The 144,179-nt window shown below is 38.1% G+C and overlaps 3 protein-coding genes and 2 long non-coding RNA genes across 7 annotated transcripts; 3 read left to right on the forward strand and 2 right to left on the reverse strand.

Annotated features, from left to right (window-relative positions):
• Positions 1-19,516: 19,516 nt before the first annotated feature.
• Positions 19,517-22,228, reverse strand: LOC127974874 (uncharacterized). 2 transcript variants are annotated; one of them, XR_008157394.1, is made up of 5 exons: positions 21,818-22,228; positions 21,640-21,674; positions 20,865-20,899; positions 20,386-20,435; positions 19,517-20,004 (listed from the first exon to the last, which is right to left on the reverse strand). It is a non-coding gene; the product is annotated as an uncharacterized LOC127974874 (long non-coding RNA). The 2 variants fall into 2 exon arrangements; XR_008157393.1 differs by lacking the exon at positions 19,517-20,004 and having other exon boundaries at positions 20,190-20,435.
• Positions 22,229-22,902: 674 nt separating this feature from the next.
• Positions 22,903-31,358, forward strand: LOC127974859 (uncharacterized). The gene is made up of 9 exons (XM_052578425.1): positions 22,903-22,946; positions 26,426-26,837; positions 27,088-27,608; positions 28,114-28,416; positions 29,038-29,592; positions 29,964-30,058; positions 30,254-30,304; positions 30,548-30,917; positions 31,056-31,358. The coding sequence occupies exons 3-9, from the start codon at positions 27,470-27,472 to the stop codon at positions 31,283-31,285; spliced, it is 1,743 nt and encodes a 580-aa protein (XP_052434385.1). The 5' UTR covers positions 22,903-22,946; positions 26,426-26,837; positions 27,088-27,469; the 3' UTR covers positions 31,286-31,358.
• Positions 24,902-67,504, forward strand: LOC127974867 (uncharacterized). The gene is made up of 2 exons (XM_052578437.1): positions 24,902-25,616; positions 65,962-67,504. Exons 1-2 carry the CDS (start codon positions 25,300-25,302, stop codon positions 66,290-66,292), a joined length of 648 nt encoding a protein of 215 aa, XP_052434397.1. The 5' UTR covers positions 24,902-25,299; the 3' UTR covers positions 66,293-67,504.
• LOC127974869 (uncharacterized) lies at positions 44,946-62,709 on the reverse strand. 2 transcript variants are annotated; one of them, XR_008157385.1, is made up of 19 exons: positions 62,401-62,709; positions 61,857-61,963; positions 60,546-60,745; positions 60,417-60,457; positions 60,220-60,267; positions 59,935-59,994; positions 58,614-58,688; positions 57,612-57,693; positions 56,517-56,591; positions 55,071-55,145; positions 53,606-53,710; positions 52,917-53,000; positions 52,617-52,769; positions 52,308-52,400; positions 51,186-51,577; positions 50,955-51,104; positions 49,387-49,512; positions 47,178-47,283; positions 44,946-45,242 (listed from the first exon to the last, which is right to left on the reverse strand). It is a non-coding gene; the product is annotated as an uncharacterized LOC127974869 (long non-coding RNA). The 2 variants fall into 2 exon arrangements; XR_008157386.1 differs by lacking the exons at positions 52,308-52,400; positions 52,617-52,769; positions 52,917-53,000; ... (9 more) ...; positions 61,857-61,963; positions 62,401-62,709 and adding an exon at positions 51,855-52,008.
• Positions 67,505-68,211: 707 nt separating the features above from the next.
• LOC127974292 (uncharacterized) lies at positions 68,212-73,174 on the forward strand. The gene is made up of 7 exons (XM_052577473.1): positions 68,212-68,275; positions 68,781-69,083; positions 69,705-70,259; positions 70,631-70,725; positions 70,921-70,971; positions 71,215-71,584; positions 71,723-73,174. The coding sequence occupies exons 1-7, from the start codon at positions 68,212-68,214 to the stop codon at positions 71,950-71,952; spliced, it is 1,668 nt and encodes a 555-aa protein (XP_052433433.1). The 3' UTR covers positions 71,953-73,174.
• Positions 73,175-144,179: the final 71,005 nt, after the last annotated feature.

Genomic DNA, 144,179 nt, shown 5'->3' on the forward strand with positions numbered 1-144,179 from the left:
TTTACTTCTTAAATCGATACTATTAGAGATAAAATTGCAACCATTCAGCCGTCAGCTACAGTATCACATCAGACAGTGCACTACAGACCCCCTGAGGAACAGTTCCACTCATTCTTTATTATAGAAGAGGAAGAATTGTATAAACTTGTTAAATCATCTAAACCAACAACGTGTATGTCAGACCCTATACCATCTAAGCTCCTAAAAAAAGGTGCTTCCAGAAGTCATAGATCCTCTTCTGACCATTATTAATTCCTCATTGTCATTAGGATATGTCCCCAAAACCTTCAAACTGGCTGTTATTAAGCCTCTCATCAAAAAAACACAACTTGACCCCAAAGAACTAGTTAATTATAGACCAATCTCGAATCTCCCTTTTCTGTCCAAGATACTAGAAAAGGTGGTATCCTCACAATTATATTCCTTCTTAGAGAAAAATGGTATATGTGAGGATTTCCAGTCAGGATTTAGACTGTATCATAGTAGTGAGACTGCTCTCCCTAGAGTTACAAATTATCTGCTCTTATCATCTGATCGTGGGTGTATCTCTCTATTAGTTTTATTGGATCTTAGTGCTGCGTTTGACACAATTGACCACAGCATTCTTTTGCATAGACTTGAACACTTTGTTGGCATCAGTGGAAGTGCATTAGCATGGTTTAAATAGTACTTATATGACCGCCATCAGTTCGTCGCAGTGAATGAAGATGTATCATATCGATCACAAGTGCAGTATGGAGTACCTCAAGGCTCAGTGCTAGGGCCGCTACTCTTCACACTTTATATGTTACCCTTGGGAGATATCATCAGGAAACATGGTGTTAGCTTTCACTGTTATGCTGATGATCAGCTCTATATTTCTTCGCGGCCCGGTGAAACACACTAATTTCAAAAACTAATGGAATGCATAGTCGATATAAAAAACTGGATGACGAGTAATTTCTTACTGCTAAATTCTGAAAAAAAACAGAGGTGTTAATTATAGGACCTAAAAACTCCGCTTGTAATAACCTAGAACACTGTCTAAGACTTGATGGCTGCTCTGTCAATTCTTCGTCATCAGTTAGGAACCTAGGTGTGCTATTTGTTCGCAATCTTTCCTTAGAAAGCCACGTTTCTAACATTTGTAAAACTGCATTTTTCCATCTCAAAAATATATCTAAATTACAACCTATGCTCAATCGGCAATGTCAAATGCAGAAATGTTAATCCATGCATTTATGACCTCAAGGTTAGATTATTGTAATGCTTTATTGGGTGGTTGTTCTGCACGCTTAGTAAACAAACTACAGCTAGTCCAAAATGCAGCAGCAAGAGTTCTTACAAGAACCAGGAAGTATGACCATATTAGCCTGGTCCTGTCAACGCTGCACTGGCTCCCTATTAAACATCGTATAGATTTTAAAATATTGCTTATTACTTATAAAGCCCTTAATGGTTTAGCACCTCAGTATTTGAATGAGCTCCATTTACATTATAATCCTCTATGTCCGCTATGTTCTCAAAACTCAGGCAATTTGATAATACCTAGAATATCAAAATCAACTGCGGGCGGCAGATCCTTTTCCTATTTGGCGCCTAAACTCTGGAATAACCTACCTAACATTGTTCGGGGAGGCAGACACACTCTTGCAGTTTAAATCTAGATTAAAGACTCATCTCTTAAACCTGACTTACACATAACATACTAATATGCTTTTAATATCCAAATCCGTTAAAGGATTTTTAGGCTGCATTAATTAGGTAAACCGGAACTGGGAACACTTCCCATAACACCTTATGTACTTGCTACATCATTAGAAGAATGGCATCTACGCTAATATTTGTCTGTTTCTCTCTTATTCCGAGGTAACTGTAGCCACCAGTTCCAGTCTGTAACCAGATCAGAGGGTCATTGCAGTCACCTGGATCCAGATGGTGGATCAGCACCCAGAAAGGACCTCTACATCCCTGAAAGGCGAGACCAGGACAACTAGAGCACCAAAAACAGATCCCCTGTAAAGACCTTTTCTCAGACGACCACCGGGACAAGACCACAGGAAACAGATGATTCTTCTACACAATGTGACTTTGCTGCAGTCTGGAATTGAACTGCTGGTTCATCTGGTCAGAGGATAACTGGCCCCCAAACTGAGCCTGGTTTCTTCCATGGTTTTTTCTCCATTCTGTCACCGATGGAGTTTTGGTTCCTTGCCGCTGTCGCCTCTGGCTTGCTTAGTTGTGGTCACTTCATTTACAGGGATATCGTTGACAAATGATTGCACAGACACTATTTCAACTGAACTGAGATGACATCACTGAATTCAATGATGAACTTTAACTGTCATTTTGCATTATCGACACTGTTTTCCTAATTAATGTTGTTCATGTAATTTATGGACCAGAACATGATAACACATTTATTCTAATATTCAGACAGAATTTTAATCTACTGACTGACCTCATGTAAATCACAGCTTAGAGCCTTTGAGTCTGCATCAAACGGTGCCATTGACACCTTTAGGAGCATGTTTGAGGAACACCTCCACATTCCTAGCTCAGACTCATAAGCTTCAAAGAGATCTTAATCAGTCAATGGCCCAAGCATGCAGAGGAAAAGACCTCCCCATGCCACTCACACACACACACACACACACACAAACCTTCTTGCATTTTACTCAGAATGTAAGCCATTAAAAATGTATATAAAATATCCCTTTGTGTTTGTATGTTGCCCAGCTCATATTAGCATAGTTATGATTCTCCAGTCGTGTTAGTTGACCTCTAAGTGCCTTTAAGTGTATCTTTATGTTTATAGTCTGATCTTCTGGCAGTTTTCAGCAACTTTGTTGATTCACTTCGAAGCAGTCAACCCATGGATGAAATGATGAAGGTTTCACTCCTAACAGGATTCAACAGGAATCTATGCATTATATATGCACCGGGAAACTTTACTTTTACAGACCAGACACTTTACAGATGCAATGCAAGTGTCTTCTTGTTAACTATTAAGATGCGCTTCTAGGCTTTGACCCCTTTTTATTAAGGTGATGAGATTCTTTGATGGTTCTTAACAGATTGTGATTTGGTTTATGAGTAAATACTGCCATGACTCTCCACGGTCTTGCACATGAGCGCTCTCTTTCTCCCTCTCTCTCACTATCTCACTCTCTCTCACTCTCTCTCTCTAACCATGCCTTCCTTCCGGTGGCATCTATGTTTAATGTAAGTTTGTGTGTGATGTTGCATGTTCCCTTGTAGTGTAGTTTAATTAACATCCATATGTATTCACACTTGGTTTGGTCTGTGTTCACTGCTCACAGGAAGAGGTCACTTTAATGTTCCGGTTTCGTTACATGCTCTATGAATGAAAAAATGATTTTATTGTATTATTAATGCTATAATGCTACAAGTAATTCCTGAAGATGATTAAAAATAACCTGTTATGATTATGTACACATCACTTTGAGCTAATTTGTTACATTCAGTTGCTTTGATGCAATGCACTTTGTTTAAAGCGTATATAAATAAAGATGACTAGACTTGACTGCTGATCTGACAATTGTCCAGAAGCCAATCATTGACACCCTTCACAAGGAGCCACAAACATTAATTGCTAAAGAAGCAGGCTGTTCACAGAGTGCTGTATCCAAGCATCTAAACAAAAAATTAAGTGGAAGGAAAAAGTGTGGAAGAAAAAGATGCACAACCAATTGAGATAACCACAGCCATATGAATACTGTCAAGCGAAATCGATTCAAGAATTTAAGTGAACTACAAGGAATGGACTGAGGCTGGGGTCAATGCATCAAGAGCCACCACACACAGACGTGTCAAGGAATTTGGAAACAGTTGTCATATTCCTCTTGTTAAGTCACTTCTGAGTCGACTTACCTGGACTAAGGAGAAGAAGAACTGCACTGTTGCCCATTGGTCCAAAGTTCTCTTTTCAGATGAGAGCATGTTTTGTATTTCATTTGGAAACCAAGGTCCTAGAGTCTGGAGGAAGGGTGGAGAAGCTCATAGTCCAAGTTGCTTGAAGTCCAGTGTTAAGTTTCCACAGTCTGTGATGATTTGGGGTGCAATTTCATCAGCTGGTGTTGGTCTATTGTGTTTTTTGGAAACCAAAGTCACTGCACCCGTTTACCAATAAATTTTGGAGCACTTTATGCTTCCTTCTGCTGACCAGCAAAATGTCTCAAAAGAACCAACATTTTCATAAATGTGGACTATACGGACACAGTTAAAAGGAAGCAAAAAGAATTGTTGCCAGAGTTGAGAGCCGCAAGAGAAAGGGGCGATATTGCATTCTTGCGTTATGACAAGCTAATAGTTCATCCGGCGAAACAGCACACCAAACCCAGTGTAATCTCCATAACTCTGGTATGTTGAAGCACTTCTTTTCACATGGCCTTTAACAAGTCTACTATAGGAATTTCGGATTTTGAACTTTCATTAAGGAAATTTACTGAATCAAATGCTATGGATTTTGCATACTCACAATATGATTTACAGAACATTGAGAGTGACATCGACCCTGGAAATAATATCTTTACGAGATCTGTTAATGACTGTCAATATTATACAGAGTATTGTTACAATTGCAAATTCAAAAATGTTAATACATTTTCTGTAATTCACTTCAATAGTATAAGCCTTTATGCAAACTTTGATCACATTAAGAGCTACTTAACAGTTTTCAGATTCATTTTATTAATTCAGTGTGATTATAATTAAAGAAACATGGATACATAATGATAGAGAAATGGATTTTAGTATCGAAGGTTGTGACTTTATAAGTCAGAACAGACGAAATAAGTATGGTGGGGGTGTATCTATGTTTGTAGACTTAAATTATGGTTATAAGATGATTGAAAATATGACTATGGATGTGGATGATATACTTGAATGTCTTACTATTGAAATTGTAAGGACAAAAATTAAAAATATCATTGTAAGTTGTATTTATAGAACACCGGGGTCTAATATAGATGTGTTTAATAATTGGATGGAGGAGCACTTTAGAGAGAATATAGTACACCTTGTGTCAAAAATTTGATTGATGAGGGTCATAAAAGCCATCTGTTCTGGACACCTGTTTGTACACCCCCCTCCCCTCCCTGTACACCCCGGTGACCTAGATATGAACTTACGAACCTAAGAAGGAATTTCGGTGAGGGAGGGGGAAAATGTGTTGGGATCTATGTGCTTTTTTGTTAAACTGTGTAAAGGAATGAAATCATGAAAATGGTATAAGGGAAGTTTTTATTAAGGTTTTAAGTATACAGTGCATTTCAAGAAAAAATGTTATACACACAAACACAATTGGAACGATGTAATGATCGTTTTCGTAGTTGGAAAAGTGTAAAACGTTGTTAAAGTTGTAACAAAAAAAAAAAAAAAATAAGTTACTGATTATTTATCTAAAACAACTAAACAAGTCAAAACTATCAGATGTGTTTTCGTTAAGCAACACGTGAAAAAGATGTGAGAGCTTGTAACATTACAATTTAAAAAGGTGTTTTGTTGCCAGCTAGAAAAGAAAGCATTTACCACTTATACCTTACCTCAAACTAAAAAAGAAACAAATGTAAAGCGGCGATACAAACCAGAAAACTTGGCATTTTTCACGATGTTATAAAAAGTTAAAACAAAAGAAAAAAGAGGTAGGTATTACGCGGATCTAAAATATGGCATATCAGCATTACATAGATAGACTAGTGAGAGAGTGAGAGGCAGTGTGGGTGATTTTACGATTGTCCCAAGACCCCGATTTAATGGTTTAGAAATTCGCAGAACTTTAAATTTTCGTGAAATAGCGACAGATGATTTTGCAATGTATAATATATTTTTACATGATATTTTGAACGAGATTGTTACGCTTTCCAGATTATTAGCTGGCGAGGTTTTTTTTTTTAACATCTCTCTGCAATGTGCAAGTCTGCCCACAGATAATAATGCCGTTCTAACGCCTGATAACAATCACAACGTTAATGTGTTTGTAGACCAAATCGAACGAACCGTTCAAAGCAATACGCATGTGGCTTTTGATACCGCTTTAGAGTTACGTGTCTCTGTAGCGCGAAACAAACAAGGCGGTGTTCGTAGGAAGTTGACAGATCTGGCACATAACCAGGTCATACAGAAAAATAGAATGCATTTGTTTGCCCCCAAAAATTTCACAGACAATATGTGTTTTAGCATGTGCATAGCTCACTTTCTAAATCCACAGTGTACCGACGCAGAATTGATGACATTAGCTAGAAATATACATACCGATCTGGGTTACGATCCACAAGATAAAATTGCGTTGCATGATGTTTCTAAATTTGAAGCCTTTCTAGACTTGAAAATAGTTATCTTTCACAGATCAGGTTCAGGTAAATTGGAAGTATATAAATATAAAAATACGGATGAGCCACATCACAAGACGTTGCATTTGTACCTGCATGAAGAACATTTTTATGGGATAAAAAATCTGAAAGGTTTCTTAAGATACGCGTATGTTTGTGAGTACTGCTATCAAGGGTTTAGTGATTGTAGTCTACATTATTGCAAATTTACATGTAATGTATGCATGAACATGTCTTGCTACACGCATCCCAAGAAATCGGTGCAATGCGATGATTGTTTGAGATACTGTAGATCTGATTTCTGTTATGAAATGCATAAACAAGCAAAAAGTGATGGATCAAAGTCTCAGTGTGATAGCATAAAATACTGTGATAAATGTTACAGACAGTACAGAACAAAATGGTCCGGTGATAAGCTATTAACGCACAAATGTGCACCATCCAGATGTGTTCATTGCGCCGAAGTTCTCATGGGTGAAGATCAGCACTGTTGTTATATTCATCCAGCCAAGCCTAGAGAACATAGCCAAGACTATATTTATTTTGACTTTGAGACGATGTATGAAGACGGTCGTCATAAGGCCAATTTTATTATGTTCAACAACGCAAGCTGGGGATGAGTTTTCGGCGGAAGGCGCAGATTTTGTGGATCAGATGGTCAAGCATTTCAGACGACCGAAATTTCAGGGTTTCACATTTATCGCACACAATTGTTCAGGTTTCGACTCTTTTTCACTGCTCGAGTATTTTACTAGTCAGGGACTAACTCCAAAAATCATACTCCAAGGCTGTAGACTTGTTTACATGTACGACCAAGCCTTTAAACAGAGATACATCGATAGCTATAGCTTCTTGCCCATGAAATTGTCAAAAATGACCTCTGCTTTAAACTTAAACACCAGCGAAAAAGGATACTTTCCGCATCATTTAAATCGCTTGCAGAATGCAAACTATATCGGTCCGTATCCGTCAAAAGATTATTACGGATATCAGGCGATGTCTGACGCTGAACGTGTGAAATTTGATTCCTGGTACGAGGGTGTAGCAGGAGAGGTGTTTGACTTCAAAAAGCAACTAGCATTGTACTGTAAGAATGACGTTGTTTTGCTACATGAAGGCTGTATGAAATACAGAAAAGAGTTATAGAATGTACCAACGTAGATCCTTTTGGATGTATAACATTAGCCGGCTGTGCTATGAAAGTGTTCAAAAAGTTTTTTTTTTACCAAAGACACAATTGCCTTAACGCACAAAAATGCTTACATCAATCAGTACAAAGCTTACTCAAACCCTTCCATACAATGGTTGGAATACATTAAAGCAAGCAGAAACGTCGATGTTCATCACGCTTTAAATTATGGCGAAGCCAAATTTGGACCGTATCATGTGGACGGCTATTATGAGGCTGATAATGGAGATAAAATAGCTTTGGAATTTCTGGGATGTTTCTGGCACGGACATTGTTGTCGTTTTAATCCTAACGATTTGAATCCTGTGTCAAAAACACCTTTTGACCTGCTCAGAAGACAATCTGACAATAAGCTGAATGTTTTGCGTAATACCTCAAAGTAATCTCAAAGTGCACAAGATTTGGGAATGTCAGTGGGAGGCTGCTAAACAAAACGATACCAATGTCATTGCATTTATGAGTAATTATAATGCACCAGCGAGACTGAATCCTAGAGAAACACTTTACGGCGGACGCACGAATGCACTCCGCTTGTACCACGAGACCGCCGAGGGCGAACGCGTGTCATATCTGGATTTCACATCTCTATATCCGTATGTACAGTCGTGTACAACCTACCCTATCGGACATCCTGAGATCATTTTAAAAGATTTTGAACTGGTCAAATCTTATTTCGGTCTCATCAAATGCAGTGTACTGCCCCCACGTAAACTACTACATCCAATATTACCTGCAAAATCCTCTCAGGCTAAACTACTATTTGCGCTGTGTCGCACCTGTGTTGAGGCACAGTATCAGGGTCAGTGTCAGCACAGTGATGACGAAAGAATCATTTCAGGAGTTTGGACCTCTGTCGAGCTCTCCAGGGCTATTGATAAAGGTTATTCGGTAGTCAGAATTGAGGAAGTCTGGCATTTTCCGCAGACATCAGACAGCGGTTATGTTAAGACGTCTCTCAAATTCAAACAAGAGGCTTCAGGATTTCCACCATACGTAGTGACAGATGATGAAAAGGAGTCTTACGTCAGAGATTATTTTGAGAAGGAGGGAGTTCAGCTCGACCTTGACAAAATAGCACTTAACCCCGCACGCAGATCTATAAATAAATATTTATTGAATTCGCTTTGGGGTAGATTTGGTCTTAGGTGTAATCAAGCTACAGCGGATCTTTTAACAGACCCTGAAGATTTCGCCCGCTATATCTTTGGAAACGGACGCGTCATTAAACACTTCTCATTGGTGTCGGACACTGTGGCTTTAGTTCAATGGTGCTATGCCGATGAAGACCCCGCCCCCGCGAGTGATGTTAATGTATTCATCGCAGCATTTACCACGGCTTACGGCCGTCTGGAGTTATATGAGCTCATGGATCAGTTAGGGCCCCGTGTTTTTTATGTAGATACAGACAGCGTTATCTTTGTATCGAAAGATGGAGATTGGGTACCTAAAACAGGTGCATATCTTGGTGAGTTGACGGATGAACTTGATGATGGAGATTTCATAAGTTCTTTCGCGTCAATGGGCCCGAAAACATACTCTTTTAAAACCACAAAAAATAAAGTAACTCTTAAAGCTAAAGGGGTCACGCTGCATTCTGTTAATGCGAAAATTGTAACTCTAGAAAGCATGATATGTCTGATACAGGGTTATGTAACATCACGTGACACTAGCCACCTGCTCACGCGCACAGAGACCATTGTGCGGAATAAAAAGAAGTTCACTTTGCATAATACAGCAGTATTGAAAAGATTCAAAGTGGTTTATGACAAACGTGTGCTACTTCCTGATTACACCACACTTCCTTATGGCTACTAAGGGTATTTCTAACTCACAAAATGTGTATGTTGAAGAGGATTTTTACTTTCGTTTAGAATATCCATTCTCAGTCTTGGTGTCCGGCCCAACAGGAAGCGGAAAGACTGTTTTTGTAAAGAATTTATTGCGTAATGCATACAAGTTGATCAATGTAAAAATTGACAGTATTGTATTTTTATACAGTTGTTGGCAACCTTTGTATGATGAACTGTTGTCATTGTATGATATCAAATTTATTGAAGGTATTCCAAACTCTTTAACCGATGAAACTTTAATAAAGCCTAATGTCTATGTACTTATTATATGTGACGACCTGATGTGTGAAGCATTTTCAAACGCTGAACTCTAGCGAGCTTTCACACAATACGTGCATCATATACCATTTTCTATCATATTAATAACCCAGAATCAGTTTTTTCATGGTAAAACCAGTAGGACTATCTCACTCAATACTCACTATCTTATTTTGTACAAGAGTCCGAGAGACTCGATGCAAATAATGACTTTAGGACAGCAGATTTACCCTGGAAATACAAAATTCTTTATGGAGTGTTATAAGGATGCTACCAATCAGCCTTACGGATTCCTTTTGATTGACTTTAAAGCTAAAACACCGGAGCGTTTTCGTCTCAGATCAGAATTGTTTTCAGATCAACAGGTGGTTTATGTACAGAAAAGAAAATGAGTGATAGGCTGTGTAAAAACTTACCTCTTTTAAAACTATTATATATGGCTTCACCGAGACAACGCCGTGTTATTTTACAGTCAGCGTCAGATCAGCTGATTCTATCCCTGTGTGAGATAGCTCTTAATGTACTTCACGGCAACATACCTCTAAACATCAACCAGTTCCGGAGGTTAAAAAAGAAAAAACAGGAGATCAAATACGCAGCTAGTAAAAAGATTAACATCAAAAGTAAAAAGCGGTTGATTAATCAACGAGGAGGTTTTCTTGTACCTCTGTTAAGTGTGGCGATACCATTTATCACTAGTTTAATAACCTCCAGACAGCATTAGAAATGGAATATGCCGAAAAACTTTACTTAATCCCTCAGAATCAGATGAATAAATTAAGAACTGCAGGTGCTCGTGAGACAATTCAACAAAGTGTGGAGAACAATTTAGATGCGGCTATACGAAACGTATTGCAGAGGAGTGATTTAGATTCGCATGGGAAGGCTAAACTTTATTCCAGCGTCTTACAGAGGTTTTTAACTATAGTAAAACAAGGTGATTTGGAGAGCAGTACTTTAACTCTTTCACTACCGAAAACGGACGCTATTTATCCCGATGAACCTGCTACTGCATCTGCCACTGCACCTGTTAGTGCACCTGCTGCTGCACTGTCGCATGATGATGAAAGTGAGGATCAGCTTGTCAATGAAATCTTAAACAATGTGCCGCAAAGAAGTTTAAAAAACATCAAACTCATTCTGAATAAAATGTCTAATGCCAAACAAGTGTCTTCATGGACAACTTCTGGGGAGTTTGTATATAAAGGGAATGTAATCGTAGGTTCACACATGTTGGATTTGGTTAAAAGTATAACGGCACCTCACACGCTCCGTGATGAATACAGACCGCGCGGTTGGGATGAATTTCTGGATGCTTTTGCCACTTTTCCACTATCATGAATCCGCAGGTTAAACGCACGGTTGAAACCCTTAAAGGGGGGGTGGAATGCTATTTCATGCATACTGAGTTTTTTATACTGTTAAAAGAGTTGGGATTCCCATGCAAAACATGGACAAAGTTTCAAAAATTAAGTTGTACGTTTGAAGGAGTATTTCTGTTCCGAAAATACTCCTTCCGGTTTGTCACAAGTTTCGGAAAGTTTTTTTAGAGTATGGCTCTGTGTGACGTTAGATGGAGCGGAATTTCCTTATATGGGTCCTGAGGGCACGTCTGCCGGAAGAGCGTGCGCTCCCGTATAGCAGAGCACTGAGAGCACAACAGACTTCACTGATCAGAGCGAGAGCGTCGCCAAATGTCACAAAAGGAGTGTGTTTTTGGTTGCCAGGGCAAGACAACCCTGCACAGATTACCAAAAGAGAAACAGCATTAAGGGACCAGTGGATGGAGTTTATTTTTACAGAGCATCAACGGAGTTGTGCAAGTGTTTGTTCCCCTGCATTTCGAAGATGCTTGTTTTACAAACAAGGTCCAGTTTGACGCCGGATTTGCATATCGTTTTTTTCTTAAGGATAATGCAGTCCCAACGAAAAAGGGTCACGATCGTGTGTTGGAACCGCATGCGGTGAGTAAAACTGCTTCAAATATCTCTGTGTTATTAACTTAGCTATCGGCATGTAAGCACATCAAGTAAACAACATGCAATGTTGTCATCAAACTGCACGAGTAAAACTGCTTCAAATATCTCTGTGTTGTTAACTTACCTATCGGCGCGTAAGCACATCAAGTAAACAACATGCGATGTTGTCATCAAACTGCACGAGTAAAACTGCTTCAAATATCTCTGTGTTGTTAACTTACCTATCGGTGCGTAAGCACATCAAGTAAACAACATGCGATGTTGTCATCAAACTGCACTTTTCACATGTACAGCTTTAAAAAAAAAAATTGACAAAGTGGAACTTAGGTATTTTCCAAAACCGCTAAGCAAATATATACAGTTTCAGTACATAGCACATAGAGAGGTTGTTGCTGATGCTGCTCTTGTTAAATTTCAGCCTCTGGATCTGTTTCTGGATCATAAATATATGCTGAATCTGACTGTTAGACATGGTTTGTTTTGGTTGGTTTTGTCATCACGGTGTCACAGCTTCCAAGCGAGCTCAAAGCAAAAGCTTATTCGTGTTCGTGATTCTTTAGCTCCGCCCACACGTCACGCCTCCAGGCATTCGTGTTTTTTTCCGGGAAAAATCGGCCCTCACTCGATACTACTGCCTGGTTATCTTTTTAATTTTTTATTTATTTTTTGTGTGTGTGTGTAAATATGTTTTTGAAATAATTGTGTTGTGTTATGTATTAAGTTTTTGATGTTAATAAAAAAGACAAAAAAAAGATGTCTTTCTATACGTTGTCTTTATTTATACAGTACAAACATATTGTTGACATTCAAGATTACATAGCATTTTTTTATTTATTAAACATAAAATAATAACACAGTTCTAGACGCACTAAAGACACCTTTTACAATTTTGTACACACTTAATATAATTAAATGTATCGCAGAGAGAAGGTTTCATTCTGCAACCATATTATCATTTTTAATCAGATCATCATGGTACAGTTTAACAACATTTTCATAATCATAACCCTTTGACATGTGATACAGAAAAAACACAATGTTTTCCGCAAGTATTGGATGTGAAGTCTTGAACCTGTTTGTTAGAGTATTGTACACAGATAGAGTTGTTTTTTAAAAAGGTTTGTACAGTCTTTGGAAAACGGGGATCTTTTGGAGATCCTCCAAAGGTATCAAAAAAGCAGCTCACGCCGTCCTCGGTTATGTAAATTGCTAACCAATGCAACCCCAGTTTTGTGGAGGGGTCAGAGTTAAAAATAAGCATAGACGGGGTTTTCTTTATGGTCAGTTTGGGTAGATAAGCACTGGGGAGCACTCCTAAAAAACTTGTATTGTGATCAATCTTTTCCATAACAGACGTTAATTGAACTGTATTCATTTTCCTTCCTCCTCAGTAATAATCCACTAACACCTGTCTTCGATTGGATATTTCAACAATTGAATCAAAAATCGCATATACGATAATGGTTATGGATTGTCTGAGAGGTTGTCTGAATCGTGCTTCTAGTCTAATATTTCCCGATTTAATTAGTGAAACATGATTCGAGCAATCTTCATCAGGGGTCAAATTAAATGCGTAGAGCGTGTATCCATTTAGAAAATCCTGACGATCTATTACAAGAGGTTGATTTTTAAGATGTCTTCTGGTAGCCGTCACGAGTTGATAAAAGTCCCTAACGGCTGATCCACTCTCATATTCCGGTTGAAACGGTTTGGATGGAATTTGGACGCCGTCTTGATATAAAGCCAAAAACTCCAGGTTAAAATGTTTAAAAGCAAAGGGGTTTTTATCATACGCCCCTGAAAAGGCTGAATTTTCGGTCATTGCTAAAATGATTGATTTTGGTAGTGTCCCTAGAAAAAGATTTTCTTGATTAGATACGCGAGAACCGGCTGGGATAGAAAAATTCTTCACACACACACGGTCTATGGGGTATTTGGCAGTAGTGCCTAGAAGCGCCTGAGCATGCCCCAACCGGACGCCTGGTGAAACAGTAACTTTTTTGACAAAAAGAGATGCTGACACAATATTGACTCTATAAGCAACTGCGTCATCGCGCATTAGACAGAACTCATCTTTAGCTCTTGTCATTCTTATTTTTATATCTACACCGTTCAACATTAATTTTTCTTGAAAGAAAATGTCACTATGAATGGGGGCTAGTAATTCTATGACATTACTAGCATTGGTAAATGCAGCTCTCTTCATTAACCCGTATTTTCTCCAGCGGGGTCAGTAGCATCCATGTGCCATATTATTTTCTTTGTAGAACAAACCGGCTGAAAAGAAACTTTCGAGTGTATCTGTTCCAAAATTAATCAGAGCTTCAATCAAACATCTGTAGGGGTAGGTACTGGAACTCTGGGTTATCAGACGATCCCCCAGAGACACATCCACCTGTGAGAATATACATGCTCCCGGATAGTTTATTAAACCGACAGGTGATCTATCTGGTATATTAGAACCGTCGGGTCCGGTTATTTTGAGTCTAGTGTATAAAAGAGTGTTATTAAGATCCAAATAATCCTCTGCCAGCGATAAAAAATTCTAACGGTGATGAATCGGTTATTGCGGATAGAGGTGGTATTTCGACGTAAGTATTTTTTTCAATGGACGTTTGTGTCATGGGGATCGTAAATAAGTCTAACTCTGATTTAATACACTCCTCGGACATGCGATGGAATAGAGCCATGATTAGAAAAAAGTGTTCAGAAGTCTTTTGGTACGGACGGTTTTCTTTACACGTTTAGTGTTCGGGGACGCCTGCTACGTTTTGGGGCAGCGCGTTTGTTACTGCGATGTTTAGCTTTCTTCACACGGCCACTCCCCCTACGTAGACGCTCACCCGGTGGTTTAAAAGAACCTTGTGACATCACCATTAACCCATTGCCATTTTGTCCGTTATTATTATTATTATTATTATTATTATTATTATTGTCGTTATACAATCTTGATAGAGCGCTGGTCACAACATCGCTAGCTATATTTCTAGCAGCAGTTTTTAGATGTGGTTTTACTATACTAAAACCTCTTTTCAACAGAGGTAGTGCCGTCCTAAAAAGAGATTTGAAGATGCCACCAATGCCTGCTCCGTACATAACAGGACCGCCTGCGTATCCTGGTAACCCGTTACCCGCCTGGTTCCTGTAGTATGTAACATATCGCTCAGGGTCCATAGCTGCGTAATAGTTTTGCTAAAACTAAAACTTATTTCACCGGTCTGAAGTGAAGTTTAGCCACAACTTAACATAAGTGAAACACACGTGTTTGTTCTGATCGTCTTTAACCTCAATGCAAATATCTGTAATATTAGATTTATTCACAGGTACGTAATGCGGATTGTCGAATCTAACACTGACGCTGTCGTTAGATGTACCGTCTATATGTACAGTTCTCAGTAGCGGTACGTATGAATCACCTACTGGTTGATATTCGATCATATCACTGTATATGTACATGCTATAAAATGCACCTTCTATGTCAGCTTGATGCGGTGCGTATGTGACGACAGGTGCGCCGTCAGAACTATTTTCGGGTGGCTGCTTTGCAGTTCCTAGAGACACACCAGAGTTTAATCCTAGAATAATAGCCAACTTCCCATAAAATATCAAAGATGTGTTTGTCGGTGCTTTTAGAAATATCCTGTTTTTGATGTGATCGTATCCAAGTGTGACTTTTGGTGGAAGGTTGGCGTTGGCATTTCTCTAACCAGAAATAGTACATCTTCATAATAACCCGGCTTTAATTTATTGCACACTTTAGATACATTTTGTAGATTTTTTTCTTTAATGTAGATAATCACATCACTGTCCTCTTTGTAATGTCTCTCATCATATCCCAGTATATTAGGGTCGGTGTTAATAATAAATGCGACATCCTCCTCATTAAAAGTGTACCAGGAAACAGGATAATAAAATTAAATTAAACCGACTTCCCATTAGCCCTTGAGGTTCATACTTCTTGCTAGTCTTGTTTTGTAATTTGAGATACGATTTTCAGGGTAAACATCCATAGATGACAAGGTAGCGTGATATAAAAGCCGCCCTCACTCATGGTGTAGTTTTTCACAAATGCTACTTATGACTCCTCGGGTTTTACTTTAATGGATTCTGTATGTCCACGATCTCCTTTTCTGGTAACCATGAGGAAAACTTAGTAGGCCAGCCCAGCCACTTGACAAGACAAAACACTTGGCGACCACTCTTTTTTCTATTTCTATTTTTTTCTCTTTTCTATTTTAAACGATTTGTCTTGGTTTACAATGATTTTTGGTAATTCCTTTTCATAAAAGCAACCGTCGATAACATCGCTGTCATAATCTTGTAGTCTGTACACTGGAGGGTTTCGTGGTATACGAGCGGCTATAGTGAAATATTCCTCGGTGTAATTCTGTTCATACCCCTTCGAAAATACACCTCTAACTTTTGAAACTCTAACTACATCTTCTATTTTATACTTAAGGATAGGTGTTCCTTTTCGTAACTTCCCATACAGATTATTGAACACATCTGTCTCATTTTCTTTATTAACGTCCAACGGTCGCATTTTAATACTTTTGTGATAACTGGCGTTATATCCTTCTATAAGATCTTGTAAGATATTGTAGTAACGCTTTGAATTGATAGCCGTTAAAAACCGTGCCATTTTCGAACGAAATGTACGGTTAAATCGCTCAACACAAGACGCTTTTACATCACTTGCCGTAGCAAAATGATGTATGTTATACTTTTTCATCAGTTGTTGGAAATGTTTGTTAAAAAATTCTGTACCTTTATCAGTCTGTAATTTTTGAGTATAGAAGCGAATGCTTTCGTCACCTCTACACCTGACTTATTCTTCACCGGACGCACCCAAGCATACTTGCTAAAAACATCTATACAAGTCAGTACAAATTTTATACCGTCGTTTTCTTTCGAAAAAGCAGACATGCCAACAAGATCTGCTTGAAACTGTACATCTTTTCCGTACACTATCACTCTATTCCGTTTGTATTTGATAGGTGCTGTCTTGTGTAATGTATAAGTGTCCTGAGATGATAGCCAATCTGATATTTCTTTATCCTTCAGAGTTACCCCGTATTCCTGTAGTACACCGTGTTTTAATCGTTCTTTACCTCCCAAAGAACCAGGGTGTGCTGGGTTGTAGTACACTTTTTTCATTAAAGGGGGGGTGAAATGCTATTTCATGCATACTGAGTTTCAAGAATTAAGTTGTAGGTTTGACGGAGTAGCAGAGCACAGAGAGGCTGTGCACAGACAATCACTGATCAGAGCGAGAGCGTCGCGAAATGTCACAAAAGGAGTGTGTTTTTGGTTGCCAGGGCAAGACAACCCTGCACAGATTACCAAAGAAAAAACAGCATCAAGGGACCAGTGGATGGAGTTTATTTTTACAGAGCATCAACGGAGTTTGATCGGAGCATGTGTTTGTGTTTGTTCCCTGCATTTCTAAAATGCTTGTTTTACAAACAAAGCCCAGTTTGACGATGGATTTGCGTATAGTTTATTTCTTAAGGATGATGCAATCCCAACGAAAAAGGGTCATGATTGTGTGTTGGAACCACAGGCGGTGAGTAAAACTGCTTAAAATATCTCTGCCTCCTTGTTAGTGTGTCCCCCTCCCCTCCCGGAGACCCGGGTTCGAGCCCCGCTCGAAGCGAGTTGTTGCTGCTGCTGCTCTCATTCAGTTTCAGCCTTCACAGCTGTCACAGCTTCCAAACGCTCTCAACACAAAAGCCTACTGGCGCTCGTGATTCTTTAGCTCCGCCCACACGTAACGCCTCCAGGCGCTAGTGTTTTTCCGTGAAAAATCGGTACAGATTCTTTCTCTTTTGAATATAATAAAACTAAATACTTTTTGGAGTTATGAAGGATGCAGTACTACTTTATAGGTACTCAAGATGAACAGGATATTGAGTGAAAATGAAAAGTTTTTTTAATTTCGTTAAACCTTTGTCCACATAACATTCACTCTCATCATCTATAATTTTATACAATAAAAAAGTTATTTCACTCTTAATTCTTTGTTTAAATATGAGTTTTTCCAGACAGTTTGTGCTGCAGAGGTTACCCATGCCCCGCGGTTAATCAGAATCAGCAGGTGTACTCTTCTTCCAGCTGTCAACGGCGTCGTAAATGGCCTGTTCGCAAGTTTCATCCACAAGTTTCGTTCGGAGTTCTGCCAGACCTTCCACTATGTACATCTCATCTCTGAGCTCACACAGAACACCGTCGACAACCCCCTGAATTCTTTGCTGATGAGGTGTTAAACCAAACAGTTTCAAGGTTTGTGCCAGAATGAGTTTCAGATCAGGTTTACATAATTTATGCGAGAGTTGTTCAAAACATCCCAGAAAAAAGTACGCAGGTGCCTCATAGAGACATCAATGTTGTGTTTGGGAAGGATGATCGACCTGACATCTGTAACAATCTTTCTTCAGCTGCTTGTCAACCAGATGTTCCAGAATTATGGCAACCACAGCTTTAATGATTTTATGTCCAATCACCCTGATGCAACCGTCTACGGTGTCCGAGACGTTTTCAGAATTTGCCGTGTCAGATGGTCCAGCGTGGGGAGGTGGCGGATTGTACTTTGCGAGGAAGGCGAGGTTATGGTATCCGAATTCTGTACAGAATTTGTTCAGCCAGGCATCTTTGTCCGGCATTGACCACTGGTCTGATGCGTTGTCATCGCATACAAAGTGTGGAGGTGGCGAAGTATTTTCTTGAGTCATGTTGGTGGTGGTGATGTCGCTCAAAGTCTATTTCCACAGAGGTGCCTGACGTGCGTATTTAATGATTATAGATGGTAGGCGGGGCCACGTGAGTCCCTCTCCGGCTGGCCACACACCATTCAGGGTGAAACAGTTTCGCTTTTATGTTGTTGTATCTGTCAAACGCCTCGCACCACTTAAACATTTTTTCTATCTTTCCAAATATCTCCTCTAACGCAGGCACGTCTTTCCACTGAAACAAAAATTTAATCTTATAGTATTTAAGATGGTCCGCTTCAGATATTGGCCATGCGCGTTCAGGTAAATCCAGGAGGCGGTCGCTGCAAAGAATATATATATAATCATCAGCATACTTGTTACTGTGATCCCCGAGCACTATCCACGGTGCTCAGTCTGACCTCGCGGTTGCTCTTGTCAAAATCGTAACTACAAATACGATTGCCGGATAGATGAAACTCACGCTTAACATTGTCCAAAGGTTCGTGGAGGAAATTGGCCAGACACGGACCATGTTTTACCTTCCTCGGGGCCAGCATTAGCTGTTCCATATCTAACTCGACACTCCCCAGCCGGCATTTCAACGTTGATTCAACGTTGAAACAACGTCAGGTACCATGGTTGAATCAACGTTGAAAAACCTTTCGATTTTGCAAATTGGATCAACGTTGAAATCACGACGTTGATTCACCGTTGAAATCGTGACGTTGATGTACGGTTGAAATCACAACGCTGATTCACTGTTGAACTCCCGACGTTGAATCAACGTTGAAAAACCTTTCGATTTTGCCAATTGGATCAACGTTGAAATCACGACGTGGATTCACCGTTGAAATCGCGACGCTGTTTCACCGTCTTACCTGCATTATGGGTGAATTAGGGTCGTGCTGCAGCCCTGGGATGAAAGCTGAATGAGGTGTTGATTTTGAAAAGTTAATCAGCGTTGATAACACAACGTTGTTTCCCCGTCGTACCTTGCACCGTGTGTAAATACACCTAGATCCTAGTTGGTATTTAGATCAACAATGTACAGGCAAGGCTAAAAATCTAATGACTGGCAGCAATGGCTTTACAAACAACTTCAATAAACTACCACATGCTCAAAATTGTCAAACAGCAGTTAAATTTTGGAAACAGATGAAAATAATCCCACACTTTATTATGCAGAGTATGAATGGAGGTAATGCTAAAAACAGGTAGTAGAACAATCCAAATACAATAATATTTAAAGGTTTTTGTGAAATAATTTGGCACATAAATGCATATTTTTTGCAGCACTTACAAGACAAACCCTTGTACCTTTATGACTGAAACCAGTGGATCTTTTATTTTGGTGGAAACCTACAGTTTCTGTCAAAAACATGTTTTAGTAATGTGTCTCATTACAAGAGTTGTGTACATTTGTGCAGTGAAAATGTGTTGAACGGTTCGAGAAGGGAACCTTCCACCAGTTGATTTCTAATGGGAACCCCCCCGGACTGTGTCTTCTTTACCGTGGGGAATGCAGAATGAGATTTCTACCGAAGGGCACTCTAAAATGTTAGAACCAGCACCTTAGTGTATACAGTGTGGTTGTGCTTCGGGTGATCCTTGAAAGAGTCCCAGCGCTAGGTCCTTTCTGACGCCGTCCCCTCCACTCTCTCCCACTTGTGCACTTTCTGTACCGTCCTGTATAAACATTTACATTTAATCATTTAACAGACGATTTTATCCAAAGCGACTTACAAATAAGAACAACAGAAGCAGTCAGGTGTACAAGCGAACAACAACAGTATACAAGTGCCATGACAAGTCTCAGTTAGTCTAGTACAGAACGCATAGCCAGGTTTTTTTTATATATATATATATATATATATATATATATATATATATAAAAAAGACAAGAAAAGAAGGAAAAGTGCTAGCATTAGTTGGTTAAGTTCTGGTGAAAAAGATGAGTCTTAAGATGTTTCTTGAAAATGAGTAAACACTCAGTTCGGATTGAGATTGGGAGGTGATTCCACCAGCTGGGCACAGTCCAGGAAAAGGTCAGGGAGAGTGATTTTGAACCTCTTTGGGATGGCACCACAAGGCGTCGTTCACTTGCAGAGTGCAAACTTCTGGAGGGCACATAAGATTTAACCAGTGAGTTTAGGTATGTTCACAATGTTTGACAATAACTTTGATATTGTGAAATATATTTAAATGAAAACTGAATGCAAAATAAACACACAATATTTTCACTTTACAGTTCAGTAACAGTGAGGTTGGAAACAAAGTGGACAACACTATTCATTAAACACTTATTTAATGTATTCAGATGAAAATGTACAATATTAACAAATTATTCACAAGCAGTGTTTTCAGAGCCCCCAGTTACACTGTTTTAATCAGAACACTAACATTACAGTGTAGTAAAACCAAACAGTGTAGTCAAATCAAATTCAGTGCATTTGTATTAAACTAAGCACAACCAAAACCTATCACAAAAGGTCAAAGCATCTCTAGCAGAAGTGACAGTGCAATGTAGCAGAAGAACAATTTCTTACCAATGTTTAAAGAACAAGCTGGATCCTCGATGACTCTACAAGGGGAAAGAAGAAATGGTTTACTGAAAAGTTCTTAAAAAGCAGGATTTCATATTATACCATTTCTTTAAACCACTGGTTCTCAAACTTTTTATACCAAGTACCACTTCAGAAAATATTTGTTATTAAATATTAAGTTGCACCATAATGACCAACATTACATTTCAGCAGCGTAGTAGGCCAAACTATTCAGCTACAGGTCTACAATGAGGCAGTTTTATTCTAATAAGAATATTAATTGTTGTCAGACACTTTACCATGGTAAATACAGTTTGAACATTAACACTACAACTGTGCTTACATACACAGGTAAATGAAAAAAAAAAGTTTAAATTAAAATGTAATTTTAAATGTAATTATGTAACAAAAGTTACAAAACTGTACTGTACTTTAACTGTAACATACTTAAATGTGTAAAAAAAAAAAAACTTACTCAAAGATTAAGTTAAAATATATTAACATTAATTAGTTTAATTTAGTGATTCACCTGCATAACAACTAGAGGGGGCCTGACACTTTGAGAACCATGGCTTTAAACAATCCTTTTTTTTTTTTTTCATTTTCATTAATTCATTAAAATTATATTATTTAAATACCGACATTTGCACTTATATGTTGCAGAAAACACTTTGAAACTAATATAAGAATACAAACATATATAACACACCTAATGCATGGGATTCATATCAGGAAAATATGGGAAAATCTCTAAAAGACAGACATTAACACAACTCACCAGCAACACATTAGGTGAGCATCTAACTTGATCATCTGTGATAAAGCAATGCAAAAATAGACACACGGGTATTTATTTATCTGCAGGTTACATGTCCTTTAAACTACCCATTTGTAAACTCTGGTAATACTTTACTATTTTCAAAAGATGATAAAGATAAAGTTAGCGATTTTCTTACCTCATTTTGACAGGATGTTTTCAGGACCTCGCAGAACACCTGACCCTTCTTGTGTTCACAGTTTTTGTTCTCCATTGACATGTCACGACTCAAATTCGCTCGAAATAAATAAAAAATGTACAGGCAAATATGAAATAATTCGGGACCGACCGAGCAGTCAGTTATAACGAGCAGCAGCTCACAGTTAGCCGCCTCACTCACAGAAAGACGACAATAACGGTCATATTTTTAAATGTAGAAAAGCGCGAACCGATTCATTGTCCAGTTTCCTGAATGACAGCCAGATTAACCAATCACGATAGAAGTAATAAAATAAAACTACCAATGGGAGTTGTTTCAGTGTGATAAAGCAGCGAAATGTATAGTTTTATTGTTGTTAATGATGATAATATTTAACATTTTAGAATAGGTATCATGACTAAAATATTTTTTAATGCTATTAAAATAATAATTAATTTAAATAATTTAATATAAATAATTTTTGTTAACTTGTTAACCTTTTTCTACCATTTAGCATTAAACATTTTTAACGTTGTTTCATTAAAACAACTGACCTTATTTCAACCATATTTCAACGTTGAAAGTTGGTCATGTGCTGGATGTTTTTCAACCATTCAGCTTTAAACGGTGAATCAACGTTGTTTCAACTTTGAAACCACAACTGACCTTATTTCAACCATATTTCAACATTGAAAGTTGGTCATGTGCTGGATGTTTTTCAACCATTCAGCTTTAAACGTTGAATCAACGTTGTTTCAACGTTGAAACCACAACTGACCTTATTTCAACCATATTTCAACGTTGAAGGTCGGTCATGTGCCGGCTGGGTCTTCTCAGGAGTTTTAGGTAATGATGTCGTAGCCATTGTTACAGATTAGCTGTCCAATTTTTCAATTCACAAAAAACACCTTTCGTATTTTACAACTAGGTACGGATAAATTTGATTCAACAAAATCCTATTTTTAAACACTTGTTAAGCCCAAATTGACGCTGCTATCACACCTACAGCGGGGCAGTCTCAAGCTCTGGAGGCGTGTTTTTTTTTTTCGGAGCATTCCCCCGAGCCTCATTCTAAGTGTGTCTGCGGTGCTGTCAGGATCGCTCAACGGAGATGTCTTAACACTTTGCTGTGAGATATTTTTTTCTTTCGTCTAACTCTGTCACTAACAGTCTCGCTTTTTAAAATGGTGGTTAGTGGTAAAGTACAACATAGATTTGACAAGTTTCTTGTCTGATGGATTTTATTTTAGATCCGCGTAATACCTACCTCTTTTTTCTTTTGTTTTAACTTTTTATAACATCGTGAAAAATGCCAAGTTTTCTGGTTTGTATCGCCGCTTTACATTTGTTTCTTTTTTAGTTTGAGGTAAGGTATAAGTGATAAATGCTTTCTTTTCTAGCTGGTAACAAAACACCTTTTTAAATTGTAATGCTACAAGCTCTCACATCTTTTTCGCGTGTTGCTTAACGAAAACACATCTGATAGTTTTGACTTGTTTAGTTGTTTTAGATAAATAACCAGTAACCTATTTTTTTTTTTATTTGTTACAACATGGGGTTAAGTGAGGTTAACTGAAGTTCGGGAGCAGGGCCACGCCTCAAACAATCACCTGACTTCCAATCCTCCATATATACCGGGCCACGTCACACCACTCTGCTAGTCTCGTTCTCGAGAAGGACAGGTGTACTTGCCTGGTCTGAACGGCACGCTGTTTGATTCATCGTCACTGACGACACTCGACGATCACCTCTCATCATTCTGATCACAGTCTCTTTCAGAGCGTTCGCGTTCGATCATCCACATTCTGGGCCTCGAGCGCCCACTCACACACTCATCTCAGGCGGATCCTGAGCCCAACCTCCTTGCTCTCCGCCAGTGAGATCCGCAGGCCGAATTCGCCATCTTCATTAGCGCGGTGAACGCCGAAACTGAATTCCCGCTCCCGTCGCGGCCGCTCGCTCACGCTTCTCCAGCGCTCTCATTGCACGTCTTCTAGAATCCAGAGCCGAGGACAACTGAACCACGGGTCGCCTTCAACACGCCCTTAAATCCAAGGTATCCAGTTCAATCGTGCAGATGACAAACAGTTATTTCTACTATATTGAGTTCAATTAAACTTCTGTCATAACAAACTTTTAGCCCCCCAGCACTTCCGGCAACTCTACTCTCCGTCACACGTGACGTCACGTGAATTCTCCTCCACAGCATCAAACCACAGCGCCCCCTAGCGGCAGGCAAGACGTAATTCCACCTACTTTCATTCAACCGATCTCTCTTCTCTATGCTCACATTTCGTTCATAACTCCTCTCACAAACATCCTTTCATCCCAACATCCATTCCTATACCCTTCCTTTCAGCTGATTTAAGCAATACGGCTCACAGCCCAAAGACATGCAGACTGGTCAAATTAAACAGTCTAAATTGTTCCCCCCCTTGACTCGTATGTATTAAAGACTTGTGCACGGATTGATTTTATGTATTAACTGATTTTGCCATGTCATATAGCCTCATATGCTGGTATGGCTTAATAAGTAAAGAGAAACTATCAGAAATACGGCTCCATGTTTTCTAATAATTTTCTACGGCTACTTCTAAATTACAGATGCCCATTCACTGTCCCTCACGCCACCCAAAACTAAAGGAGTGACATGTCTTCTGTATTATTTAGTCTTCACTATTGCAGACCAGCCGGTCTCCCTTCAGCCTCCAATTCTATTTAAATCTTCTTTTCATGCTCTACCTCCCAACCTCCCCCCCCCCGCATCTTGCAACACACCCTACTCACTAACATCCTTTCATCCCAACATTTTTTTCCACCCTAACTTCAGCTGTTTACAGGAATATGGCCCTGTGTTTCTAATTATCTAACTAATCTGACAAGCACCGTGTCATAATGTTGTTAGTTCGGCCCAAACAGCATTGTTAAATCTACAGCTATCACCACCGCCACCACCACAGCGGTACTTCAGGTGGATGACCTCACAACTGACAACAGCACCACCTCTACAGTGCCCAGCGGTCGAGCCTGCAGTTAACTACAGCACCACCAGAAGCGCCTCAGGTGAAGTGATCATTTAGCTACAACAGCACCGCCATCAGCGCCTCAGGCGAAACGATCATACAGCTACATCAGCACCGCCATCAGCGCCTCAGGTGGAACGATCATACAGCTACAACAGCTCCGCCACCAGCGCCTCAGGCAAATCGATCATACAGCTACAACAACACCGCCATCAGCGCCTCAGGTGGAACGATCATACAGCTACAACAGCACCTCCACCAGCGCCTCAGGCGAATCGATCATACAGCTACAACAGCACCGCCATTAGCGCCTCAGGTGGAACGATCATACAGCTACAACAGCACCTCCACCAGCGCCTCAGGCAAAACGATCATACAGCTACAACAGCACCTCCACCAGCGCCTCAGACGAAACGATCATACAGCTACATCAGCACCGCCATCAGCGCCTCAGGCGAAATGATCATACAGCTACAACAGCACCGCAATCAGCGCCTCAGGTGGAACGATCATACAGCTACAACAGCACCTCCACCAGCGCCTCAGGCGAATCGATCATACAGCTACAACAGCACCGCCATCAGCGCCTCAGGCGAAACGATCATACAGCTACATCAGCACCGCCATCAGCGCCTCAGGTGGAACGATCATACAGCTACAACAGCTCCGCCACCAGCGCCTCAGGCAAATCGATCATACAGCTACAACAGCACCGCCATCAGCGCCTCAGGCGAAACGGTCATACAGCTACATCAGCACCACCATCAGCGCCTCAGGTGAAATGATCATACAGCTACAACAGCACCGCAATCAGCGCCTCAGGTGGAATGATCATACAGCTACAACAGCACTGCCATCAGCGCCTCAGGTGGAACGATCATACAGCTTCAACAGCACCGCCACCACCGTCTCAGGCGAAACGATCATACAGCTTCAACAGCACCGTCATCAGCGCCTCAGGTGGAACGATCATACAGCTACAACAGCACCGCCACCAGCGCCTCAGGTGAAATGATCAGCTACAACAGCTCCACCAGCAGTGCCTCAGGTGAAACAATCAGCTACAACAGCACCGCCAGCAGTGCCCCAGGAGGAACGATAATTTGGTTACAACTGCACCGCCAGGTGAAATTATCATACAGGAACTACAGCTCTGCCAGCAGTACCTCGGGTGAATATGGGAGCAATTTTGAGTGGATGTGAGAATAGCCACAATATTTTGACCATCATACATTGTTGTTATTGTTTCTTATGTTTCATGATGCAACAAAACTTTTGATTCTGCATTTTGACTTTGACTCTGCAATAGGTATATCTAGGTTGTGATTTATTTCTGTTTTAGTTGTCTTCAGCCATTTTGGTGTGTTAAACTTGATTCAGTTTTGGACTTCCCATTTTTATGTTTAAATGTACATTGTGATAAACAAGGTTCTGTTCCATGGTGTTCAGCAATTTTATGGACAAAAATAATAAAACTATTAAAATATCAAATAAATAAGTATTGTGATACTTGTTGACACAGTGACACTCTTGTCCCATAAATTATCTCTATACCACGATACTAAATTAATATGTTGTCCCACAGCGAATTTTTCTCGCTTCACTGAAACACGCCCGCCCCCCTCCTCCCCCGAGAGAACGTCAGTAGATTATGACGTCACACGGTGTAAACTGTACACCCGCGCGCTCTGAAGTCTGAAGATCACTTCAGTTCAGTGAGATTCCGAGCAGAAGCGAAGACGTTCACCTGAGCAGAGACTCGAAGTCCATCCAGACGGACAGTTGACTAAAATTCAGCAAGTTTGACATCGATACAGTCAACACGCGTTTCTCCTGCGTTAGAGTCAGAGGAGCTCTACTTCAGCAGCTCAGTGTCAGCAGAAGTTCAGCTGATGTTCAGCTGATGTTGAGTGAGTCTCCACAGACAGCTGGAGGAAAAAGCTCTTCAGAACAACAGGCTTCTCCCACAGCAGCCGCTATGGAGAACCGCCCAACAGGTTAGGAATAACGATAGTATAAAATATAAATGAAAACTCTAGTCTTAATATATAGAATAGTAAAAACTGTGGAAAAAACAGACTCTTTTGTACATATAGTTAATCTAATACAGCAGTGTCACACTATGTAATGTTGTATTCATCCATTGTTCTTCTTTCTATGGTTTATGCCTCAGAATTTGACTTGCATTTTCTGGTAACATAGTAATTTCTTTTTACCTTTTTATTTCTTTGTTTCTTCTTTTCTTAGAAAAAAAACCAAAAAGAGGAAGACAAAATGCATCCATGCATTCTTCCGGCGAATTTGGAAGGCTTTAAAGCTTTGCACCCTACACTGCTACGGGGACGATATATTGCCCCCATTTCCATCCGATGATCCAGCAGATCTTCAGCCAGGTTTATCTGGCCTTGAATGGGCGTTATCAATCGATCCATGTCCATCTGGTTTGGAGCTGACAGTTAACACCAATCCGGCTGATCCTGATGGGTCATTGGTCTCAGAACCATCCAGTCTTGAGGTGATATCTGACAGTGATCAGGCTGATCCAGAGCCATCACCTGTCCCAGGTCCATCCAGCCTCGATTTAAAGTTAACACTGGATCCAGGTCTATCCAAACTGGTTTCTGAGACAATGAATATCCCAGGACTATCTAGTCTTGATGTAACACCTGTACCAAGTCTAACCAGTATTGAGATGAAACCGCACATGGATCTAACCGAGCCCAAGCCATCATCTGTCCCAGGTCCATCTGGTTTTGAGGCAGCTGTTGGTAAGTCTACTGTCATTTTTCATCTCCTTTTGGGATTTTCATTTCACCTACTTGTTTGCTCTTTTACACTTATGCCCAATTAATAATATGCTCCTAACTTTATGTATAATACCTTTTATACTATTCAACATGTAGCACGGGGAATTGATGGATATAGTTCTAGTTTAATTCTAGTTTAGGATGTGGTTTTATTAGTGTTCAGTATATTTATCTTGTATTTTACTTTTAGTAAGTGAAATTTAGTGTCAAGATTGCATCAAAAACCACAAGTGCGTCATCCCTTGTAGTTTAAATTGAACTTTATGTATATTCTTTCATTATGAGAAAGTCACAAGATGATTAATCACACAGTACGTGTCCATTTTACAAGTTGTCTCGTCTAACATCTGTATTCACCCAGTGTTCTTCCTTATTCATGATGTCTAGACTCAGTATTTGACTTACAGTTTCTAATTTTTAATTATGTTTCTATTTCTTTCTTCTTCCTTTTTTTTTGTTGTTGTAGGAAAACATTCAACAAAGAGGAAGAAGAAAGGCATCTGTGCATTCTTCCGCCGAACATGGAGGGTTGTTAAGTGTGCTGCTCTCTGTTGCCAAAGGGGCAACGAAGTGGCTCCAGATCCATTTGCCAATGACCCAGTGGCTCAACAGGAAAATTCAGATCTCCAGCCAGATTTATTCAGCATTGAATGGCTGACACTTAATGCTGAGCCAACATATCTGGAGCCATCACCTGTCCCAGGCCCATCCAAACTGAATAATGAGCCAATGCCTGCCCCACATCAGTCAGGTTATGAGCCACCTGTTGGTAAGTCTACTGTCATTATTAGTCTACTGTCTACTTGTATTTTTACTAGTGCTGTCAAATGATTAATTGCAAAAAATCACATAATATAAACATAATATATGTGTGTAGTGTACACTGTGTATATCATGTATACAAACAAATGCATGTATATATTCAAGAAATGTTTATATATGTTGTTTATATATTAAATAAATTTATATAAAATAAGACTATACATGTATATACATGGACATATTTTCAAAATACATACTACATGTGTGTGTATTTATATATACATAATTAATATACACAGTACACCTACATATACAATGTAAAAAAAATAATATTTATGTTCCTGAAATTCATCAGTATTTGCATGTACAGTAGCATGTGAGGATCTAGTACTGCTTTTATAATTAAATTAATAGAGCCTGATGTTTATTTCTAAGGGACAAAATACAAAAACATAGCATGACATGCCACCAATGTCAGAGCTAAAACATCCCATACAAGTTTAGAATTAATTTAATGTGGATCTTTATTTTAAGGTGGAACTGTATTTTTTCTTTGTTCATGATTTCTGACCTCAGTAATGGACGTACAGTTTCTGGTGGAAATTTCTTGTTCTTTTTCTTATTTTAGAAAAACAAAGAAAAATCAGGATGAAGAAAGACATCCGAGCATTCTTTCAGCGAACATGGAGGACTGTTAAGTTTCCCTCCTTGGCCCCAGATTCATGTCGAGTTGAGCCAGTAGCTCACTGGGATCAAGTGGACCTCCAGCCAGGTCTATCTGGTCCCTTGTGGTTGTCAAGGAATGATCCAGGTCCATCTTGTTTCGAGGTGACCGTCACGGCCAACCAAAATCCACCTGATTCTAAGCCAGATCCATTCAGCCTCCAGTCACACTTAACACTTGACCCAGGCCCAGCTGGTCTTGTAGTTGAGTTGACATCTGTCCCAGGACCATCCAGTCAGGAGATAATGCCAGTCTATGGGTCTGACATGGGTCTGGATGTTCCTGAGCTAAAACCCATTCCAGGCTCCAGTCTCGTTCTGACAGCTGCTGTGGATCTGATTGATCCCGAGCCGTCATCTGCCTCTGGTTCATGCAGCTGCAGGCGGACACCTGACACTGATCTGGACAATTCTAAACAAAAACATGTCCCAGTCCTATCTGGTTTTTGGCCAACTGCAGGTGAGTCTAGTGTCACTACTTTCTATAATAATGTTCCATTACTTTTTCATAATTTTAATATTTGTTCCTACTGAACATATAAATTATTTATGCTCCTGACATGTATCTTAATTCCTTGTTTGGTATTCAAAATTAATCCTGTGGTATTCTAGTGGACAGAGTTTGTTTTGAATCACATACTTCCTTGTATATCATCATTTTCCTGGTTCCCTGATTGCCTTTATAGTCTGCTCTTAGCTAATATATGGAATACAGTTTATAAAATCAACATTATCTGAATAACTTCTCTGTCTGCTTTTTGTTAATGTTAATGTAAGATAATCAAAACAAAGTAGTGCTCATCTGTTCTTTCTGCATGTTTTCTTTTTCAGCATCATTTTCCTCCCGTTATGATATGGGAGTGAAGTTGGGACAGGGAGCCTTTGGTTCTGTGTATAAGGGGACTCACAGATTTAGTGGCCAGAAGGTAAACTACTCCTGCTTTATTTATTTTTTAAACATTTTGTGTATTTTAGTTTTGTCTTTGTCTTTTTCCTTTCGTCTCTGTTTTGTACTCATTTTATATTCCATACTTTTTTTTTTTTTTTTTACGAAAAATTAACAGAGATAATTGCAGATTATTTTGATCAAACATGTTTTAAACGATTTTGTCTCTTCGCAGGTTGCTATCAAATGTATACGTAAGAAGCCATGGAACAGCATTATTAATGTGGTAAGTTGGCAAGACAATATATTAATAAGTACTGTATACTTACATTTATTGCACATTTGGGTTCAAAACTCTGTGAACAGATTGAAAAAAAAAAATTCTATACAAATTTAGAAAAACTGTTGACTAGTGTAGTTTGTAATGGAAAATAGTGACAAGAAAAAGCATTTTCAGACTTCTAGACTCTGCTGTATCTCAATGTGAATATTACACACAGAAGAGAAAGGTCAAAATTTGTTTTTCCAGCCTGGATCTACAGAACCTCTGCTGTCAGAAGTGGTTATAAATGTGATGGTGTGCGCACCTCCGAAAAGCCCCTACATTGTACAAATGATCGAGTGGTTTGATCAGCCACATCAGTTCGTCATAGTTATGGAATATCCACATCCATGTCAGACCTTGCTGGAATTTACCATGTGCCATGGATGTTGTCTGGATGAATCTGTGGCACGTGGTTTAATGCGGCAAGCGGTGCTTGCAGCCAAACACTGCATTGAACGGGGCATCTTACACAATGACATCAAGACGGACAACATGCTGGTCAACACAGAGACACTGCAGCTCAAACTTATAGACTTCAGCTGTAGCAAACGTATTAACATGTCTTGCTCTGAAGGTGAGTTGATGTAATGCTATAATATGTCAAAAAATGTACATGATTCAAAGCTTATTATCTCAAAGTAGACTAATTGCTCACAGATGACTTTAGAAACTGAAATGACAGAGCTCTGTTAATCTCTTGCTTCCTATACAGATCATCAACAGGCGGTTGGATCAACAGTCTGGTCTTTGGCTATGTTACTTTTGGAGATAGTAAGCGGAGACCAGCCCATGAGTGTTTTTCTCTCCAAAGCACGTCATCCTTTGATACCAAATTTCTCCAGTGGTGAGACAACAGCACACAACAATAATACAAACATACCTTTTTGGCACAATATCAGAGTGTTCAATTTCCCAGCTACTAAAAATAAAAGGGAAAACTGATAGACAGAATACATTATAATTGATATTTAAAGTACAGTAAGTGTAACACACAGGAGATTGTCCCTGTTTAAAATTGAATACAGTACTAAATACTATGCTTTCCAGAAGCTTTTCATACATGACAACATGCCTGTGCTATGCTGTCATTAAGAGCATACATGACTAACCAGCTTTTTCCTCTTTGAAAACTTGTACAGAGTTTCAAGATCTGATAGAGCAGTGTCTGGTCAGGCCTCAAACCAAGACGTTAGAGCAGATTTTAGAACATCAGTGGTTTAAGCTGGACTGAGGGAAGGGGCCTTTTGCCACAGATGAAATAATCCAGGCATAGCTGAATTCAAATGGTAATTTAGAGGAACTTGACAGAAACTTCCCAATGAAGACCAGTAAAGATTTTACAGTATATTACTGGCCACCAGATCTACGTTAGTTTAGGTACTGACAATGGGCTAGGTGCACAAGATGGTGCCAGTGAGCTTCAGCGACACGAGTGTGTGCGTACTTATTTCCGGTCTTGCGACGCTCGCATTAACTGTAAGGGAAACTTACATACGAAACTTGGCTAGATGTATATAATTAATGATTTTCAAATTTAACAGCCGATAGTGGTATATCAAAAACATGGGGAAACATCCTCCCTATATTTTGCGTACCTCTGTGTGGAAATTCATCAAGATACAACGCGGAGATTGCTTTATTCTTCTGTTGATTATGCGGATTAGCGTTATGTCAGGTCCACAGGGATTTCTCCTTTCAAACACAAACCACTCAAATATGCAATACTTTTCATTTTCGAAGAGCTGGTTTTGTTCTGTTATGTAAGATAAATGTTTCTGACTGTCAAACGATGCACAGAGATTTCTGATAAAGCATGTTTTATTAACTTTATTTGATAACATAATTTATAACTAACTGTACAATTAAACGTAATATAATTATGGTAGGTTTGCCTTAAATAAAAGATCGCTGTTTGCATTCATGTGTGTTTTTATCTGTTTATTTGTTTTGTGAAAGATCTGCAGCATAAATTATTATCTGTCTATGAGCAGCCATGTATATTGTTATTGTTTTGCATTAATTATCAGATTAAACAGATATTAAAATTAGTCACATTTTTTACTGTGTAAAATAATAAAATATGTTGTGAAAATAACGATGAAACAGACTGATGTATGTGTACAATTGAGAAATGGATACTTCTGAAGATAAATCGCAGCCCATGTCTCACGAGGTAAATATTTAATATATTAAAATAATAATAATAATAATAATAATAATAATAATAATAATGCAAAAATTTTCGAGAAATAAGTAATTTGTACATTTACATATTTGGTAAGATAAAATACATTATATAGCTGTGTATACACACCATGAGTTCAACTTTCATCTCGTGAACAGTAGTCAACATTAGTGTATTTAATTCATTCACCAGACCCAAACACACACAAGTTTCAAATCCACTGGCTCAGTTAACATTTGTAGTATAGTGATAATAGCAGTGTATATCTTATTTGCATATGAAGTGATATTATAAATCCTGTAAACATATAGAAGGTAATATTTGGACTTCTCCGGTTCTCTGCACTGACTTTAAGCACAACCGGAAAGATCTACGCACACACTCGCAAGACCGGCAAAATCCAAGATGGCGGAGATATGCAACTAGCCCATAGATCAGGTACTGAGGGTAGAGTCATTTTATTACAATAGGCCCAACCAGTACAATATTATCTTAAATATTTTGAATTCACAAACCTCTGAGTCCACACATTAAAAAAAACAAAAGTCTCTAGACCAACAAGTCTAAACAGTATAATATATATTATATTGCAATTATATGTGTATAATAAAATATAAAAGTGCTATTTATATTGTATTATTGTTAAAATGACTTTTTCTACAGTGTAATGAGTTCTCTTTGTTAGCATTAGCTTTACTTACATATTTTATGCGAGTTAGACAAAATATTTTTGACTTAAATCAGAATATCATTGCCACCTAATTATTAAAGAACAGTAATGAGTATAAATGACTATAAATGAGATCTACCCACTTAGCCTATTTTGTATTGACAACCATATGCAATTTAAAACTACATACTGTATTTTCAAGATTAGTTTGTATTTGTGTTGCATTTTTCTAGGTAGTTTCTTATTTATAAATTAATTTGTATATTAAGCTTATTTCAAGAACAAATCAAAGTATCTTAATAATGACACACACTCAGAAAAAAGCAATAAATTAGGGCAATCAAATAAAAATGAGAATTTTGAATATTCATTGAATTTAGTCTAAAAATCCACATTTGAATGCAAAAACATTGCCTTCACATTTTACGTGTGCATCAGGCAGACTTATCAGTAGGCACGTTTCCATTACCCTTCAAAGTGCGTAAATGAAATGGAAATGTGTCCGTTTTGCAAAAATGCTCATATATTATTTGCAAAACTGCAATGGAAACATTTTTTTCGCATTTACAGGTCACATGGTGTATGTAAAAAGTCATATTATCATTCTTCAAGAAACTGTGCGCAACGACTTATTTGACTATGGTTTAAACTAAAGTTTTGTATCAGACTAGCGTTAGTCGACTAGTCTAAAAGCAAGACACCCCCAAAAAGATGGTAAGAAAAAAAAATACTTTGTGTGTGGGGTACATTTGAAACACCTTTGAAACATTTGAAACACCTTAAAGTGCGTTCACAACTTGTCTGATCTGTGATATTTTCTTCGCACATGCGTATTAGCTCCCTCTTTAATAATGGTAAATTTGAAGTACATGCGCTTCTCCAGACCGAAGATATCGGTCGGTTTAAATTCGTGGCATATGTGTGGTTGTACGAGACAATTTGAACGAGAGACGATCCATCTAAAGTTGACCAATCAGAAGATGACATAAACCACACAAGAAAAGGGTGACAATGGCAGCGCCACATTGTTTGAAAGACTGTTTACTTATTGTTATTTACCCATTTTAATTTAGCACATTAAGTGGCTGTGTCCAGTGCTGAAATTTAAATCTGTGATAGAAATTTAAAGTGTCTATTATCTTAATTAAAGGAATAGTTTACCCAAAAATTTAAATATATTACTCCCTTTATGTTGACTACACGTAACAAACCCGTTGGTTTTGATTACCAGCATTATTCAAAGTTTATTTTTTTGAGTTCTGCGGAAAAAAAAAAAAGTCAGGGGTTTACAAACATTTAGGGCAAATTGATATAATAATGTCAATGTTGACAGAATTCTGGTTGTAGAAACTGTCATTGCTGTGCAGCAAAAAAACTAAATGCCACAATAAAATGCTTGAAAAATACACATTCATCGCATCCATAGCTTCCTGTTGGTCAATTTGTCTCTTATTATAATGCATGGTCAGTACAGACATGTAGTTGAACTTTCCCACAACATTCTAATTTATTGAGATGCACCTGTTAGTTCATTTATTTCAGTAATTCAACTCAAATTGTGGAACTTGTGTATTAAATAAATTCAGTGCACACAGTCTGAAATAGTTTAAGTCTTTAGTTATTTTAATTGTGATGATTTTGGCTTACATTTAACAAAAACCCACCAATTCACTATCAACAAATTAGAATACTTAATGAAAAAAATAAAAATCACTTTTAGTGAATCATTGGCCTTCTGGAAAGTGTGGGCAGGTGCCAAATCCTGCTGGAAAATGAAATCAGCATCTTCAAAAAGCTGGTCAGCAGAAGGAAGCATGAAATGCTCCAAAATGTCTTGGTTAAACAGGTGAAGTGACTGGTTTTCAAAAAACACAATGGACCAACACCAGCAGATGACAAAGTACCCCAAATCATCACAGACTGGAAACTTAACAGTGGACTTCAAGCAACTTGAGCTATGAGCTTCTCCAGACTCTAGGACCTTGGTTTCCAAATGAAATACAAAACTTGCTCTCATCTGAAAATAAGACTTTGGACCAAAACTGTAAAATAGAGACAAATGAGAATCACGGAAAGGTAAATATGATAGATCAGATGCCACATTATTTTGAGAAGTTAATTATTGATGAATTTTTCCAATTTTAGTATTGTCGTGGCAAAATTTAAATAAACTCTCGTCAGTATAAGAGACAGACTCAAATTTAGGTATAATTAACAAAAAGCTTTTATTCTTTGCAAAGAAGGTCAGACAGTCATACAGCAATGAAAAACACATGCTTATATAGGTATACAGAAGCAATGTTAAATGAATTTTTCCACCACAGTATTAAAAACTGTAATAAATTGATCGCATAGATCACTAGAACATAGATGAGAAAGAAGGGTATCAGGAGGCCGTAAAATATAATTTACTGTATTAAACAAGGACCTTGTATTCCCCCCTAATCTATTCTAATCATATTAGAGTAGTAATAAGATTTAGATGTTAAAGCCCATGTTGCAGGTTAACCACCAGTCGATTAATGGGTACATAAATCACTTTAGATATGTATATCATTTTTAAAATGTCTCAAAAATGGTCTTAAAGACCAGTTTTTTAAGTTTTTGATATAAAAATTTTTTTTTACGCAATTCGATGAGGACATCACGTTGAGGAGAAGTGGAGGAAAGGTAGCCTCAGTCTCGTATTAGAACTATGGCGACTGACTGTGATGAGAAAGAGTAAGTAAGAGCCAACATGTATGATGGCCCGCAGCTGTATAATTTCAAACCTGCCAGACTTGTTAGGGCAAATGAGGAATTGCCAAGAACTGATGGCCGCCAAAGCCAATTAAATGCATGGTCCGAAGAGAATGAGTGGAGAGTTGGTGAAGTGTCCTGGTGAGTTGCTGTCATTTAGCATCGCAGCAATGAGCACTGGAACTAGTCTACGAGCAGCAGTGCACAATAACGAACGACACATTTTTTTTTTTTTTTTATTGTCATTAAATAGCATAGAGTTAAAAAAACAACGTTTTCTTTATATCTAGTGGCAGTGATCACAGGGCCATGAAGAGACCTTTGGAGGGGCAGGTGCTCAAAGTATAAAAGGGGCACATGGATTAAGACTTTAAATAGCGCTGCTCAAAATATCAATACAGCATTATATTGTGATGCATTCTTTGCTGATTCACGTATCGATATGGAATGGATGATTATGTGCCAGCCTCTTTCTCCATGCTTGCATCTTTCTGCATTGTTTCTGTCACTTTTGCCTCTACATTTGCCTCTTTTTCTGCCTCTATCACCATCTCCTCATCTGATCTATTACTTTCCACTCTCTGTCCATCTAGGAACAGGGCACAATTTACTATTTTAGCATTAATCTATTATTTTAACCATCACTACTACTCTTGCACCTAATCAATAAGTCCACCTTAAATATTGATACAAAACATTAAACACCTGATACACTGGAATGTAGTGATTAATATTATTTTTACAGTTGTAGTTGCTGTTGTCTAAAATTTAACACCTTTGCAGTGTAAACAAATGACAGGCTACTTGTGTTATTCTTACCTGTTGTGCTCTTCGTGAACCAGCTGGATAGGGATCCACTGCCTTTTGCTGCCTCAAGCAGCTCCTTTTTTATTTATTTATTTTTGTCCTCTCTTTGCTAGGCATCTTTGCACTACAAAACACAAACACAAAAGGACATTTCATACCTTTTCCTGAAATCTGCTAGGGTCAAATCTCCTTCACACTGCACTTTGATGTCAGGTATATAATTCATTTTATATTTACATTGATATTTTTACATTTACTTCCAGAGATATATTATTGAATTTACAGGCTAAAGTGGTCTTGCTGTTGTAAACACTGTTGCTATAGTAGAAAAAAAAAATTGTGTCACATTTAAAATATAATTATATTTTAATTCATTTCTGAATAGTTTTTATTTTTATAATGATAATTCAGAGATTGAGAAAATCTAAATAAGCCTTACCAGTGTTGTGATAATTATTTTTAAGGCACTCAAAAAAAAAAAAAAAAGACCAGACCCCTCGATGCCTGTGAAACTTTTCTCCCTCAAACCGCACGCTAGCGTTACTTCTACACTACAGCAATATAAACAACATATCTGCATGTTCTCACATCACATTGTTCTTGTAAAATAATAATAATAAGTAAATAAACATCAAAATCACTTTGCTGAGAATGAAACACCACTTACCAGCTGCCACGGTGTTCAAAATATCATCTAGCAACTAAAAAATGCTTGTGCGGCGTGAGGAATCATCCCAGTCGGATGAGGTCGTCGTCGTCAGGTGAAAGGTCATCATGCGGGTCATTTTATTTAAGGCAAAAGTATTATCAGAGAATGTCTAATATGGCGAGAAGTTTCACTCTAACTACACGTACAGCTTCTGAACTGGTTGCAGTTCCACTCTGATTCCATTTGAGGGCGCTCACAGGACGTGTGCAGAATCAATGGAGGTCAATGGCGGTATACCCCTCAAAATCCACTTTTCTCAGGATATAATTTTTTTGTCTAGTAAATTGAATGTTGTATTCGAAAGGAGATGCAAAGAAATTACACATAGCTGGGTGTAAGATTTTTTAGAGTCACTTATTTGCTTTAAAAAGTATTTTAAAATGTAAATGACGTCATACACATCGTACCATGGTTGGTTAGGAATGGGCAGAGAAAGGAGTTTGCCGGATGGTAGATGACGTGGACTCTTCGAGATGGCGCATTCCCTACATCCTTGCGCATACCTTCTGATGTCGGATGCCATGCTGGGCCACCAGAAGCTTTCCTTCAGCAGCGAGAGGGTTTCATTGACCCCCGGGTGGCCAGTGCCAAGTGAGGTGTGAGCAGAGTGGATGAGTGGAGTGTTCCGTTTCCTGGTGATGCATTGCAAGCCAGGTGGGCAACCCGGCAGAGTGTTGAGGAATTGGAGGAGGGTAGAGTCTTAGTGGACCAAGTGATCGGGCAGACGATGAGTTTCTCAGGGAGCACGGCTTCAGGTTCCTCCGGGATTTCTTCAGGAGTGTTACAACGGGATAAGGCGTCAGCCTTGATATTCTTGTATCCAGGTCGATAGGAGATTGAGAAATTAAAGTGGGTAAAAAAAATGCCCATCAAGCTTGCCGGGGGTTAAGCCTCTTGGCAATATGCAGATACTCTAGGTTTTTGTGGTCTGTTAGGACCAGGAAAGGATGTCTAGCTCCCTCCAGCCAAAGCCTCCACTCCTCAAGAGCCAACTTGATGGTAGAAGCTCTTGGTTGCTGATGTCATAGTTACCCTCCTTCAGGGTATTGAAAGCCTCCGTGGCAGCTGGGGTCCAGGACAGAGACTTGGGCTTATTACGGAGAAGACTTGTAAGAGGATTGGTGATGGAGCTGTAACCTTGGATGAAGCGGTGGTAGAAGTTAGCGAAGCCGAGGAATCTTTGACGTTGTTTAATGGTAGTGGGTGTTGGCCAGTTCCTGATGGCATCCTCCTTCCCCTCGACTGAGGGCTGATGTAAGGAACACTTCTCCGCTTTCAGGTAGAGTTGGGACTCCCTCAGGCGTTTCAGGACCTCCGCAACGTGGTGTCGATGTCCCGCCAAGCTCCGGGAGTAAAAGTGAAGTGACATTCAGCCAAGTATGGTGACCCATACTCAGAATTTGTGCTCTGCATTTAACCCATCCGAAGTGCACACACACAGAGCAGTGAACACACACACACACACTGTGAACACACACCCGGAGCAGTGGGCAGCCATTTATGCTGCAGTGCCCGGGGAGCAGTTGGGGGTTCGATGCCTTGCTCAAGGGCACCTAAGTCATGGTATTGAAGGTGGAGAGAGAACTGTACATGTACTCCCCCCACCCAAAATTCCTGCCAGCCCGGGACTCAAACTCACAACCTTTCGATTGGGAGTCCAACTCTCTAACCATTAGGCCACGACTTCCGAAGTACCTTGTGTATGAAGTCCTGGAATACTGAGGGGGCATTGACCAGGCCATACAGCATCACAAGGTACTTGTAGTGTCCAGCAGGGGTTATAAAGGCTGTCTTCCACTCGTCCCCCTCACGTATTCTGATGAGGTTATATGCACTGCGGAGGTTATATGTGCTGAGAGAGAAAGTGGATATCGGAATTTCACGGTGATATTGTTGAGGGACCATCAATACATAATAATCAATACATGGCCGCAAGCCTCCGTCCTATTTCTCCACGAAGAAGAAACTTGAAGCAGCAGGGGAAGTTGATGGACGGATGTAGCCTTGAGCCAGTGCCTCCTTGATGTATAGCACAGTCCCATGGCCGGTGTGGAGGCAGCTTGGAGGCTCGTTTGGGGCTGTCTCAATGGAGGTGGTGCAGACAGACAGCTGTTCCGGGAGAGGAGAGGATGGAACCAGAAACCCAGACAAACAGTTTTGGAAACAAGTGTCACCCCACTTCAGAACTTCGCCGGTCTTTCATGAGATGACCGGGTTTTGCTGCTCCAACCACGGGCGCCCTAGGATCATGTCAGCGGTGGATTACTCCAGAACCAGCAGATGGTTCTTTTCCACATGAAGCAGACCAATTTTGAGTGTTAGAGGGCCGACACTACGGCGAACCTGTCTTGTGCTTAGCGGTTTAACAGTTATTAAATGGATCTGATAGGCTGATGGCGTTGCCGTGGTAGTGAGGTTGAGCTGACGGCAGAGGGTGCCGGAGATGAAGTTGCCCGCTGACCTAGAATCGAGGAGGGCATTGACTGGAAGGGAAACGTCAGTGGCAGTAAGTGTTACAACAGTGGTTAGTGGCTTCATCTGATACTTGGAAGGGAAAATGGCACTCACCATGGGGCCTGTTTGTTGTTGGTGCCTGTACTGCATTTGAGCTCCGTCACTATATGCTTTTTATTGACTTTTTATCTTAAAAATTAATTTTATACACCATCGTTTCCGTTTATATAACGTGTGAATATATCCTGTATTGTGTAGCAGAAATGACTCGAACCAGGCAAAATAGAGTCGATCAGGGCTGTGGCTGAAACACAAGCCGAATTCCTCAGTAAGACAACAGGAAGTCATAAAACATTCCGTGCCACAAGTCCCAAGCAAGATAACCAACCAACGCTTTCACAGAACAGCTTTCAACATTAACACCACTAGAACAATTATTGCCAATTTCAATTCAATCTCCGACGAAAGCCCCAGAGAAGTCGTGCTTCACGCCAGGGTTAACGACACCACGCTGCGGCAGATGGAGACGCTGAAGAGGGACTTCAGCAGCCTGATCGAGACGGTTCGCAGCACGACGCCCACAGCAACAATCATCGTGTCAGTACCACTGCCCATGTATCGACGAGGACACGAAAAGTTCAGTAGACTTTTTGCTCTAAATGAATGGTTGTTGTCATGGTGTAAAGAACAGAAACTGCTATTTGTTAAAAACTGGAATCTTTTCTGGGAGTGTCCTAGGCTGTTTCGCGCTGATGGTCTGCACCCCAGCAGAGGCGGAGCGGAGTTGCTCTCTGACAACATCTCCAGGACACTTCGCTCTATGTGACTAGTGAGACAATTCTCAAATAACTATTTTGATGACTTTTGTTCCACCCACTTAAATGATAAAAGTACTTGCGCTGAAAAATCTATTAAAACTGTGTTCCCCGAATAGTGAGGTCAAAATATAAATTGAATGTAGGATCTAGAAAGAATCTTATCATGATTAATTTAGAAACATATAAAGTAAATGAAAAAAAACAATCTTTAAAGTTTGGGCTCATAAATATTAGATCACTCACACCCAAAGCAGTTATTGTAAATGAAATGATCACAGATAATAGTTTTGATGTACTCTGCTTGACTGAAACCTGGCTAAAACCAAATGATTATTTTCGACTCCACTAAACTACTGTTATAAGCATGAGCCACGTCAGACTGGTTGTGGCGGAGGTGTTGCAACAATATATAGTGATATTCTCAATGTTACCCAGAAAACGGGATACAGGTTCAAGTCATTCGAAATACCTCTGCTTAATGTTACACTGTCAGACATGCAAAAGAAATCTAATGTATCTCTTGCTCTGGCTACTGTGTATTGACCACCAGGGCCGTATAGAGTTCCTAAAAGAATTTGCAGATTTCCTCTCAGACCTTCTGGTTACAGTTGATAAGGTGCTAATCATGGGAGATTTTAATATTCACGTTGATAATACAAATGATGCATTAGGACTTGCGTTTACTGACCTAATAAACCCTTTTGGAGTCAAGCAAAGTGTCACCAGGCCCACTCATATAGATAGATCTTACTGCTATATATATCGTACCTCAATGTGATGATGTTACAGACCATTTCCTTGGGATTGTGGCGCCTCCCATTATGCAGGGCAGCCGCGGCGTTTCAGTGCTGTGTGTTTGTTTTTGTTTTTTGCTGTTGTTCGCTGTTGTTTTTCTAAATATGCGGTTTAGCTACAATCGTGACATGCTTATGAACATTAGGGGAACAATGCCTGCCAGCTTGATCCCCGAATTTCTGACTTTTGAGGAGGATATCATTAAGTCAGCGACAAGAGTTAAGCGACGTAGCCGAGCGAGAGGGAGGAGAGCTGGGGCGCTCCACAGGTGGAGGAAGCGGGGACACCGGGTTCCTCTCCCTGCTGTCTGCCTGTCTAACGTGCGCTCTCTCAGTAACAAAATTGAAGAGCTTAATCTACTGTTAAGGACCAGCCGAGATTTCCGTATGAATTCGGCTTTTGTCTTCACCGAAACCTGGTTGAACATGGACATTCCGGATTCAGCGGTGGAATTACCTGGATTTAACTTAATCAGAGCCGACCGCGACAAAGGACGAAGTGGGAAGACATCGGGCGGAGGTCTGTGCTGTTATATTAATTTAAATTGGTGCACTGACTTTTCAGTATTATACAAACATTGTTGCCCCTTGTTGGAGTTCCTGGCTATAGACTGTAGGCCATTTTATGCCCCTAGAGAGTTTGCCTCTGTTATATTTGGTTGTGTGTATATTCCACCTGAAGTTAACACACGGGAAGCGCAGTACGTTCTAACGGAGCTGATTATAAATATTGAGGATAAGCACCCTGACTCTGTACTACTTGTTATGGGTGACTTTAATGCATGTCATTTGAAACATGATCTGCCCAAATATAAACAGCTAGTTAGTTGTCCGACTCGGGGAGGAAATATACTGGATCATTTTTATTCTGTTCACAAAGCAGCATATCGTTCACTTCCCCGTGCCCCTCTTGGGAACTCAGATCATGGTTTAATTCAGATGGTCCCCATCTACAAACAAAAACTAAAACTAGCAAGGGCGGTACAGTATACATCTAAAAGATGGACGACAGAGGCAATTTGTATGTTACAGGTCTGTTTAGATACCACTGATTGGGAATCCATGCGTGCTTCTTGTGACTCTTTGGACTCATATACTGACACTGTGTGTTCATATATTTCATTCTGTGAGCAAGCTTGTATTCCCACCAAAACTGTGGTGAAATATAACAACAACAAACCCTGGTTCACAAAATCCCTTAGGCTACTCAGGGAAACCAAAGAACAAGCCTACAGAGAAGGAAATGTTGATGAGTACAGGTTGGCCAGACAAAAGTTAAATAAAGAGATTAGGAAAGCAAAAAGTGCCTATAAAGTGAATATGGAGGAACAATTTGGCATTAATGACTCTTCTTCAGCTTGGAGGTCACTGAAGAACTTGACAGGCTATAAAAGTAATAAACAACAAGTCACTCCATCTGCTAAACTGGCCAATGAATTCAATGTTTTTTATACAAGATTTGAGAAATCTCCATGCCCTCACCCTTTTCCTCCCGGGAGTGTTACACTCAGAGAGGGGGAGAACATTGGCCCTCAAGATCAAGTCGCCTCTGATATTGACTTTGAAATTGAGGAGAAGGATGTGTATCAGATATTCAGCCGACAAAATGTAAGGAAAGCGAGTGGCCCTGATGGGATTTCACCTGCCACCCTGAAGTACTGTGCTAGTCAGCTAGCCCCAGTTTTTACGGACATTTTTAATCAATCAATTGTTTTATGCAGTGTTCCGAGTTGTTTTAAGTCATCAACCATTATTCCAGTACCAAAGAAAAACAAAGCTGTGGACCTAAACGACTACAGACCGGTGGCCCTTACATCAGTGGTCATGAAATGTTTGGAGCGGTTGGTTTTGTCACATCTTAAACCTATTACAGCTAGCACACGTACGTCGCGGAGACGTCTGCTGAAGAGCGCATCATCTGATAAACATCGGATTCCTTTTTTATAGTCGTATTTTGATCGTCTGTAGATCGTCTGTTTGAGCTGTTAAATTAAACGTCTACCCTACCTCTAAATGACATCTATACGACGTATCTTTATCACCCGAAATATGCCGGCATGTCCGTCGAGAACTGGAAGCTGCTATACTTGATTAATTTAAAGGGAAATACTTGAAGAAATAACGATCATTTAAAATCCATGTTCTGTGATTTGCTCTTAGTACAAGAACGTATATAGCATGTTTAAAAGCAAACATCACATTATTTTGTAGACATACATTTATTTATTAAATGTATTATATTCCATTGATGTTTTCAAGGAGACACAAACACTTTTTCTTTACTTATGTGCACAGAATGACACTGTGCGCTTTCGTTAACATTAATGTCTAAATGATCAGACAAAAGGTGACATACTTTACTGGAAACAAACAAGAACAAAAGCACAAAAAAAATGTTTTAACAACGTAATCCATCATGCACTTTTAAATCGGTTTGTCCAACTGTCCCTGTTAATGAAGATAAACGCGTGTGGAAGTTATTTTGTACAGCGCGTGTTAAGATCATTGACTATTTGTATGTTTTAAGTGTTCAACATTTCAAGATTAGTGATTGTACTTAACACATATATATATATATGTTGAGCAAGTTACTCAAAATAAACTACAGTATGATTATTTTGTACTTCAAGTGTAATAACATTACTGTACTATTTACACACTTGTAAATGTTAAACTTGAGATGTTTGTTAAATTCACTATTGTTTTAGACAAATGTTCAATAGTCTATACAGTATTTAATGCAATTACTGTACATCCTGCCTATAAGTGAACTCCAGAATAATTCTGAGCAATACTCTACTCAATAATTAGTCCCATCAACACTTACCTGTCTACATAACTATATAACTTCCTGGAAAGTTCAGCTTCAAGCCTTCTCAAACACTACTGAACCTGCTATTTGTGGTCTTCAGGAGCACTGCTTAATTACAGACAGGGCTGTTGGAGCAATGTTGAATTTGACAGAATTGATCACCCTGATTATTATAATTAAGGGGTGATTCATGGCTTTAGTTCATGTAGTTCTTTACCTTTACTGATTTTGGCATACAGGTCATGAAAACCCCAAATTCCGGATGAAATATGCTAATTTTTTGAGATAGGAATTTGGGGTTTTCATGAGCTGTATGCTAAAATCATCAGTATTAAAACAATAAAAGACCTGAAATATTTCAGTTGGTGTGCAATGAATCTAAAATATATGAAAGTAAAATTTTTATCATTACATTATGGAAATAATGAACTTTTATCACAATATGCTAATTTTTTGAGAAGGACCTATATATTAAGCCGTCTTATTGCTCTCATGGTACCGTGATGTCATACTTCGATCGGTCTGCACAGCACTGCTTCAAGTCAAACACACCTATTATCTCTTCTAGGGAAAGATCAAGTGAAGTTGCTTTTAAATAATAACCTTGAGATATATTCAATACAAATATTAAAAACATTTTAATAACTGAATGGACAAAGGTAGGCAAGACCATGCTACATTGTGAACAGTAACAAATCAGGGAAACTGTTAGGCAAGACTAAATTATTTGAGTTTGATATTGTGTAGAGATTATGTTGTGAATGGCATCTCTCTCCAGAACAAAAAAAACATATTATTGGCAGTATGCAGGGTGCAGACACTGGTGATGGACTGTGAGGAGACACAGGTGTGGGACAGATCGTGACCAGGGCTGAATCTGGGTGTCTTAGGAGATCACAGGCTGGTCTGTCCTAAAGTATTGGGTGAAGAAAAGAAACAGTAAGAGCATTTTATGTAACAATGTTCACAAAAAGAGCATCACATCATATAAAATATATTATTATTCTTTAGCTTGGGTTAAACTAATTAATTTTACTGTGTTGGAACATTACCAGCTATGCTTATGATGTCTCTATTTGTTTCTCTGTTTCGGCTGGGATCTTCATCCCGTGGTAACTAGGATTTACACAAGCTCCAGTCTGGTTCCAGAACACCTGAGAAGAGATGATGCTGACCCTAAGAGGACCCCAGATGATGCTAACCCTGAATCAACAACAGAACTAACAAATATTGCTACAAGTGTGACTGCATTATATAATAATTGCTGTTAATAATGTTCATTGTCTGGTTGACAACGTCTTTGATTAATTTTTCTGAAAAATCCTGTCATATGCACATAAAGTGACAGTCACCACTTATAAGCTACTACTAAATATTTAGAAACGTAATTTTCTGTAAAGTTGCTTTGTAATTATTTGTATCGTAAAAAGCGCTACACAAATAAACTTGAATTTAATTGAATTAAAAAGATACTTTAAATCTGACATTAAAAACCACCAGTAGGTGACAGCAGGTAACGGTTAATAAGTGAGTAATTAAAACAGTTGAATTAATTAAGGAACAAAAAGCCTTCATGTTGCTTAGACACGCAAAACAGCACTGTGGCTTTGTTTGGAATTATTTTTTTGGTGAAATAGTGCAAAAACGTAAGTCTCTTAATAGAACGTATAGTTTATGAAACTGTTGTAAAAAAAAAAAATTATTACATTTATATATGGTAATTTTTTGAGGAAAAAAAGGGCACTCTGCCATGTGAAATTTACCAAAATTGATTAACTATATTTAAGAGGTATTAATATACACATGTTCTTCCCCCGATGTCTTTTAATAGACTGAATCATGCAGTGCACATTCTAAATGAACACACGTAATGCATACACTCTGTAGGTGTTTTCAATGACTACGTTTACATGCAGCCAATAACCCGTTCAAAACCGGGATATTAGCAATAACCCGGTCGCGCACGGCCATGTAAACACCGGCAAAAACCCGGATATGCTCATATCCCGGTTTTTAAAAACCGGGATATTATACCTGGGGTAGCCCTTTTCTAACCCGAATATTTGGTCTTGTAAACGCGTTTCGGCATATCCCCATCAAAATGTGTGTTCTGCGCATGTTCTATTCACAAGGAATCTTGGTCTTTTGAGTCTTTGGATACAGGAAGAAGAATCGGAAATGACGCATATTGCGTCTTACGTCCAGACGCTAACCGTGCGTCGCTGTTTACATCGGGATATTGGCGACTTATTACACATTCCATGTATACAGGAGTAACTCTCTCTGCTCACGCATGTAAACGGGTAATCCCGAATGTTTCAGAAACCCAAATAGTGACCTTAACCCGAATTTTAACAGCTTGTAAAGGTAGTCAATGTTTTTTTTTTTCGTTGTTAGAATATTGTTCAAGATAGCTCACTTGTCAAGGTATTACTTTACTATATCATGTTTATGTGTGCCATTTTATTTGTTCTATCTGAAGTCTCTCACAAAGAGTGAGCCTCAGCGCAAACTTGTATTCTTCAATTCACTCTGACGACGCAGGGGAAGAAAAAAAAAATCTTCGGGCTGTCCAATGATTATAAACAGTCATTAGGTCCATCAGACTGAAGTGACCAAATATATTTAAGACCTATCTTATCTGAATTTAAGACATTTAAATACTTTTTAAGGCCTTATATTAGGAAAACACTATTTAAGACATTTAAAGACTTTTTGAGGACCTGCAGACACCCTGAATATAGCGGTTAAATATAGTGGTTATCAAATTGATCAGAAATATTACAATTATTTGCAGCTTAAAACAAACTATTCACTGACCAACAACACAATCTTTAATTTATTACCTCATCCGAGTGATATAAGAGGTTCAATAGTTGAGGATGGAGGAGAGGGTCCTCACCAGGTCTGGTTTCCACAGCTGGTGCAGCCAAGGCAGAAGAAACAGGGAAACTAGAGAAAAAGAAAATGTGTGCCAGACACATCACTCATATATCAAAAGGAATAAATATAATACACAGTTAATAATAATAATAATAATAAAAAGTGTTTTACAACAAGGTGTCCACATTGAGTCTGTGGGTTGCCATTGTAAAAATCACTACATCCAACATCCACAGTAAGACAGGACTCAAGCCTGTATTAATAGTTACAGAAATAATAGAATATAATAACAATTGTTTGTTATGAAGCTATGGTAATTTTTGCATTTATCTCTATACTAAATGTGTTCAGGTTACCGTTTTTCATGATTACCAGACTTGTAGAGAAAAGTTGTTTTTTTCTTACTGTGTAGTGAAGAGGCATTCATGGTTTTACATGTGGCTACCATGACCTAAAAAATGTTTAGTACTATGGAATATGGTGAGTTTTAATGAGCAAATATAAAGAAAAGCAAAAGCTATAAAGACCCAACTCGGAGAAGCTGTCAGAATACTAAATATTTTCATATATATATATATATATTATATATATATTTTTTTTTTTTTAAGACTTAACACAGATGTTGTTTAAACAAATTTATATTTCACCCAACTTAACTTGAGCGCTTTACTGCCAAATATCCAATTTCATATAGAGAAAAAATAATTAATAAAAATTACCATTGCCACTGTGGCAAATTGTGTGGCACTGAAATATTCAGGGCAAGTGTAATGTGACACACAGAGAGAAAACAATACATGTACACATTTCAATATTTTCATACTCTTTTAGTACTGACTGTCAAATTAAATTTAAAATGCCTAATAAATATAATAACTAATAAAATAAACAAATTTTAAAATATCTTCAACATATGGTGAAAAAAAACACCCATTAAATTTACAAATAAACAGAGGTAGCAAACAAGTAACCTTTGACATTATGTCCTTGAGGTAACCCTCACCCTAAAAAAATCTGATTTAAGCAATATTAAACCATTAAACTGTAGCAATATTTATAACAACTCTAAACATGAACACATTGTGTTTCTTGTATTAAGCTCAGAAAAATAATAAAATAAATTTAAAAAAATATATATGAATGAATGTCACGTGACCGTAGGCTACATATATGCGATGGCCGTTGTAATTTGTATCAGATGACCGTTGTGATTTCCTCAGCCTACTGTACCCTCAACATTTTTTGATTATTTTCCCCACATTAATAATCTGTAAATAGAACCAGTTGTATATATTAAGTTCCTGTTCATTCATTACACGTCTTTCTACTACTGTTGTTTTAAAAGTTAATTAGTCGTCTTTAAGTTTGTTTGTAGTTTGTCATCAGTTCGTCAAGTGGTTGGTAAGTAACATTTATTTTGGATTAATCAGCCTTTTGATATCTTTACGTTTGATTATATTCGAGATAAGAATCATTATACATGTAAACACATACACTTAAATACAAACAACCTAACTTAAACTAAATACCGAAATGTTAAGGGCGCTTTTTTCCCCTCGCGAAAACAGCTGATGTACGTCATCAAATTCACTTCAACGCCATTCTGAGCGAATCCAATCATCGGTCGGGCGGGATAATCTGAAGCGCTGCCCTGCTCAATACTGATTGGCTATGGCCTATTGGTACTGAGGAATATAACGTAGAAATGTAAAATGTTGCTATACATTGCACTTGCACTGAATCTAAAATCCATCGCTCTGTACCCTCAAATAGTATACTTTTCAGGGACACCCATTTGTGATGGTCCAAAAACTAAGTGGACAATCAAATGCACTTGTATTTTACACCGCAATAACAAGTAAGATTTACACTCAGCGACTTTTCGAAATTGCTCAATAGTTTTCATTCATTCCTACAAGTTTGCTTTAGTATTGGACGTCGTAATGGGCTATCTCGGATTGATTTAGACCCACCAGCTCTGACAAATGTAAGGCAAGTCAACCATGAACAGAGGCTCCGAGCTAACGTAATAACAGCGGCCCGGATCAAGTTATACAAGCACTAAACGTATATGATGTCCAGTTAACATACACGAGATCACAAAAAGTCCTGTTCAGTGACAACAGTTTAACAAACTCACGGTTGCGGGATTTCGTTTCAAGTTCACCTTACCAAACCATTCAGACTTCGCTTGTACCATGACGCTGATCAATTTTCTCAGTTGAATAAGGCTTTGAACCCGTGCCATGTTGTTCTTGCAGCGCGACATTAGCACCTACCATCCAATCGAATGCCTTGCTTGAAACAGAGGAAACCCAATTAAAATCTCGCGAGACACTAAGCGCCATTCAACTCTCACCTGAAGATTAGATAGACACCAAGCACGGCATTATTGTTATTGTTGCATAAGATTTCTATTTTAAATAAGTGCTGTTGTTTTTAACTTTTATCAAAGAATCCTGAAAAATGTTCACTGGTTTCAAAAGAAAATAAATAAATACATAAAACACATATACTAAGCTGCACAACTATTTCCAACACTTATAATAAATCATCATATTAGAAGGATTTCTGAAGGATCATGTGACACTGAAGACTGAAGTAATGATGCTGAAAAACCAGCTTTGCATCTCAGAACAACTATATTATATTATATATATATATATATATATATATATATATATATATATATATATATATATATATATATATATATATATATATATATATATATATATTAAAGTATATTAAAATAAGACACCTATATTTTTAATTTCCAAAAATATTTCACAATATTACCTTTTTTCTGTGATCACATGATACTTTGGAAATCATTTTAATACGCTGATTTGATGCACACAATTGTGAAAAGATTTACATTGAATATATTTACAGTGAAAATGTATTTTCATAAAATAAACAGTCTTACGTAATACCATTTCTTTCAAACACATGAAAATCTAACCAGTACCGAACTTTTGTCTGTGTAAATGTATAATTATATGTGAACAGATCTCTTAGGTGCAACTGATGTTTTTAAAAGAACACTATGTGATGAAAAGAGAATTTAATCTATGTTTAAACCTCAATTACAGAAGACTGTCAATCTCTGATTAAAATTTAGATATGTAATAGTATATTTATGTAGTCATTTTAAATTTCAGCATTTAACTATGTCCTTTGTTTAATTTGACTACAGAAAGTTATCCATTACCATCCGTCAACCAACTAAAGGTATGTACATTATTTTAATGCATATGACTTGGTAAACAAACAACAAAAAAATAGGTTTGTTTGTATTAAGGTCTTTATACTATGGCTTCAAATAAACCATCCTATTGGACACTAAGACGGAAAGCAAAGGACAAGGTGGATCAGCAACTGCAGACAATACAGGCAACAACTTGGGGGAAAGAATTGGGTTGGATGCACAGTAAAACCGGTCAAGGTCAAAATGATGATGAAGATACATTAATGGACTGTCTCTCTCATGTTGATGAGATGTCAGAAGTGTTCCTGATGTCAGTGAATCAGACACAGAATCAGAATCAGATCCAAATTCATTAAATTATGATTTGGCATCCTGGGCTACTGAACACAAAATCACACATGTGGCATTGAATTCACTGCTCAACATTCTACAGCTACACAGTTTAAATCTGCCAAAAGATTCGAGGACAATGCTAGGAACTGTGCGTTTAAACCCTGAAATACAAGACAAGGCTGGTGGCCAGTATTACCATTTCGGAGTGCTGAATTCAATTGCAGAGGTGCTACATCAGAATGTTGACATTCTGCACAACATTCACACGCCGGAGCTTCAGGTCAGCATTGATGGTTTGCCACTTTATAAGAGCTCAGCATCACAGTTCTGGCCCATCCTAGGGACACTGCAAAACATCAAACAAGAGGAACCAGTGACAATAGGTTTATTTTGTGGCACAAGTAAACCTACATCCCTAGCAGAGTACCTTCAAGAATTCATCTCTGAAGTAAATGAATTAGCTAAAGGATTTGAATTCGATGGAGTGATGTTCAATTTAATACTCTCTTCGATGGTCTGTGATGCACCTGCCCGTGCATTCCTGAAAAATTTTAAAAGGTCACACAGGTTATCACGGATGTGAAAAATGCACACAGGATGGTTTGTACCTAGAAAACAGAATGACATTTCCAAGAACTGACATGCCTTTAAGAACTAATGAGAGCTTCAGAAATAAGACAGATGCTGATCATCATCACGGTCCATCACCTCTTGAAGAAACATCCCTAAACATGGTCTTTGGTTTTCCCCTCGACTACATGCACCATCATGAGACAGCTTCTTCTCTTGTGGCTGAAGATGGGTCCTCTGACTTGTAGGCTGTCAGGATTTCAAATAAACACATTGTCAGAAAGACTGTTAAATGCTCGGAGAAGTGTGCCCATGGAGTTTGCAATGAAACCAAGGGCACTGAGAGAAATTGATAGGTGGAAGACAACAGAGTTTAGGCAGTTTTTACTGTATACCGGACCTGTCATGATGAAAGATCTCCTTAACACACAGGTGTACAAAAATTTCTTGCTACTTTTTGAGGGAATCTTCATCCTGTGCAACAACAGTTTGATTGAAGAATACTGTGATTATGCCAATGACTTACTGGTGCTCGTTGTCTCTCACTTTGGTCAACTGTATGGTCCACAATTCTTGTCCTACAATGCACACTGTCTTGTACATCTTGCAGATGATGCGAAAAAGCATGGTGTCCTTGACAACTTCAGTGCTTTCAAGTATGAGAATCACCTAAACAAACTCAAAAGGAGGAAACCAACATGCCCACTCAGTCAAATAGTAAAAAGACTCTCAGAAATGCAAAGATGCTGCAAAAAAAAAAACTCACAAAACCAGGCCACATCTGCTCAAAAAACCACATGCGACTGGTCCTCTACCTGCATCCTTCCATGAGGCGACACAATATAAAGAGTTGAGAACAAGCCAACACACTCTGAAATTGGATAAGGCAAACAAACAGTCACGTTTGCATTGGCGGCAAAGTTGCTAAGCTGCAAAACATCATTTCATTAAGGGATGAAATGTATGTAGCTTACAATACCTTCAACCACCAGGAATCCTTGTTTGACTATCCACTGCCATCCTCTACACTTGGCATTCATTTAGTGGATGACCTCTCAACAACAGTTGATTTCTGCAAGTTTGAGGAAATAGAGAGCAAAATTTTTCTTGTCCCCTATCACAATCAATTCGTTTCAATTCCTCTTTTACATACGGAGTAATTCTTTATCAGCACTTTTTGTTTCATAGTTCATGCATTTCAATTACATTGTTGAAAATTAATCAGTTAATAAACAATATGGGTTTCAGACTTGCAAAAAAAAAAAAGAAAGAAAAAAAAAAAATGTACCTAATCGTGGAGTTTGAGGGAGAAGGGACGACTGGACCAGCTGCCAAGTCCTGGTGGCCACCATATAAAGACCTTGACAGGTTGCTGAAGAGTGTTCGGACAATGGAGGCACCACAGCCAGAAAAAGGGTGGACCCGACACAGAGCAAGAATCCTGCATGAGTCAGGTAAGAGTAAATGATGCTGTAAATTAAACATGATCTTGCCCAGAGTAGACCTGTATTTCATTTTTCAGAATGTTTGCACATCATTTATCCACACTGTAAAACATGATCTCACATAGCTTTAATAAAGGCCATACCTGCATTTCTTTTTCCAGCATCTTTTCAGAATGTAGCCAACAACTGGAAGAAGGCCAGCTACACTTCTGACATAAACTCAGAACCTGAAATTACAGGAAAAAGGATTGCCAAGTAAGTCCTCACAAAAAGACAAAAGAAATGGTTTGTCAAATGAAAATAGCATCATTTGCCTTCATATGTCATCTATCTTTAAAATTTAAGTAAGGGATAGGCAAACGATTTTAATGCACTTAACGTCGAGTGTTTTTTTGCCTCCACGTTGTGCATTAGAATCGTTTAATGCACAGCTATCTTATCCCTTACCCTAATCCAGTATCTAAGCTATTTTATTAATAAAAATCACAGGACAGCATTAAAAACAAGTTTCTATGCTCCTGAAAGTCAATGAAATCAGCGCATTAATACAGAACGGTGATATAAACTGACTTGGAACTACCTGTGCATTAAGGAATAATTGACGACAGGCAGTTGAATTATTAGAAAAATAATGCACACCCGAGGTTGTGATGCGTTACACCTCAGATATGCAGTATTTTTCTATTATTTTTATTTTTCACTATTTTTCAGCTGCCTGGAACTACGTTCGCCGTGCATTTCCCAGAAAATAATTGCACACCTCAGAACATTTGTCAGCCAATCAGATTCAAGCATTCAACGGCCCCATAGTATAAACTGTTTTAATACATACCTGCCAGCCAATCAGAATATCCAGACAGACCATGGTATAAGTTATTGAATAGGAGCTTCAGTGTGACTGGTACAGTCATTCCAAACCAACAAGACCTTCGTTCATCTTTGGAACACAAATGAAGATATTACTGATGAAATACCCCATAGACATCAATGCCACTACCACCACAGAAAGGTATTAAAGTCATTGTTAAAATAGCGCATTCGGGTCTTAAAATTAATTAAAATAAATTAAAATTAAATTAAAATTAATTGTTGAAAGTATTATCGTCACTTCATAATTAAAGCTGAACCACTATAGTGCTCTTGGATTTCATCTAAAATATCTTAACTTGTGTTCTGAAGATGAAACGAAGTTCTTAGGGGTTTGGAACGACATGAGGGTGAGTAATTAATGATAGAATTCTATTTTCTGGGCGAACTAACCCTTTAAGGAGAAATAAAGCACAACATTTATTGAGCACATTTCTATGAGCTACATAACACAAAGAGGCAATGAATGTGTGCAGTTGTTATTTTATCTTTGTTTTCCTAGAAAGAAAACAAGTACCGATCATATCTACTCGTCAGATGAAGAGGCAGCAGATCAACCACCCATTAAAAAAAGAAAAGCTGCAAACAAAGCAAGTGTTCCACCTGCACCAAAACCTCCAGCAATTCCAAAACGCAACAAAAAAGGTAATGAAAAATAATAATAAAAAAATGAATACTATAAATAAAAGTACACATTCCATGTTGACTCAACCAGAGGTTGAAAGTAAAATATATATATATATTTTTTGGTTCCCTGTTGAAATAAATAAAAAATGAATATCATGGATTTATATCTACTGTGTAATCCATGATTTTTTAGAGGGGGGTCAAAATTAAGATTTATCAAAAATATCAAATTTGATTCAGGGAAGTTTCTGAAATCTGGCTGATCTGACACAGAATGACCCAGTATGAAATAAGTAAGATTAAAGGTGCATAACAGCCAGAACACCAAAAGTGAAATCCCCCCCCCCCCCCCCCCCAATTGTCAACAGCATTTGTCAATCAGCAACAAAGGGACATGGAAGACCAACAGCAGACCTGGTGTGAGAGTCTCCCCAGCTTTCAAGGTAAATAATTAGTTGTATTTGGCTAGCTGGAAAGATAAAGGAAGATCAGCATTTGATGCAATTAACGGGTTAGTTCATTCATAGAAACCTCTGTGAATACTCATGTCATTCTAAACCCACAAACTTTATTTTCAAAACACAAATAAAAATGTCTTCAATGAACACAGGGATTTCTGTTCCTACATTTCCATAGTCCATACAGAGATTGTAGAAATAACGGATACAATATGAGTGGTTTAATTCCAATCTTCTGAAGAGTCATAATCACTTTATACAATAAACATTTTTTATTTGTAAGCAACTGTCCCTTTAAGATTATGAACCATTGTAAACCGACTTAAACTGCTTGATTCAACTTACCTACTCCACCTTTCTCAGCTCCACTGCGTATGTCTCAGGCAGACCATGACGGAGAAGGCTGGTGTGTTGATCAACCTAACACACAAGGTAAAAGACCATAATCATGGATAAAGGAAATCTGAAACATATTCACAGCATTTAAATAAATCTTAAAAACTGAACAACATTTTGTGTTCAATCCTTAGAGCACAACTTTGCTGTCCTGAGACCCTCAGAGGACCACCTAGGAAGAGCCCAGAGTAAGTTAATTGCACATAAATCTGTGCTTGATCTTTTTTTGTGAATAATAGTTGCAAAATAACTGCAAAGTTATTAAGGACCCATCGATATGGATAGATACATCGATCAAGTGTCTAACGATACAATGTACTGAGGCTGCACATAAAAATAAATAAATACACACACACACACACACACACACACACATATGGAAAAAAATGAATGACAAATGTCATTGAAACAAAAAAGCATGTTGAATTGCACCAACTGAAAAAAAGAATGAAGTGAAGTGAAAGTGACATACAGCCAAGTATGGTGACCCATACTCAGAATTCGTGCTCTGCATTTAACCCATCCAGAGTACACACACACACTGTGAACACACACCCGGAGCAGTGGGTATCATTTATGCTGCGGCGCCCGGGGAGCAGTTGGGGGTTCGGTGCCTTGCTCAAGGGCACCTCAGTCGTGGTGTTGCCGGCCCGAGTCTCGAACCCACAACCTTAGGGTTAGGAGTCAGCCTCTTTAACCACTAGGCCACGACTTCCCCGTTAATTCAACACTTATTTCTTATATACTGCCCTTTAAAAATCCAAGTATTTTTCAAGTACCCTCTCAAAAATATGGTTGTTTTCAAGGGTTTTCCAGGACTTAAATTTCAAAAAGTGAAATTCAAGTACTTCAAGCACTTTAAGCACCTTGTACGAACCCTGGAGCTAGAAGCGGCACGCCTCACGTTGATCATGACATTCACTCAATTCATATTCAAGGTTGAATGAAAAAGAATATTCGAGTCTCAAAATTGAAAATCGAATGCCAACCCACCAAACGAATATTCAAATAATCGAATATTCTGTTCCAGCCCTACTTGACAGTGATTATTTTTATATTTCATTAATTAATAGAATAAGCAAAATTCACATACTGTTTCACTGCATTTATTTAAAATGTATTGTAGTATTTTGCAAATCACGTGGATAGAGTTCTTTTTACTGTGTGGATGACCGTCAGCCACAACCGAAGACCATTTTTGACCCAGGAAAAACCCTGGATTTCGAACATCATGACCACCAACCCCACTCCCCTCAAATTTTCTTATACTGATCTGCATGATTTCACATGGCTCATGATTTTAGACCCCAAAAATTTATAAAACGGAATTCTGGCTGCTGAGTGTGTTGCAGGCCTTAGTTTGTTAATTTGCAAAATGTAACAAGCAAATCTCACCCACTCCATCTTTCTCAGCTCCAGTGGGCATCTCTCAGGCAGACCATCATAGCGACAGCTGGAGTGCTCATCCACCTGACACACAAGGTAAAAGAACATTAAATAGAATAAAGATTAATATTCTTTCCATTGACTTCCATTAATATGGATGCGAATGCATCAAACCGGAAGCGCAAGCTTTTGTGAAAAGGTTCGCATTTCGCTGCATTTTAAAGTTCAAGCTTGCTGAACTCTTGACCTGCGAATTCACATCACGTGAAACTGTATGACCAATAGCAGTTTGATACATCACAGCATAATAGCTGAATTAAAAGAACATGTATGTAAAACTGCAGCGCTGCAGGAAAGTGGAGTAGATTGTGTGTTTTTACATTTTAAATGTATTATTATGCGTTGTGTGTTGAATTTAAGTTTTTTTTTAGTTTTTAAAAACACTGCAGAGCATGACATCATATCACAATTGTTGCAGCATCCAAGGAAACTTTGCAAGCTCAAAGTCTTGTGACCGCAGCATTCACAGCCCTTCACACAATCTAAAATGGAATAATATTTTGTGTTTAATCCGTAGAGCACACCTTTACTGTCCTGAGACCCACAGGTGACTACCAAGGAAGAACACCGAGTAAGTTACATTTAATCGCTATAAAGGTGTTGTAATCTGAAATGACACAAATGAACACATGATAAAATGGATATCTACCATGAATAGCTGGGTAAGAAGGGTTTAGGACAGGTGTGGCTAACTATGGTCCTGGAGAGCCGCAGCAGAGTTCTGCTCCAATCCTAATTAAAACTAACCTTCCTGTAAATTTCTAGTAACCCTTCAGACCTTCATTAGCTTGTTCAGGTGTGCTTAATTAGGGTTGAAGCAAAACTCTGCAGGGCTGCGGCTCTCCAGGACCAACATTCGCCACCCCTGGTTTAGGAGCATACACTGTGAAAAGTCAGCTTTTTAATAACCTAGTAGGGCTGGGTGATATGGCCTATAAAAAAAAAAAAAAAAATCAACCCCACCCCCCAACACTTAAAATCAATATTCAAATGACAAAGAAATTGTTCAAAACAAGTTATAACTTCATTTTGTTTTGATTTTACCTTCTGGGATTTGATCGGGATTTCCCTCTTGAGATTAAAGTGCAATCAGAAACAACAAGCCAAAAAGACAAGATGGCAGGCCCTGCCATTGTAAACAGTGAAAATGTTACATAACATAAAATGTAACATGACATTCTACTAATTCTACTACATTCTTACTAAATGTTTGTAAGACTGTCAGAGGTCTTCACTATTTCTTTTTTTTCATGGGAGCTGTACTGATAGGGCTAAATCAATCAGAGAGACACTTTAACTGGAAAGTATCAAAAGTTACATCTACTCACAAATAGCATGTCTTTTTATCAATCTGTCATCCCTGATATGCAATGCAATTCAATACAAAAGGCTATCATTCTTCATCATTTACCAGTCAAATCTGTAAGTGAGACAAGATGATTTAGACAGATAAATATACTATAATGAATGCTAGTTAGTTATGTTATATTAGGTTACAATTCTTTACATACAACTGTTTTAGTTATTTTTTTCAATTTGTAAAATTACTTATGTAAGAATATTTAAATATTTTATATATTTAAAGGATTTTAAGATTCTCAAGTTGGTAAACTAATTAATAAGGTGGGAAAAGTAGATCAAGAGTCGTTCTGGAATCGGATCGTGACTCCCAGAATCGGAACGGATAGTAAGGTGACTAAAGATCTCTACCCCTACTATTGTATAAAGCAGTTTTTTTTTTAAATAGCAAAAATGTGTTTCACAGTAATAGTGCTTTTACTGTATTTTGGATCAAATAAATGCAAGCTTGGTGAACATAAGATAATTCTTTAAAACATTAAAAATCTTACTGTTCAAAAAGCTTTGACTGATTGTGTACATGTTACCATTTACTGACTTATTTTCTTCTGGATGGCATTGATGCCATGATTTTACTTTAAAAATAGATTTGAATTCATATTTTTCTTTGTTTTTATTATTTTCTGAAATTCAATTAGCTAGAATTTTAATGTGCATTTACTTGTCTGAGTAACAAGCAAATCTCACCAAGTCCATCTTTCTCAGCTCCAGTGGGTGTCTCTCAGGCAGACCATCATGGTGACGGCTGGAGTGCTCATCCACCTGACACACAAGGTACAAGAGCATTAATTAGCATAAGGAGATGAAAATGAGAAAAACTTAATTTACAGCATTTAAAACCAGATAATATAAGATGCATGATCTGTTTAATCCATAGAGCACACCTTTTCTGTCCTGAGACTCTCAGGGGCCCACCAAGGAAGAACACTGAGTAAGTTAAGAAGGGGAAAAACACAATGTCTGATAACTTGAACAATGTCCAGGAATACAGACATGATGGACTGCAACATTCACAGGAAGCAGTTTGTTCTGAAAGTACAATAATCTGCACGTTTTAGTAGAATTGAACTAAATCAAACTGCACACCATTTCAAATCATATTAAATATTGTTATGGATTTAATGTTATATAAAAATTTAGGGTATAATAGGACATGACAGCATTATTGTTTATTTTAATTACATTCCAAAAATAATTTAAATGAAGTTACACCAAAAAAATAAATAAATAATTATTTGGTACATACCATTGGTTTTGAAGTCATGGTAGGTATGATTTTAGTATAGCAGGAGAAAAAAATAATCAAAATTGCTTTCTTTAGTAAACAGTGGTTGACTGAACAAATTTGGTCTCTCTTAAATGAACTATAACCAAAATTATTTAATGGATAAAACATTTCAGCTAGTGCCATAAATTACACAGGGAGTCCAGTTAGTTGTACATTACTATATTGTAGGTTTAATTTAACGAAACCCAAAGTATTAAATTCCAATTAATTTTTAGGTTATATAAGGGGGTTGGGACACTTTCACGCTACAGCCTTACATGTGAGCCACATCTCTCTGAGTGTAAACGGTGTAAACAAGTAGGTGTGTTCGATTTGACGCAGCTCCTTGCAGGACCAAGAGAGTTAGAGCAGACTGCTTTTTAGGTTTTTGAATTGCTCTCGCGGATGTCAACACCAATCGATCTGCGCGTTGCCACTTCTTGTCGAACACACCTAGTGCTGCAGGCTTATTGGCTCACTGATGTTGACAAGATTAACCCCTTAGGTATCGAAGTTTGGTATCGAATGACAAGACGTTTTATCGATACTCGATGGTATCGTGGCATTTCGGTTGGTGCCTAAAAAGTATCAAACTCTATACCCAGCCCTATTTATAACTTTGACAATAAGTGCGTACCATGATAAACTAAACTAAGTCAGTTACTGGAGTGGCATCAACTTTTCATCTGCATGCCCCTAAAGATGATGCTACACACAATGAACCGTCATTGGTTGCTTTACCTGGTAGTCCTTGGCCAATCAAAGGGGTTCAGACCTTCTGTTGTCAGCCTGAAGGCCTGGCTACACAAGACAAAGATTATCTTAACTTTAAGGTTTAATGTAACTGTGCACAAGAACAAATCAAACTAAGATATGGACAACAGAAAACATTCCCAGAGCTCGCAAAATCGCTAGCCCGCCGTCCTAGGGCTATTGTGTTTTACCCATTACCCAGTTACCCATTTTTTTTTTATTATTATTGATGTTAAAACCATCAACATTAGCTTACTTTAAGTTTTTACTTACCAACTCCATTTTGAGCTCCAGTGAGGCTCTTTAGCAAACCAGAAAACACTGAAATGCATATAAGGGTCAGGATAAATTTTTTTTGAAAATGGTAAACATTTTACCCTAAATAATGTGACATTCTTTTGATAACATCAAGGCAGATGCATGTAACACTACATCTAACATTTAAAACCTTACTGTAAATTTATACTTACAGGTACTTCTGGTGGGAGACAGGAAAATCCAGTCTTGAGTACTGTAACAAATCAATGTACACGTACGTTATTTATTAAGTTGTTAAATAAGTTGCAAAATGCATCATTTCATTCATCAAAGCTACATACCAAGTTAAATTATCTTATGTATTGCAGCTGTAGAAAGGACAATTCTGGAAACACTAGAGAAAATGGACATGAAGATCAACCATCTGACTTCACTGGTCCAGTCTCTAGTGGGGAACAGGCGTGTTGTACCCCAAATGCAGATGGCTGAAGAGGAAGAGGGTGGTGTCTTTCCTCTAGCATCTACTGCAGACCTAGATAGGCTGGAACAAAGATTGGTAGACAGAGGGTTTATGCAGAGAATGGTAAGAATCACTGAAACCGTCAAACCTACAACTACTAACAAAATGTAAACAAACTGTTTGTGTGCTAACATGTGTGTGCATGTTTACACACTACCAGTCAAAAGCATGGAATGATTAAGTTGAAATGTTGCTGAAAGAAGTCTCTAATGCGCACTGCATTTACTTGCTAATGTATAAAATTTATGAAAAATATAACAGAAACAGTAATACTCTGAAACATTCCAATAATAAGCTATTTTAAAATATTTTTATATACTCATTAATCCAGCCTCCAGTGTCACATGACCCTTTGAAAATCATTAGAATATGCTGATCAGCTAATAGCAATTATTAATGGCAGTTATTAATAATGGTTCATCTTATCAGTGTCAATTATCATCAAAACCAGTTTTTGCTACTCATTATATTTTATGGAAACCATAATTAATTATTTTTTAGAGGAATCTTTGAAAATTAGAAATAACGCTGATTTGCAGTGGTTAAAATCAGATGTTATGTTGGCGTATCATACTAGATGTATTTGAAAGTTCTATTATAATCCTACTCTGTGTGGTCATCACCGGCCTATTAAAACATATGGACACGGTTTGTGTCACTAGTTAAAATTGCTTATTTCTCTGGATTTAAACATTCTTCGAAACATTTGGGAATCGGATAATGTAAGTACACAAGTCAGCAAAATATATAACACTGTTCTAGCAGTGCACCATGGTTTACACAAAAACTTGAAGCAGTACAACCATTTTCACCTTTGATAATAATAATAAATGTTTCTTGAGCAGCAAATCAGCATATAGATTTGATCATATCCTGCTGAGAAAATTCAGCTTTGCATCGCAAAAGTAAGTTATATTTTAAAATAGTTAAATATAGTTCCTATAAATAGTTTCATAATATTAAATTATACTGCATTTTCAATAAAATAAATGCATCTTTGGTGAACATGAGAGGCTTCTTTCAACAAAACAAAACAAAAAAAAATTACAAAATCTTAATTGTTCCAATTTTTTAATTGGATGTGTATAGAATACAGGTCAATTTAATGCTAAAATATTACTTTAAAATGTACCTGTTGAAGGTGAACAGATTATCCATCAGTGGCGGGCCGAGCATGAAGAAAACTGTATGGAGGATTTGCTCCAAGGTGTTCTCCACTGACGTCGCCCGACAGTTGAACTGGTGCGGGAGGGGAGACAAGAGAGGCATCCGAAAATCACACATCGGAGCGCTCCTAGTAGGCAAGTTCAATAATGTTGTACAAATACAAGCAATAGAATTAATGGCGGAGCTGTCATTACAACATTAGTCAGTACAACTAAAATAATGTATAACAGGTTTCAAATTGGTTAAACATAACCTGACGTGGCATCAGCCATTATCAAAAATATTTAGAAAAAATTACTTGTGAAAAACTTAAATTAGACTTAAAACATCAGTTAACCCCTTTAGAAATCCATTTGCCCAACCAAAACGCACGCGAAACAACTTATGGTATAACGTTAACGTTACTCGCTAATTAACAAACAGGTGATAGTCATCATACACAGCTTAATTTGGAAGCTATTATAAAACTGATCGCTGACACAACAATTAGTTTTAAAATATACACGTACCTTAAGCAAATCCTCCCTTGCAACTAATCTAGACGTGTATTCTGCACAGCAGGGCACATGGTTAAGTTGAATAACGCGGGAAGAGCTTTGACGCATGCACCCTAACTCACGTGCATAGTTCACGTGCTTCTTCTTGTTTGGCTGTTGGCGTCGAACCAGCAGCTAATATTATTTGTTCTTTATGCTATTTAGATAACTTTGTCCAATTTATTCAGAAGAACCAGATAAAGAAAAAAAATATCTGACGTTCATTGCAATATAAGTGAAAGCAGGTTGCTCGATCTTTTTACATTTTTGTAATTGTTTCTTTTAACATACAGCTTCAGCTATGAGGAACCCCGTCCTTCTGTCTCCAACCGAAGCAGACGCGGAAAAAATTATTAAAGATTTCCTACGCTTGGCCCCAGGGAGGATTTAATTTATGTTTTTTTTTTTTTTTGGAATGCCTGTATATATGTTACAAATAGTGTATTGTTGTTGGCATAAACTGTTATCTTGTTTTGTATAAATCAAATGTTTTTTTTTTTTTGCCTGTTTTTTTTTTTTTTTATATATAAATAAAATCAACAAATGTATGTTCTTTAGTTGATCGTGTGGTTTATTTATTAATTATTATGTTTGGTAATTGTAACGTGCATGAGGGAGGATTATTTAAAACATCGCAAAGGTATTTTATTAAAATAATGGGAGGGGGAAGTTTTGATAAAATGATGTCTATCCTACATCAATCAGACATCTTGCAGACGTATGAACATCTGATTAACATCGTTTAAAGAGCGGATCCTAGACGTTCTAATTTATTTACGTCTGGAATACATAGACTAGGCGTCGTCTTAACAGCTGGCAGGGACGTCTCGGCGACGTATGCCAGATGAGCAAACGCCCTAAAATATACATCTGCCAGATGCAAAAGACGACATCGCACAGACGTCTCCGCGACGTACGTGTGCTATCTGGGTTAGCTGTCCAATTTTTCAATTCACAAAAAACACCTTTCGTATTTTACAACTAGGTACGGATAAATTTGATTCAACAAAATCCTATTTTTAAACACTTGTTAAGCCCAAATTGACGCTGCTATCACACCTACAGCGGGGCAGTCTCAAGCTCTGGAGGCGTGTTTTTTTTTTTCGGAGCATTCCCCCGAGCCTCATTCTAAGTGTGTCTGCGGTGCTGTCAGGATCGCTCAACGGAGATGTCTTAACACTTTGCTGTGAGATATTTTTTTCTTTCGTCTAACTCTGTCACTAACAGTCTCGCTTTTTAAAATGGTGGTTAGTGGTAAAGTACAACATAGATTTGACAAGTTTCTTGTCTGATGGATTTTATTTTAGATCCGCGTAATACCTACCTCTTTTTTCTTTTGTTTTAACTTTTTATAACATCGTGAAAAATGCCAAGTTTTCTGGTTTGTATCGCCGCTTTACATTTGTTTCTTTTTTAGTTTGAGGTAAGGTATAAGTGATAAATGCTTTCTTTTCTAGCTGGTAACAAAACACCTTTTTAAATTGTAATGCTACAAGCTCTCACATCTTTTTCGCGTGTTGCTTAACGAAAACACATCTGATAGTTTTGACTTGTTTAGTTGTTTTAGATAAATAACCAGTAACCTATTTTTTTTTTTATTTGTTACAACATGGGGTTAAGTGAGGTTAACTGAAGTTCGGGAGCAGGGCCACGCCTCAAACAATCACCTGACTTCCAATCCTCCATATATACCGGGCCACGTCACACCACTCTGCTAGTCTCGTTCTCGAGAAGGACAGGTGTACTTGCCTGGTCTGAACGGCACGCTGTTTGATTCATCGTCACTGACGACACTCGACGATCACCTCTCATCATTCTGATCACAGTCTCTTTCAGAGCGTTCGCGTTCGATCATCCACATTCTGGGCCTCGAGCGCCCACTCACACACTCATCTCAGGCGGATCCTGAGCCCAACCTCCTTGCTCTCCGCCAGTGAGATCCGCAGGCCGAATTCGCCATCTTCATTAGCGCGGTGAACGCCGAAACTGAATTCCCGCTCCCGTCGCGGCCGCTCGCTCACGCTTCTCCAGCGCTCTCATTGCACGTCTTCTAGAATCCAGAGCCGAGGACAACTGAACCACGGGTCGCCTTCAACACGCCCTTAAATCCAAGGTATCCAGTTCAATCGTGCAGATGACAAACAGTTATTTCTACTATATTGAGTTCAATTAAACTTCTGTCATAACAAACTTTTAGCCCCCCAGCACTTCCGGCAACTCTACTCTCCGTCACACGTGACGTCACGTGAATTCTCCTCCACAGCATCAAACCACAGCGCCCCCTAGCGGCAGGCAAGACGTAATTCCACCTACTTTCATTCAACCGATCTCTCTTCTCTATGCTCACATTTCGTTCATAACTCCTCTCACAAACATCCTTTCATCCCAACATCCATTCCTATACCCTTCCTTTCAGCTGATTTAAGCAATACGGCTCACAGCCCAAAGACATGCAGACTGGTCAAATTAAACAGTCTAAATTGTTCCCCCCCTTGACTCGTATGTATTAAAGACTTGTGCACGGATTGATTTTATGTATTAACTGATTTTGCCATGTCATATAGCCTCATATGCTGGTATGGCTTAATAAGTAAAGAGAAACTATCAGAAATACGGCTCCATGTTTTCTAATAATTTTCTACGGCTACTTCTAAATTACAGATGCCCATTCACTGTCCCTCACGCCACCCAAAACTAAAGGAGTGACATGTCTTCTGTATTATTTAGTCTTCACTATTGCAGACCAGCCGGTCTCCCTTCAGCCTCCAATTCTATTTAAATCTTCTTTTCATGCTCTACCTCCCAACCTCCCCCCCCCCGCATCTTGCAACACACCCTACTCACTAACATCCTTTCATCCCAACATTTTTTTCCACCCTAACTTCAGCTGTTTACAGGAATATGGCCCTGTGTTTCTAATTATCTAACTAATCTGACAAGCACCGTGTCATAATGTTGTTAGTTCGGCCCAAACAGCATTGTTAAATCTACAGCTATCACCACCGCCAACACCACAGCGGTACTTCAGGTGGATGACCTCACAACTGACAACAGCACCACCTCTACAGTGCCCAGCGGTCGAGCCTGCAGTTAACTACAGCACCACCAGAAGCGCCTCAGGTGAAGTGATCATTTAGCTACAACAGCACCGCCATCAGCGCCTCAGGCGAAACGATCATACAGCTACATCAGCACCGCCATCAGCGCCTCAGGTGGAACGATCATACAGCTACAACAGCTCCGCCACCAGCGCCTCAGGCAAATCGATCATACAGCTACAACAACACCGCCATCAGCGCCTCAGGTGGAACGATCATACAGCTACAACAGCACCTCCACCAGCGCCTCAGGCGAATCGATCATACAGCTACAACAGCACCGCCATTAGCGCCTCAGGTGGAACGATCATACAGCTACAACAGCACCTCCACCAGCGCCTCAGGCAAAACGATCATACAGCTACAACAGCACCTCCACCAGCGCCTCAGACGAAACGATCATACAGCTACATCAGCACCGCCATCAGCGCCTCAGGCGAAATGATCATACAGCTACAACAGCACCGCAATCAGCGCCTCAGGTGGAACGATCATACAGCTACAACAGCACCTCCACCAGCGCCTCAGGCGAATCGATCATACAGCTACAACAGCACCGCCATCAGCGCCTCAGGCGAAACGATCATACAGCTACATCAGCACCGCCATCAGCGCCTCAGGTGGAACGATCATACAGCTACAACAGCTCCGCCACCAGCGCCTCAGGCAAATCGATCATACAGCTACAACAGCACCGCCATCAGCGCCTCAGGCGAAACGGTCATACAGCTACATCAGCACCACCATCAGCGCCTCAGGTGAAATGATCATACAGCTACAACAGCACCGCAATCAGCGCCTCAGGTGGAATGATCATACAGCTACAACAGCACTGCCATCAGCGCCTCAGGTGGAACGATCATACAGCTTCAACAGCACCGCCACCACCGTCTCAGGCGAAACGATCATACAGCTTCAACAGCACCGTCATCAGCGCCTCAGGTGGAACGATCATACAGCTACAACAGCACCGCCACCAGCGCCTCAGGTGAAATGATCAGCTACAACAGCTCCACCAGCAGTGCCTCAGGTGAAACAATCAGCTACAACAGCACCGCCAGCAGTGCCCCAGGAGGAACGATAATTTGGTTACAACTGCACCGCCAGGTGAAATTATCATACAGGAACTACAGCTCTGCCAGCAGTACCTCGGGTGAATATGGGAGCAATTTTGAGTGGATGTGAGAATAGCCACAATATTTTGACCATCATACATTGTTGTTATTGTTTCTTATGTTTCATGATGCAACAAAACTTTTGATTCTGCATTTTGACTTTGACTCTGCAATAGGTATATCTAGGTTGTGATTTATTTCTGTTTTAGTTGTCTTCAGCCATTTTGGTGTGTTAAACTTGATTCAGTTTTGGACTTCCCATTTTTATGTTTAAATGTACATTGTGATAAACAAGGTTCTGTTCCATGGTGTTCAGCAATTTTATGGACAAAAATAATAAAACTATTAAAATATCAAATAAATAAGTATTGTGATACTTGTTGACACAGTGACACTCTTGTCCCATAAATTATCTCTATACCACGATACTAAATTAATATGTTGTCCCACAGCGAATTTTTCTCGCTTCACTGAAACACGCCCGCCCCCCTCCTCCCCCGAGAGAACGTCAGTAGATTATGACGTCACACGGTGTAAACTGTACACCCGCGCGCTCTGAAGTCTGAAGATCACTTCAGTTCAGTGAGATTCCGAGCAGAAGCGAAGACGTTCACCTGAGCAGAGACTCGAAGTCCATCCAGACGGACAGTTGACTAAAATTCAGCAAGTTTGACATCGATACAGTCAACACGCGTTTCTCCTGCGTTAGAGTCAGAGGAGCTCTACTTCAGCAGCTCAGTGTCAGCAGAAGTTCAGCTGATGTTCAGCTGATGTTGAGTGAGTCTCCACAGACAGCTGGAGGAAAAAGCTCTTCAGAACAACAGGCTTCTCCCACAGCAGCCGCTATGGAGAACCGCCCAACAGGTTAGGAATAACGATAGTATAAAATATAAATGAAAACTCTAGTCTTAATATATAGAATAGTAAAAACTGTGGAAAAAACAGACTCTTTTGTACATATAGTTAATCTAATACAGCAGTGTCACACTATGTAATGTTGTATTCATCCATTGTTCTTCTTTCTATGGTTTATGCCTCAGAATTTGACTTGCATTTTCTGGTAACATAGTAATTTCTTTTTACCTTTTTATTTCTTTGTTTCTTCTTTTCTTAGAAAAAAAACCAAAAAGAGGAAGACAAAATGCATCCATGCATTCTTCCGGCGAATTTGGAAGGCTTTAAAGCTTTGCACCCTACACTGCTACGGGGACGATATATTGCCCCCATTTCCATCCGATGATCCAGCAGATCTTCAGCCAGGTTTATCTGGCCTTGAATGGGCGTTATCAATCGATCCATGTCCATCTGGTTTGGAGCTGACAGTTAACACCAATCCGGCTGATCCTGATGGGTCATTGGTCTCAGAACCATCCAGTCTTGAGGTGATATCTGACAGTGATCAGGCTGATCCAGAGCCATCACCTGTCCCAGGTCCATCCAGCCTCGATTTAAAGTTAACACTGGATCCAGGGCTATCCAAACTGGTTTCTGAGACAATGAATATCCCAGGACTATCTAGTCTTGATGTAACACCTGTACCAAGTCTAACCAGTATTGAGATGAAACCGCACATGGATCTAACCGAGCCCAAGCCATCATCTGTCCCAGGTCCATCTGGTTTTGAGGCAGCTGTTGGTAAGTCTACTGTCATTTTTCATCTCCTTTTGGGATTTTCATTTCACCTACTTGTTTGCTCTTTTACACTTATGCCCAATTAATAATATGCTCCTAACTTTATGTATAATACCTTTTATACTATTCAACATGTAGCACGGGGAATTGATGGATATAGTTCTAGTTTAATTCTAGTTTAGGATGTGGTTTTATTAGTGTTCAGTATATTTATCTTGTATTTTACTTTTAGTAAGTGAAATTTAGTGTCAAGATTGCATCAAAAACCACAAGTGCGTCATCCCTTGTAGTTTAAATTGAACTTTATGTATATTCTTTCATTATGAGAAAGTCACAAGATGATTAATCACACAGTACGTGTCCATTTTACAAGTTGTCTCGTCTAACATCTGTATTCACCCAGTGTTCTTCCTTATTCATGATGTCTAGACTCAGTATTTGACTTACAGTTTCTAATTTTTAATTATGTTTCTATTTCTTTCTTCTTCCTTTTTTTTTGTTGTTGTAGGAAAACAATCAACAAAGAGGAAGAAGAAAGGCATCTGTGCATTCTTCCGCCGAACATGGAGGGTTGTTAAGTGTGCTGCTCTCTGTTGCCAAAGGGGCAACGAAGTGGCTCCAGATCCATTTGCCAATGACCCAGTGGCTCAACAGGAAAATTCAGATCTCCAGCCAGATTTATTCAGCATTGAATGGCTGACACTTAATGCTGAGCCAACATATCTGGAGCCATCACCTGTCCCAGGCCCATCCAAACTGAATAATGAGCCAATGCCTGCCCCACATCAGTCAGGTTATGAGCCACCTGTTGGTAAGTCTACTGTCATTATTAGTCTACTGTCTACTTGTATTTTTACTAGTGCTGTCAAATGATTAATTGCAAAAAATCACATAATATAAACATAATATATGTGTGTAGTGTACACTGTGTATATCATGTATACAAACAAATGCATGTATATATTCAAGAAATGTTTATATATGTTGTTTATATATTAAATAAATTTATATAAAATAAGACTATACATGTATATACATGGACATATTTTCAAAATACATACTACATGTGTGTGTATTTATATATACATAATTAATATACACAGTACACCTACATATACAATGTAAAAAAAATAATATTTATGTTCCTGAAATTCATCAGTATTTGCATGTACAGTAGCATGTGAGGATCTAGTACTGCTTTTATAATTAAATTAATAGAGCCTGATGTTTATTTCTAAGGGACAAAATACAAAAACATAGCATGACATGCCACCAATGTCAGAGCTAAAACATCCCATACAAGTTTAGAATTAATTTAATGTGGATCTTTATTTTAAGGTGGAACTGTATTTTTTCTTTGTTCATGATTTCTGACCTCAGTAATGGACGTACAGTTTCTGGTGGAAATTTCTTGTTCTTTTTCTTATTTTAGAAAAACAAAGAAAAATCAGGATGAAGAAAGACATCCGAGCATTCTTTCAGCGAACATGGAGGACTGTTAAGTTTCCCTCCTTGGCCCCAGATTCATGTCGAGTTGAGCCAGTAGCTCACTGGGATCAAGTGGACCTCCAGCCAGGTCTATCTGGTCCCTTGTGGTTGTCAAGGAATGATCCAGGTCCATCTTGTTTCGAGGTGACCGTCACGGCCAACCAAAATCCACCTGATTCTAAGCCAGATCCATTCAGCCTCCAGTCACACTTAACACTTGACCCAGGCCCAGCTGGTCTTGTAGTTGAGTTGACATCTGTCCCAGGACCATCCAGTCAGGAGATAATGCCAGTCTATGGGTCTGACATGGGTCTGGATGTTCCTGAGCTAAAACCCATTCCAGGCTCCAGTCTCGTTCTGACAGCTGCTGTGGATCTGATTGATCCCGAGCCGTCATCTGCCTCTGGTTCATGCAGCTGCAGGCGGACACCTGACACTGATCTGGACAATTCTAAACAAAAACATGTCCCAGTCCTATCTGGTTTTTGGCCAACTGCAGGTGAGTCTAGTGTCACTACTTTCTATAATAATGTTCCATTACTTTTTCATAATTTTAATATTTGTTCCTACTGAACATATAAATTATTTATGCTCCTGACATGTATCTTAATTCCTTGTTTGGTATTCAAAATTAATCCTGTGGTATTCTAGTGGACAGAGTTTGTTTTGAATCACATACTTCCTTGTATATCATCATTTTCCTGGTTCCCTGATTGCCTTTATAGTCTGCTCTTAGCTAATATATGGAATACAGTTTATAAAATCAACATTATCTGAATAACTTCTCTGTCTGCTTTTTGTTAATGTTAATGTAAGATAATCAAAACAAAGTAGTGCTCATCTGTTCTTTCTGCATGTTTTCTTTTTCAGCATCATTTTCCTCCCGTTATGATATGGGAGTGAAGTTGGGACAGGGAGCCTTTGGTTCTGTGTATAAGGGGACTCACAGATTTAGTGGCCAGAAGGTAAACTACTCCTGCTTTATTTATTTTTTAAACATTTTGTGTATTTTAGTTTTGTCTTTGTCTTTTTCCTTTCGTCTCTGTTTTGTACTCATTTTATATTCCATACTTTTTTTTTTTTTTTTTACGAAAAATTAACAGAGATAATTGCAGATTATTTTGATCAAACATGTTTTAAACGATTTTGTCTCTTCGCAGGTTGCTATCAAATGTATACGTAAGAAGCCATGGAACAGCATTATTAATGTGGTAAGTTGGCAAGACAATATATTAATAAGTACTGTATACTTACATTTATTGCACATTTGGGTTCAAAACTCTGTGAACAGATTGAAAAAAAAAAATTCTATACAAATTTAGAAAAACTGTTGACTAGTGTAGTTTGTAATGGAAAATAGTGACAAGAAAAAGCATTTTCAGACTTCTAGACTCTGCTGTATCTCAATGTGAATATTACACACAGAAGAGAAAGGTCAAAATTTGTTTTTCCAGCCTGGATCTACAGAACCTCTGCTGTCAGAAGTGGTTATAAATGTGATGGTGTGCGCACCTCCGAAAAGCCCCTACATTGTACAAATGATCGAGTGGTTTGATCAGCCACATCAGTTCGTCATAGTTATGGAATATCCACATCCATGTCAGACCTTGCTGGAATTTACCATGTGCCATGGATGTTGTCTGGATGAATCTGTGGCACGTGGTTTAATGCGGCAAGCGGTGCTTGCAGCCAAACACTGCATTGAACGGGGCATCTTACACAATGACATCAAGACGGACAACATGCTGGTCAACACAGAGACACTGCAGCTCAAACTTATAGACTTCAGCTGTAGCAAACGTATTAACATGTCTTGCTCTGAAGGTGAGTTGATGTAATGCTATAATATGTCAAAAAATGTACATGATTCAAAGCTTATTATCTCAAAGTAGACTAATTGCTCACAGATGACTTTAGAAACTGAAATGACAGAGCTCTGTTAATCTCTTGCTTCCTATACAGATCATCAACAGGCGGTTGGATCAACAGTCTGGTCTTTGGCTATGTTACTTTTGGAGATAGTAAGCGGAGACCAGCCCATGAGTGTTTTTCTCTCCAAAGCACGTCATCCTTTGATACCAAATTTCTCCAGTGGTGAGACAACAGCACACAACAATAATACAAACATACCTTTTTGGCACAATATCAGAGTGTTCAATTTCCCAGCTACTAAAAATAAAAGGGAAAACTGATAGACAGAATACATTATAATTGATATTTAAAGTACAGTAAGTGTAACACACAGGAGATTGTCCCTGTTTAAAATTGAATACAGTACGAAATACTATGCTTTCCAGAAGCTTTTCATACATGACAACATGCCTGTGCTATGCTGTCATTAAGAGCATACATGACTAACCAGCTTTTTCCTCTTTGAAAACTTGTACAGAGTTTCAAGATCTGATAGAGCAGTGTCTGGTCAGGCCTCAAACCAAGACGTTAGAGCAGATTTTAGAACATCAGTGGTTTAAGCTGGACTGAGGGAAGGGGCCTTTTGCCACAGATGAAATAATCCAGGCATAGCTGAATTCAAATAGTAATTTAGAGGAACTTGACAGAAACTTCCCAATGAAGACCAGTAAAGATTTTACAGTATATTACTGGCCACCAGATCTACGTTAGTTTAGGTACTGACAATGGGCTAGGTGCACAAGATGGTGCCAGTGAGCTTCAGCGACACGAGTGTGTGCGTACTTATTTCCGGTCTTGCGACGCTCGCATTAACTGTAAGGGAAACTTACATACGAAACTTGGCTAGATGTATATAATTAATGATTTTCAAATTTAACAGCCGATAGTGGTATATCAAAAACATGGGGAAACATCCTCCCTATATTTTGCGTACCTCTGTGTGGAAATTCATCAAGATACAACGCGGAGATTGCTTTATTCTTCTGTTGATTATGCGGATTAGCGTTATGTCAGGTCCACAGGGATTTCTCCTTTCAAACACAAACCACTCAAATATGCAATACTTTTCATTTTCGAAGAGCTGGTTTTGTTCTGTTATGTAAGATAAATGTTTCTGACTGTCAAACGATGCACAGAGATTTCTGATAAAGCATGTTTTATTAACTTTATTTGATAACATAATTTATAACTAACTGTACAATTAAACGTAATATAATTATGGTAGGTTTGCCTTAAATAAAAGATCGCTGTTTGCATTCATGTGTGTTTTTATCTGTTTATTTGTTTTGTGAAAGATCTGCAGCATAAATTATTATCTGTCTATGAGCAGCCATGTATATTGTTATTGTTTTGCATTAATTATCAGATTAAACAGATATTAAAATTAGTCACATTTTTTACTGTGTAAAATAATAAAATATGTTGTGAAAATAACGATGAAACAGACTGATGTATGTGTACAATTGAGAAATGGATACTTCTGAAGATAAATCGCAGCCCATGTCTCACGAGGTAAATATTTAATATATTAAAATAATAATAATAATAATAATAATAATAATAATAATAATGCAAAAATTTTCGAGAAATAAGTAATTTGTACATTTACATATTTGGTAAGATAAAATACATTATATAGCTGTGTATACACACCATGAGTTCAACTTTCATCTCGTGAACAGTAGTCAACATTAGTGTATTTAATTCATTCACCAGACCCAAACACACACAAGTTTCAAATCCACTGGCTCAGTTAACATTTGTAGTATAGTGATAATAGCAGTGTATATCTTATTTGCATATGAAGTGATATTATAAATCCTGTAAACATATAGAAGGTAATATTTGGACTTCTCCGGTTCTCTGCACTGACTTTAAGCACAACCGGAAAGATCTACGCACACACTCGCAAGACCGGCAAAATCCAAGATGGCGGAGATATGCAACTAGCCCATAGATCAGGTACTGAGGGTAGAGTCATTTTATTACAATAGGCCCAACCAGTACAATATTATCTTAAATATTTTGAATTCACAAACCTCTGAGTCCACACATTAAAAAAAACAAAAGTCTCTAGACCAACAAGTCTAAACAGTATAATATATATTATATTGCAATTATATGTGTATAATAAAATATAAAAGTGCTATTTATATTGTATTATTGTTAAAATGACTTTTTCTACAGTGTAATGAGTTCTCTTTGTTAGCATTAGCTTTACTTACATATTTTATGCGAGTTAGACAAAATATTTTTGACTTAAATCAGAATATCATTGCCACCTAATTATTAAAGAACAGTAATGAGTATAAATGACTATAAATGAGATCTACCCACTTAGCCTATTTTGTATTGACAACCATATGCAATTTAAAACTACATACTGTATTTTCAAGATTAGTTTGTATTTGTGTTGCATTTTTCTAGGTAGTTTCTTATTTATAAATTAATTTGTATATTAAGCTTATTTCAAGAACAAATCAAAGTATCTTAATAATGACACACACTCAGAAAAAAGCAATAAATTAGGGCAATCAAATAAAAATGAGAATTTTGAATATTCATTGAATTTAGTCTAAAAATCCACATTTGAATGCAAAAACATTGCCTTCACATTTTACGTGTGCATCAGGCAGACTTATCAGTAGGCACGTTTCCATTACCCTTCAAAGTGCGTAAATGAAATGGAAATGTGTCCGTTTTGCAAAAATGCTCATATATTATTTGCAAAACTGCAATGGAAACATTTTTTTCGCATTTACAGGTCACATGGTGTATGTAAAAAGTCATATTATCATTCTTCAAGAAACTGTGCGCAACGACTTATTTGACTATGGTTTAAACTAAAGTTTTGTATCAGACTAGCGTTAGTCGACTAGTCTAAAAGCAAGACACCCCCAAAAAGATGGTAAGAAAAAAAAATACTTTGTGTGTGGGGTACATTTGAAACACCTTTGAAACATTTGAAACACCTTAAAGTGCGTTCACAACTTGTCTGATCTGTGATATTTTCTTCGCACATGCGTATTAGCTCCCTCTTTAATAATGGTAAATTTGAAGTACATGCGCTTCTCCAGACCGAAGATATCGGTCGGTTTAAATTCGTGGCATATGTGTGGTTGTACGAGACAATTTGAACGAGAGACGATCCATCTAAAGTTGACCAATCAGAAGATGACATAAACCACACAAGAAAAGGGTGACAATGGCAGCGCCACATTGTTTGAAAGACTGTTTACTTATTGTTATTTACCCATTTTAATTTAGCACATTAAGTGGCTGTGTCCAGTGCTGAAATTTAAATCTGTGATAGAAATTTAAAGTGTCTATTATCTTAATTAAAGGAATAGTTTACCCAAAAATTTAAATATATTACTCCCTTTATGTTGACTACACGTAACAAACCCGTTGGTTTTGATTACCAGCATTATTCAAAGTTTATTTTTTTGAGTTCTGCGGAAAAAAAAAAAAGTCAGGGGTTTACAAACATTTAGGGCAAATTGATATAATAATGTCAATGTTGACAGAATTCTGGTTGTAGAAACTGTCATTGCTGTGCAGCAAAAAAACTAAATGCCACAATAAAATGCTTGAAAAATACACATTCATCGCATCCATAGCTTCCTGTTGGTCAATTTGTCTCTTATTATAATGCATGGTCAGTACAGACATGTAGTTGAACTTTCCCACAACATTCTAATTTATTGAGATGCACCTGTTAGTTCATTTATTTCAGTAATTCAACTCAAATTGTGGAACTTGTGTATTAAATAAATTCAGTGCACACAGTCTGAAATAGTTTAAGTCTTTAGTTATTTTAATTGTGATGATTTTGGCTTACATTTAACAAAAACCCACCAATTCACTATCAACAAATTAGAATACTTAATGAAAAAAATAAAAATCACTTTTAGTGAATCATTGGCCTTCTGGAAAGTGTGGGCAGGTGCCAAATCCTGCTGGAAAATGAAATCAGCATCTTCAAAAAGCTGGTCAGCAGAAGGAAGCATGAAATGCTCCAAAATGTCTTGGTTAAACAGGTGAAGTGACTGGTTTTCAAAAAACACAATGGACCAACACCAGCAGATGACAAAGTACCCCAAATCATCACAGACTGGAAACTTAACAGTGGACTTCAAGCAACTTGAGCTATGAGCTTCTCCAGACTCTAGGACCTTGGTTTCCAAATGAAATACAAAACTTGCTCTCATCTGAAAATAAGACTTTGGACCAAAACTGTAAAATAGAGACAAATGAGAATCACGGAAAGGTAAATATGATAGATCAGATGCCACATTATTTTGAGAAGTTAATTATTGATGAATTTTTCCAATTTTAGTATTGTCGTGGCAAAATTTAAATAAACTCTCGTCAGTATAAGAGACAGACTCAAATTTAGGTATAATTAACAAAAAGCTTTTATTCTTTGCAAAGAAGGTCAGACAGTCATACAGCAATGAAAAACACATGCTTATATAGGTATACAGAAGCAATGTTAAATGAATTTTTCCACCACAGTATTAAAAACTGTAATAAATTGATCGCATAGATCACTAGAACATAGATGAGAAAGAAGGGTATCAGGAGGCCGTAAAATATAATTTACTGTATTAAACAAGGACCTTGTATTCCCCCCTAATCTATTCTAATCATATTAGAGTAGTAATAAGATTTAGATGTTAAAGCCCATGTTGCAGGTTAACCACCAGTCGATTAATGGGTACATAAATCACTTTAGATATGTATATCATTTTTAAAATGTCTCAAAAATGGTCTTAAAGACCAGTTTTTTAAGTTTTTGATATAAAAAATTTTTTTTACGCAATTCGATGAGGACATCACGTTGAGGAGAAGTGGAGGAAAGGTAGCCTCAGTCTCGTATTAGAACTATGGCGACTGACTGTGATGAGAAAGAGTAAGTAAGAGCCAACATGTATGATGGCCCGCAGCTGTATAATTTCAAACCTGCCAGACTTGTTAGGGCAAATGAGGAATTGCCAAGAACTGATGGCCGCCAAAGCCAATTAAATGCATGGTCCGAAGAGAATGAGTGGAGAGTTGGTGAAGTGTCCTGGTGAGTTGCTGTCATTTAGCATCGCAGCAATGAGCACTGGAACTAGTCTACGAGCAGCAGTGCACAATAACGAACGACACATTTTTTTTTTTTTTTTATTGTCATTAAATAGCATAGAGTTAAAAAAACAACGTTTTCTTTATATCTAGTGGCAGTGATCACAGGGCCATGAAGAGACCTTTGGAGGGGCAGGTGCTCAAAGTATAAAAGGGGCACATGGATTAAGACTTTAAATAGCGCTGCTCAAAATATCAATACAGCATTATATTGTGATGCATTCTTTGCTGATTCACGTATCGATATGGAATGGATGATTATGTGCCAGCCTCTTTCTCCATGCTTGCATCTTTCTGCATTGTTTCTGTCACTTTTGCCTCTACATTTGCCTCTTTTTCTGCCTCTATCACCATCTCCTCATCTGATCTATTACTTTCCACTCTCTGTCCATCTAGGAACAGGGCACAATTTACTATTTTAGCATTAATCTATTATTTTAACCATCACTACTACTCTTGCACCTAATCAATAAGTCCACCTTAAATATTGATACAAAACATTAAACACCTGATACACTGGAATGTAGTGATTAATATTATTTTTACAGTTGTAGTTGCTGTTGTCTAAAATTTAACACCTTTGCAGTGTAAACAAATGACAGGCTACTTGTGTTATTCTTACCTGTTGTGCTCTTCGTGAACCAGCTGGATAGGGATCCACTGCCTTTTGCTGCCTCAAGCAGCTCCTTTTTTATTTATTTATTTTTGTCCTCTCTTTGCTAGGCATCTTTGCACTACAAAACACAAACACAAAAGGACATTTCATACCTTTTCCTGAAATCTGCTAGGGTCAAATCTCCTTCACACTGCACTTTGATGTCAGGTATATAATTCATTTTATATTTACATTGATATTTTTACATTTACTTCCAGAGATATATTATTGAATTTACAGGCTAAAGTGGTCTTGCTGTTGTAAACACTGTTGCTATAGTAGAAAAAAAAAATTGTGTCACATTTAAAATATAATTATATTTTAATTCATTTCTGAATAGTTTTTATTTTTATAATGATAATTCAGAGATTGAGAAAATCTAAATAAGCCTTACCAGTGTTGTGATAATTATTTTTAAGGCACTCAAAAAAAAAAAAAAAGACCAGACCCCTCGATGCCTGTGAAACTTTTCTCCCTCAAACCGCACGCTAGCGTTACTTCTACACTACAGCAATATAAACAACATATCTGCATGTTCTCACATCACATTGTTCTTGTAAAATAATAATAATAAGTAAATAAACATCAAAATCACTTTGCTGAGAATGAAACACCACTTACCAGCTGCCACGGTGTTCAAAATATCATCTAGCAACTAAAAAATGCTTGTGCGGCGTGAGGAATCATCCCAGTCGGATGAGGTCGTCGTCGTCAGGTGAAAGGTCATCATGCGGGTCATTTTATTTAAGGCAAAAGTATTATCAGAGAATGTCTAATATGGCGAGAAGTTTCACTCTAACTACACGTACAGCTTCTGAACTGGTTGCAGTTCCACTCTGATTCCATTTGAGGGCGCTCACAGGACGTGTGCAGAATCAATGGAGGTCAATGGCGGTATACCCCTCAAAATCCACTTTTCTCAGGATATAATTTTTTTGTCTAGTAAATTGAATGTTGTATTCGAAAGGAGATGCAAAGAAATTACACATAGCTGGGTGTAAGATTTTTTAGAGTCACTTATTTGCTTTAAAAAGTATTTTAAAATGTAAATGACGTCATACACATCGTACCATGGTTGGTTAGGAATGGGCAGAGAAAGGAGTTTGCCGGATGGTAGATGACGTGGACTCTTCGAGATGGCGCATTCCCTACATCCTTGCGCATACCTTCTGATGTCGGATGCCATGCTGGGCCACCAGAAGCTTTCCTTCAGCAGCGAGAGGGTTTCATTGACCCCCGGGTGGCCAGTGCCAAGTGAGGTGTGAGCAGAGTGGATGAGTGGAGTGTTCCGTTTCCTGGTGATGCATTGCAAGCCAGGTGGGCAACCCGGCAGAGTGTTGAGGAATTGGAGGAGGGTAGAGTCTTAGTGGACCAAGTGATCGGGCAGACGATGAGTTTCTCAGGGAGCACGGCTTCAGGTTCCTCCGGGATTTCTTCAGGAGTGTTACAACGGGATAAGGCGTCAGCCTTGATATTCTTGTATCCAGGTCGATAGGAGATTGAGAAATTAAAGTGGGTAAAAAAAATGCCCATCAAGCTTGCCGGGGGTTAAGCCTCTTGGCAATATGCAGATACTCTAGGTTTTTGTGGTCTGTTAGGACCAGGAAAGGATGTCTAGCTCCCTCCAGCCAAAGCCTCCACTCCTCAAGAGCCAACTTGATGGTAGAAGCTCTTGGTTGCTGATGTCATAGTTACCCTCCTTCAGGGTATTGAAAGCCTCCGTGGCAGCTGGGGTCCAGGACAGAGACTTGGGCTTATTACGGAGAAGACTTGTAAGAGGATTGGTGATGGAGCTGTAACCTTGGATGAAGCGGTGGTAGAAGTTAGCGAAGCCGAGGAATCTTTGACGTTGTTTAATGGTAGTGGGTGTTGGCCAGTTCCTGATGGCATCCTCCTTCCCCTCGACTGAGGGCTGATGTAAGGAACACTTCTCCGCTTTCAGGTAGAGTTGGGACTCCCTCAGGCGTTTCAGGACCTCCGCAACGTGGTGTCGATGTCCCGCCAAGCTCCGGGAGTAAAAGTGAAGTGACATTCAGCCAAGTATGGTGACCCATACTCAGAATTTGTGCTCTGCATTTAACCCATCCGAAGTGCACACACACAGAGCAGTGAACACACACACACACACTGTGAACACACACCCGGAGCAGTGGGCAGCCATTTATGCTGCAGTGCCCGGGGAGCAGTTGGGGGTTCGATGCCTTGCTCAAGGGCACCTAAGTCATGGTATTGAAGGTGGAGAGAGAACTGTACATGTACTCCCCCCACCCAAAATTCCTGCCAGCCCGGGACTCAAACTCACAACCTTTCGATTGGGAGTCCAACTCTCTAACCATTAGGCCACGACTTCCGAAGTACCTTGTGTATGAAGTCCTGGAATACTGAGGGGGCATTGACCAGGCCATACAGCATCACAAGGTACTTGTAGTGTCCAGCAGGGGTTATAAAGGCTGTCTTCCACTCGTCCCCCTCACGTATTCTGATGAGGTTATATGCACTGCGGAGGTTATATGTGCTGAGAGAGAAAGTGGATATCGGAATTTCACGGTGATATTGTTGAGGGACCATCAATACATAATAATCAATACATGGCCGCAAGCCTCCGTCCTATTTCTCCACGAAGAAGAAACTTGAAGCAGCAGGGGAAGTTGATGGACGGATGTAGCCTTGAGCCAGTGCCTCCTTGATGTATAGCACAGTCCCATGGCCGGTGTGGAGGCAGCTTGGAGGCTCGTTTGGGGCTGTCTCAATGGAGGTGGTGCAGACAGACAGCTGTTCCGGGAGAGGAGAGGATGGAACCAGAAACCCAGACAAACAGTTTTGGAAACAAGTGTCACCCCACTTCAGAACTTCGCCGGTCTTTCATGAGATGACCGGGTTTTGCTGCTCCAACCACGGGCGCCCTAGGATCATGTCAGCGGTGGATTACTCCAGAACCAGCAGATGGTTCTTTTCCACATGAAGCAGACCAATTTTGAGTGTTAGAGGGCCGACACTACGGCGAACCTGTCTTGTGCTTAGCGGTTTAACAGTTATTAAATGGATCTGATAGGCTGATGGCGTTGCCGTGGTAGTGAGGTTGAGCTGACGGCAGAGGGTGCCGGAGATGAAGTTGCCCGCTGACCTAGAATCGAGGAGGGCATTGACTGGAAGGGAAACGTCAGTGGCAGTAAGTGTTACAACAGTGGTTAGTGGCTTCATCTGATACTTGGAAGGGAAAATGGCACTCACCATGGGGCCTGTTTGTTGTTGGTGCCTGTACTGCATTTGAGCTCCGTCACTATATGCTTTTTATTGACTTTTTATCTTAAAAATTAATTTTATACACCATCGTTTCCGTTTATATAACGTGTGAATATATCCTGTATTGTGTAGCAGAAATGACTCGAACCAGGCAAAATAGAGTCGATCAGGGCTGTGGCTGAAACACAAGCCGAATTCCTCAGTAAGACAACAGGAAGTCATAAAACATTCCGTGCCACAAGTCCCAAGCAAGATAACCAACCAACGCTTTCACAGAACAGCTTTCAACATTAACACCACTAGAACAATTATTGCCAATTTCAATTCAATCTCCGACGAAAGCCCCAGAGAAGTCGTGCTTCACGCCAGGGTTAACGACACCACGCTGCGGCAGATGGAGACGCTGAAGAGGGACTTCAGCAGCCTGATCGAGACGGTTCGCAGCACGACGCCCACAGCAACAATCATCGTGTCAGTACCACTGCCCATGTATCGACGAGGACACGAAAAGTTCAGTAGACTTTTTGCTCTAAATGAATGGTTGTTGTCATGGTGTAAAGAACAGAAACTGCTATTTGTTAAAAACTGGAATCTTTTCTGGGAGTGTCCTAGGCTGTTTCGCGCTGATGGTCTGCACCCCAGCAGAGGCGGAGCGGAGTTGCTCTCTGACAACATCTCCAGGACACTTCGCTCTATGTGACTAGTGAGACAATTCTCAAATAACTATTTTGATGACTTTTGTTCCACCCACTTAAATGATAAAAGTACTTGCGCTGAAAAATCTATTAAAACTGTGTTCCCCGAATAGTGAGGTCAAAATATAAATTGAATGTAGGATCTAGAAAGAATCTTATCATGATTAATTTAGAAACATATAAAGTAAATGAAAAAAAACAATCTTTAAAGTTTGGGCTCATAAATATTAGATCACTCACACCCAAAGCAGTTATTGTAAATGAAATGATCACAGATAATAGTTTTGATGTACTCTGCTTGACTGAAACCTGGCTAAAACCAAATGATTATTTTCGACTCCACTAAACTACTGTTATAAGCATGAGCCACGTCAGACTGGTTGTGGCGGAGGTGTTGCAACAATATATAGTGATATTCTCAATGTTACCCAGAAAACGGGATACAGGTTCAAGTCATTCGAAATACCTCTGCTTAATGTTACACTGTCAGACATGCAAAAGAAATCTAATGTATCTCTTGCTCTGGCTACTGTGTATTGACCACCAGGGCCGTATAGAGTTCCTAAAAGAATTTGCAGATTTCCTCTCAGACCTTCTGGTTACAGTTGATAAGGTGCTAATCATGGGAGATTTTAATATTCACGTTGATAATACAAATGATGCATTAGGACTTGCGTTTACTGACCTAATAAACCCTTTTGGAGTCAAGCAAAGTGTCACCAGGCCCACTCATATAGATAGATCTTACTGCTATATATATCGTACCTCAATGTGATGATGTTACAGACCATTTCCTTGGGATTGTGGCGCCTCCCATTATGCAGGGCAGCCGCGGCGTTTCAGTGCTGTGTGTTTGTTTTTGTTTTTTGCTGTTGTTCGCTGTTGTTTTTCTAAATATGCGGTTTAGCTACAATCGTGACATGCTTATGAACATTAGGGGAACAATGCCTGCCAGCTTGATCCCCGAATTTCTGACTTTTGAGGAGGATATCATTAAGTCAGCGACAAGAGTTAAGCGACGTAGCCGAGCGAGAGGGAGGAGAGCTGGGGCGCTCCACAGGTGGAGGAAGCGGGGACACCGGGTTCCTCTCCCTGCTGTCTGCCTGTCTAACGTGCGCTCTCTCAGTAACAAAATTGAAGAGCTTAATCTACTGTTAAGGACCAGCCGAGATTTCCGTATGAATTCGGCTTTTGTCTTCACCGAAACCTGGTTGAACATGGACATTCCGGATTCAGCGGTGGAATTACCTGGATTTAACTTAATCAGAGCCGACCGCGACAAAGGACGAAGTGGGAAGACATCGGGCGGAGGTCTGTGCTGTTATATTAATTTAAATTGGTGCACTGACTTTTCAGTATTATACAAACATTGTTGCCCCTTGTTGGAGTTCCTGGCTATAGACTGTAGGCCATTTTATGCCCCTAGAGAGTTTGCCTCTGTTATATTTGGTTGTGTGTATATTCCACCTGAAGTTAACACACGGGAAGCGCAGTACGTTCTAACGGAGCTGATTATAAATATTGAGGATAAGCACCCTGACTCTGTACTACTTGTTATGGGTGACTTTAATGCATGTCATTTGAAACATGATCTGCCCAAATATAAACAGCTAGTTAGTTGTCCGACTCGGGGAGGAAATATACTGGATCATTTTTATTCTGTTCACAAAGCAGCATATCGTTCACTTCCCCGTGCCCCTCTTGGGAACTCAGATCATGGTTTAATTCAGATGGTCCCCATCTACAAACAAAAACTAAAACTAGCAAGGGCGGTACAGTATACATCTAAAAGATGGACGACAGAGGCAATTTGTATGTTACAGGTCTGTTTAGATACCACTGATTGGGAATCCATGCGTGCTTCTTGTGACTCTTTGGACTCATATACTGACACTGTGTGTTCATATATTTCATTCTGTGAGCAAGCTTGTATTCCCACCAAAACTGTGGTGAAATATAACAACAACAAACCCTGGTTCACAAAATCCCTTAGGCTACTCAGGGAAACCAAAGAACAAGCCTACAGAGAAGGAAATGTTGATGAGTACAGGTTGGCCAGACAAAAGTTAAATAAAGAGATTAGGAAAGCAAAAAGTGCCTATAAAGTGAATATGGAGGAACAATTTGGCATTAATGACTCTTCTTCAGCTTGGAGGTCACTGAAGAACTTGACAGGCTATAAAAGTAATAAACAACAAGTCACTCCATCTGCTAAACTGGCCAATGAATTCAATGTTTTTTATACAAGATTTGAGAAATCTCCATGCCCTCACCCTTTTCCTCCCGGGAGTGTTACACTCAGAGAGGGGGAGAACATTGGCCCTCAAGATCAAGTCGCCTCTGATATTGACTTTGAAATTGAGGAGAAGGATGTGTATCAGATATTCAGCCGACAAAATGTAAGGAAAGCGAGTGGCCCTGATGGGATTTCACCTGCCACCCTGAAGTACTGTGCTAGTCAGCTAGCCCCAGTTTTTACGGACATTTTTAATCAATCAATTGTTTTATGCAGTGTTCCGAGTTGTTTTAAGTCATCAACCATTATTCCAGTACCAAAGAAAAACAAAGCTGTGGACCTAAACGACTACAGACCGGTGGCCCTTACATCAGTGGTCATGAAATGTTTGGAGCGGTTGGTTTTGTCACATCTTAAACCTATTACAGCTCCATATCTTGATCAATTACAGTTTGCTTACAGGGCAAACCGCTCGGTAGATGATGCGGTCAATTTAGGACTGCATTATGCTCTGGACCATCTTGACTCTCCTGGCTCCTATGTAAGGATGTTGTTCATAGATTTCAGTGCAGCCTTTAACACCATTCTACCAGAGCGACTGTGGGAGAAGCTGTCACTGATGGGAGTGGGACCCTCTATCTGCCGCTGGATTATGGATTTTCTTAGTGACAGACAACAGTATGTGCGGCTTGGCGAGCACATGTCTGATCCTCAGACTACTAACATTGGAGCACCTCAAGGGTGCGTGCTGTCACCATTTCTCTACTCACTGTATACCAATGATTGCACTTCCAATAATGGTTCCATCAAGCTGATTAAATTTGCAGACGATACTACATTAGTTGGTCTTATTAAGGGAAACGACGAGTCTGCTTACAGGCAGGAAGTGTCTAAATTGGTTGCGTGGTGTGATGAGAACAACTTGGAGCTTAATCAGCAAAAGACTGTGGAAATGGTGATAGATTTTCGTAGAACACCCGCCTCCCTTTCTCCTCTAACTATCAAGAGCTCCGTTGTGAAGAGGGTGGAGTCAATTAAATTTTTAGGAACGGTTATCACAAATGACTTGAAATGGGAGGAAAATAGTTCCTCCATTCTTAAGAGAGCTCATAGTGGAATGTTTTTTTTGAGACAGCTAAATAAATTAAACGTTTCTAGCTCTGTTCGGTCTAAATTTTATAGAGCCACTGTGGAAAGCCTTCTTTCAGCATCCATTACTGTTTGGTTTGCATCCGCATCAGCCCAGGCGAAGGCCAGACTACAGCGTATTGTGCGCATAGCAGAGAGGCTGACTGGACAAAGGCAGCTGTCTCTTAAAGACCTTTATGAGGCCAGAGTCAGGAAGAGGGCGGCTAAAATTGCTGCTGATCAGTCCCATCCAGCAAGTGACATTTTTAGGTTGCTTCCTTCAGGAAGAAGGTACAGAGCAGTGAGGACAAGGACCTCACGCCATCTTAATAGTTTTTTTCCAAGAGCCATTTCCCTTATGAATAGCTGATCTTGCACTATTTTTGGACTATTTTATTATTTGATGGATTGTTTTAGGCATGCTTTTGCAGCTATACGCATATATGTTTGTGTGTTGAGTTTGTGTGTTACTGATGGCCATATCAAATTCCTGTGTATCTGCTGATGCATTTGGCGAATAAAGTGCTTCTTATCTTATCTTATCTTCTTATCTTATTGTGCATGCTGCATATCACTGATATTAACTATATGTCTCAGTGTTACCGTCTGGGCAGAACTATTGTTCCAGTCACCAAAGACAGATTCACAAATAACCTGCCTGATCTATCTCAACTGCTATATGTACCCCAAAATACACATGAATTAGACCAAATGACTGACAACATGGGCACTATTTTCTCTAATACATTAAAAGCTGTTGCCCCTATCAAATTGAAAAACGTACTGTGCCATGGTAAAACACTAATACTCACTCTCTCAAGAAAGTAACTCATAGTCTTGAACGCAAATTGAGAAAAACTAACTTGGAAGTTTTTAGAACTGCATGTCCAGCTATAGACAGGCTCTAAAAACTGCTAGGGCAGATCATGAGTGTTATCTTTCTGACCATAGCCCTCCAGCTCAGGTGAGCCTTAAATTTTTGCATGATCTCCATGCAGAGGTTGAAAAGGAATGGAAGAAGCTGTTTTCTTCTTGCATCCATCGGTTTCAGCATACGAGTTATGCCAACATCGAGGCGATGCGCGAAAGCGACTATGAGAGGATGCCCCCTGTAGAAGAGACTCTGGCTAGCTATCTCTCTGTGGGGGAGATGTCAGTCTCTTGAATCTCTTAAATCATCTTGCTTAAATGGCAAGGCATACGCAGCAACAGGTCAGGCTGTGGCTTCATTGCACACGATGGTGGTGCTTCAGGCATATCAGGCTGATCTACTGAAGGACCTGGATAAGGACGAAGGCCTTTCACCTGATCAGGTAGCCAAGTTGCGCCGCACAGATCTCTCTCTCTCTCTGTGCTACCAAGCAGGCCACCTCGGCCATGGAAAGGTCCATGGTGATAACAGAGAGCCATCCGTGGGTGAACCTGGCAGATATTGGGAAGAAAGAAAGGGTAGTCGAGAAGTTCAGGGAGGCGAAGTTGTGCTTAGCTGCCTTCAAATCCTTCATTCCACGAAGGCCAGGTCTGAGCCCGAACAACATAGGGGTCCAGGTCCTTCTCGATCTGAGGATCAGAGATGGGCACAGAAGGCAAGTGTCGCGACTCATGCTCCTCCTCCACCTGTGGGTAGGTGTAAAAGGAATCATGGGTCACGGGTGGTAGGCAAGAACTAAGGGATGTGATACAGATGAGGCAGTGTTCTCACGCGAATCAAAGCGATACTTATGTATCTACACGTTCCCTTTGGGGATTTTTACATCTGCCCTTATCCTCCCCTTCCTAATTCCCCTGTAACACCCAGCTCTCCCCCTGACCGAGGTTAGGTGGGAACTTCTTGCATAACAGTTTCCTATGCTGGACCTATGATGTTTTGGTTGGTTCTATGTTCATAGTAACCACCTTAATAATGGTCCAGACTAAAAGGGGCCAACCCTTGAGTGGGGCTCCAGCGCAGGAACCAGGGTGGGTGAGTATGAAACCCATTCTATTTATACTTATGTTTATCAAATTGCTGGTGGTTATGTGTGTACTAATCCTCTATGATTTTCCTTTGCAGTTCTCAATTACAGTGTGTAACGGATATGCAGGTCATCGATTCATGGGTTAAATTCAGGCATACAAATTAAACCTTTTTGCACTAAATGCCTGGCCTGGTGCCAGCCTGGCTGGACTTAAAATATTTACGATACCCATGCAAGCCTCAAAGGAGACCTGAAACCCCCACCCAAATTCCTTAACACACACACACAAAAAGAAACCTTTCTTAAAGTTCCTGACTTTTGTAAGTCCTTATTAATATGTATTATGAATGTTTGTGTATTGCATAAAAATGGTTAATCCTGGGTAAATGATTAAAGTGCTGACTTATAAATTGGAAATGTTTATCCTCATTTTAACTTTCTCAAAGAGAGCCATGTTTCTGCAACCCCCACTCCTGACCAGGTCGTAAAGCTTTATGACCCCACTGGGCAACAGGACAGGAAAGACACATTCAGCCTAGCCTGTAGAAACTCCAGAACTGTACCAACCGGGCAGTTTGCTGGGTCTAACTGGTGGTCTCTGCACCATGAGGTGAAGACTTTCCACCTCAGGGTGTACAGTTTCCTCGTTGAGGGAGCTCTGGATTGGAGAAGGGTCTCAACAACCTCGGTTGAGAGACCGGCTGCTAAAAGTTCTGCCCCCTCAGGGGCCACACCCACAGCTTCCACAACTCCGGGCGAGGGTGAATTATCGTACCCTGCACCTGCGAAAGTAGGTCTGTCCTGATCGGTATCTCCCACAGAGAGCCGTCGAGGAGCGAGACTAGATCTGAGAACCATACTCAGCCCGGCCAGAATGGGGCTACTAACAACAGACGCACCCCGTCCCGGCGTACTCTCGCCAGAACTCCCGGGAGCAGAGCAATAGGGGGAAATGTGTACAGACGAAGCCTCGGCCAAGTCTGTACCATAGCGTCCAGTCCCAGAGGAGCTGGATGAACTAGAGAGAACCAAAGGGGGCATTGTGACGTCTCTTGAGATGCAAATAGGTCTACTTGAGCCCTGCCAAATACTCTCCATATCTGCTTCACTACTTCTGGGTCAAGTTTTCATTCCCCGGGCCTCGTCCCCTGCCTCAACAGTATGTCTGCTCCCATATTTTGTTTCCCAGGAATATATACTTGTCTTAATGAGAGGAGTTTGCTCTGGGACCACACCAGGATCTGGTACACCAGCTTGTACAAAGGGCGTGAACGCAGACCTCCCTGGTGGTTGATATTTGATTTGATTTGAAGAATTTATTTCACACACTTCATCATTTTAAAGACAAAATTAACAATAGTTACAGAAAGGTTAATGTGTGTAAAAAGGGGAAACCCCAAAGAAGCTACTGAAAGCTTTTAGGAGGGGGCCCAATAACACCATACGACATATAACATACAAGAACAAAAAGCTCAATCCATAAACACAAATAAATATAAATACAACAAGACAAACACTACAGCAAATAGACGATCCCAGCACAAATGTAACACTTTCAAAATGGTCAAAAAGTATATGTTAAAAGCGGTTTTTCCTTAAGATTTTTCTTGAAAATGGAGACAGAATGCATCAATTTAAGGTTTTCCTCAAGCTCGTTCCAAATCTGCGGACCTCTACAGACAGCACTCAGACTCGTACATTTCTATCGTCTTATTTTACCAGTAATTAAATGTTTTTCCCTTGTGTGATATGTATGCTGGGGTCGGCTGATTGGGACAAGTTCACACAACCTGTTATTTAACTTATGAACAACCTGGAATTTCATACAGGCATTATGAAAAGTATTATATTCGGTAAGTCTTAATAGACCAAGGCGATAAAACAAGGGACGAGAAGGGGTATTTGGCTCAGACCATGTCAATACCCGTATAATTTTTTTTTGTAAAGACTGTATTTTTTTCAGGTAGCTAGTAAAAGTGTTACACCATATGACATTGCAATAGTTTATATGGGACTCAAACAAGGTTTTATATAAGATGACAAGTGCTGACTGTGGGAGAAAATTTCTTATTTTGAAAAATAATTCAACGTATTTTGATAATTTTTTTATTAACTGCTCAATATGACATTGAAATTGTAGACATTCATCAATAAAGATTCCGAGAAATTTAGTGGTATTTACTCTTTCAATAATTTGTTCATTTATTTTAAGACAAAAGTGCTTATTTGCCAATTGATTTTGTTTGGAATGAAATACGATGTAGTTTGTCTTGTTTATGTTAAGAGATAATTTACTGCACCGAAACCAGATAGCAACATTTCTTAACTCTCTATTTATTATTTCTTCCATTTCATCTGGACTCTTATGTGACATAAATAAGTTTGTGTCATCAGCAAATAAGACCTTGTGTAAAGCCATTGTGGAATTTTCAAAATCATTTATATATATTAAAAAAAGAAGAGGACACAAAATGGATCCCTGAGGGACTCCACATTTAATGGGTTTACTTACTGAAATTTGTTCATTGATACTTACATACTGCTGTCTACCAAACAAATAACTTCTGAACCAGCTAAGGGCTAATCCTCTAACTCCATAATGGTGTAATTTATTCAATAAGATGTAAAAATCAATAGTATCAAACGCCTTAGATAAATCTAAAAAAATACCAATACCACTATCAACTTTATCAATGGCATCATTGATCTTTTCGATCAGATCGAGTACCGCCATGCATGTGGTTCTTTTTTTTCTAAAACCATATTGAGAAGAAGCAATAATATTTAATTTATCAAGGTAGCCATATAGCCTATTGTACACTACTCTCTCTAAAACCTTAGAAATTGTGGGCAAGATTGATATTGGACGATAATTGCACATATCATTTTTATCCCCAGATTTAAACACTGGTTTCATTCTGGCAATTTTTGTCCTTTTTGGTACAATTCCAACAAGCAGAGAGAGATTAATACAATAAGTCAATGGCTCCATGATATTAAATGCTATGGCTTTCAGAATTTTACCACAAATTTCATCCTCACCAGCAGTGTACGAACTTCGTAAATTTCTAATTATTTTATAGACTTCATCACAATTAGTTGGTTTCATAAAAAAAGAATGTGCATAAGAGCCCCGTAAATAATGGTCGAAAGTGATACCCTGAGGTTGAACTATTTTGTTAGAGAGTTTTTCCCCAATAGAGTTAAAGTAATTATTAAAATTATTTGCTAAATTAATGTCATGCGTATATTTGTTATCCAAATTTAAGGGTAAGCCCACAGCATTAGGAAGCACAGCATTGTTTTTGCTCTTGTTAAAGGGGGGGTGAAATGCTCGTTTTCACTCAATATCCTGTTAATCTTGAGTACCTATAGAGTAGTACTGCATCCTTCATAACTCCTAAAAGTCTTTAGTTTTATTATATTCATAAGAGAAAGATAGTCTGTACCGATTTTTCCTGGAAAAACACGAGCGCCTAGAGGCGTGACGTGTGGGCGGAGCTAAAGAATCACGAGCGCGAGTAGGATTTTGTGTTGAGCGAGTCTGGAAGCTGTGACACAGATCCAGAGGCTGAAATTTAACAAGAGCAGCATCAGCAAAGGCTTCTCTATGTGGTATGTACTGAAACTGTATATATTTGCTTAGCGGTTTTGGAAAATGACTAGGTTCCACTTTGTCGTCTTTTTTTTTATTTTTTTTTTAAGCTGTACATGTGGAAAGTGCAGTTTGATAACAACATCGCATGTTGTTTACTTGATGTGCTTACGCGCTGATAGCTAAGTTAACAACACAGAGATATTTGAAGCAGTTTTACTCGTGCAGTTTGATGACAACAACGCATGTTGTTTACTTGATGTGCTTACACGCCGACAGCTAAGTTAACAACACAGAGATATTTGAAGCCGTTTTACTCACCGCCTGCGGTTCCAACACACGATCGTGACCCTTTTTCGTTGGGATTGCATTATCCTTAAGAAATAAACGATGTGCAAATCCAGCGTCAACCTGGGCCTTGTTTGTAAAACAAGCATCTTCGAAATGCAGGGGAACAAACACAAACACTTGCACAACTCCGTTGATGCTCTGTAAAAATAAACTCCATCCACTGGTCCCTTAATGCTGTTTCTCTTTTGGTAATCTGTGCAGGGTTGTCTTGCCCTGGCAACCAAAAACACACTCCTTTTGTGACATTTCGCGACGCTCTCGCTCTGATCAGGGATTGTCTGTGCACAGCCTCTCTCTGCTCTGCTATACGGGAGCGCGCGCTCTTCCGGCAGACGCGCCCTTAGCACCCATATAAGGAAATTCCGCTCCATCTAATGTCACACAGAGCCATACTCGAAAAAAACTTTCCGAAACTTGTGACAAACCGGAAGGAGTATTTTTGGAACAGAAATACTCCTTCAAACGTACAACTTAATTTTTTAAACTTTGTCCATGTTTAGCATGGGAATCCAACTCTTTAACAGTGTAAAAAACTCAGTATGCATGAAATAGCATTTCACCCCCCCTTTAAGGACTTCATTTAGCACTTTCCAGGACTTCTTAGAGTCACCCTGTGATGATTTTATGAGATATGTATAGTGGTTATTTTTACTTTAGCGGCATCGTCTCTAAAGGCCCCGGCATTGCCCTCAAAGCCACTCAGAACAACGCGCCAGGGGACAGATAGCTCGCGAGCATCTGTTCCACCTGGGGCATCGCTCTATAACCGTGCTCTCCCATCCCCACTACATTTCCATAGTAAACTGACGAGGGGATGTAGAGGCGGGCCGAAAATGGACGTTTCCATGACCTGGCGATCTCTTCGTGCAAGTCGGGAAAAAATGGCAGGCCCCGGCTGGGAGGTGGCTGACTCACGCACAGGAAGCGTTCGTCAAGCTTGCTTCTCTGCGGTTCAGCTGTTTTCTCGGCAGGCCAATCAATGCTTAATTTGGTCACCGCGCGAGTAACCACCTCCAAGAGCTCCTCATACTGCGGCGAGTGGGGTGGCGAATCGCTGTCGATCGACTCCACGTCAACCTCCTCGGAGGAAGAGAGGCGGAGCGTCGACCCCTCTCCCTGAGTGGAAGGAACCGCTGAGCGTGCTTCCGACTCTAGGGATTGGGTGCCGGATCTGGCAGAAGTGGAAGGAGATAGGGACTGGCCCGTCTCCATTCCCTCCACCAGATCCACTTGCGAACCCCACGAGTGCAGCCGCTGTTCTGCCTCAGCAGAAGCGGGACCATCACCATGGGGAACGCTGGCGAAGGCCCCCTCCTCGAAGAGGGCCCTCCGGGAACGAAGCAGCCACACCGACATACGCTCACAGTTCGGGCAGTCAGCCCCCTCGAGAGCCGACTCAGCGTGCTTCGAACCCAGGCAAACCACGCACAGGCTGTGTGTATCCCCACCCGTTATATATCTCGGGCAGGGAGGAACACACAACCTATAACGCGATTTGGAATCACCATCAGAATGCTTAAGTTTCGCCTTGCTTTTTGACATGTCTAGGAGCTCTTAACTGGACAGACAACAGTAAATAAGACTCACAAGACAAACAGTTTGACATTCACACACAGATCGCTTGCTGAAAGACACGAAGCTGACGCCAGCTGCGTGGCACGTGCTTTTATAGCTTTCTGGTCGCTTACGTCACCCCGCCGGTGACGTCACACTCTTCCATTGGACTGATTTCACACGATATTCAGAGTCGCGCACGCTGGCCGCGTTCCCCAAAGCGCATTGACGCAGATCGAGTTTCCTGAAGAGGAACACTTGTTATTTTGAAAAGTAATGCCATAAAATAATTGTTAATTTACAATGTTACAATTGTTAAATGTTCCTGAGTTCTTGATACTCAAGACAAAGAAGGCGAAGGTTTCAGTTTCTTAATCTTAAGAAATAATAGAATAACTCTTTAAATAATAAAACGTGTTGCTTTCAATGAAAGTCAATAATAAAAAAAGACTTTTGAAAGGAATTTTAATGACTGAAGTTATTTATCATAATTCATGTAAGTCATAAATTCAAATCCTAATAGTCATAAAAAGGTATTAAAAAGTCTTAAATTTGACTGATTAAACCTTGCAGAAACCCTGGAAACAGGTCAATTTAGCTCAAAGGGAATCATTAAGATTTTTAAGGGAATTTGAACAGAATCACTGTTTCATGGCTGATCACTGAGACGCCCTGCGATTCACTGAACAAGCCGTTTAACATCAAATCTGCGCTGGATATTAATATCCAAAGTATAGTGAAAACACTATCAATTAGCACAGTAACAAGATCGGCAGTTTAAGACATTAACTTGTAAGCACAAAACACAAGATACTTCTCTTTTCAATATGAATAAGGCTTTATTAGATAAATCTAAGACATATAAACTAATCTAACACATAAGCACACGCACCCAGACATTCATACAAGTTGCAGGAAGATAGAACATTAGGGAAGAATGAGTTTAAGAGAATAAAAATGTGAAGTCCCAAGTTTACAGCAATACTTGAAATTGCATAGACATGAACAGCCATCAATAACTTAATTAACCCTCGCATTGAGTTCCTCAATGAGGTTAAAATTATATTAGATACACCAGTATAAAAGGTACTACTTGCGTCTCCTGTGTAAAGTTGTCGTTGAAAGGGGGTTTCCCGATGTCGCTGATTGGCTGGAAGTTCGGTAGTTGTTTGGAGTGACGTCTTGGGAAGCCCGTGGTTGGGCGTTGGCTGACGATGTTGTGTGGGCTGGTTGAAGTTGATTGGGCACTCGAGGTCAGACTCGGAGACACAGTGTTACAAAACTCAGAACACGAAACTCTCAAATGTAAAAGAAAAAGAAACTAGAGTAAAATAACAAAAGTAAAGTTTGATGAGACTACGTGGTAGCAGCAGGCATGCAGGCCAAAGCACGCTGGAACAGTGCTCAGAGAACGCTAAATATGCGTTAGCAAAAGCTAAGAAGCAAACGCTAAAAGCTAAATTTGATGGTGTCCTGCCCACACCTCAACCTTTTGGCCACACCTCAAATGTTGTCTTGACCAATTAGATACTATCTTTGCTCGGGGTATCATAAATCATATGTTATCTTATCAAGCACGAGGTCTGAAATTTCCTGCTCTTGCAGGGTATAATTTTGGACATGATTCCTATAACAAGAATATGATACATTTGACAAATAATGTATCAAAATTGACAAATATGATGGTCAGAAACGTTTCAAGCAGACAGATTCAAACGCATACATACTAAACATGAATATGAATCCTTAAGCTATCCAGTAGTTATTTAAAGACATACACAATAAGTGATTATAAACATGATAGTCAAATCTGTGGGTTACATATAAATGAATATGGAGTTAATCAATGGACTGATATTCATTTATAAGTCTTTTTGAGTTCATTTCGGTGCATCTACATCTATAAAGAACAGTTCCTGTGCCATTCTCTGACATAATGATGTTCTGTAGAGACCAGAGGTTAAAAGGTACCCTTAAGAATTTTAGTATGGTTCTTCTAGTTGGGGGGAAGTCAATCCAAAGATCTTGTATACTCTCATGGGTTTACATGTGAAGGTCAGGCTGTGCATCTCTTTGACCATCAATCTTGATTACTTGCCCCAAATTTGACAATCTCTTCTCCGAATTGAAATTGTCAATAATTGTTCTAATGGTATTAATGTTGAAAGCTGTTCTGTGAAAGAGTTGGTTGGTTAGTGGACTTGCTTCTGACTTGTGGCACTAGGAATTGATTTAAAACATCCTGTTGCCTTTCTGTGGAATTCGGCTCCTCAAGTTTCAACCATGGTCCAGATCGAATCTTTAATTTGTCTGGTTCGGGTCTGATACGCTACAAAACAGTACACAGAATCTAGTAGACTACAGTTTGGACGTACTGTTACTTCATCTACTGTCAAAAATCTGGGTGTTATATTAGACAGCAACTTGTCTTTTGAAAACCATATTTACCATGTTACAAAAATAGCATTCTTCCATCTTAGAAACATTGCCAAGCTAAAAAACATATTATTTGTTCCTGATGCAGAAAAGCTAGTTCATGCATTCATGACCTCAAGACTGATCTATTGTAATGCACTTCTAGGTGGTTGTTCTGCATCTTCAATAAACAAGCTACAGGTAGTCCAAAATGCAGCGGCTATAGTCCTTACCAAGTCAAGAAAATATGATCATATTACCCCAATTTAACAGTCTCTGCACTGGCTACCTATCAAGTTCCGTATCAGTTACAAATTATCATTACTTACCTATGAGGCCCTAAATGGTTTAGCTCCTGCATACCCAACTAGTCTTCTACCACGTTACAACCCATCACGCTCCCTAAGGTCACAAAACGCTGGACTTTTGGTAGTTCCTAGGATAGCAAAGTCCACTAAAGGAGGTAGAGCTTTTTCACATTTGGCTCCCAAACTCTGGAATAGCCTTCCTGATAATGTTCGGGGTTCAGACACACTCTGTCTGTTTAAATCTAGATTAAAAACGCATCTCTTTCGCCAAGCATTCAAATAATGTATCTCTTAAATTGTGAGTGTAGTTGCATCTGATCAAATGTGCATTTTTATTCTGGGTTAAACAAATTCTAGTTTGTTGGATTAGCAGCTATGCTAATGATGTCTCTATTTTGTTTCTATGTTTTGCCACGGGATTTACATCCCATGGTAACTAGGATTTACACAAGCTCCATTCTGGATCCAGAACACCTGAGAAGAGATGATGCTGACCATCAGAGGACCTCAGATGATGCTAACCCTGAATCAACAAACAGAACTAACAATTATTGCTACATGTGTGACTGCATCATATAATAATTATATATTAATAATATTAATAATGTTCATCGTCTAGCTGACTACGTCTTGTATTAATTTTTTCTAAAAATCCTGTCAAACATGCACAAACTGACAGTCACCACCATAAGCTACTAATAAATATTGTAGAAACATAATTTTCTGTAAAGTTGCTTTGTAACGATTTGTATTGTAAAAAGCGCTATACAAATATACTTGAATTGAATTGAATTGAATTTATTTAATATACTAGTTTCACAATTTGAGTTGAATTACTGAAATGAACTTTTCCACAACATTCTAATTTATTGAGATGCACCTGTTTAAAGAATATACATTGGCTACAGAATATAGAAATGACAGAAAACCTAAAATAAATGAAATCTAATATATAGGATTTTAAATTCAGTTTCAACAATGCGAATGCTGAAATGTATAAGAGTCTGTAGATCATAGAAGGATCACAAAACACACACACACATGCACACACACATATTGTCAGTTGGGCAGTAATGGAGAGGAACTTGTGCTGATGAGAGCAGCACCTGTTCACAGCATGTGGTCAGGATGCACAAGACACAGCAACGGAGCATATACGTTTAACAACTCAAACATTCACCTCTGAAATAGAACAGATTCATCAGCAACACAATCTCCAGAGAAGTTGGGACATTTTGTATAATCCAATAAAATCAAGAATTTGTGATTTGTTAATTCTCTTTAAATTTTATTTAATTGACAAAAGTTTGACATTTCCGTAGTGAAATTTGGCACAAAGTGATGAGCCATGATCCAGCTTTGCTTGCAAAGTCTGAGATGCTCTTTTTATACCCAAACCTATTACCAGTGCACCTGCTTATTGTGAACTGTTTCAAAACACATTAACATGGATATTTTACATAACCTTTTCACTCTTACTCTCCCTCTGTCCCAATTTTTTTGGGAGTGTGTTGCAGCAATCAAAATCAAAATTTGTTCATATTTACAAAACACATTTACGTTGGTAAGTGACAACTTTGGAAATCTTTTCTATGTACTTGTCAGTTAAATAAAAGTTAAAGAGAATGAGCAAATAACAGATTCTTGATTTTATTGCATTTAAAAAATGTCCCACCTTCTTTGGAATTGGGGTTGTTTCTATCTATCTAGATGGCAGCTTTGAATGATTTTACATTTTTTGCTATGAAAACTGAATTATCAAATGTTTCTCTTTATATCTGAAAATAACACATTGTTTATACACTGATGTCATTGACCGAATGAGCGGTTATTTCATGTAACATGGCAGAAGAACATTTTATTTGTAATTTACCAGAACATTTACTTTGTCTAGTCTTTCAGAGTGCGAACCATCTACAGTCTCTTCTACTTTTGTAATTTACCATAAAATCTTCAAAATGCAACCAAACAACATGAAGCAGTTTACACCCAAGGAAAATAACTCTCAAAAGAAGCTGTTAAAAAATTCATACATCAATTATTATTAAAATACAGTTTTAATAAATTCCCTTTTCTGTCTTTCCGATTTAAATTCCAAAAATTCCTTGTGGAATGTAGACAATCCAATTCAAATTATGCTAATTATACATATGCACTGAAAAGGCATATGTATAAGGCATAAGCCCAATTTACAGGAAAACCTAAGTGTGATGATGTTTTCTGAGCACAAGGGGGCAGCAAGCCCCTATCAGACAGTTCACGGTTGAGCTCATGATGTTTGTCTCCACTGATTCTTATGATTCATTGTTCTAAGAAACAATGAAAATTAAAGTGGCCAGAGAACATTTATTCAGCTTGTTCATTTTGTTTTGTTCTCAATACATTTTCCTGATACATTTAGCGTGTTACACTGTGAACCTACAGGTTGTCGTGCTGTTGATTTCAGTCTGTGTGGTGATGAATATGCATTGCTTTCCACAGTTGTGCCATATTTGTTGTAGCATATGCAGAGGAGGATTTAGAGGGCTTTTGCCGCTCTTTTCTAGCACGCTGAAGTGCTTGAGTATTGAAACACAGGTAAGAGTGCCACCGGTCAGGTCAAGTGTTTATGCTGGAGTGAGAGCAGTCTTCGCTCATATCCTCTTTGTCTGCACTTACCCAGAGATCAGAGAGCTCAGACATGAAGCCTGCTAAAATTATCACAATACTATCAGCACCACTCAATGCTGAGAAAACTTTCATGGCTTTCCTTTTGAAATAACTACTTGTTTTTATAAAATACTTCATCATTGTTTTATTATTGACTCCTCCATGAGCCCCTTTCTCTCTTATACGCTCTCTGTCTTTATCCTTCTCTTTTTTTGTCTCTGTCTCTTGCTCTCTCACACACACACACACACACAAGATCTAAGCGTAACAGCACAGGGTAGATAATTACAATTTCAAAATCATTTGCCAGATCATTACCACCTAATCCCCTGTTTCATCTTATGAGTCACGCGTCTCATTTGGCATGGTGCTGGACAGCTCACAGGCTTTTTTCAGTTTTTTCTCCCTCATAAACAGCACTGTGTCTCGTCTTTGACCAGGAAGGGCCACAGGACCACGAGACACAGTTACACACTCATACACACTGACACCAACAAAATATAGATTAAGAAAAGTGCAAGTTTTTCTTTCAAATAACTGAATATTTCTAGATCTATAATTTGAAGATGCTTTTGACTTATATATACTATAAATCTAATAATAAAGCATATTTTTGTATATTACAATAAGATAATATAATATACTAAAAACCTTTTTCATTTAGTACATATTAAGCAAAACAGTACAGGAAATCCCATTGATTTTTCAGGCACAGCATGGTCAATATTGAGAGTTTGGGCTATTTAGCTCTTTTTTAAAACTATATATAAAAAAAATCTAAAATACATATTTAAGTTTTACAATTTATATGTTTGGAGTAGTATATTTCAGTTACAATATATAAATTTTCTGAAAATGTGCATTACATTTTACAGCTTTATTCCTATCTTTCTGAATGTTATTACAGAGTGGTTATTAATATATCATTCACAACATTTCTTGTATTTTTTTATTTAATGAGTGATTAAAAATATATATCCAGTATCCCCTGTGTGTAAACTTTTAACTCTAATATATCAACAAAATGAAAACAGAATTGTATACCTGACTTTATCCAGTGTTCAGGTTTCCTATTCTGTTTATATACATAAATTATCATTAGACAAAGTCTTATTTGTATATTCAAACATAATATTTCTGAAAACATGCAATACACTTTTTTTACCCTATTTACCTGCAATATATTGCCCTAAAAAAAGGTAAGGAGGTTTGTTCAACCATTTAATGATATTTCCTACTTTCAATAAAAAAGTTTTGTAAAAAAAAAAAAATGTATAGAATTTTTTTTTAATGTGTGTGTGTGTGTGTGTGTAATATATATATATATATATATATATATATATATATATATATACATTCCGTTCCATAGTATTCACATTCATTCGCTCTCACTGTGTCTCCATAGCAACAGCTCAGAGGAAATCTAATTTAAAGAGATGCCTACTTTCATCAGCTAGTGATTTAATGTGACTAAAACCTTATCTTTGCTTAGCATTTAGCAATTCTAATGTTTTGACTAAATATGTCAATTATAATATAAAGTAATCACTGATATTTGCAAACTATCAAAAGCAATTATAATGAGTTGTATAAATAAAATAACATTAGTCATTTAATGTATAGTGCATTTTTCTAAACATTTCTATTGTGCTTGCTATATCTGCATCTCTGTGTCTAGAACCATGGGCTCGGCACAAAAAAGCATAGCAGTGGCTGTGACTCAGAAGGTCAGAACTCAATAAATCACATTTGACTTATGACCTGCAGTTCAGGGAGGAATGACAGATCAATGACCCCATCGATGGCACTGACCAACACCTCTGCTGTTGCACCGCTCCTTCTTCACACGCTGAGTTCGATCAGAGTCCAATAGATGTTTGAGTTGAATTAGTACAGGAGCTGTTGTCGCAACCAACGAGCACGTTCTATTTGTATAGCTTTTCACAATCCATATGATTTCAAAGTCCAAATTGTGCATTACTAAAATTAATTTATGAACAAATTTCAATGTTAACAATATCACACAGCATTATGGGATAATAACATCAATAATTATATTTTGTGTGGTCAGAATAGATTAGAACTCCCTTTGTTGGAAACAAATATTATTATTATTACTATTTCTACTTTTTTAAATTAATTATTGTTTTTTTTTAAACAATCATTTTTTTCTTATTTAGTGTGCATAGTTATATGGAAAATATTGTTTAGTATTTTAGTTTAGTGAAATACTATAAACTTTTATTAACAATAAAATGTGCCGTTGATATACTTTACATGTTCTGCATGTTCTATAGTAATAACAGGTAATTATGAATATTTACAAACAAATTTTAAATCAAATGCTAATCTTAAACCAAGAGTAAGCACATGTTGTAAAATGACATTACTGTATAATTACACTGTAAGAACATCACAATGAACCAGTGTAGAAACTGTAAAGAAAATGCAACCACATAATTCTTAAACGCAGCAGTGCATGCTGGGAACCAAACTGCCATCTTTCTTTATTACTGGCAAACTATACAAGAAACTCCAAGATAGACAAGATGATCATTGTAATTTGACAATATCTTGTAACTGTTTAGACAACCCTTCATGGCCACACTGTATTGTAATGTTAAATTCTTGCTATAAACAAACCATAAACTACAACTTTTGCCTGAAACTGCAACTTTTTCTAATATGCTGCTTATTAATAGTAAGGTAGGAGTAGGGATCTAGAATATGTTCATGCATAATATGCTTTATAAGTACTAATAAACCGTCAATATGTTAATTATAAGCATGCTAATATGTCACTAGTTAATAGTGAGAATTGGTCCCTATACTAAAGTGTTACCCACTTTATTTGAAGGTGCCAGTTGCATGTTACGTTACAAAGGGATCCTCTAGTGTACAGACGTTCAACCAATGGTCCGTTGACGTGACATTTGAGGTTGAGACTACATCGATACATTGTTAACCACTTAACCCACACTTAAACCTAACCAGACCACCAAACCTGTCCCTAACCCTAACCATATTTGATCTCAATAGCAGGAAAAGTGTTTTGTAATTCAACATGAACACACTAGGTACATTAACAATAATTGTTTGACATAAGTACATAGCAGTTTAAGACACCTAATACACCAAACTTAACTTAAACCCATGCACTTTTCATGTTTAAATCAAAATATCAATGACAAATTTTATCAACAACTTAAATAATTTTTAGGTCTGTAGGAACAAGCCTATCACAATTCACAAGACCAATCATCTCTTAATGCTTTTCTTTATGAAAAATCATTTGGAGAGCTAATATAAATTCTTTGGAGACATCTGAACCATAATGCCTTTTAAAAAAATGTGTATTGTGCAAAGTGTTTTCCTCTCCTGTGCTGAACTGTGGTGTCAGAATTACAATCTGACAGATGGTTGTGTGTAGAGATTATTGCGGGGTTAGATGGATTGAATAAACAGTTATGTTTTGTTGTAATCCTGGTAAACCAGGCTTCAGTCTGATAGCTCTGTGGAGATGAGAGCTGTCACTCAATCCCATAATCCCCTGCTCTCCTCCGCTACCCGCTGATCTTCTCCTTAATGCAGCTAATTTCCTTTGTCTCTGCGCGTGTATTGAGAAGTTTGTACAGACACGCCATATTTGAATGGAGGAGACCAAGAAAACACAATGTTAACATGTTGTAAACAGTGACTCTCAAAGAAATAAATGTTTGAAATTTTAAGTATATTTAGCTTCAAACGTCTTATACTAAAATATATTTCAAAATGTATTATGGGGGCTAGAAAATACATTACATGTACAACTTACAGTATATATATATATATATATATATATATATATATATATATATATATATATATATATATATATATATATATATATATATATATTGGCTTTTTCACTTAATTGCATAGAAATGGACTTATACATTGCCATTAGAGTAAAATTACTGAACCTTATCATACGATCCTGATAAAAAAATAAATGCTTATTTTAGATGAAAATTTCAGATGGCATTTAGAGGCTTTTGCATCTGAACTCTTCATTTACACACACACACACACAAACACGTATGTGTGTGTGTGTGTGTGTGTATATACAGTCTTATGGGTTTCCTTATGTTGAGTGTGTTCGGCGCTGTAGGGGTTAAAAGCATGAGAGACTGACACTGGCCCCTGAGGAAGATAAAAGCTTCAGATCAGCCATCTCAAACTTCTGCCTCAGTATGTTTTTATTTACTACTCTGCCTTTGAACTGAAATAACACATTGCGAGCGTCTAACAAAAGCACTTCCTGGCACTTTTTTAATTATGGAAGCTGTAAAGAAACACAAAGCAATAACCCTCATGATTTAATTGCTCATTACTGCAATATTTCCTGCCCACTATGACAAATGAAAAATGTCTTTTTCAAGAGGTTTTGTGTATGTAATTATTGATTGTCATTAAATAGTACACAGTATCATTAGCTAAACAAAATGACCTTCCTTAAATATTCAAGTCTTGCAATAATAAGATGAGTCTGGCATAGCTTATTACTATGAGTGGCGCGTGCACACTTGCTAAAAGGCCTAATCAAGAACGCAAGGCCTAATAATCAGCAATGCTAATGCAATTATTCCCCCCACATACTCTCTCACTTTTAACAATGAGAGATGCTATTCGGGGTACGGGCAACATAGGGAACTTTCAATCTAACCAGTGCTAATGAAGCTCTAGCTGCTAACTGTAATTCTTTGGCTTCTTTGATGTTTTAAAATTAGCATTTAAATAAAAGGGGGGAAATGGAGGTGAGGAAGGGGGGCGCACAAGGTTCATATGGAAAACTTGTCCAACTCTTGATTTTGAGCCATGCATGTGGAGGGATGAAGTCACACATATGGTTTGCGGAGATCTAGACTGGACACGCCACTCACAATTACTGTAGCTGACAGGGCCACTGGTTCACTCAGCACACAGGCATCACAATACAAAGAATGCATGCATTAGTGCAGTGCTTCTGCTTTAGGACCCAGATTGTACTTGGACATCAAGAAGTACCCTGAAAATTGTACAAACCTAAACAAAACTATGCAGAGATGACTGTAAGACATTTACAGATTGATTCTCTCAAAATCAAAACATCTGTTTATTTGAGCATTCCGAAACAGCAACATTGTCTCAACCAATGGCGTGAGTCTGGGGAGGGACTCTCTCTTTGACTGATCGATGATGGATGGAAAGAAACTCGGTTGTTTAGGTTTATTTAGAAATATATCTAAGTATTAAAATTTGGTAACCTGCAACTTTTATTTCTGTAATTTAACCCATTAAAATGAGTTCTATATGCAAGCACTATCTTTAAATCAATAGTTTTCCATTATTTTATTTAGATTTTGTTACACATAATAGATTTTTTTTATGGATTTAAAATGCTTTTGCAAAGACTTTATAAAAACACCTAAAGAATAAAACAAAGCCAGACTCTACTGACTTTTATCGTATGGCCAAAAACTGTTGAAACTTTCTTCAAATAAAGATATATATATATATATATATATATATATATATATATATATATATATATATATATATATATATATATATATATATATTTTTTTTTTTTTTTTTTTTTTTGATCAACTTCTTTATTTGCATTTTATTTGTAACAAAACAACATCCATTCAAACAAACCATCAACAATTGTACAATCCGAAAAAAAAAAGAAAAAAAAAAAACTTTTTGTGTTCATTCCTTTATATAAGCCAACATTTTGGAGGGAAAACTTTGCCATGCATCGATGGTACTAGGTTTAGCCTTGTTCATTCGTGCTGTTGTTTCTTCACAAGTCACTATTTTAAGGAGGCTGGGGATCCAAAATGTTTCTTCACACATGTGTAGAGTAAACCAATTTTGTGTAATTGTCTTCTTTGCAGCTGTAAAACCAGCAAACAACATTCTCTTCTTTAATGAATTTATACAGTAGTTAGAATCGTCATCAAGAAGACATAAACATGGATTAGACATGTCATCAATTTGTAGTAAAAATTATAAAACAGAATTCACTTGTCCATAGGTTCACTACGATTGGACATTCCCAAAACGTGAAAAAAAGGATCTGATGATACAGTGTTACAGATATGACAGTTATAGGTCGATTGCAGCAAACATCTTCTTTTGTTATTCTACAGTAAAAGAAAAAGAGGTTTGGAACAACATGAAAGGGAGTAAATGATTAAAAAAGAATACTCTACACTAATTAATAAATGCAAATGAGTGATTTCTGTATCATGACTCTTCTGAGAAGAGTATTTGAGAGACCTGTTCAGGTAAAAAACTCAGCATTTTGCACAGTTTTACGCCTGCTGTCAGTGACCCTATTAGAACAGACTTGCAACCCGTTTCTGGGTCACAACCCACCAGCTGAAAAACACTGCATTAGACTGCAAGTTATCAATAGAAAGTTTAACAGGATACTAAACTGTTTAGCAATTAATCTTGATGTGTAATGACCAAGTAATTAGCAATAACCATGATGAAAATGTCTGTAAGTGTATTTGCAACAAAGTTCTAGGTATTCACTCAAGCCATTTGAGAACACTGGAGAAGTCTTTTCCTTTCAATTAATTAAGCCATTAATCATTCGGTGTGCCCACTCTGTGTAAATTATTCCCAGTGGTCTACTTGTAAAACAAGTGCAGCCGAGCAAAACCACAAAGCAGAGCAGTCGTCTTCCCAGACTCTTGGGGGTGAAATGTACATCATTTGCATTTAATTGCAATAAATGCATGCAGCTGGAAATGTTTGGGCATGTTAATTCAGTTCCAGACCAACATTATTTTACAGTTTCATTTACTTACACCATACCTTTGCCCTCATTTCTCAGCAAAATGAGCCTCAGATGCGGTTCTGGAGGCATATTTGCAGGAATTCACAAAAAACAAATACATGTTACCAAACAGAAAAAAGGAAGTCTGGCAGGAATAGTTCGAATCCCAAAGGTCAGATTTATGCTTGGAGGGCACAAAGCCAAATGGTGAGTGGTAATGTGAGCAGTGTAGATGTAGGAAAAGTGTTGACAGGCTTTTCATTAACAACCGCTTCTACAGCATCAGAAAAAAATCATGTAAAACTTTTAACAAGTCCCCTGGTTCAACTAACTGTCTGTCTCTCTACTCTACCACAAACATCCCATAAAGCACAGGCTGAGCAAGTACAACTTACTTTGGAGAGGTTTCTGGTCCATCCCAATGTGATATGACCATTTATATTCAAAACACCTCTGCTATCTGCCACTCTCCTCTCTCGGAAAGTGCAAATACACTCTTATCTCTGCTTCTACTAAGGAATCTGTCTCTGATAGCTACAAAGTTTCTATTAGCCCAAAATTAGGGCTGATATTTCACACCTATCTCTGGGGTAAATACGCAGAAGCTCCCAGCACAGGGGCTGCAAGCATGAACAAGCAGGTAAATAGGTTGACATTGTGAGCACAGCTGAGAGCGCTTAGCTCTGCACTTGCTTACTGCACAAGCTAACTATTGTTCGCTATCGCTGCCCATGGCTATTTCCATCATGATAATTAGGGCTCATTTCACTAAACATGAGGCTCTGACAAACAGACTAGAAGGCAAACTCCAAAAATATCCTCCCCGAAATCCCTGTTTATCACAGCTAGGTTCCCGCTTCTCAGTGTCACTGGCATCCCTCCTTGTTTATCATCAGTTCTCTTGTGATGCATAAATATATACAGGATGTACATGAGATGATGGGGCCACACAGCATGAATGTAGCTAATCTTGGAGCTATTGAAACTTTAATTACAAATGCGCATGCAAAGGTCATGCACATTGGTCTTATTGCCAATTTACAATATGTGCTAATTGGAAGATCTGACAAAACGTACATTTCAGAGCAACATGAGCCAACTAACACATTTCTGATTCATGATTCATTATTTAATTATCAAAGTAAACTGGCAAAAATATCACGAGGACATGCCAAATCATGACATTATTAGTTATTTAATAGTTATTAAACACGTGTACCTCAAATGCTTCTCAAAGCAGTTTAAGTTACACTTTATTTTAAGGTGTCCTTGTTACAGTGTAATATTTAGTTTCTGAGAAATATTAATTAACTACATTTACTTACTATGTAGTTAGGGTTATGATTAGGATTTGTCTTAGGGTTACTTGCATGTAATAATGCATAATTTGTTGTTCTTATAATAGCAAGTATATGTAAGGAGACCGTAAAATATAGTGTTAGTGCAGTTTATAGCTTGGCCGCCATTTTAAAAGTGTCTAGTTTTGAAGCTTGAAGTAAAAGAGTACAAAATCTAGAAGTTAAAAGGTAGTCTGATTTTTCATCTTTCAACTCTTTCCTGCATCTGCATGGGTTTATGTTTGGTGGAAGCCTGTGCCTCAACCCGCAATCCTTGTTGCCAGCTTTTAAACATGGAGATCTGTAATGAGGCTCTCGTCCCATGGGAGTCATTAGGTCTGATGATTTCTCTGCATGCTCAGAAAACTGCCAAGGAATATAAATGCCAAAGAATTTAAGGCGTTTTAACCTGAAAAAGATGCAATATCCCAATACAAGGTTCAGGATTGTTTTATTCCAAAGACTGAAGCTTTTACAGTGAGACTTTAGTATAAGGACTAATTCTCACTGTTAACTGATTGCATATTAGCATGCCTATTTTTAACCTATTGACTGTTTATTAGTACTTATAAAGCACATATTCTAACCATACCTACATTTAACAACTACCTTACTAACTATTAGTAAGCAGCAAATTAGGAGTTTATTGAGACTAAAGTTGTAGTTAATGGTTTGTTAATGGCCAGAATTGGATCTTAAAATATAGTGTGGCCACTTACTGTAAAAATGGGAGACTTGCTACTGTTAACATCAGAAGTTATTTCTACTTTATTTAATCCACAAACGCAGTAATGAATCTTAACCTTAAACCTGCTTTTACCAAGATGTTACCCATGTTAAGGAACCTTTTTGTGTTCCCCTTTAGAAATGTATAACTCAACCCTAAAGTGGGTAGCAGTTAGTAGTTGGTATAATTGAAAATATCTGGGTTGAGTCAAGCAAATATAATATTGATATTACATATAAACATATAATCAATATTAATTCAAACTGATTTGGAAGATCTGTATTTTTTTTTTGTATGAAGGCCAAGATAGTGGATGATGGAAACATAGTTAACGCTTGAGCATAAAAAAGCTAATTATCAATTTGTGAACATTATTGTTAAATGTGTCATTTCTACAAAGTGGGAACACACTCAGGGAAGGGGGGTGCTATGTCACACCCGTTAGACTGTCTTTGTTGCTCATATTTGGTCCTTCACGTTCTTGTCCTATTTATGATCATTGTTTCCAGGTGTTCCCTCATTACTTTCCATGTGTAGTTGGCCTGTGTTTTCTAAGTCCTGTGTGCTGTCTTAAACGTCTTTTGGTTACTGTACTACATATGTGTTAATAAATCCTGTTTTGTATGTTCTCCAATGTCTCCTCGCTACTTTGCTCCTCATCTCTGACACAGTAGTAGCAACAGATCGTGACATATATGTTTCCATCCTCGTGTAGCAAATAGTGGGATTGACACTATTTGAACACAGCTGAACATTGAGCTATTTGGACAGTCCTTAATTCTTCATGCAGTAATGACTTTTCAGGTTTAATCAATAAGGTTGGTGAGCTGACAAATGCCCTACCTGGCCAGTGTGTATGTTACGTATATACAGTGCTCTCCAAAAGTACTGGAACAGTAAAGACGAAATTGTTCTGTTTGCTGTGGATTCAAGAAATCTGTAAATATGATTAAAAGATGTATATGAGGCAAAACTACAGAATGTCACATTTTATCATTGGGTGATTCAACACAAAGATGTTTTACCAGCTAAGAAAATCAGCACTTTTAGACTTGCATCTCCCTGTCTGATGTGAACATAAGTATTGGAACAGTAGCTTCACATTTTTCTAAGTGTTGAGCTGTGTCCTGTTGCATTAATTCTTCAGGTATTAAAAGCAGGAAATGTGTATTATCAGTTATATCCATTGTTTCTGTCTTGCATTCAACGATGACACACACAAACTAGGATGAAGACGAAGAAAACGACTCTGAAAAAAAAAAAAGCAAGCAATTTGGATGCTAAAAGAAAAGAGGAAGTCAATTAGAACTATAGGAAAAACAAAGAGCATGGAGAAAACAAGAGTTTGGAAACTACCGGTGACATCAGCAACCAGTGACGACCCGATCGGCTGTGTGGAGAAAAAAGAAAACTGCAAACGACCCTAAGCATACAAGCTCATCTGTAAATCTCGGTGGAGGTGGCGTCATGGCATGGGCATGCAGGGCTTACTCTAGAACAGGACCTCTTAATTTAGTGTGATTTTTAAATACATTTTGAACAAGAAATGTATGCTTTTTTTCAACATGGATCCATAAATGATCAAATGTGACAGCAAAGTCATTTAAAATGTTATAAAATATTTATGTTTCAAATAATAATAAAATAAAAAAGTATCAAAGCTTTCACCCAAATATTAGGCAGAAATATGATTTCTGGCTAGACCAGTGAAAATGCTGCCAAGTAAAAAAAAACAAACTACAATTTAAGAACTTCACAGTGAAAGATTTTAAAGGACATTATGGCTGCAATTATAACAGAGCATTAAAAACTGAAACAATTCCAAACCAAGAGAAAAAAACCTTTTCTTTCAGTAAAACATTTTTACAATACATATTGTTTTTAAAAATGTTCCTTTTTGTATGCTGCATGCAAGCTAAAGCTGACTGTGGCAGGGGGGCAATTTAGGATAAAGAAGGAATTATTGCATACAACTTTTTCTGAATATAATCAGTCATAAATAACTGAACCAAATTTCTGTATTCAGATGCTTAGAAGTCTCAAGTAGCTTTCTTGCATGATTGCCCAAGTTATCAATGCCTTCCATGGGCATGGGTATGAAACCACACTAATATATTTTACCCAAAGGACTTTTCTGACTGGCAATCACCCCATCCAAGTTGACAGTCACAGTTGGTGTCTTCCAGATGCTTTAACTAAACATGGCCTCAGGGTCAACAAATTGGATGACATGTCTCAACCTAGTTCATCTCAAGTGACCCAAGTTGTTACACCATCAATTGACTCAAAGAAGGCCAACTTTGGGCAAACTTAGAGCCAATTTGTATTCTTCAAAATCAGTTTGATGAGGTAAATCAACAGGAGCCTTTATCACGTAAGGGTCGGACAGGTGGATGGATGCAAAGATGAGTGAATTGTGGCACGCTTGAGAGAAAGCTTGTCGAAAAAGAACAAAAACTCTTCCATGCCATCTAAAGACATGTAGCGTTTCTGAAGAAACAAGAGCGAGGGATTGACAATAACGTGGCACTCAGCCCAGCTCCATCAAACGTCACCATCTGTCAGCACTGACATTTCCGAACCCCTTCTCATTTCTCCACCATCCTCTTTCTTTCTCCATCCATGCTTCTCCTTTTTAACAAATGTCAATACAAAACAAGTAGACAGATGAGACCAGAAACATCATCCCCCTCCCCATAGACCCTCCAACACATCCAATGGACGGGCCCGGTCCACTGCAGCTCAACTCGACAGCAAACACATGCCTGGCTAATCAGCTTAGTGTTTAAGAACAACACTCTCTTTTTTCTCTCTTCCTCAGCTTAACTCCCCCCCGTGCGCCACACACACTCATACGCTCGCATGCACCCTATCACACACACACTTACACACTCCTGCCGCACCTCAGAGCAGGATTAATATCTAATTATGTCAGGTCACTCGTCCAGATGGACTCTCGCTCATCCTTTTGTGTCTCTCTCACCTCTCACGCAGGCCCTCTGACCTCCCGCCGTGTCGCCGTGGCAACACGTCTAGTGTCCCTCGTGTGGCCCAACGGAGCGATGCAGCTCTCGTGTCCCTCTCGCTCGGGGAAGGAGACCAGAGCTCCTGCACTTGGTATTCTGAGCCCATCATACGCCTGGTTAAGTCTCATGAATAGATAGTCTTGGCAGCGAGGGCGGCCGTGGCCGTGGCTCTGTGTGTGTCATGCCAGACAGATGGTTGAAAACACAGAAAACAAGCACGCATCTGAAGAGCATCAATGCCCATAATGTGCTCTTTTTTCTCTCATTAATGTCGGAGAACATAATAGTGAACAAAAAAGGATTGTGGTGTGAAAGGAAGGTGGCTGTGAGAATTTGCACACTGTTGTAAAAAAGGTGCCACATCCCACACGCATACTATAATTACATAATAGTAAGGTAAATCTAGTTTTTATGTTACAAGGTCAATTTTATTGCTGCCATCCCCATTTTAAATTAACTTGCACATTTTTGTTGAAGAATTTTTTTTTAAATGTATTCTTTTTTTTGTTATTAATTGTAAATCAATAAGATTGCTAATGTTTCTTTTTCATAAGTGTAAGACTTTACTGCAACTGGAGAACACTGAATAATAATCATGATTATCATCGTCAGTCCGCGAAGAAACACGTTATTTCAGTGTCTGGGAATCCAGAGGATTCACTTTAAATGTTTTAAACAAATAGTCACCAGGCTTTGGCAGACATCCCAGAATTCTGTTTGATGATGTTGTCACTTGAGGGCACACAGATTGCCTTGGAAGGGAATTTTGGCTAGTCCAACCAAATTCCCAACTTCTTCTGCTAGAATTTTGCAGTATTCATCGTGTCGTATGATATTGCGTAATATCGTATGTTAGAGGTATGTATGCTTGAGGATCTGGTAAAACATTGTGATCTGAGGACTTGATTTTGCCAGTTGTATAAAGTCAAGAAAAGAGTAAAAAAAAACAAAATCACACAAATATTAGAAAATATATATATATATATATAGCACAACACACTTTTCAAAACATTAGTGGAAATGTATCCATAATGTAATGAACCACTGTACATTCACTAAAGATCACCTTGGCAACAATTGTATGTCACATTGCCAAAATGCTCTAGTGCCAATTTTATTTTTATTTTATATTCTAATGCAATGACATTTTGGGATTTTTGAGTGTGACAGGTGTCTACATAAAACTATTACTAAGTTTTTCATGATAGTCTATCGATTTTTGTGAAATTGTTGCATCCTCCTTGTCAATTCCCCAGATTTTTTTTTGCATCTGAGATAGGTACGATACTCTATTTATTTTAACCATTTATTTTCCTCACACTTACCTAATACTAAACGCTAATGCTAAATAAATTGCTAAATGTTTTAATGAATGTGTTAAATCCTCCATTTGCCAGCTCCCTTCTCATTCTTTCCGAGATAAATGTTGTGGTCTTTAAGGTATGATGGATGATCTCTCTGGATATCTGTCTACATAAAATAGACAGATCCATTGAGAAATAAATCCAAACAAACAACAGATTAAAATCATGCAAACTATAATACAATATGTGATATAGTTTATACCAGTAAGCATCAGTCTACTATCTATTGAAATAATCAGCCTATGATGGTTGTAACAAACCTTGACATGTCTTCATCATTACTAGATCATTAGATGATGTTGTAATGAATGTGATGGAATGGATTATGATTTTACTGACGCAGATGTTCTGGTGATTCTCTGAAGGTTATGAATGAGTTTTCTTTGAGTAACATCAACAGAGCATTTATTCAAAGTTTTCTTTAATACCTTTAAAACGGCAACACAAAAACTTTATTTATACAATTCATTTTTATGAAACATTTTGTTACATATTTCTCTAGGATGGTTTAGAGAACATTTCATAATTTTTCACATTTCCATAATTTTTGCAAAACTATCAAGTGGAACTTTCCCCTTAATGTTAAACCAAGAAGGTATGTTTTTAAATGTAAAAAAAAAAATACCAACATATGCAATTTAAAAAAATTGGTGCAATGTGTGTCTTTTGTATTATTGTCTATGCCTACCAGACATTTGTGGGCGGAGCTAGTGTTAATAGTCTCTGTCAGCAAGGTGGAGTATTTTTACTCAGTGTAAATAGACACTCCTCAGTATGTCAAATCAAGTTTTAAATCTACTTTTATATTACCATTAGTTGTACAAAACAGCTGTTAATATCTAATGAGATGATGGTGGATTAAGCCACTGTGAAATTTACAAAAAGCAATCGGACTGTAGGCTAAAGTTGTGTGGAAATTAATTTGGAATTGATCTTTAAATTTGAAGAGATGCTGGCAAAGGATTGCAGATATGCAACTACATCCGCTCTTTGTCAGACTATAAGTGGCTGTGAAATATATGACATTGTCTTTAAATGCAAACAACATATGTATCAGTTATTGTTCTCACCTAAATAATACATACAATAGTTTACATTTAAATATAAGTCATTTAAGCACAAAATCATCAACAAGAGTTGCCTAGATAATTACCTATAAAGCACTTATAATCAGTAAAAGATGCTTCACAGTTGTTTCATATAAAAAAAAAAGGACCAAAAAATAAATTATGGCAGAAAATAACTCGTTTACGACTACGTTTCTCCTCTTGTTTTACAGAACATACATTTCAAGGCGCAGGGTTGTTGTGTTTCTATTTTTTGTGGGGAGCGGGGAGGGATTTGCGCTTCTGATTTCGAAAGACAGCTTCTTGGACATTCATGCCAAGGTTAAAATTTCCATTGCTAATATGAACTTTGCATAAGTGCTTATAATGGTAGCATCCCGTCTGCCTGGTTATTGTTTTTCCACTGAAGTGAAGCAAAGCCCCGAAAATTCCTGTGCAAATATAAACTTTGCTTAAGTACTTATATGGCTGTTTTCTCTCCCCCATATGGCAGCCAAAGGAACAAAGCCCAGAGAAAATACAAAGCAGCTCCGCTAAGCCAGTCTCCACCCACAGACAAAAGACAAAGCTCTTCACAGGAGTAAAGTCCCTTTAAACAGTTAACAGGAGCGCAGATCTCCTAAACGTGACAGTGTTTGACAATGCTTTGATTCTCGTCTCATGGTGGTGCATCTCACCCGATCAAACCACTGGAAGCTGGAGTGATGAACTCTGAGCGTTTTCGGTTTATTTCTTTTTATGTGTTGTTGTTTAACTAAGAAAGATTCACAGGCTTGTGATAATCACAGCCTACTTTAAGCGATGAATGATTGAACAAAAGAAATGTTTATTGATTAAACCATGCTGACATGATAGTTTAATGATTCATGATGTAGCCAGACCTTTTTCAGTAAAAATATGTGTTGTTTTGTTTTAAATGCACTGATGCATTTAATGAATCTGCTTGATGTGAACCCATTTAAAAATTCAATATTGATAAATGGTTTAAATGTAATACCTATAGAGCATTTCACACTGTATGTAATAAAAGTATTTTAGACTTTTTCAGTAAATGCATTTATTAACGCCCTACAGTATGTGGCAAATTGATTAATTCACATAAACAGTTACACATTTAAAGCTGTTAAACTACAGGTTGGCAGTTTACTATATTTTGGCATCAAAACAGGAAAAAAAAATGTTTAATTTAGGAAAAACAGCTTATTAATCTGAAAAATAATGGCAGATCATTGTTGCTTGCGTATATGTGTACAGTGTTTACTCTTAGGTGTCACATGACATCATAGCCCTCTGCGTCAGAGACTGTTAATGAGCCTGTTAATATATTAGAGCACTGCATCGATAACATGGCTAATCCTATCACAGCCCTGCATTGATCTCAAACTGAGCATGCTGACAATAAGTGCTTTCAGCAGCGCGCCGCTCAATAGTGCTCACACAATCGGCTCTCTCACAGCTAATTGGCTAAAATAAGCCAAACATTTTGATTTCTCTCTCCAGCTTAGATCAATGGAGAGCATTGGCGCTGAATTCAGATGACTTTCTTAACCGCTTGTGCCTGTTTCCCTCCACATATTTAATCTGCCTTCATCCTGGCTGATATTTTCTGTAGTTATGGATGTGTTATGGAGATTTCTTATAATGTCTGCACTATACAGAATGCGTAAATCTTCTGCATGCATAGAATGTGCAACGAGAGGCAATGTCCTCAAGCTACTATTTCTAAATCTTCTATAAAAAGTTCACATTATACAGTTATGCAGTGTGATAAGTTCATGTGACATTATTGTATTATTGATTGCAATGTTTTTTTTGCACTCTTACGACATTCCAGAGGATGAAACTGGCAAAAAAAAATTATCTGTCACTGCTATCTAGGAGAAATATTCAAGATATCTAATGTGTGTTTTTTCTTTCCTACTCGTCAATGTATATTTTTTTACCCTATGAAGCCTATGAAAGTCTGTGACAGTGCATTTGACCGCGATGGCCCTCATCAGCATCGTAAATCCAGCAATGGTTTGTGGATGTGATGGTAAATTTGACATTCTTCTCTTTTCATACTGCCGATATCAGTTAATCTCTTTTCCCATTCTTTTTCTTTTTATTTGAGCAAATGGTAATGTAAGGTATCATACTTCATACTCAAATTTCTAGGTATCTAAATTCCCAACATTATCAAAACTGATTTTTGTAAAATACATGCAAGAATATGTTTTATTAGTAGTAATATTTCAAGATTAACACTTAGCTAGACGCAACTTAGGTTTACTTTTAAAAAAAAAATGTTAAAATGTGAGTATTAAATATGATACAACATTATTATTATATTAACTATATAGAGGGTCAACTGATATTAATGTGCATTTTATGTAAGTAGTGTGTTATACTATTAATAGCGATCTCACTGATTTACATACAAACTACCAAACTTTAATCTCTCTTTTTAGCCATATACTGTAAATATCAGCAACTGCACCAAATTGCATATTTTTGCTCATGTTGGGCCTTTGAATAAAATATAGGTGATTTTTCTTTCTCAAGCATGAGCTCCATATTCTTCTAAATTAGCCTTGATTTTTTTTTTCTCCTGGTTGCCCTCTCAGCATCCTGTGTGTTGTCAGTATTATGTTTTTCATTGCCCACCACTTGAATCTAATTTTCCTGATCTCTCTCAATTTCTCTCTCTTTCTCATAATTTCTCCCTCATTTCTCATCTCCGCCTCTCTTTCTGTCTTTAAGGCCCATCTGAAGTGCAGCTGGCAGCTGAATTAGTGAGAGCAGCTGAGAGTCATAAATCAGAGGCAGACACAGAATTCCATCCGTGGCTCTGGCATTCACTCTGTCAGCCATGAAATAAAGACGTAGCGATGCAGGGGGTCAGAGGTGCCAGGCCTCAACCAACTCACACCCCTTCAGACCCCTTGGTAAACATATGCCGGTCACCCCAAATCCCATCAGTGTCTCATCTTCTTCGCCCCTCCTCCAGTGACATGGGCACTGGATGTACCTGGCTCAGGGCCCGCAGTGTCATTTGTTTGGTCCTATCAGTGCTCCCTCTCATCACGGCACACGGGTCGCCTTCTTCCTGAGACAGGAACCTGATACTGAGACAGTGTGTCTGTAATGATGTCAAACATGCTCTGGTTATGTGGCCCCTGCCGTGATACAACCTGCCTTTAGCACCACACTCATATTCATCACAGACAGTTGGTTACACACACACACACACACACACACACACACACACACACACACATCCCTGGTGTTCTGACCATATAAGCTGCGAATGCTCAGCATACCCTAACAATTTGAGAGAGTTTGGAGACTTTCTTATTAAAATGAACATCACTATAAATTCCCTTTTGTAACATAAAGCTTTCTGTAATACTATAACTATTCTAGTTATGGAGGGATTCGGTTGAGCAGCACTTACACTTTATAGTTATTAATTGACATTATTATGAACTGTCATTATTTCTGCATATTCTTATTGGTTTGTTGGCATGTGGGTGATTTCAAACACAAGAAAAGCTGTCTGTGAATCGCCACCTCACGTAGAAAACTGTGTTGCTGCCAGATCTCAATTACACAAAATCATATTGTAAAGCAAATGAAAAAAGGTTTAAACTGTATAATTATTCTTAAAATAGCACATTTTGAATGTCCATTTAAAACATATCTTTTAAAAATTTTCAATGTAGAACAGACAAAGTACGTAAATAAAACGTTATTTGCAAAAAAAAAAAAAAAAAAAAAAAAACACAAATCAAAGTAAAGATTTTTTTTTATTGTTGTTTTCCCTAATGTTTGACAAATCTTGCATGTTACGTGTGTATGTGTATGTGAGCATCCATACGATGAGTTTTTTTTTCTTCTTCTTTGAGAAGCAATGGACTTGTAAAATTCTCTGATTTAATCTCGTTGTTTTCTAGGAGGAAACGATTTGCACAATGAAAGAAAATTTTATTTTTATTTTTTTTATCCTTATGCATACCTCCAAAATATTTAGTTTAAAACAATCTCTAATGCCACCAGGCTTACAAAAACAAACAAAAGCTGCAAATACTAACAGCAGTATTAAATGAAAAGGACAAGCATAACTAATCACATTCATCAAGATAATACAAAACAGTGACAAAAGGAACAAAATATAATTCAAAAAAAAAAAAAATCAGTTCGAAAGGATGTGCAATAACACAAACTGGACATTTTAACATTTTCAAAATATATAGTGGGATACACCACCAAAATAAAACACAAATCCAGTTTTCATTATACTGTGCAAACACTCATTTAACACACAACGTGACTAATTCAGTATTGTGGAGATGTAGCTTCCTGTTTGAATTGTGTGAACAACAGCTTCCACAACAGTCACAACGCTGAATGTGATCAAACGCCTGTAAGTCTCAAACATTTTGCTGATTTCTAGGCGCATCAATTAGAAACATATAGCCCAACTATCCTCCACAAACCATGCAATTTGAGTTATCAAAAATAGCAAAACTAGTCTGGATTGAGTTTTTAACCACCAATAAACATTAGCAGAGATTAAGTGATATTTGCCTTAAAGTAACACCACTAATAAGAACATAATGAAAATATAATCTTATTAACATGCTTTCTTTGAACATGTCTTTTCTAATGTTTGGATCAGCACAACATATCCTTGAATTGTGCAATGTCCCCTTAGGAAATAATACGTTTTATAATACTTTTAACATGAGTATTTATTACAGATATAATACACTTTAAAATATGTAATTAGTGTCAACTCACACCTTTCTTGCAGTGTTGAGCTAGGTGGGATGTTCAAACAAAGAGGGCAATATAGTGGCACACTTTTCAGGGGGAATCAATTATGATGGCTTACCTGGCCGTTTTTGCACATTAAAAGCTGAGATAGGAGGAAGTATTTTACCAATAAAGAAAATAAAAGTTTATATTTTTAGCTATTTGGACCCCACCAACACTTTATCTTGCTGCAGTAGCAAGTACTATTTGACACTTGTCTGGGCAGGGTCAAAGGTCACACAGTATGGGGCTTTGTTATAGGCTTTGCTTGAGTTGTTCAGTTTGATTGTATGCATGGCCTTAGTCTGTCAACCAATGCACTGTTTACAATGTCCCTTTCTTCCTGACTGTTATTTGTTGTAGTGACCACCAACACAACTGTGAACACAAACAGTTGTCTGTTTACTCTGTCACTTTCACTCTAACCAGTCATATAATATAGTCTCTGTCAACGAAATGTTGAAACACTATCTATCTGTCTCCTTCTCACACACACCTGTTGTACATCCTGCAATACAGCCAAGACAAGAGGCAACATCAAGGGGTAAAAATCGAGCTGATTAAGAGCCTGTCTCCAGTTTAATAGCTGGAGGGATTGAGGATGTGGCTGATGAGATATGAGACAAGACTAAGTCAGGGAGAAAGAACTGCAAGTGAAATTCCACTCTGTAAAACTTGTACTGTATTTCACCCTTTAACCTCTGCTTTGAAGATGAACAATGGAGTCTATTGTCACAGGGATAAACTCAAGAGACGTCTAGCCCACACAAGAGGGAAGCTCACATGGACTAATCTGACATTCAACATCCCACTACTGATGTCCTGCTGGACACATTATGCCACCCTCAACATGCAGTGGTTCAAAATACAGTAGCAGACACACTGCAAATAACAAAGAGATGCCCACCACAAGGGGGAGAGTCAGGAACATTATCCTGGATCCTTTGACATGGGTGGCCCAGTATGGTCCTATATGTCATTGTATAATCACTGGGTCCAGGGCCTATTCATAAAAATACTACCCCAGGACCCATGAATTTTTTGCAAGGGTAAACCTTGCTAGTCCGGGTCTGACCCCCTTTTGCCTCCAGAACTGCCATAATTCTTTGTGGCATAGGTTCAGCAAGGTATTGGAAATGTTCTTCAGAGATTCATGTCCATATTGACATAATAGCATCAGCAGTTTCTGCAGAAATTTTTATTTATTTATTTTTGGCATTTTTTACCTTTATTACGATATGACAGTGTAGCCTTAGTTCCCTGTTCCCTGTGACAGGAATGGCAACCAATTTTTTGGTTTTCTGCTGCTTTAGCCTATCTACAGTGCATTCAGAGTTGCTCTTCTGCATATTCCATTAGTAACGTGTGGTTACAGCTGCCTTTCTATTAGCTCGAACCAGTCTGGCTATTCTCCTCTGACTTCTAGCATCAACACAGTATTTTAGCCTACAGGATTGCCATTCTGGATATTTTATTTGATTTTTTCTGACCATTCTCTGCAGTTTCTGAAATACTCACAGCATCCCGTCTGGCACTACAACCATGCCACAAAGTCACTTAAATTTCCTTCCATCCCCATTCTGATGCTAGATTTTAACTTTAGCAGATCATTTTGACCATGCCTACATGCCTAAATAAGTTGCTTCCTACAGCTCAAAGAATGAGCTTCTTGCCTTCCCTGCCTCTCCAACTCTATACCATGATTTCACCATCCATCTAGGTTCTTCTACAATTACCTTATCAACTTCGGTAAGAAATATTGGTGTAATCTTTGATTGCCAGCTGACCTTCAAAGGCCACATTGCAAAGACTGATCGATCTTGCAGGTTTGCATTGCAAAACATCAGAAAGATCAGGCCCTTTCTAATGGAGCATGTTGCACAACTTCTTGTCCAGGCCCTTCTTATTTCTAGGCTGGACTACTGCAATGCTCTTCTAGCTGGACTTTCCATCATGCACAGTCAAACCTATACAAATGATTCAGAATTCAGCGGCACGGTTGGTCTTTAATGAGCCCAAAAGCCCCCCATGTTACACCTCTCTTCACCTTGTACTGGCAACCAGTTGCAGCTCGCATCAAGTTCAAGACATTGATGCTTGCATATAGAACAGCCACAGGCTCAGCACCCGCCTACTTCCACTCACTTTACAAATTACAAATTACAAATTACAAATCTACATCCCCTCCAGAAGTCTGAGATCCGCTAGTGAGTAACGCCTTGTGTAACCATCACAGAGAGGCATAAAATCACTTTCCAGAACGTTCTCTTTCACCATTCCTGGCTGGTGGAATGATCTTCCCACCCCTATCCGGAGTGCTGAATCCCTGACATTTTCAAGTGACAGCTGAAAACTCATCTCTTTTGACGTTACTTGACTTTCTAAATTTAAATAAAAAAAGTATTTCTCTCTTTCTCTTTATTTATTCATTCCCTTTCTAGCTTGTACTTATTTGAACAAATGACTGAAACTTGGTATCACAAGCACTTCCTGTGTCTGTTTTGCCACTAAGAAGAATTGCTTTTTGTATTCCCCAATTGTAAGTCGCTTGGAATAAGCAGATAAACATAAAATTTTCACTTTTGGGTGAACTATCCCTTTAACCCCCAAAGCAACTTTGTAATTATATTTGTTAAAAAAAAAAAAAATCCTATTAATAACAAATAGAGGACAGCTGTGTTCTTGAATGAATGTACTGATCAGTCTGATTTATTTGAGTCTGTCAAACATGTTCATAAAAATCAAAAAGCTGAATCAAAATCTCGAGAAGCACAACAAACATCATATCCACAATCCCCTTTGGGAGCTAACACATTTTTGAGCTAAAGTTTTGTTGTCTGATTTTGTCTATGTAAATCCTTTTATTTGTTTATTTTTTGCTTGAGAATTACTGACATTCTGAATCTGTTGCTGTCTATTTAACCAAACTGTCAAATATAAATATATAAATGATCAGAAATGACTAATGCACTCTAATTGTAGCAAACAATTAACTAATATGTTTACATTTTCTACATACATTGTAAGTCATTGCATTGAGTTAGCATGCAATTGCTAAAGTGTTCCCATTGTTTTAGTAAATTGCTGTTGTTGATGGGGTGTTGAATTAAGACCCAAGTCCAAAGAATCCAAACATATCTTGGAATGCAGCCTTCAAAGGATACAACCTCTGAATTGGGACACAGCTCTTGGAGCTCAACTCAGGACAGCAGGACACTGGGTATCCAGGAGCACGTTTGAAGACCTCTGCCGTTGGCTTGTCCAAATACCCACACTGTGGCCGTGGCCACTTGAAAGCATGTGCTTCCAACAGTAAGAAAGTGTGCAAGCCTGGCCCAGGTCTTAAACATGCCAAAGCACAGTGGCCTTTTACACACACTAAATCCATACTCCGGAGCGCTATTCGATGTAGTGTATCTCATCATGCATCATGTTCAGGAAATAATACTTTTTGCTGAGATCTCGTGAAAGGTCATGGAAACCATTTCGATGTTAAATATTAATAATAACTAGATATATAATTTGGTTGTAAAACATAATGTGGCACTGGTATTGGTGCAAAGATGAGCATGTTTATTTTGTACAGTTGCAACTGCTTTTGATCACTTAATTAGAAGCACCATGATTACTAAATTGTGTCCTCTATTATAGAGACTACTGAACAAGCTCTGTATACACTTGGATTTCTAAAACATAAGGGTAATGAAAAGTTCTACACAAAATTGTGGTCTTCAGACCCACTTGAAAAGTTGGGACAAACACAGGAAATCCATCATGTAAGCAAAGGTGCACCTAAAAAAATTGGGATATCATGGAAAATTCTTTATTATTTGTAATGTAACAAAAAAAGCTTACTTTCTTATATTCTAAATTACTTGCAGACAAACTGAAATATTTCAAGAGGTTTTTTTTTTTTTTGATGATTACGACTTACAGCTTAAGAAATAAAGCAATTCAGTATCTCAAAAAATTTGAATATTCCATTTTGAGTTTGATTAGTTTGATTAATTTTGAGTATAAATACTGGGTACCTCGTGGGCTAGTTTAGAACATGCAACCACAAGTATGTGAAAGGCCACTGACTTGATAGTTGTCCAGAAGTCAATCATCAACACCCTCCACAAGGATGGTAAGCCACAGAAGATCATTGCTAAAAAGGGCTGGCTGTTCACAGAGTGCTGTATTGACATATATTAATAGAAAGTTGACTGGAAAGAAAAGTGTTGTAGGAAAAGGTGCACAAGCAACAGGGATAACCACAGCCTTGGGAAGATTGTCAGGAAAATCAGATTCAAGAACTTGGGAGAACTTCACAAGGAGTGGACTGAAGCAGCGCATAAAGAGCCACAACACACAGACGTCTTCAGGAAATGGGCTACAGCTGTCACATTCCTAGAACCAAGCCTCTCCTGAATCGGAAACAACATAAGAAGCATCTCATCTGGGCTAAGGAGAAAAAGAATTTGACTGTTGCTCAGTTGTCCAAAATCGTCTTTTCAGATAAAAGTAAATGTTGCATTTCTTTTGGAAATCAATGTCTGGAGTCTGGAGGAAAAGTGGAGAGGCACAGAACCCATGATGCTTGGAGTCCAGTGTGAAGTTTCCATGGTCTGTTATGATTTGGGGTGCCCTGAAATTTTGTTGGTCCATTGTGATTTATCAAGCCAAAAGCCATCCACCAGGAGATTTTACAGTACTTCATGCTTCCTTCTGCTGACAAGCTTTTTGGAGATGCTGATTTCATTTTGCAGAAAGACTTAAAACCTGCCCACACTGCCAAAACAACTTCCAAGTGTTTTGCTGACTATGATATTACTATGCTTGATTGGCCAGCCAACATGCCTGAGCTGAACCTCACAGAGAATCTATGGGGTATTGTCAAGATGAAGATAAGTAACATCCGACCAAACAATACAGATGAGCTGAAGGCCGCTATCAAAGCAACCTGGGCTTTAATAATGCCTCAGCAGAGCCACAGGCTGATCGCATTGAAGCAGTAATTTGTGCAAAAGGAGCCCCAACCAAGTATTGAGTGCATAATTAATCCTACTTTGGAGATCTTGACCATATCTGTTTTATACATTTTTTTTTTGGACTGACCTTTGAGAAAATGTATATAAAAAAAATTGAGATTGAATGAAATTTAAAGGGTCATTGGATGCAACATACACTTTTACAAGGTGTTTGAACTGAAATGTCTTTCAGCACAGACTGGACTGGTCTGTCCATAGACCCACCCTGAGTGAGCTGTCATCAGTCTACCATTGCTTCACTGCCGGAGCAGATGTAGACAAGAATGACTCCTAAGCAGTTGAGGTGTTCTGTTGTTGAATGCAGTAATGAACATATAAGTCGTCATTTAATCCTGATCTGAGCCACTGAAGATGCTGTTGATTACATTTGCTCCTGAAGGGAATACGCCCCCAATCTACCTAAATGTGTGTATCTTCGTGTGAATCATTCCTGATCCAGCTTCACCTCCAGAAGAAGTAAGTGTAAGGTTTTTTTAATGAATCGTTGCAAATCACCTTTCCTTATAATGTACTAGTTAGTATGTTTCATGATAAATGCGGCTTAAGTTTATTGTCTCTCGGAGAGTGGCTTGGAAAAGAGAGGCAGGACGAGCAGAGCTAATTTGCATTTAAAGCGGCATGCAAAAAAAAACAGCTTGCTTTGAAAAGCTAAAAATTGTGTTGTTGTACACTACCTTTGAGAAATTTTAACCAAACTATGCTACAGACTTTTCATTAAGACCCCAAAAATAATATCAACTTGTGGAAAATTGGCATCCGATGACCCCTTTAAATTTCCTTAGATGTAAGTCATAACCATCAGAATTACACAACAACAACAACATCAAAAAACGATTTCAGTTTGTTTTTTAATTAAATTACAAAAAATAAATAGAACTTTTCCACGATATTCTAATTTTTTTTAGAAGCACCTCTAGACAAGTGGTCTTTTGCAAAGACCACAAGTGTGGGTATTTGGACAAGACCTTAAACTTACATAAATGTCCTCACATAAAACTCCAGCAACCCACCACTAGTTTGCCATGGGTACAATCTAGTGATCGACCGATGTATCGGTTTACCGATATTTTTCCCGATATTTAAGCATTTTTCCATAATCGGGTATCGGTTTTGTAATATCGGATTCGCCGATTTACGGCGCCATCTTGTGGCCGTTTTGAGATTTCCGCCATTGCAGCCCGGGTGTCTGAGGAGATCAGTCAACAACAACTCAGTGGACAGGTAAATATATGTTCTACTTGGTTTGCTTTAATTAATCAACTTTATTTAACATAACAGACATGCACAAATGAGATCTGAGACATAAATTCCTGATATAGTTAATTTATGCAGCTTGTTTCTAAACAATTGAGACGAACTCATTGAGTCACGTAGTGTAATTCATCATGTCCTGCCCCAATAAAGACGTATCTTTACATTAATTAAATAAAACAGACATGAATGAGTGCATGTTGAAAATAAAAGCGTTGAATTTAATTCTCTATCTGTTGTATTTGCTCAGCATTAGTCTAGAAGAGAAAGTTCGTTCATATTGCTTAGCAACTGACAGATGATCTGGAGGCTTAAGCACGGCGACTGAATGAAACTTTTGACAAGATTATCTTGTTTAAACACCCTAGATTATATTATCATTTACTACATAACAATTATTTCGCTAATACACATATAAATATAGCTTACCGCTTTGTGGAAATTAATTATTATCTCCATGCGCGATAGCGGTTGATTAAGTTATAGTCAAACAGCACTTTGTCAGTTGGCATTTCATGATTTAACGTTAGATTAAATTTAGATCATAAAATGCCAACTGACAAGTGCTGTTTAACTTTATATAGTCTCGGGAAAAAAAGTTCGTTCATATTGCTCAGCACCTGACTGGGTTGATGATCAGGAAGCCTTAAGCAATGCCACTGAATGAAACTTTTGACAAGATTATCTTGTTTAAACACCCTAGATTATATTATCATTTACTACATAACAATTATTTCGCTAATACACATATAGGCTACATATACCGCTTTGTGGAAATTAATTATTTATTATCTCCATGCGCGATCGCGGTTGATTAAATTATAGTCAAACAGCACTTTGTCATTTGGCATTTCATGATCTAACGTTAGATTGAATCTAGATCATAAAATGCCAACTGACAAGTGCTGTTTAACTTTATATAGTCTCGGGAAAAAAAGTTCGTTCATATTTCTCAGCACCTGACTGGGTTGATGATCAGGAAGCCTCAAGCATGGCCACTGCATGACATTTTTGAAGGAAGCAGGCTTACAGGGCAGAATGCTGAAAGACTCTGTTTTCTACACTAAAACCTAGTTCTGCTTAGCTGGGAGTAAATGGCTATGCACTCCTAAATAGCCCTCCCGCCCCCACCAATATGTTAGAATCATTTTTGTGCTTTATTTATTTATTTACGTTTTAATTTTTTTACCTCATCAAAGCTTTTATTTTAAAACAAAGACACTTAGTAACAGTGCGCTTAAATTTTTTGGACTCAGACCCCTCTATTTATTTGTGTATAAATATAATGTTTATTTTTTTTGTATGCAAGGGGGGAGTGATTGTTATAAATAAAATGTTTTTTTCAGCTCATTTGTGTTGTAATAATTGTCAGAAACAGAAGTATAACAGTAAATACATATCGGTTCTGCATATCGGTTATCGGGTACATAAACATACAAATAATCGGTATCGGTATCGGTTATAAAAAACCAATATCGGTCGATCACTAGTACAATCAGATGTGCCGGTTCTTAGGAAATTTATTTGTCCTTTTGATACTTAAGTAGTTTTAAGATCACTTACTTTAATTCTTAAGTATTTAAGTAAAATTATATTTTTAACCTTTAGTTGAAGCATCTTCCTTGTACGTATTTTATGATTTGATTTATATAACACCGCGTGACAGTGATATTTAAAAAAGAGCCCCAGACCACAACCACCTTTTACATCACAGACCAATGGCAGTTTGATGATGTTTAACTGCTGACACAAACATTTCCAGATTTGCACTGACAAATCCTTCAAAAATAGCCTAGAAAACAAAGTAACTTTCATGCTATACTGCTGAGGGAGGAATGTAGGGGACACAGAGTAGAATTCCCAGTCTTTAAGGATGAAAACATGGAATAATCTAAAATAGGAGTAGGGCAAACACATGTAGAAACAAGTAGCCTGACAAACACAAACTGAACAGACTAGGACTTTTAAAAATAGGGTAACGCAGGTGACATCAATGGAACATAAACTAATTAACAAAATGAAGACAGGAACATGAGCAAAGGGGACAGAAACTGGGGCAAAACAGTCCATGATAATGACATTACGCCCCCTCCCGGAAGGCGCATCCTCGTGCCATAGAAACTACATGGGGAGGAGCAGGTGGGAGCTTGGGAGAAGGTTCCTGAGGAGAACGGACACCCAGGAGGGGGCTGTCGGTCAGAATCCAGGGAAGAGATAGAAGGGACTCCAAGCAGGAGGAGCCAAGCTGGACCCAGGCCACAGCCATAATGTTGACTCACGGTGGAGTCGACAGAGGGAGGAGCCATGGAGTAGGAATAGCTGCCGTCTACAGGGGGCCGACCAATGGTGGCGGAGCAGGTGGCGTAGGACCGTGAGGCAGAAAGCCAATGAGCAAGGGGGTTGCCGAGGATCCGGGGAGCCAAAGGCTCTGGCATCTGAGGCGGAGGCAGAGATCTGTGGTGGAGCCGGACAGACTGAGGACCAAAGTGAAGCTGGTGGGAGGAAGTAGCCCAATAGAGCCAGTGAGATGGAGCGATGAGGTACAGCCGGAGGAGCGGAGTCCTGAAGCAATGGCGGGTCTGTGCCTGACCAAGGCAGAGCCAGGGAGCCCGGTGGAGCTGGTGGATTAATAGGTGTTGGTGGAGGCAAGGGAGCTAGGTGCTAAGGTGGAGCCACTGGGTCTATGGGCTGAGGCAGAATCTGGGCCTCAGAGGTGAGGGATTCTCCAGCCATGGCGATACTGGATGATGGCAGACCCATGGAGCTTGCACCATAATGATGGTGGGCTGAGGGCGAACAGAGTGGCTACCATATGACACTGGTGAAGGAGGCAGGAGCGGGTGGGAGGGCAGTCATTTGTGAGCCTGCATTCAGGGCTACATTTTGAATTGGTAGCCCCCTCTAGGCTGAACATGGGAACAGGATGGAGCTCTGTAGGAGCGGATACTTGATGGCGCTTTTGAGGTGCGGGGAACTTGTGGGTGCTTTCTAAGAGTGGGCACTGGAGGTTGCTCTGGTTAGGATTCAGGGACTGGAGCCCTCTTCTCTTCGGTGTGGCACATTCACCACACCATACTCAGCTCACCCTCAGCCAAGCTCACTTTGTCCATGGCTTTCTCCCTATTGCCAGCTCTAGCACCTAGTCTGCTGGGTTCAGCTATACGCCTGGGGCAATCCTCTGCGCAGTCTCTCGGCTTTGCACTGGTTTGCTAATCGCAGCGGGAAATGGCTCTCTGCCAACAGTGGGCTTGGCACTGGGTCTGGAGTGGTACTGGCGAGATTCTCCTCGGAACTGACAGTGAGCCAGGATAATTTCTTGCCAGTATCCATGCCACAAAGGCAGTGAAATCCACTCGAGGACCATCCTCGGACGCTGCTGCTCTGCACTCGATGTTTAGACTGGCATCTTAGAATGCACGTAGTGGGTGGTGCTTGCTAGCAGCTGGAACAGACTCATATGGTCCTTGAGCAATCTCTTCCCCTGCTCCAGCAGGAGGAGGAGATATTCTGGAGGAAGGAGGGCATCCATGACCGAACAATGGAAAAAAAGACACTGGGTGAAATGAGAAAGCAAAGAAAGGGAAAACACGGAGGTAACTGTTTTTTGGACAGGTTTTGGTCATGTTACCGTGCTGCGGGAAGAACGTAGGAGACACAGAGCAGAAGTCCCAGTCGGTAATGACGAAAACACGGAAAAATCTACAAAAGGTGCTGAGCAAACTCTCATAGAAACAAGCAGACCTGACAAACACAAACTGAACAGACTAAGACTTTTAAACATATGGCAATCAGGGGAACACAGATGACATCATTGGAACATTGGAATCAAATTAATAAAAAAAAACAAGGACAGGAACTTGTGCAAATAAAGGAACAGAAACAGGGGCAACACATGAGACAGAGAGTCCATGATTCTGACAGAAATACCTTCACAACTGGTTGAAGTTGTTAACATGGTAACAATATTTGTTTACAGCATATAATGTTCTTGGTTAATGTCAGTTTATAAATTTACAATTTTAATTCACACTTGGTTTCATAATTTATGCAACTTGAAATGTTAATGCTCTATGAGTAAACACTATGTAGAAATTACAATTAAATTGGATCAATAAATGCTATACATAAATATTTCCTATTGTTCATCATTCTAAATGCCTAATTTAATGTTTTAATGTTAACAAATTATTATCTTTACTATAATGTTCCCAAAAATAAAGAGGCTGGTGTAGCCGCACCACATTTCAAAAATAGAAATGGGGTGTGTGTTAACTGAGTGCCATTCTAGGAAGCTCCATTGATTATACTTAGATCATTTAGTTTTGTTTCACTGTTGTAGGTAGTAAGACACTGTCTTGTTCTCTGACCATTAGTGGTTCCAGATTCAAATCAGTCAGGAGTCCGTTTTTCCATTGCAGAATTGCCATCTTTTTCAGTGGAAGTGCCCGAAACAGGGCCAGATTTGACACTTGCTCTGGCACCTCTTGGTGATGGAGAGGTAATGTAGGACAGGCAACCTGATCACTCTGATTTTTCCACCTGATTAGATGTTGTTTATGTGGCAAATTATATTATGACTTTGTGGGGGAAATACGAGAGAGGTACATTCAGAACAGAAAGAATTATGGGTTATTAGAGGGCTCAACCTTGGTAGCTCCTGCAGCATGTTGGTGAAATTTAAGATGTGGCGAAATGCGGCCTGCAGGCAGACGTGATGATGAAATGTCAGTGACAGTTTTACTGTCATTTGGGTGGATCTTGAGCCCACACTTCACTCGCACAGCTGTTACATTGTCAGCAATTAATGGCCATTCGCATGACCAGCTTGATTTGATATGCCTGTGTGAAAGAGAGAGGAAGGGAATGTAAATTACAAAGTTTAATGAGGCCTCTGATTTTGATAACTGCTGCACATATCCTCCACATCTGCCAAATCACTCAGTGCGATGCCTTCTGTGAAACAATGAAGCTTCCCTTACAGGTATAACAAGACATACTAGACTGCAGCCAGCTGGCACATAAACTCTGATAGACTTTCTCATACTGTCTTGTACAGGGAGACAGTATCAGAAGGTCGAAATGGGCCACTTGTAGAAAATGAATGGAGGAAATCGTAATGCTCAAAATGGCAGATGTAAGAAAAGAAAGTCGTTATCCTAAAATCAGCAACCATTCAATTATTAAGAACTTGCTGCCCTTGTATTTCTTGTGATTGTTTAATACTTGTCAAGTTTGCAGAAGTGAGAGCCTTGGCTTAGAGCAGGGCACAAAATAGACCCTGACACATTCAAATGCACCATTGGAGAAGCACTAATGAAATATTCAAGTTTCTGTCAATGATTTAGGTCCTCTAAAACTGTTTTCGCTAAAAAGGAAAATTCAATTCAGACTAATATCAGTGTTTCCTACAGACTTGCACTCTGTGTGTGGCGGCATATAGTATATAGTATATAATGTAAATATAAAACAGCAGGCTTATTGAAAGTGCAAATTCATTCTCTGCCAGCATGAGGCGCTTTAGGAGTGGTTAGAAATAGTGGTTTCCCCGGTAATGGCTGTAATCAAAGCAGTGCTATGCTACTTTATCAGGCATTATAGGAAAGATGAAAATCACATCAAAACTTTTCTGACTTCAGTCGTTTCTCTTCAAATATGATACATTAATATAAAAACACCTGTGTCGTGTTTTGATTTTGAAACGTGCAGTGCACTTGTTTTTTCAATGTCAGAGCATTTTGGAAAATATGTTTGTGATGGTTAGTGTTGATATCGTGGCGGGCCTGCACAAATAAATCAGTGTATGGGAAACCCTGAATATATTTGTTTACTGAAATTTTTGTACATTAATATATTGGTTGTTGTAGTAACATGGGCCACATAGTACAGTTAGCAAAGAACAAACTTCTTGCAAAGAGAATATCCGGGCCTTAGCGTATACTGATAATAACAATATATATATTTTTTCCTTTCTGTCTGGTGCACAGGAAATAATGGCAACTTAATAGTTAGATTTAAAGTTATGGCACTTTGACATGGAACTTGCAGTTCAGTGAGCGAGTCAGGTTTTGATACAGTAAGCACTCTGGGTTTCTCAAGCATCATTAGCCGAATAAGGTTGCAAGCTCTGTCATTAACAACTATATTTCAAATTAATATTCGCAAAATAGCATCGCAAACTTGTGAGGTTGGAGTACAGCTCTCGAATTGTGGTTAGAGCCATAGTTTCTTGTTAATAAGACATTCGGACTTGCATAGTTCATGTTCTTTGGCACAAGAAGCAAAAAATCTGTGGCATTTTTGAATAGTATTCATGCACATAAATGTGTAAGGGAGCTCTAGAGTGTGACATAAAAGGGAATCATGATGAATCGATCATTGATTCTTAGTTTATGTTTAGTTCTGAATTTAAATAATGTTAGCAAATAGAAGCTTACTGTAAATTATTAATGATTACATTTATGTTAGTGCCCCCCCCCCCATTTTTGTATTAAATTGGTAAGTGAAGAGCTAAAAAAAATATCTGTGTAATAGTGTAATAAAACTAGATGAGTGAGATATAGAGTTTAGATATAGAGATATACAGTGAGATATAAGGTTAAATGAAAAAGCCTGAAAGTTAAAAAATAATTATGAAAAGCAAGTTTCAAGGTTTTAATCAGGTTCAAAGTTTAAGTTAAAGAAGATCAATAAAATGCTAGCTACATACTTTAACATATTTTAGCACATTGCCAGAATGTTTTAATATTGCTTATAAATATTTCTAAGATGAGTTACCAAGATGTTTCTAGCACATTGTAACATTGCTAGCATCCTTTAGCATTTGCTACTATTTGTTACTAAAAAAATTGAATATGTTGATAGCATGATTTAGCACATGGCTGGCATTTTTCTAGGAAGGGGGTGTCAATCTCAGTTCCTGGAGGGATCTGTTGAGGTTAACGTTAACCTTAACTAACTGCATCTGATCCAAATAATCAAGTCCTTCAGGCCTATTTAAAGTCTGCAGGACAACCCTAAGTCACACCCATGATTTAGCACATTGCTGGCATAATTTGCCATGTTGCTAGCATCTTTTAACATTTTGCCACAAAGTTCCTCTAACTTCAACTATCTTCAATTTTGGGGTATTCATTACAAAAAGCTATGTATTTTTTTTTTTTTTTGTATTGACGTGGCTAGTGATGAGCTCAAAAATGTCAATACAATAGTGTTATGAAATTATACTAGAAATATACATTTAACATACTAAAGTTGATTAAGATTGCTGAAGCTTTGAAAGAATCCTCCAAACTGAGGTAAAAACATCACCAGAATGATATTGGTTAAAATATCCATGGTTACTTAGATGGCTGTCAAATAACTGACTTGCTTTAAAGGTGATCTATGTATGGACATGTTCTAACATCCAAAATCCACATGTGTTTACATTAAGCTACATTTATGTGTTGGTGTCTCTGAATGATTAAAACACCACCGTTGTTGTAACTGTTTGTTCCCTTTCAGTCGGTCACTCTCAGCGTCACACATCGGTAATGACCGACTTTGGCATCTACGGGTGTGATGCTCTGTTCCCTCCTTCAGGGAACGAAGGTTACATATGTAACTGAGACGACACCCAGTTGCTTTGGACTTTGATACACAGAGGTGATGAAACCTTAAGTCATGTATCATCATATGGTCCAACTCAAATGAGTATAGCTTATAACAAGAATATCACCACCCTTTTAACCAACCTCAAATCTATCATTACTGGATCTCTTACTGTTGGTAGGGGGCATTATATAAATGCTGATATCTGAACCAATCCAGCGATCAAAGCAAACACTCGCTCTGCGTGCTCACTCTGTGGAATCAATCAGAAACTTGAGTTGTCGGGAGTCAGGTCAGGGCCAGCTCACATCGCCAGAGCCGGCGACAGGTCCGAGCAGCATACGGCCACAATCGATAGACCTGGAATGAGGTTTGGACTTGGGGGATGGGGGTTATGGATTGTGCAATTGAGGGGGGAGGGTTGAACGAGTGGTGGTAAATGAATGGAGCCATGGCGATGTTTAATGTGCCCATCTAGTTTGGGAGTGGGATTGGTCCGTTGTGTCTGTGAGGACGGCTGCTTTCTGTATCAATATGGCACTAATAGGGTGGAAGCCATGCTGGATTGATAAGCACTGGAGCACAGAGAGCTCTGAAATACTCCTGATATCTGCACCCAAAACACACACAGCCCAACAAGTTACTTATTAGAGGGGTCAGTCTATTAAATCCCTCTCTGCCGTGTTAAAACTTGCACCAACCATTTCCACACACATTAACTAATTCATTAGCCAATAACAGAAGCACAATGCACTGACTAACAACACTTTCAAATACATAGAACAACTTTAGCTTGGGCACATACTAAAAAGTTACATAAAGTATTAATATGAAGGACAAACATAAAAAGTTACTTTATATATAGTATATTCTAAACTTACAATGGAAAAGGAACAATGCAAAGCAATGCAGTTCTATTTCTTAACATTAGTTAACATTAAAAATACTTTGAAATCATCTCTTAATCTTAGTTAATGCTAGTTTCAAAACTTAACAATACAGCATTAAACTCAAAAGTTTTATATATTTATTTCATAGACATGAGCTTATATAACCTAACAGAGATCAGTTGTATTTTTTTTTTTTTTTAAGTTGTATTTTTATAAAACAATGCAGTAACTTAAATTTAGTTACTGCATTTTTTTCATGTCACCTTATGGGCCCTTATCACCCAAAGTGTCCTAAGCAGACAACACGATACAGGGAAATGTCTTCCAGGTTAGTTTTTTTTTCCCCATCAGTCAGTAGGATCATGCTGCGTGTGAACATAATATTGATGTATATGTATGTATATATACGTACTGTATGTGTGTGGAGAAAGTTGATCACCATGAACAATATTTGGCTCCTGCAGCGTCAGATGTCTCAGCAATGCAGACATCCCGTCTGGGGTGGAGCGTGCCAGATCAGCAGGAGGTCAACTTCTTTTTGTGAACTTTTTAACACCTATCGACCTCCTGAATCATTCATGCTCCAAACTCTCTTTTTCTGAGTGTGCTCTTATTGTGATTGACACATGGAAAAATCTAAGGAATTTTAAGGCACCCGTCCAATGCTTATATTCCTTTAGTACCTTCGAACCACAGCTCTCACTATATTTACCCTGGTCTGCATGCATCTTCTGGTCTAATCTGCCACCTATCATATCAAGTTAATGATGAGAAGAACAGATGCAAACTGAATGCAAGGAGGTTTAAAAGGTTTAAAATGTCTAAATATTTGACTGGAAAAAAGACAATAATATTTATAAATATACATACAGTACATATGTATTCTTTTTTAACTGGTGTATATTTTTCTGTATACTGCTGTATATTTTTAATTTACAATCATTGTTATTTTTCCCCAAATATTTTCATTGATTTTCAAACTTCATAGACATAACAACCCGATCTCACGGCAATTTGTACATTTTTCACAAGGTGGCTTATTCGTACAATTTGTACGACCACACTCGAACAAATACGTATGATTGTTGCCAAATCGTACGTATTTTACGAGTTGCACAATACGTATGAATTTGTACGAATGACCTACACCTAACCCCGCCCCTAAACCTAACCGTCACTGGGGTTTAGACAAATCGTATAAATCAGACAAGTGAGGTCGTACAAATTCGTACGAATAAGCCACCTCGTAAAATACGTACGAATTGGCCGTGAGATAGCGTTGGACATAACAACCTAAAACCAAACTAAGACAATAAAAAAATATATAACTGGTTCCAATAAGTGGCCTGATCTACTATGTACTTCAGGTACAATGGTACAATGTATTGTGTTCATATTGTAAGTAATATTGCAAATCACTTTTGCTGCTATTGAGGTGGGATACGGGTAAGGATAGGGATGGATTTGGTGTTATGGGTAGGTTTTTTACAACTTGATGAAAGGTTTTGATCTATTTCAGATGTTGACTAGTGGTTAAGGCCACTTAAAGTAGGAACAAAAAAATTATGTTCAAATAAAACCTTATTATGAACCGTTACAGTAGCACTTGCATACTATTTACTTACTAACCAGATATTCACCTTGAACCTACCCCTAAACCTATTATCTTATTACTTTCATGTAAGTGACATGAAGTGTACTAATTACATTTGCAGAAATAAAGGTTTACAATTTATTTTAAAGTGTCTAGCTACAATATAATTATACAAATAACTACAATATTTGCTTATTATATATTTTTAGTTAGGATGAGGTATTTGTTGCTTTTAATCATGCATAAATACTACTGCTATTATTATTGTAAGTACAAATAAGATGTGTAAAAAGGACAAAAAAAAGAGAAAATGTTACCAAATAATGTTATGAAATTAAAGGTTAAAATGTGAAACTGTGATAGAAATATTACCTGAATGAAATATAAAAGGAATGCCTAAAGTTTGTTTTATAAATGTATATTTTTAAGTACCATATTTTGCGACATAACTTTAAAACAAATTGATCAAATTAAGTCACACTTTATTTTAAGGTTCAGTTCTCACTAAGAACTAATTAATACCTATGAATTTGCTCCAGTAAACTACTAATTTGCTGCTTATTAATAGTTAGTAAGGTATAGTTAAGTTTAGATATGGGGTAGGGTTAAAGGATTTGAACTATGGTCATGCAGAATATGACATTAATATATGCTTTCTAAACAGACAATTTGCTTTTAATATGCATGCTAGTTATTAGTGAGAATTAGTCCTTAAAGGAGCTATGTGGAGGTTTTTACTTAAAAAAAAAAAAAATCTTTAAGATAGAGTTTTAATTTAACACCTCGACTGTCCACCACTGTTGCCTCTATCAGCCTGTAGGCTCAATAGTGTGTGGAGGAGTCGGGCCCGAATTGGCGCGAAAATCACAAAATGTGACGTCATGAACGTTCTCGTCTACTTGGGCTTACAACCATATGGCATTTATAGTAAGCAGCGGCAATAGTGTTTTCAGATGGAAAGAAGCGACCAGCCTCCGGCAGCACAATTCAGACACCCACGGACACTCCAAAAAAAAACGTATCTAGTGTGACAAAAGGAGAGAGCGACCGGCGTCGGGCAAAGTCAAGAGTCAACATCGGAGCGGCATTTGATTCTTGGTGGGAGCTCCGGTCAGCGCTGGGTATAAAAACAGATTGTCATAGAAATAGATTACATAGTTACATAGTTAACTTTTCTTACCTCAAACTGAGAACGAGCATGAGACTGGCTGCAGTTCCTCTAACGGCCACTGGTGTCAGTAACAGTTAGAAATTTCAGAACCTAGAAAGAGCTCCTTTAACAAAAAAGTGCAAAACAAATTTTATTGCACATTGCAATAAAACAATTCTGCCTAGTAAAAAAATCTAAAATGTGATCATTATCCATTCCAGTCTATAAAGTCTAAAGTTTAGTCTACTCTTGGCTCCCTGTATGTCTGGATGGGGTCCCTCCACCTCTCGTGTCCAGGGGCCCTGGGTGCCAAGGGTAAGGGACCTGTTAGTGGGTGGTGGAGCTTAAATAGTCCTGAGACTCCTTGTTAGCAAAGTGGCAGCAATATAAAAGAATAGTGTTTGAAGAGGTGAAAGATCCCGCTGTCAGGACAAGCATAAATCTAGAAGAATCCGAGGTTTTTGTGCACACATTTTGCCTGACCTCAGACCTAGCCCTTTGTGTTCATTCACAGAAAACCTTTATGATAGAGAAAACCTGTGAACTTTCGCTCTTTGACAGTGATTTAGAGGCACTGGTTAAAAACCCCACAGTTTACACTGGAATTACATCAAATCTTGACCCAACAGAGAATCAACATTTTTGTCACACTTTAGTTTGGGGACCAATCCTCTTGATTAACTGACTACTGTATTAACTAATACTCTCGCCTTCTAATCTATTAATAGAAACTTCTAATTGGCTGTTTCATAATAGTTAGTAAATTGGTGGTTAAGGTGGATTAAGTGATCTAAAATATGGTCATGCAGAATACGACACTGTATGAGCTTTATAAATAGCCTACCAATAAACAGCCAATATGCCAGACACATGCATGCTTATAAACAAATTTAGTTTGTTAGTATTAATAATTATTATAATTAGCTAAAATACATATTTTAAATCAACAACAAAACATATCAGAGGCATTTTTTTTTACCAGGCACTTGCTTATTTAATTTGCTGTCTTCTGCACCCGGTAGGTTTGTAGATTTATTTGCATTCAGCATTGTTTTTCCCATTGTGTGACCCCATCAAAACAGAGTGTGACCCACCAGTTCACAACCACTGCTTTAGACGTCTCTCAGCATCAGACTGTCCAATAAAACGAATGAAGTCTTACTCTTCACATCGAACCATAGCCAAGGAGATATTTGGCCAAGAAACCAAGAGTTTGCTAGCACCTGGACACATATACATGTTTTTTTTCTCTTTAAAACTCCCTGAAAATCAGAAAACTCACTTGCTGTAGTGTTTTAGACTAAGATTAACTGATGATCTTTGAACCACAAAGCTGGATTTCAGTAGTTGAACAGACGGTCCACTTTTTCCCAGACGGATTCTACTCATTCTTCTCGTTCCCCATCATATATCAACGTTCAGTGTCTGTTAAGTATTGAGGGAGAGAGGAAGTGGAAGGTGGAAATGGCCCGAGGTGCGGGTGACCTCAGGTTTTTCAGTCAATAAAACACGGCACATGCTTTAAAGGCCATTTACACACTCCCTCGCTCTCACAAATGCTTAACCTGACATATTAACATCTCATAATGGACACATGAACGCAGACACTCTTGAACATTTGCAAGCGGTTGTTATGTAGTGAAATGTGTTGCCCGGTGGGGTTTGAACATTTTTAATGCCCGAGTTTTATGTCTTTTGTTTCCCTTGCACTGCCCGAGGTGCTCAGTACCGAACAGAGCAAGCTTCCTCTGCTTATTCTCTGTGCAATGAGGCAAGCTATTTAACCATTTACAAGTGTGTGTGCGAATATTCCTCCACGTACGCACAGCTGGTCACAAGGTGTGAGCTGGGGCAACTGTGGGTACCTAGGCTAGGTAAACAGTGATGGCTTTTCTTAACTTTCTCTTTCAGTCCAACAAAGCCAGACAAGCACATGGCCTCACATCTGGAAGGGTTTGCCCGGGAACCTTCATTCACTTGCAGTCGTTTGAGTACTTCAAGAGGCCACGCTCTTACTGGGTCCTGTTTATGCCAAGAAACACAAAATCATTGAAAAGATTACACAAAACAAAATTACTTGTACAATATAATATCATTAATAAACGAACAGGAATTTAAAATACAAAATAAGGCAATGGTTTATTTGTAAGGTGTTCTTGTTACATGTACTTAATATTATAATAACTATTAATTATACATAATTACATGCACGTAACCCTAGGCTGAACAACAATCCTAACCACATACTGTAGTTAATACATGTAGTTAATAAATATTACTCCATATCTGTATGACTACACTGTAACAAGGACGCCTTAAAATAAAGTTTAACCAAAAATAATTTAAGTAACATGTCTTAATTGGTGTCCTTGTTACATATGTCATGTTTACTATAATAACAACAATAAATTATGCTTGATTACAAGAAACTATACCTAAACCTATAGAAAAGTTCATAAAATAGGGCCCAGTGTACTGTGTTAATGTGGAATTCTAAAGAATTTTAAAGGAATTTTCTGTATTTATTTATTTATTTTCATATGTGTTTTGCTTCATTTTGAATTGCACATTGCATTGTGTTTTGGGTTGCACTTTATTTGACAGTACGTGTACTTCCATGTACTTATAGTGCACTTACAGTGTATTAATCTAAGAAAGTTCTGGTAACACAGGGTAACTACATGGTGTAAGATTAGGTTAAGGGTTAGGTTCAGGGTTAGTACCTAGTTATTACATATTTATTGTAATTATTATAATAAGCACATAGTATGTACATGAGGAACAGGACTGTAAAATAAAGTGCTACCGTGTTTTGTTTTTGTGTTAAAGGACGCAATTTTTTTTAATAATAATACACAATATTAATGTGTAATTACATGGTATTAAGGACACATTGAAATAAAGTGTGAACAAATAATCTTGTAAAATCTTACCGATACTGAGATACAAAAAAAGCATTGGTTTGAACGAACAAACGAACAAATGTAAAATGAAAAGTAAAGAAAATAAAAAAAGATAAAGTAAATAAAGTCAACAACCCCTTTCATTTCAAGTCACACTCTACACTGTAAAAGAAAATAATAAAATACTGTATAATATCCTGGTAGAAAATGACAAATACATTTTTATTTTTATTTTTATTTATTTTTTTGGTCATTTGGTAAAAGTGATCATTTTCTGTGCCCTATTTTAGTTGATCAACAAGTTTTAACTGATTAACAAATGTATCTATTTAAATGACATTTTAATTACATTTTAACTACATAATTGTTGTAAAATAGCAAAAGTGCCAAAAAAACAACAACAAATTATTATGAAATATTTTTATTTTATAATCATAGCCAGAATTTTTGCAATTTAATAATTAAATTCTTATCAACATTTACATTTATTTCCCCCATCAATACATAAAATATAAAAATAGTTGTATAGAAGAATGAATGCTTCACAATGCAATGCTTTTTTCCCAACAAATGACACTAAAAGGTAAATATTTCATGCGGGCATGATGACTAAAGGCTCTAACAGATCGGCGGAGGGTGTGAATTTTCTGACAGCAAATCCACTTGTTGTAGATGTTAATATGTAAACCACACAGGCCCCCGTGGCCCCCGCGGTAGCACTGGGAAGAAAAAAGCCCCTTAATGTGATGCAATCTCTGTTGAGCTAATCTCTAACCAGAATCAAAGCAAGAGGAGGAAAAAAACACACTGAGGGCTTTGAACAAGCAGCACCAAATGGTGTGTGCAATTAATCTCAGATCCTCCAGCACAAAAAAAGCAATTTGTATGTTAAAGAATGGGTGTAGTGGTCCGGCGGTTCTGCCGAGACGCCAGAGATGACCCCGCAGGTACCCTCAGCACCAATCTGTTGCGTGCTAAACACCGGTTTTAATGAGGAGCCATGTGCTTGCTCCATGTGAAGAGACTGCTGTCTCAGTCGGCTAGAGAGGAGAGCGCGTTCTCATTCACACACACACACACACACGGTGCAGATCCAGTGCCCCATCTTTTGTCATCCATTATCTCCATGAGCATGCGTCTCCCCTGGCTGCTGTCAGCCGTCCGCTCTGGTGGTCAGACAGATGGTCACGAGTACTTCTCCACCCGTACACTCCAAACCAAACCACACACACACACACTAGTGTCCCAGATATCACCTACACATCTTCACTTTCATTTTCTGTTATCCAAAATGATACAAATAGGTGTTCAGAGCTCTCAGGGTCTTTGTGTTGATCCGGACAGGTTTTCTTTTTGAATCTAATATTGCTTTAAAGGTACAGATGGCAAGAACTGGCATGTGCCTCTTGAAATAATCCAGCATTAGGGTTGATTTCTTCATGCAGAATGCCCAGTTAAGAGCTTCTCTGTGCTTCAGATCTATTTGAGCAACAAGAGCTGCCCTCTTAAAGAGAAAGACCTATTCTTGAGTTCATACAAAAGAAAAGAGCTTGACGGGCAGGAGCATTTTATATATTTGAACCAGGGTTATAAGTTTGCTGAAACTAGAACTCAAATACAAACTCAATAAAAAAGAAGAAAATAAAAATGAAATAATTTAGTTTAGTAGAACTTGATATACTAAAATAGCTATAAACATATAAAACAAAACTTACTAAATGTATATATATATATATATATATATATATATATATATATATATATATATATATATATATAATTGCTTAAACTTGAATTAATTAACATGAAAATAGAAAATATATAAATACAGACTGATAATATATATATATATATATATATATATATATATATATATATATATATATATATATATATATTAGAATTGCCATAAATGACCTTGTTTTTACTTTAATATTTCTTAGTAATTAATTCATTAATTTACTGCATTCATTAGTCTTATAATTTTTATTTTTATTTTTTGTGGCAATATCATAAAGAGGCAAGGGTTTGCATTGCATTAAAGAAATAACTTCCTGATTTAATGATGCATTCGGCCATTCTTGGATTAAAGGTGTAATATTTCTCTCTCTTAAAACGTTTTAATAAAATGAAATGCATACGAAGATGAATGTGAAAATCATTAAAACTATAACAACAATGATGGGTTCGTCATTGTTTTTGTTGCTGGAGTTGTCATTATTGCATCGTTGTTGTTTTTTTGTTTGTTTGTTTTTTTTTTTTGTTTTTTTTTATATATGTCATGTCAGTGAGGCCATCTAATTTGTAATTTGTAATTTTCTTAATATAAGAATGGGGTAGGAGTTTATAAGATTTTTTTTTCATCTTACTCCTGTTCTTCTTGTCATGGAATGTATTTTTGTGTGTTTGTTGGTTTGTTGTTGTGGTATTTTGTGTTGCATTACCATGAAAAGAGAATAAATAAATGAAATGAAAAATGAAAAATAAAAAATTTTGACAAATGTTTTTTTATTTTTTTATTTATTATTATTTATGAATTTGTATTATGCTCTCACTTTCCCCCCTTTTGTGTTCAGTTGCATAAAGTCCTGTAGATTTAGAATGACATGACTGTAATGATGCAGTAATCGGGTGAAATAACACTTTTAGTTGAGTGTTGATCCTATAGTGCATAATTAGCATTGACCCGATGGGTTATTTTCTCAGTTTTCAGAACACTTTTGTCTTTTTTTCTTCTTCTTCTTTATTTATCCATCACATGCCAGGCAGGGTATAGCAGCCTGGGCATAACGCTTCAACACGACATCATGCTACATGTAGTAGCATATTAATGAATATTTAACTCGTTACCATGATGCAGAACTCTGCTAAGATCTCACCCAAGATCTTGCAAACAGACATCTCACAGTCTGCTGTGTTAGCATCACATACAGTAGTATCCAATACTTTTGAATGCTTTTAAAGACAAAATGTTGAGACAAACAAATAACACTAAATTATTATTCCCAGCCTTGCTAACAACTGACATTTCACTGCATGTGTTGTTAATGTTTGACTCTTTACATGTAGGCATAGCTAGTTTTATAGGGAATAAAAGCCATGTATGGATCACACAAGTACAAGGAGGCTCAAATAACGATGTTGCATTTCTCTTGTCCTGAGCATAACATAACACCAGTCCCACCCATGAAGACCAATAAAAGCATTGCAGCGGATAAGAGGGTTTTTCCCGCGCTATCAGACTTAAGCCGTGCTTTGATGCGGGGAGAGAGGGAGATGAGAGCAGTCTGCCTTGAGAAAACACAGCGGAGGTGTTTCAGGATTCACTAGCATTAGAGAGGAAAGCTTGTGAAAACAAGCCTCGGGCAAAAGCTGTTTAGAAATTGTGCGTGAAATTGGGAACAGAGGGATCAATGAGAACATAAAAAATAAAAGAAATCAAAGTCACTCACACACACAAACACATTACAGACGTGTGAGCCAAGTGAGCAATGACTGGTCTTTATTCACGTGCAGAACATAATGCATCACACGTTTACAATGAAGCGTTAATGGAAGAATGCCTTTTAGTAATGTTTAGTTATATTATTTGATTTACAAAGCAATAATGGTTTATTCTTAAAAACATAAACTTGTGGATGGCACATTGTGTAACTTTGGATTTTCTCATTTCCTCTTTCTGTTTCCCATCATTTCCTGTCTTCTCTCTTGGTCTTGCAGCTATTAAAAAAATGATTGAAATAGAAATAAATAAATAAATAAATAAATAAAAAGAAAAATAAAGTTGAAGTATTTAATTATTATTATTAGTAGTAGTAAAATGAAAAGAAAATAAATATTTACTGTAAGATTTTACACTATTTCTAGACAAAAGCAAGCATTTAGGTCTCACTTTATACTTTATATCACAGTACATACAGTACTTTACCAAACCAACCTGATGACACAAATGCAACTCTTTTATGGGTAGCACTTTATTTTACAGTCCTGTTCCTCATGTACATACTACGTACTTATTATAGTAATCACAATAACTATGTAATATCTAGGTACTAACCCTGAACCTACCCCTAAACCTAACCCTACCCCATTTGGTTACGGTGTGTTAATAAGCATGAAGGTCCTTCACAAAACCTAACCAAATTAATACAAATTAATGCCAAAGTATATTTTAGCTATCCGTGTTCTATTACAATGTAATTACAATGTAACAACATATATGTACACAATCTCATGGCATTTCATAACTATTTTACAGTTTAGTGAAACTAATTTGTACATGCTCATTTGTTGACAGTTATGTTTATGGCTGGGGTGGATATTCATGTTTAGTTTACTTCTAAAATCAGGTTTTTACATGATTCACACCATACAAACTCATGTGAAATAGTAATATTTTCTTGTGCGATTGGGTTGTAAGCTTTTAAGTATCAAATCATTTTACATTTTTGAGTGCAAGTACTCACTGTAGCTGTTGAGAACACCTATAAAAGAAAAGAAAATATAACACAAACACCTAAAATCAGTAGCTAATTAAGACAAAAAAGTAGTTAGATTTTTACAGCGTTCCAAGAATGTCCTGGAAGTCAAACATTAGAGGAACATGTGCATAGTTAACACCCGTGGTTCCTCTAAGACACCTATGTAAAAATAAGGAGAACGTTTTACAGGATTGATATGATGGACAGACTGCCCATCTGTGTTAGCCAGTGCTCGATATTCACGTTTTAATATGTTGTTTGTGTAATAGCGGTGCAATGTTGGTGTGGAGAATGTAACACATGGTGTTTTGAGCATTTGTGCCCCACACACGTTTAAAGGCACCTGTCTGGGCTGAGCTACAACAAGGCTCTCTGGTTTCGCTGGGGTACATGCTCCTAAGCGCGGCTGTAAACGCTACAGGATTAGCCAATCTGCATTTGCGCCTTCTTGTCTTTCTTTGAGGGTGACGGCAGCAGGGAAATGTGCAACTCTGGTGATACATCAGACTTATATTTCTGTAATTCTGGATTGCACTTTCCTTGCAAGTTCACATCCCATTGAGTCTTAAAAAAATAAAAATTGGAACTGTCAAATATGTTTTTTATATGTGACTCTGAAGCACAAAACCAGTCTTATGTATGTGCGGTATATTTGTAGCAATAGCCAAAAATAAAAGTTTTCTTTTATGCTAAAAATCATTAGGACATTAAGTAAAGATCATGTTCCATTAATATTTTGTACATTTCATAATGTAAATATATTAAAATGTGATTTTTGATTATTAATATGCATTGCTAAGAATTCATTTGGACAATTTGAAAGCAAATTTTCCTCAATATTTAGATTTTTTTTTTGCACCCTCAGATTCCAGATTTTCAAATAGTTGGTCTTGGCCAAATATTGTCATATCCTAACAAACAATACATAAATGGAAAGCTTATTTATTCAGCTTTCAGAAGGTGTATAAATCCGTGGACCATGGTCACATATATGTATTCAGTTTTTTTTTTTTGCAACTATATAGCTCTAATTGTTTTGGAGTTACTCGTGTTAACCAGCTTTAAGGTAAAGAAACTGGTTCTAAATAGTTAAACGTTTTCGGTGGTCCTCATTAAATCTGACTCTGTGAATGATTAAAGGCTTGTGTCATGGATGGATGAAAAGAACTCACCTCAACCCTCCAAGGATAGGTGAAAGAAAGCGTTCGTCTTGTTATTGTGAACTTATGTTTTGACGTGCTGTAGAACCAGAAAGATTTCACTCATTCCCTCATTTCCTGGCTCCGTTTCTTTTTCACACAATTACGAAACCGAAGCAGGCACAGACACTGCAGTCAGCTGTTAGAGTGATAATCAAATTTATGGGACTAGGAAACAACACTGAAAACACGTCGAGGTGAAATATTCATCATCCCTCTGATCTCACGCTTCTGTCACTCAATAGTCAGACGTAAAGGTTAGATTTTCCAGAGCTGTTCCTCACTCAGACCAAGACACAAATATCCCTGTCTGATGTGTTTTATACAGGACGTGTCGAATGCGGTCTAAGAGCTATACTTCACTCGCCAAGCAGACATGAAAATGCCTTGCATTCACACTCTGACACCACAGCTGACTCTCAGAAACACTATATCTTTGAGTCTGTGAGTTAAATATTAGATATATTCCAGATTCCAGTCCAAAATAGAGATTTTGTATGTGTTCTTTCATTTACATATGAAGGTACTTGGACAACATAACTGTTCAAACGTAAGTCTCAGTATTTTACTGGCATCTTCTGACTTTTAAAAAGCAACTAAAATCATAAATAGGATGATAGCAATGCATGCTGCAGAAGATAACATGAAATACACTTCCAAATACAATAATGTAATATGAAATTGTTACATTTAAAGCACATTAGATAGTGCGGTAGTATTGGATAGATGATAAATTGGCTTTAAATTAAATATTATAGGATAAGAGGATTTAAAACAGGGAGGAGGGAGAGAGAGAGAGAGTAAAAACATGCTGTTTCTTTGCAAATATTTGTGAGATTTATAGCATTTTAAGTGATAATTAAATTCTAAAAAAGTGAATAAACAATTTTAATTCAGATATTGCTATTAAATTGTATGAATAATTAAAAAAAATCATTAAAAGCAACTCATTAAATTAAACTTCAAAGTTATAGGCAAAATTGTATTTTCTTTTAAAATAATTACAATTATATATATATATATATATATATATATATATATATATATATATATATATATATATAGTACACACACACACACACACACATATATATATATATTTGGTTATTGAATACACATTTTAAAGTGTATCTGGTTGCTCCCGTTTATCTATTTATTTTTTGCTTTTAATCCAAAAATCTTCAAAATCTTCAAAAATCGTCATAAATAATTTATTTCATGCACAAATATTTCATGTATATTGTCAATTACACAAAATTATGAATGTTTTAATAAAATAAAGATGATTAAAGTACATTTTAAAATAAAATTACAAGAAACAAACAAACAAAAAAAGAACACGTTTAACTAATTGTATTACTTGACGTT

This window comes from Carassius gibelio, chromosome B16 (genome assembly GCF_023724105.1).
Source record: "Carassius gibelio isolate Cgi1373 ecotype wild population from Czech Republic chromosome B16, carGib1.2-hapl.c, whole genome shotgun sequence".
In the NCBI taxonomy this organism is placed as follows: Eukaryota; Metazoa; Chordata; class Actinopteri; order Cypriniformes; family Cyprinidae; genus Carassius; species Carassius gibelio.

Bases quoted from the DNA above. Each gene is read 5' to 3' on its own strand.
- LOC127974867 (XM_052578437.1), top strand. From the start codon at position 25,300: ATGATCATACAGCTACAACAGCACCGCAATCAGCGCCTCAGGTGGAAC. The intron at 25,617-65,961 runs GTGAAATGATCA...TCAGCGCCTCAG, and splicing joins CACCACCATCAGCGCCTCAG to GCGAAATGATCATACAGCTA.
- LOC127974859 (XM_052578425.1), top strand. From the start codon at position 27,470: ATGAATATCCCAGGACTATCTAGTCTTGATGTAACACCTGTACCAAGT. The intron at 27,609-28,113 runs GTAAGTCTACTG...TTGTTGTTGTAG, and splicing joins TGGTTTTGAGGCAGCTGTTG to GAAAACATTCAACAAAGAGG. The intron at 30,918-31,055 runs GTGAGTTGATGT...CTTCCTATACAG, and splicing joins TAACATGTCTTGCTCTGAAG to ATCATCAACAGGCGGTTGGA.
- LOC127974292 (XM_052577473.1), top strand. From the start codon at position 68,212: ATGGATCTAACCGAGCCCAAGCCATCATCTGTCCCAGGTCCATCTGGT. The intron at 68,276-68,780 runs GTAAGTCTACTG...TTGTTGTTGTAG, and splicing joins TGGTTTTGAGGCAGCTGTTG to GAAAACAATCAACAAAGAGG. The intron at 70,260-70,630 runs GTGAGTCTAGTG...TTTCTTTTTCAG, and splicing joins TGGTTTTTGGCCAACTGCAG to CATCATTTTCCTCCCGTTAT.